Genomic DNA, 144179 nt, shown 5'->3' on the forward strand with positions numbered 1-144179 from the left:
CCAGAAGTGTATTTTCTTGGGCTACAGTGAAGAGGCAAAGGGTTACCGTCTCTATAACCCTGTTACTAAGAAGGTAATTGTAAGTCGCGATGTGGTCTTCTCAGAACAACCGCATCAATTGGAGGAGGATGCTTCCTTCCCAAACAACCAGGACCAGGATATCCATCCAATACAACCACCAACAGTAGACCGAACTCCTCCAACAGTGCTTGGGAGGATTCAAGATAAAGAAGATGAAGAAGAGCCTGTAGAACCACAATGGCAATGGCCATTCCCGAAAAGGAGCTTTTGGACGATAGAGAACCTCCAGCCATTGAGGAGGAACCATCCGAACGGTCCAAGAGATTAGAGGAGCAAAGAAGGGTGCAAGAACACTTGGTCAACCATGCTTTGATGACAGAGGTGATCCGTGCTGAAGAACCCAAGTGTCTTGAAGAGGCACATGGTGATGATAGGTGGATGGAGGCTATGCAATCGGAGTATGGCTCCATAATGAAGAACAACACTTGGGACCTTGTGGATCAACCACCAAAACGCAAGGTAATCAAAACCAAGTGGGTGTACAAGACTAAGTACAAGTCCGATGACACATTGGATAAGTACAAGGCTCGGCTCGTGGCCAAAGGATTCACACAGGTACGTGGTTTTGATTATCAGGATACTTTTACTCCCACAACTAGACTAACCACAATTCGCAGTGTTTTGACTTTAGCTACCCAGGGAAGTTGGCCCATGTTTCAGATGGATGTAAAATCTGCCTTTCTGAATGGAGATCTCAAGGAGGAGGTATACGTGGAACAACCACCAGGTTTTGAGATCCCCAGTTTAGAAAGTAAAGTCTATAAACTGAAGAAGGCACTTTACGGGCTGAAACAGGCCCCACGAGCATGGTACCAGCGAATTGATGCCTACTTTCTACAAAACGGGTTCAGGAGGAGCCCATCTGATGCAAATATGTATATCTTCAGAGAAGGAGGCATGTGTATGATTGTGGTCCTTTATGTGGACGTCCTTGTCATATCAGGGAACTATGAAGAGAAGATCTCGCAGACAAAGCATTTGCTAGGAAGAGAGTTTGAAATGACAGACCTCGGATTGATGCATTTCTGTTTGGGGATTGAAGTTTGGCAAGAGCCGAAACAGATCTTCATTTCACAGCTGAAGTATGCTAGAGAGATACTGAAAGCATTTGGCATGGCTGAGTGCAAGACAATTGGTACCCCTATGGAGGTTGATGTGAAGCTCTCAAATGAGGATTCATCACCACTGGTGGATGAAGCGAAGTACAGAAGGCTTGTGGGCAGCTTGATTTACTTGTGCAACACATGGCCGGACATCAGTTTTGCAACTGGTGTACTAAGCAGGTTTTCCAATAAGCCCCGGGAGAACCATTGGAGGGCAGGGATGTGGGTGTTGAAATACATCAAAGGCACACTTGATTATGGCATCACCTATACCAAGGGCAACATCTTGACCAGATTCTGTGACTCGGATTGGGCAAGAGACATGGACAGCAAGAGATCAGTGACAGGTTACTGTTTCTCACTTGGACCTAGAGCTGTGTCATGGGTCAGCTAGTAGCAACCCACAATTGCTCTTTCTTCTACTGAGGCTGAGTACAAATCAGCATGCTTTGCTTCTTGTGAGGCAGTATGGTTGAGAAGGATTTTGGGGGACATGGGTGCAGTGCAGAACAAGCCTACACAGTTATCATGTGACAATCAGAGTTGCATGGCGATTGCAAAGAACCCTATGTTCCACGCTCGCACAAAACACATTGAGATTCAATATCACTTTGTGCGTGAGCTCATCATGGATGGACAGGTCGACTTGGTGTACTGTCCGACTACAGAGAATGCTGCGGACATCTTCACGAAGGCTCTAGAAAGAGACTTGCTGGAGAGGCATCTTCATCGGCCGAAAAAGTAAGTTCACTTGCAGGTGGACATTGAGGGGGGGTGTTAGATATCAATGCTCCACTCTTGTGTAACTACGTGGGAACCAGCTAACTCTACTTGTAAGCCCCCCATATGAGGAGAAGGCATTTGAGTAGCTTGGTTACCGGTAGGTCCTGGTTTGGACACCAGATGGGGGCCATGTGTGGCCTAATGGCAGGACGGCTTTAGATAGAGTTGGCACACTACCAACTAGGCTACATGCAAGTGCGGGAAGGCATCCTATGACTGACCGCACTGAGGGTAGACGGAGCATTTCCCAGGGCAGCCCACTCTCAGGTTGCGGGGCCCGTTTGGAGCCTCAGAGAATCCCGGATGGCTCTGGGCCGAACGAAAACCGTAGGCCAATTGCTCTATTTTGCACACCAGTTCTATCGTGTGGTCGGTGGCCCGACCGGTTTGGGTGGATTGGGTTGATCACCCAATTAGGTCTAATTGACTATGACTAGTGGCTATATAAGAGCAAGCCCGTGAAGCCCATTTCATCATCTGGCTATAGCAACCCTGATTCCTTAGCATCCAGCCTCCGTCCTCTACTATTTCCAGCACGCCATCGAAGCTTCTTTCACAGGAGCGCACGGTTGGGAGGCAGCGCCATCTATTGTATCATTTCTACAGTAATTAAATTTTTTGATTCTCCATACTATCTGCTTTTCTCTCTTGCATACGAGATCCTGTTATCTGTTGAGCACAGACGTTGTATTGTTTTCTTACAATACGTACAAGAATTATTATCTACTTGTACTAGTAAGTGACAAAATATGAAGAGGGGAGAGGAGAAGAGTGGAGATGAGGAGAGAGGGCACAGCTGAGAGCACACCACAAATGACTAACTATACACTAGATTTAGTTGAAAATGTAGAATATATACAAACCCATTTAGGGTTAGGTTTAGGGCATCTAACGCTTTCCTTTATAGCACTCTATTGGGTTAGTACTATGCACATATGATCACATGATGGTGCTATGCACACATGATCACATGATGTTGAGCGTGAACTCTCAACACCTTTCCTCAAGATCAACATCATGAAGTAGGCCTTCCCTCAAGATGATGATTCTAGGGAATCGAAGAAGGACTGCGCATTACATTCCATCACACCTCTTTAATGGGAATGTCCTTCCTCTACGTCAACCAGGAGCTAGTCAGTGTTTCTCGAAAAGCTCTTTACCGAGTGGTTTGGTAAAGATGTCTGCAACTCTTTACTACTATCACAATGCTGTAGTGTGATGTCACTAAGTAACACTCTTTCTATGATGAAGTGCTCTCTGACATCAATGTGCTTTGTCCTAGAGTGGTATACTGGATTCTTGGACAATGCTTCAGCCAATTGATTATCATAGTATATTGTTGTTGGTTTTGACTCATCAAAGTAATCTGTTTTTGACAATAGTCTTCTGAGCCATATAGCCTCACATGCACCTGCAGTGAATGCTCTATATTCTGCTTTGGTCGAAGACAAAGAAATAGTTGGCTATTTGTTTGACAACCATGATATAGCATCTTGACCAAGGAAAAATGCATATCCCTGTGTCGATCTTCTGGTCTCATGATCTCCGACATAGTCATTGGCATAGTATCCATGCAACCCTGGATGACTTCCTCTAGATTCTATCCCAAATTGTCTTGTACCTCTGATGTATCTCAAGATTCTTTTGGCTGCATTCCAATGAGATTGTTTTGGATTTGCCATAAACTATGCTAGTGAGCTTACTACATAACAAATATCTAGCAATGTGATAGTCAGATATATAAAAGATCCGATGAGCTGCCTGTAGTATCTGTCATTGACTGTAGGCTTTTTTGAATCTTTTGTAAGTTTCAAAATCTGTTCCATGGGAGTGGCTGCAATCTTGCAATCTGGCATATGAAACTTCTTCAGGAGACTACCAACATATTTGAGCTGACTCATAAAGGTGCTGTTTGAATCTCTCCAGAACTCAATTCCAAGACAATAGTGCATATGTCCAAGATCTTTCATGTCGAACTTTGCAGATAAGTCTTGTTTTAGTTTTCAGATGAAGCTATCCTTGCTTCTTGTCACAATCAGATCATCTACGTACAAAAGTGCAATAGTAATGTCTTCCCCTTGAACTTTGTAGTAGAGAGTAGGATTTGCATTGGACTTGATGTATCCCAGATCAGCAAAATACTTGTTGATTCTGATGTACCAACTTTTGGGTGCTTGCTTTAAGCCGTAGAGACTTTTCTTAAGGTGTAAAACCTTATTCTCTTTTCCTGGTTCAACATAACTACTGGTTGTTGCATGTTGCCTTCCTCATCTAGGTAACCATTGAGAAATGCATTCTTGACATCTAGCTGGTAGACATTCCATCTGTTGAGTATCACTAGTGATATCAAGAACTGTATGGAATCCATCTTTTCTACTAGAGCATAAGTCTCATCATAATCTTGACCATATTGTTGTGCAAATACTTTTGCAACTAGCTGGCTTTGTATCTTTGAATTTATTCCCAAGTATTATTCTTATAAAAATCATCCATTTCTTCATTCATAGCAGTTTGTCATTTTGGCTTGTCTATTGCATCTTCAAAGTACACTGGCTCTTCTATAGCCATGATAGAAGTCACAAGAGCATAGTTGGTGGTTTCAACCTGAATTGCTCTTCCTGTCTGAGCATATGTCAATCTTGCTAGAGGTTTGCTTTTGCTAGTAGACCGTCTGAGCTGCTATGGCTCGGCTTCGGGTGTTTTTGGCAATTCTTGCTCTTCTTCATCAACTTTTTCTATAGGTGACTGTGAAATCGGTGTGTCTATCTCCTATGTAGCTAAGGTTTTCCATTCTTATTCCTCATTAAAGATTACATCTCTGGAGATAATGACCTTGTGGTTGATGGGATCATACAACTTGTATGCTTTGCTTTCTTCACTATAGCCAACCATGATGCATTTATGTGACTTCGCATCCAATTTCCTGTGATGATCATCATGTATGTGGGAATATGCTATGCAACCAAATATGCGGAGATGCTCAATGTGTGGCTTATGTCCAGTGAATGCTTCATAAGGTGTCATACCTTGTATCGGTTCAATAGGAAGTCAATTAAGCAAGTAGTTTGCAATGGCTATTGCTTCGACCCAATACAGATGCTTCTCACTAAGCATTGCTCTAGCACTGTCTGCTAAAGTATCATTCTTCCTTTCAGCTCTTGCATTCTGCTGAGGAGTATCTGCACAAGTGAATTATCTTCAAATGCTATGACTTCTGCAAAATGGTGAAGTCGTTGTTGCTAGGCGGTGGTCTTCTGTGAGCAAGGCTATAAAGCCTTGGCTGTGCACGGAGGAGTCGCTATCATAGGAGCGGTGCTTCACGTTGGTTGATGCGACATATAGCAGTAGTTCGGGGCTATTGGAGTGTGACTATGGAGCTTTTCCCATCGGTGTTGCAGCCATCCAAACTAGGAAAGGCGGTCCATCTTAATGGCTATCGGGATGTGCAGGACGGTTTGGAGAGCTTGGCTTGGAGCTCTCTGCTGCAAGCTGGCGTCTCTACTTGTAATCGGCTGTTGTAGGAGCCATCTAGCAAGAAGCTTTCAGAGGAGCCCTCCAATGTCTGGCAGAAGCTTGGGCGCTGGATGGAGTTGGCTGAGCGCTGGGCGCTACGTGAATTTGGAGCCTGTGAAAGGCGTTGCAGCCTCCTTGACATCTAAAGTCGTTGAAGGCAAGGAGCATGAGGCTGTCATTTTCATAAGTTGCTAGGTTGAGGTGCACAGTCGATGGCTTGAAGTTTGTAGGCAATGGCTAGGAGATCACTGTAGCAAGTGCAGGGTCGGCGGTTGGTATAAGTAGCCCGTGTTGGAGCTGATGGGCGTAGAAGAGCCACGTCGGTTGTTGAGGAGGTTCTGAAGGCGCTGTTGAAGCAACCTTGTTGCAGGAGTGCATGTTCGTAAATGCTGATGGCTGTGTTGCAGATGGTTATAGGGCATGTTGAGAAGCCGCCTAGCGAACTAAGGTTATGTTGAAGGAGTTTGGGTAGACAAAATGCAATGCAAAGCTTCCAAAGTTATGTTTCCCACTATTGAATGTGAGCTCCTCACTATGTTTGCTGAGGCAATGAGGAAAAACATGAAAGTGAAGACTGTCGCTAAGAATTCCTACAGCATGAGCAAGGTCGCTTGCCTCTCAACGGAAATATTTGAAGCAAGAAATCTCTCAAGGAACTCTTAATGGAAATCCTCTCTCACTCAGAAAGAAGAAATATCTCTCTCTCACAATAAGAATGTCTCACAGAATGAAATGAGATCCTCACAAGGAAATCTCAAGAAATGAATGGAAATCTTTTTCAATCAAATGGACGGATGAAGATCTCTCATCGGAAGTGGACTCTCACAGAGAACTCTCAATCTCACAATCTCTCTCACACTCTCAAGGATCACAATGCCTCAGTGGAAGGCAAGGGAGCCCATGACAAAATATGAAGAGGAGAGAGGAGAAGAGTGGACATGAGGAGAGAGTGTAGAATCCCGTAGGATAGAATAGATGCATCTTGCAAAAGGTGTGAGAGCACAAGAAATATGTTGTTCTCTATTATGGAATGTGAGAGAGAGGACTCTCTCTTATAGAAAGGGGGAGAAGGTAATACCTTCCCTACATAAGTGGCAATCAGCCCCTACATCAGTGGGATTGCCTTTGCCTTACATCATCACTTAGGTCACACACTAGACACATCATAGCACTTGATGTGCCTTTACAACACACACAAACACACATGTGACTCCCCTAGATGCACACATGCACCATAGAGCAAGCCCTTGATCATACTTATCCCAACATACCCCCCCTCAAGGGGTTGCCTCTTGCAGTGTCAAGGATACATCTAGTCTCATAGTTTCTCATGCCATCTCATGGTGGTCAAGGATAAATCTATGGCTAGAATCTCATGCTAGCAAGGGTTCCCAAGGGTGTGAGGTTCACAGAAATGGGATAGACAAAACACATATCACATGGTCTACATCATATGGTGACCAGAGGTGATTTACATAACATATTCTTTTTGGAGTACTACTCCAGGCAGAGAACCTCAAAATTTGACCAAGTGATGATAAACAAAAGTGCCTAAAAAGCATAGTCTTCATAGGAGGCCTCATCTTGTGGAGGCACATCAACTGAAAGTAGATTGGCAGTTTCTGACTTTGTAGTTGCTTCCTTTTTGGCTTTACAATACTTTTCATGGTGATTGTTTTTGCCACAATGTTTGCATGGATTGATCTTGAAGCAATCTTTTGAGAGGTGATTAGTCTTCCCACAATGTTTACAAGGTGAAAACTTGCCCTAATTTTTATGGCATAGGCTGTGTCATTGCCTCTCCGGAGTTCCATGTGCCTTTCTTCTTCTTGAAGAGCAGTAATAAGACCTTCAAGAGTAGGATTAGGAAGATTTTTCAAAGTGGTAACAACATGATCATAATCTTCAGGCATACTTTTGAGCAACATTGCCATTGCATCATCTGTAGTGATTGGAGAGTTGATAGAAGCAAGTTGAGTCATGAGACTCCACATATGATTGACATGGGCAGCCAAAGGAGTGCCACTAGCCATCTTCAATTCAAAGAAAGCAATCTTAAGTGACAATTTTGAGATGTGAGAGCTAGCACCAAAAATAATGTCAAGCTTCTGCCAAGCTTCAGAAGGAGACTCTAAATCAAAAATGTGATGAATATAGTCATCTCCTAAGCCAAGAGCAATGATGCCATAGGCTTTCTCCTCTCTAGCGGGATCTCTTGCCAGGCGTGTCGGAGCTGAGGATTATCCAGCATTAGAGGTTGTTGAAGAAGAAGTTGAAGTAGGTTTGACAAGCCCCCAGAGGTTTTCCCTCATCAATGCAAACTTAACGTTCATCTGCCATGTGTGAAAGCCTTTACCATTGAACTTATCCATATTCAAGAAGGTAGCCATGAGAGGGTCTAACCCAAAATGGGCAGTGTCTACTCTCTTACAAGGCTAGAAAGAGTTGAAGAGCTTCAAAATACAAGCATTTAGAGTAGCAAAGACTTGTAACCAAATTCCATACTGAAAATCATAATGGAAATGATGCTTTCACTTGCATGCTTCATAGAGGTGGCTAAATGAAAGTATTCCAAGCAAATCCAGGTAAAGCAACTCAAAGGAAAGTTGTAGCCACAGTTGTACTGATGCTATTCAACACTTTTAAACATCAGAAATGCTAAAGTAGCATCTAATGTAGCATCAAACTCACAACATTATCAAAACTATCCAAAACAGAGGCCTGAACTTGGAGGGTGCAATTCTCACAGCTCATAGCTCTATTCAAGGGGATTTTTATGCAGGAAAAAAGGCCTTATACCAAAGAAGGGCTACCAGCAAGGAGGGGCGCAATGTTGTGCCAGGTCGCCATAGCCAAGCTTGAGAAGACCGACTAGTTTTTCGGCATTTTCTCCTCCATCTCTTGTCCAAACAAGCTCAGATTTCAACAGCAGCTTGCCCTCAGTGTCATCCAGCTCAGGCTCACAGGAATTTGCAGATAGGTAAGTACAGAGGCGGCATTGTGTGAAAGTTTGTCGAGGAGTGTTCGTGTTGGCGTTGCATGTACAGACAAAATTTCCCTAAATGCTTATAGTTGGAAGTTTGCCCGTACGTGAGCAGTTTGTGGCTCAAAGGGTTTGAGCAATGGTCGCTTGTAGGCAGAGAATAGAGCTCTCAAAGATTTGGGGAAGAAGGAGGAAAATGGAGAAGATGAAGATGAGAAACTAGTAGTTTATGCTAGAGAAAGCATCTAATGCTAGGCTAGGCTAGATCTAGAACCTAAGGCTCTGATACCAAGTGTAGAATCCTATAGGATAGAATAGATGCATCTTGCAAAAGGTGTGAGCGCACAATTCACAGATGTTGCAAAAGTGTCTTCCGTTGTCGATTTGATACCATGCCAATGCTTTCCTCGACCCACACTCTGTTTCTTATGCCTTGACCTAGCTTTTCAGCTTTCATGTCTCGCAGCCTCTGCTTGCTTCTGTTGCAAGCCAGCATGTTGCCATTGACGCCATGGCCACGATCAATCCAGAATAGACCTAGAGAACCTAGCTATTGAGGTAAGCAAAGAATAGAAGACAACTTACCCGAAAGAAGACAATGGCAAACCAAAGTCTGCGCAAGGTCACGTCGAGGTGCATACGGGTTGCAGGGCATTTGCAGGGCGAGGCAGGTTGCAGGTACTTAATCTTCCAAGATTTGATGGACGGGAGGTGTGAAAATTTGACATTCGCGGGAGTAGCGAAATTCTAGCTACTGGTTTTTCCCCCTTCGACAATACATGTCAACAGAATTGGATATCCCAAACAAGTGCAATGTGGCCTAAAATGCTTCAAAACACAAATAGGCCAAAGGGCATGCTATCGAGTTTGATGCTGTGTATTATTAAATGCAATGACCTTTGGCATGCTTATAAGCCATATAGCAAGCAAGTGCATGGACAATTCAAAATTATAGATAGTGTTGGATTTATTAAAATATCTTTTCACATGCACGTTGCACTTTTTCAACTTCTTCCATTTTAGGGTGAATCTAGATACCAATACCAACAACTATCAATGTTTCAAGACCACCATTCAGTAGTCCCACTAGTTTGGATTCCAAATTTTCAATCCGTGTTGGTTTTCAACAAATCAAAAAAAAGTTATGGAGCATGCCCTCAAATGGGAATGCATCACTTTAGCACAACATTGGATGCCCGATAACCCATGCCTCATGTTCTTATTTAGATGTGTCCTTGGGTTGAGGAGAAGCTCAGTAGTGTACTTTTGAATGATTACTTGGTTGCATGTATGTATAGAACAAAATTTTGATGTTTTTGAATAAATTGCTATATCCTATAGTCTTGAGGATGCATGCTTTACATGTAACATAGCACTTGTAATGCTTTAATAGTCTCATTCCAAATCCTTATTCCATAAGTTTTTGCTCTCATGTTCAAGTTTGGAATGTGTACTACAACTTCAAGACAAAGCTTGCCGAATTTCATTGAGCAATGAATAAGTTATGGGTCATGCAAGATACCTATATACAGAAAAGTCCCTGAACCTCACCAAAAATGGCTACACCCACGCAAACAATGACCCTGTAGCAAATTCCACTTTATGTTTGATGTGCCACAATTTCTCTTACTTGAGCACTTATCACAAGGATTTGAGACAAGTCAGGCACTTAAAAGTCTCTATAGATTGGACGCTACATTTGAGTGAATGGTAAGAAAGTAATGATGAATAATCTGATAGATAAAGAAGAACTAAATTCCATTTTAATAAGCTTTATAATATCCAAAGCCTCTAGTTAATAGTGGTTCACAAAATATATTGGTATGATTCATGGAGTATAGAAAATTTAAGTGACTTAATCATGAATGTCCTTATGAGTAGTTTGCCATCGTGGCCATGTCCTTTTGATATGGTATGCCAAAGCACCCCTCTAGTCCATAGGCAGTTCAACCTTGTAACTAGAGAGTCTCTAGCCTTAATTACTAAAAGATGAGGCTATGCTGACAATAAAGTTTTACACATGAGAGCCTTGCTATGCCTGAGTTAAATCATCCAACATAGCTATTTATTATTATGGTGGGGTACATGTCCTTAGCATATAGACATGGTTGGGTCAGGAAAAGGCAACCCATTGTGCCTACAAGGCAGGCATTATGTCATAAAAGGCCCATTGGGACCCATCATGCCGATGATGTAAGCATCATCATCGTGAAGGTGTAAGATGGCATGATGGAATCAAGGATGCAATAATAAGGTGGCATTCCAATTAGGTGGGGGAATGCTGCTTACAAATCTCACACGAACATATGGAGAGGTGTGTGCACCACATGTGCATAATGACAATGTGTTTTAGGGTGTTTACAGACTAGGATCATGGATGGGAAAGATTGCCTGCCCATGTCCAACCTGGTCTAGATTCATTCAATGCACCATGGGTGGACTGGGGTGCTCGTAGTCTCTAGGTCTTTTTGACACGTCCTTCTACTCCAAGTGCCTAAGGCTATTTACCCACCAAGCCCCTGCTCGTCCAAGCCTCATATTTCTTCCTTGTAGCAGCCGGAGGTCAATAGACATCACCAATATCCAGGCGGTGAGGTTTGTGCCTACTTGCCAGGCAGCGAAGGGTTCAAGTGCCACGAGTCAGATGTGCAATAAACGATCTCTCTTAGGAAATTGTCCGCACGTCTCCTTGGGCAGGGTTCTAATGTGTGGTGAAGAAGTCTAATGTGTGGTGAAGAAGATAAAGTATTTGGTCAAGTTAGAATAGGAATGCCTTGATTGACTTTTGACAAGTTTGCTGCAAACCACATTTTTAGTAGAGCTTCCATAGCCCAAGAATTCCAGCAAGCATTTATCTCCTGTCTATGGCCTCTCAACCCTCTCTTTATCTGGGCGTGGATGTTGGAACTGGCAGTGCTCGGGCAGGTAACGTCCCTCTTCCCCTTCTTTGCTTCACTTCCCCATGCTGGGATTTCAACCCATTATCACTTACGCATTTTGATACCCGCGCATGTTTTAGCTCTTCTTGGTATCTCAGAAACAATCCGCATTTCAAAGGTCTTGCTCCATGTCTCTCTGGCTTCCCACAAGCTACTCGAGCCACTTACATGCCTGATAATAAGATATTGTACCGGCCACCCCCTTTAACTTGGAATTGCAGCACTATCGTGCCCAACGAGTACATCTATAACTTTATTACAAATATCAACTAAAATCACTTTGCGTTAGATCCGCGAAATGTCGCATAATTTTGATGCCATTGTTGCTACTCGGTCAAGCGTCACCTGGAGGATCTATTTGTATAGTGAAAAGACACTGATTGGCACACCAAACCGTGAAGGACATATGCCAACCTATGGGCTCATATTCTGATCAGAAAATGCCTGAGGGAACGAGGTGAAGTTGCAACATGACTCATTACATCAATCTAATAAACATTAACCTTATATCACCTATGTCTGCATGCTCGTCGTAAATACCTCTACTATAGAGTTTCTAGGTTGAAAGAGGCGCCAGCTACTACATAATTTCGATCTGAACCAGGGCTGCAATAAGAAAGGATCATTACTGAACTCCACTAAAAGTTCTAATTCATTTTAATAATCTCTTGGAATGCACGTTAATAATAGCGTATTGACGTCTGTAGCATCCCACACAAAGTAAGAGAGCCCATGTGGGTCGGCGAAGAAGAAGATGCAGCAACAGAGCCCTGAACTTTGTCAGCATAAGATACCTTTAGTGCCGGGACAAAAGTATCTTAAAACAAAGAGCCCACATAACTCTCCATTTTTAGTTTTTGGTGCTGGCGAGTGCCAAGTACAAGCTTTTTTTGTGTTGATTAGTGAAGTTTCTACGTTTTCTCCACACGTGCTACTTGCGATTGGCCAGGGTTCTCATAAAATGAACTGGTAAAGGTAGAAAATGCACATCTGAGCCACACCACATATATATTTCTATTATGATCGTGAACTGGTTTGATATCAGTCAATTTAGAAAGGCAATTGATTTTTCACATCACCTCAATTTTCCTATGAAAGGCCTCTTTAGTTAGATGTTGTTTAGTATGGAATTCTCTACATGCAAAGTTAGAATGCCCCTCTAAAGATGATCTTGCCTGCACTGCTTCTGAATCTGCAATCAGGTTGCCACGATCATGTTGGCCAGACCTGTCAGTCTATTATAATTTTGGCTACGTGACTGACAGTTCAAGTCTGGTTTGCATATTGAAACGGTCTGGTTTGCATATGGGCCTATTTCCTTAGTTCTTCCCTGGACGGGGCCTCTCCAGGCTGTTAGTGAGGCTTGTATGACTGCTAATAGGAATTGAGATATGGAGGCATTTGTTCTCGCTTATTCTATAAGCATATTTGAAAGGCAGACTAGGCATTGGACCTGACTCACTACTTGAACGTTGATTGGGTCATGTACAGTTTAACACATAATATTGAGTGATGTAGCTCAAACCTCAAGCTTCAAGTGTCAAGCAGAGTACATGATTGGTAGCTCCCTAAAGGGTGGGCCTGGGGAGAATCCAATGGGTGCCCTTTTAAGGCACATGTTAGGATGCTTGTTCACCTGCCTTCGACATACATCTCCCTGCTCATTACTTCCTCCCCCAACTCATAGGTCAGGCCCAGTGTAACATGCGGAGACTTGCTGTGCAGAAAATAGATGAGATGTAAAAAGGACAACTCAAGCATGAGAGACACGAGATCTTTCTAACTATTGCACTCTGCCTACTCATCATGCTGGCATAAATGCCCTAACTACTATCTATACATGAGTGTCAAATCGGCGAAGTGAGCTGAAATAACTCCCCTAACTGCGTCTGTGGGAGAAACAGCTATGCTGCTGAAACAGAACCCCCAAACCTCTTGCTTGCTGCTGTCTAAACCCTGGTTGCAATGCTGCGCAGACACCCTTCCTTGGATCGCAAACTGTACTGCCAGCCCCTGCTTCGCCATTCACGCTGCCAGCCCTGTTTGCTGCCAGCCCTTGCCTCGCCATTTTCGCTGCCAGCCCTGCATTGCTATTTCGCTGACAGCCCCCTCGCTATTTGCAGCCCTAGCCTTGCCCATTGCGGCCCTGGTTACCTGCCATTTCCTGACAGCCTGCAGCCCTCTCCTTGCTTCGCCATTTTCGCCCTGCCAAATCAGCACCAGTTGCAGCTATTCGCGTGGTGAAGACAGCCTGTTGACAGCCCGGACCAGACAAGCCTCGTTCTCTCCTCGCAAAACACTGCAACATGGACCTCCGGACAACGATTTGCAGCCTTCTTCTATGCAATAACTTGGCAGATTAAAGTATTGCCAAGTGGAGTCTTTCCAATCTGCTTTTTAAGGATTCTCTTTAACAAATTACAGCAAATGAAAGAATCCACATTAAAGCATGGAAACCCCTGGTAATTCACCCGGCCTTTCAAGGACACCACAGGCATCTGCTACTACACAATATCGTGTTCAAATTGCACAGCCAGCCCATTTTGGAGCCTTTGCATCTTGGGTCTTCTGTGTCACGTGCCCTCTGAGTGACTTGGATCACATCCTTTACCTTCTGCGTGAGGCACCTCAGTTATATTATTTCCTCAGCACAGTACAGGTTGTGTTCCACGAGACACGAAGATATCCGGAACACGATATTCCTCAAGAGTTTGCTGTTCATTTTTGGAGAGAATTTTACCCTTCACCTTCGGCATCTCCAGGGTACTCTCCACCTCCTTCAGCTCCCAGATATCCTCCTCTACAGGTTGTACCTTCTCCAAGTGAGTATTTACATTCTGAAGGCACTCCCTCTCCTGGATATCCTCCTCTTCCGACAGCAGCTCCTTACCCTTTTTCAGATCCATGGACTCTGCTACCTACCCCTGTCCTATCACGAGCAGTAACACCATTTTCAGAATCTCCAGTGTTACCTCAGACAGGATCTCCCTTACCAGATTTCCACGGGTGGTTCCATCCTGCCTCGCCTGCCCCCTCCAATATGAGCAACCTCAGGGAGCAGCCCGAATCCTCTTTCAGGAATGGTACAAACTAGAGCGCAAGTTCGCGCTTTTCTCACAGGGATTTCCGACATGTCGCACCGCTCGCGTGAAGCCTCTTCAGAGATTAAAGAATCAAGTGCCAAAAAGACCCCTGAAGGCAACGTCCAAAGTGAATCCCTATTGCAACTTCAAATATCTCAGCTTCAGGACAACATCTCCGACTTGGTTCAAAAAGTTCAACAACTCCAAGATTCTTGAAGTCCAGCACATACAGAGGATGACGTGACGCAAGCCGACGACGATGCGGACTCTTTCCCACCAGAGGTAGAAAACACTGAACTACGTGCCCTCTACCGATTACTTCAAGCTTCCAAAACTAAAAGACTTGACGTCAAACTTCCGGAAGCCTACACTGGTCAACGTAATCGCCGAACAGTAGACCAATGGCTCGCTAAAATGCGCATGTATTTTGACACTGTTGACCTCACGGAAGGCAAAAAGATCGCCTTGGCAGCCTCCCTCCTGAAGGAAACAGCATTTCTATGGTGGCAAAGACGCTTAAAGGACGGAAAAAGTGTGTTAACATGGGAACGTTTTGAACACGTGCTCCGTAAGCAGTTTGTACCTGCCAATGCGGACTTCCAAGCACGTTCAAAACTCCGACAGTTGGAGCAAACGGGTTCCCTGTCTTCCTATATCTCTTAGTTCACCACATTGGTGCTGGAGATTGATGGTTTAAGTGAGGATGATCGCCTTCATGCTTTCATCTCAGGCCTAAATCCCTCGTTACGCATTGATGTTCTTAAAGCAAACATCACCACCACAGATGGCGCTATTGCTTACGCAGAGCGCATTACAGATTTCCTAAACACAGGGAAGCAGAGTGCTAATCGCACACAGAACTCTCCTATGGCCAAAGGTGCTCGCCCTCAAGATAACACCAGGTTTCGAAAAAACTTCGGTAATCCAGGTCAGTGACAGTCTCAAGATCCCCAGAAGCCTCAGAAATCATTTGCTGGATTCCAACAGAAGCACTCCCCCAAGGATCGTGTTTCTTCTTCTTCACAAAGTCATTACCGACATCCCCAACATAAAGGTGCGGCCATTGACAAGAAGAACAACTCTAGCACAAAAGGACTTTGTACGATCTGTACAGGCGACCATAGATGGTTCGATTGTCCCAAGCGACCAAAGCAAAATTCTAATATGGAACCTAGCACTTCCCAAAAAGAAGATGCTACCTCAGCACAAGACAAGAAAGGCAAAGCTGTTCGAATGGCGAATACCATCCACCTGAGCCTTGCCAGCAACCCCGAACCTTCCCTGGCCACTGAAGTACTTTGCGTTCAAGGATCGATTCGTGGAACAACGGTCACCATCCTCATCGACAGTGGCTGTTCTCATAATTTCCTAGCCAGTTCTGTGGTCGATAAACTTCGATTGACCACCAGTCCTAGTCTCATGGACTATCAGATTGAACTCGCAAATGGAACAACTTTCTTGTGCAACACCAGGATCAAAAACTTGTCTTTTCGCATCCAACATTATACGGACAAGTTGAACTTCGACATTATGCCTCTTTCTCGATACGATGTCATACTCGGACAACAATGGCTCTACGACTATGATCCATCAATCAGTTTTCGCAGCCATACTATCCAGTTTGTCCACCAGGGAAAACTTATTGAGCTAACTGGGGATTCTCCTTCAACCCCAGTTGCCTCTGCCCTACAAGTAAAGAAGTGGGTTCGTAAACGCCAAGCAAAGACTTCACTTCTGTTGGTTACGGCAGTAGAGGAGACACCAACAAAGGATCCTCCTGAATACCTCAACCAACCTTTTTTCCAGCCTTACCTGGATCTTTTTCCACAGGAATTGCCAAAGCAGTTACCACCTCGACGACCAGTGGATCACCCAATCGAACTTATTCCCGGCAGTAATCCATCGTCGAAACCTCCTTATCGGGTTTCTCACACTCAAAATGAAGAAATTCAAAGACAGGTCACCGAACTACTCGACAAAGGTCACATTCGGCCTAGTCGCAGCCCTTTCGGATCTCCTGTACTACTTGTGGAAAAAAAGAACAAGTCAATGCGCCTCTGCATCGACTATCGAGCCCTCAACAAGCTCACTATCAAAAACAAGTATCCATTGCCTCGCATCGATGACCTCTTCGATCAACTTCTACATGCAACACAATTCTCCAAGATTGATCTTCGTTCAGGTTATCATCAAATTCGTATACGAGAAGGCGATGAGTACAAGACAGCTTTTCGAACAAAGTATGGACACTATGAATGTTTGGTCATGCCTTTTGGGTTAAACAATGCCCCGGCCACATTCATGACATTAATGAACGACATCTTCAAGCCTTTCCTCGATAAGTTCGTCATCGTTTACCTCGATGACATCCTCGTTTTCAGCAGATCCCTACATGAGCACAAACAACATCTTCACCAAGTTTTTGAAGTTCTCCGCGCAAATTCTCTCTACATCAACATTGAGAAGAGTGAGTTCTTCAAGACCCAACTTGAATATTTGGGACATGTTATTTCCGCTCAAGGTATCTCTGTGGATCCCAAGAAGGTCGAGGTAATCCGAAACTGGCCTACTCCAAAGAATGTTCATGATGTCCGCTCTTTTCTTGGATTGGCAAACTTTTATCATACAAAGGTCTATCAGTTTTCCGAAATCGCAGCTCCTATGTCCGAATTATTGAAAAGCACATCAATTTTTCAGTGGCTTCCCGAGTCAGAGTATAGTTTCCAACAACTCAAGCAAGCACTCACTACCACACCAGTTATGGCTATTGCTGACCCAAATCTCCCATTTGAGGTCATGACCGACGCTTCCGACATCGCTACTGGAGCAGTCTTGATGCAAGAAGGCAGAGTTATTGCTTTTGACAGCCATAAACATTCTGATATCCAAACCCGATATCCGGTTTATGATAAGGAGTTTCTTGCTGTTGTACATGCTTATCGCTCTTGGAAACATTATCTCATGGGAGCCGACTCTGTGGTCAAAACAGACCATCACTCTTTAAAGTACATCTTTACTCAGCCAGTCATGAACGCTCGACAAGCAGGCTGGGTTGAGTTTCTGGCCAACTTTCACATGACCATTGAGTACATACCAGGACTACGCAATGTAGTTGCAGATGCTCTCAGCAGGTTACCTCTAGCATCAGCCATGGTAATCTCTACATTATCTGTGGATGTTCCGAATTCATTCAAAGGCAAGTATTTCAATGATAAAGACTTCGGCACCGCAGTACAGGTTCTTTCCAAAGATCAACCTTCGACTTCCGAACAAAAGATTTTCTCATCCTATTCTTATACGGACGACCTTCTGTATTATCAAGATCGCGTCTGTGTACCAGATGACAAGGATGTTCGACGTCTTTTGTTAAAAGAGCATCATGTAGTTCCTTATGCTGCCCATCCAGGCATCAATAAGACTTATCGGTTACTCAGTGCAACATACTACTGGCCTCAGATGAAAAGAGATGTCATCAAAATGGTTACATCTTGCTAATCTTGTCAACAAATGAAAGCAAGTCGACGACTTCCAACAGGACTTCTTCAGCCTCTTCCAGTTCCAACTGAAAGGTGGGAAAGTATTTCCATGGATTTCATTACAACACTACCACGATCTTCCCGAGGTAATACTCAGATTATGGTAATTGTTGATCGCTTGTCCAAAATGGCACACTTTGTTGCTTGCAAAAGCAGTGCACAGGGCCCGGACATAGCCAAACTCTTTATACAACACATCTTCCGACACCATGGATTACCCAAGAATATCATATCCGACAGAGATCCTAAGTTTACCAGTCACTTTTGGATTTCACTGTTCGAATCTTTGGGTACAACTCTACTGTTCAGTTCAGCTTACCACCCAGAATCAGATGGCCAGACTGAAAGAGTCAACCAAGTTCTGGAAGAAATGCTTCGACATTATGTTCAGTCACGCCTCGCAGCCTGGAAAGAGTATCTACCACTCCTTGAGTTTGCTTATAATAACTCTTTCCATAGTGCCATCAGCATGATTCCATTCCAAGCAGCTTATGGACACACTCCGATTGTACCAACAAATTTTGTACTTCAACATCGAGTGGCCCTAGCTGATCAACTGGTTCAAGAAATGCAAGACATTCTACTACAAGTCAGGGATCATATGCGAAAAGCGCAAGAGCGGTATCAACGGTCTGCCAACAAACATAGACGTCACCTGGAATTTAACACTGGTGACATGGTGCTATTATTTGTAGCCCCACATCGCTATAAGACGGTTAAGTCTGTGTTTCCTAAGTTGCGACCCAGATACTATGGACCTTTCCGGATCGTCAAGAAAAATTCACCTTTAAGTTATAAATTGAAATTACCACCATCATGGGGTAAAATCCATCTAACATTTCATATTTCTTGGCTAAAGACGTACATTCTAGGCGATGAAGCAGTTCCTCCTGCAGGTGATTATGTCCTAGAAATCGAAGACGATTATGTTCTCCTTATTCCTGAGCGTATTCTGGACCATCGACAGCGAGAGACTCAACATCGAATTATCACGGAATTCCTTGTTCTTTGGCGAGATCTGGACGACTCCGACGCTACTTGGCAGTCTGATGAAGACTTGCAGCAGTACCCTGATCTTTTACAGCAGTATTTTCAGAATCTACCATGATATTTTCTACATCAGTTCATTATCTCCACCAGGGTCTTCTTTTGAGTGGGAGGGGATGTCACGATCTGTGACGTATTCCTTTCTCTTTCTAGACTTATGGAGTGTTTAATGAATGGACACTTGTGGAAGGGTATGACCTTTCGACGGGACACTTCCTAATGAGGCATAACCCTTCACAAGAGACATTCGAATGAAGAGACATTCCTATTGTAATGTACCCTCTCATCAAGGGTCACACCCTTCACAAGGGGTACACACTTCTTCATGCACATACCCTTTGGAGTACACACCTTTTCATGTGTGACTCTTCACTCTCTATATAAGAGAGGCCCAATTGTATGGATGACATAACACATCCACCCTACAGATATTCAAGCAATACAATTATTCCTTGTTCTCTGCTATCTCAGTCTCTTTTCTGTTCCTTAGCATATTTCTAAATATAGTAAATCTAGGACTGTTCCTTAGCATATTTCTAAATATAGTAAATCTAGGATTTCTTACAGATTTAGCAGCCCTGTGGGCCGACTTGGGAGGGGCCAAGGCTGCTATAAAAGGCGCCTTCCCCAGGCATTCCCTATACTTGGCGCTGTCCTTTGGGGGCCCAAAACCTTTCAAAGATGCTGCGTGGGGTGCCTTTCAAAGATGCTGCGTGGGGTGGTGCGATTTGCTGACAAGGCAGCCAGTTTCACTGCAACCTGGGCTTGACCCTGGTGCATGTGACACCTAGAACAACAATAGGGATTTGCAAAGCCTTTCATAGGCTCAGATCCAGTCTGAAACTCACAGACCACCCTGAGGAAATGGCAGCTACATCACAGTCTGTGAAAATGGCAGTTACAGACCAGTCTTTGGAAATGGTACTTACAGACCAGTCTGTAAATGGCAGTGATAGACCAGTCTGTGAGATGGTATTACTACAGGAGCCTTCAAGGCTATAAAAGGAGCCTTTCCCCTCATTCAGGACAATCTTGAGCAGTCAGTTCAGCAGGATTGAACCCAGGAGCAGCGAGGGGGTAAGCTCCCTCAGCCATAGCCTCCAGAGCAGCACCAATGCCTCGACAATTAGCCTCCGCCACGGACAGCTTCATAGCCTCAGCCTAGCCCTTCAGTGGGGACCAAGGTGTATGTCTTCTCATTGAGGGACTGGCAGTGGTAAAAGGGGGTATTCCGGTGATTGCCAGGCCCCAACCTAAAAAGTAAAGATAGTAGCTAGCAAACCCCGAGTATCCATGATGTGATGTCTTTTTATGCATGACCACGATCTCTTTTACGCCTGCTTTGTAGACTTTCAGAAGGCCTTTGAGACAGTCCCACGAGCCCGCATGATTAGGAAACTCTAGGAGATGCAAATCCCAGGTGTTACGTCAACTATAATACCGTGTGACCACGGTATAAGGTGGGAAGCCAAAGGGCTTGGCAGCACTTGCATTAATAGGGCCTAAAGGGCTTGGGTCTAGGGTCATGCCTAGGCCTAGGCATTTATGATGTGGTGCATGAGTCCTAGAGAGGGCTATAAAGAGAGGAGTATGTGGCACCAAAGCTGGAGGCCAAGTGGCGAGTGCTGAGCAAGGGGGAGGATTCTGGAAGGAGAGCTCCACATGGAAAGTGGATGAGGAAAGGAACTGAAGGGTGTTTACAAGGGGTATGAGAGGAGCTCACGGAATCGGTGGTTGGGAGGTAATCGAAGTAGAAGCCCTCTATGTCTGAGGTCTCGTTACATTGGTATCAGAGCCAAGTTGAGAGGATTCGTAATCGGTGGAGTTCTTTCAAGGGATTTTCGTGCACGGTGACAGGACGAGGAAAATGATTTCAGATTTCAGAATTTCGGAGTCTGAGCCCCAAGAGGCTTGCTCAATGCTCAGACGGGTTTTGCGCACCAGAATCGATGAAGAACTGGCGCTGAAGTACTGACAGCCAAAATTTTTGGCTGCACGCTTTGCGAAGCGTATCTTTGTGGGGCATAGAATATGAGGGTGGAAGCGTGGAGAGCCGTGCGGGTGCGAGTTCTGCAACTTGTTATTACTCAGGCACTCAAGAGAACTTTGGAGTCCAAACGATTTTGCACTTAAGAGCGCTGACACAGTGGAGGACTAATAGCCTATACTACTATAGTAGTAAGTACTACAGTTGCGTAGCGGGGCTGCAGGACTTGGGAGCGCTGCAAGTCTATGAAGTCACCTACAAGTTGTGAAGCCTTGAATGAGAGCGCAGCGGAAATCGAAACCCAGGCCAGGAGTTGCGCGGTGCTGTGAAGGAGGCGATACTCTTCATCTTTAGTAGATTCTTTACTACTTGATGTTGTATCTTGTACTGTTGTACGTGCTGCTGCCGCGCAGCAGCAAACGGAGGTCCAGGCAAAGATTCACAGAGAGCTACAGAGAAACATAGATTCACAGAGGCTGTCACCATGTCATCCAAAGGTTGAGAAATTTTTTTAAGCCACCTCATCAGAGCATCTCTACCCCTCTTAAGTCATAAGCCCCCCCTCTCTTTTCAAAGTCTTTTCACCCCATTCTTCTTTCCAAACTCCTTAGCCTCGCCAAACTCGAAGAAGAAGCTCGAGGAACGGGTCGAAAAGTTTGAAGTAAAGAGTATAAAGAAGAGCGGGATCGGGGAGAGAGATTAAGAAATAAAAGCGTGAGGACACGTCGACTTCGAAGACAAATCCAACGCCTCGAACAAATATCAGGGAAGTGGGCACTACATTTTTTTCTCTTTGACATAAGCGTTCTGCTTTATAATTTTTGGAAAATATACGTCTTTAAAATGACAACCCGAGAAAGGGATGGTATGATTAGGAAGGTCGAGGAAAGGGCTAAAAAGGGAAAAGCAATAGTTGGAGAGGAAACACATGAGGAGGTACAAACCGAAACGCAAGAGGATAATGTGGAAATGGAGGATATTGATTACGGTGATTATGGAATTTTGTATGTGGAATTCACTAACCTTGAAACTCGAACGCAAAATATAGAAACACAGTTAGGGGTTATTAGTGAAACATTAAAAACCCTAGCTGAAGCTATAACTAAGATAGCCGATTCTCAATCAGTATCTATTACTGAAAAATCACCGATTCCTCCTAATCAAGTCGAGAGGTCTACCTCTCGACTTATAGAAACCTCGAACATTCTTAAGGACTTAAAATTGCCAATTTTCAATGGGGAAGAAAAGGAGCGTAATAAAGATGTGATTAATACGTTCTTGCAAAAATGGCAAGACTTCCACCGACTCAGGAATACACCTCCTGAAAATCAAGTCGTGGAAACAAGTCTTTCCCTTGGAAATAAAGCCTATAAAGGGTGGATGAGGCTCAGAGAGAGTGATAGAATTCCAAGATATTGGATTGAGTTTGAACAAGCCTTCCTAAAAGAGTTTTTATCGAAAAATAAATTAGAAAGAGCGTGGGAGGCTTGGGACAAGTGCACTATGGGTAAAAACACTCTAGTCCAGTACATAGCGAATAATAGGGAGGCAGTCCTTAAGTTGAAGGGAATTAATGAATTCCAAAAGATAAGGGGTTTCGTGAGAGGTCTCAAAGACGCTTATAAGGTTGAGGTGAAAAGAAATTCTCCAAAAACCTTTGAGGAAGCCATTAAGTATGCCCAAATATACAATGATACGACGGGGAAATTCAGAGTTGGAACTTCGGAGCAAACAGGTTTTGTTCCAAAGTTCAATAAATTTTCCAATTTGAAAAGAAAGGACACTTTAAGAAGGAGGTTCCTCAGGCACCACCTAAGAAACCTCAAACATAAAATTATCCTCTCTTGAAGAAAGAGGATTATGAAAAGGCTAGGCAAGAAAATCTTTGCTTCAAATGTTTAGGCAAAGATCATGCTACCTGGAACTGTCCTAAAAATAAACTAGTAGGAGCTAAAGCCTCAAATAGACCTCCACAACGACAAGTGCATGCGGTGCAAGTGTTGTCGCTTAATGGTACTAGAAAGTACACTGAGGTAGAGGTCTATCATGAGGATAGCACCCTCATGTGCTGTCTATCATCGGCAATGTGGCAGCCCACCTTTGGTCCTCATGATTTAATGAGGATGCATGGAAAAATTAAGGGGCAAAGAGTAAGAGTGATGGTCGATGATAGTGCAACACATAATTTCTTGAACTACTCGTTAGTTAAGAAATTAAAATTGCTTGAGAGTCCTAGTGCCCATAAATATGTGGTCTCTGTGGCAAAGGGTAGTGATAAAAAAGTTTGGGATACCATGATATACGGTGTAGAGGTGGATATTCAAGGCTATCAGGATGCCTTGGATTTCCAAATCATGCATCTCGACCGAACAGATGTAGTGCTTGGTCGAGAATGGCTTTATAGTCTTGGGCATAGCTTACAGAGGAGTTATCTTAATAACTCCATTATGTTTGAAAAAGAGGGTAGAGTCTTCCAGATTCAAGGAGAACATGATGTGCCTAACTCTCCTCTTATTTGTTCGATGGAATTGGAATGACTACTACACCAAGAAGAATGCGAGGTATATCTTTGTGAACTTACTTTTATTAGTGATTTTATGTCTTCTGCATCGGAAAGAAGTAAGGTTGTTTTTGATAATGTTAAAAAGTATAAATCTTCTTTCAATAATTTAATGTTTGAATTTAAAGATGTTTTTCTGTCTGATTTACGTGATGGTTTACCTCCTGAGAGAGAAGTAGATCATAAAATAGATTTAATTCCTGGATCTACCCCTGTGTAAATAAGTATCCTATGCCTCGCATTGATGAGCTGATCAATTGCAAGGGGCAAAATACTTTACTAAAATTGATTTAAGATCAGGATATCACCAAGTACGAATTAGGGAAGAGGATGTCCCTAAGACATCATTTCGTACTAGGTATGGGCATTATCAATTTAAAGTAATGCCATTTGGATTAACAAATGCTCCAGCAACTTTCATGACACTTACGAATAGTGTCTTAAGGCCATATCTAGGGAAATTTGCTGTAGTATTTTTAGATGATATCCTTATTTATAGTAAAACCAGGAAAAGCCATTTGGAACATTTGCGAAAAGTGTTCCAGCTGCTTAGAGATAATTCACTCTTTGCTAAAGAATCCTGTCACGAAGACGTGAAAAGTGATGTAAAGTATCTTCGTAACTCAACCTACGCTTAACCCAAGGTTAACCATGGTTAAGTGTTGTAATGGTTTGGCCGTGAGGGACTGGCTAGAGGAAGTGCACACTTCCTAGAAGTTTCTAAGGGCAAAATCTAGGTGCACCACTAGGCCCTAGGGGCCATGCAAAGGCTTTAAAAGAGGGGTCTAAAAGTTGGGCCCAAGGACAACCAATGTTGTCCTTGGTATGGGGGTTAGGACTTTAATGAAGGGGCAAATGGCAAGGAGGAGATGCCATTTGTCATGCATGTGTATGCATGCCCTTCCCCCACCTTCCATCTCTCTCCCCTCACTCTCCTAGAGGTGTTGGACGTTTTTAGTTGTTCTTGTGCAGTTTTTGAGCTGTTTGAGCTGTCTGTTTTCAGCCGTTTTAAGCTGTTTTAACTGTGTTTTGATTGTTCCAAGGCTAGTTTGCACTTCTATGAAGTGCCAGAAGTCATTTTTGAACTTTTTGAAAATTTTCGTACGGACTGTATGGACGTTCGTGCAGCTGTACGGAATCCGTACGGACGTGTTCAGCTGCCTCCAGCAGGTGCCCGGGGTTGGCTTTTGTTGTGCTGGACCTTTGTGCACATGTTTCTGGCTGCGTGGTGGCTTCTAGAGCTGTTCTGGAGCTGTTTTGGAGCTGTTTTGGACTAGTGCAGGCTGCAGGAGGAACTTTCCCTGCTACTTTTGGCACCCTCTCTTAGGAGGACTCAGGCACAGATCCCGAGGCAATCATTTCGGGGCAGATCTGTGGACCATCTTTTCTCTATAGCTCTTTCTTGTTCATTCTCCGCTCTCTCCTTCATTTCTCTCTTCTCCTGATTGTTGGAAGACACCTGCACCCTGCGGGGAGCTGTTTACACCAGGAGACAAGATTTGGGGGGTGATGAGCTAGTCAGAGGGAGAGTACACACCCTGAAGGTTTGTGTAGGCTCACGGAAGCAAAAGGTGCACAAGAGTGGAGCAAGAAGTGGAAGCCGTCACATCAACTAGTAGAATGAAATGAAAGTAACTAAGTACTATAAAAGAGAACCCTAGGACCTAGTGTCCTAGTGGTACCACTAGTACTAGGTGTCATAAGACACTAAAAGTACTAGGTGACCTAAGTGCCAATAACGAAAGCTACATGGCACATACCAGGGCCTAGAGGGCATCAATACGACCGGGAGAAGTATGGGCTGAAGTATTCTGGAAACGTCTCAGAATACTTGGTATTTTCTGGTCATGGTGGCACATGTTCATCCAAAAGGATATAGCCACCTATGAATGTACAAGGTATGCCAAATCATGTAACAAAGGGAACCAAGTGTAAAGCTTGTCGAAAGACTTCAAACTTGGGACGAGGAAGTGCCTTTGTAAACATATCTGCAATGTTGTCCTCTGTGGGAAGGTATGACAACTCTCTGTCTCCTGCTGACAACCGCTCTCGAACATAATGATAGTGAACTTCAATGTGCTTGGTACGCGCATGAAACATTGGATTATGCGCAATGGCCAAAGCACTCTGGCTGTCAGTGTAGACAATAGTGGAGGATGTTTGGCGAATACCAAGATCTGTAAGTAATTGTCGAAGCCAGACACACTCTACTATAGCGGTGAAGGCTGCCCTGTACTCAGCCTCACAGCTGGATGTGGCAACTGTTGGTTGCTTCTTGCTGAGCCAAGAGATACATGAACTGCCAAGCAAAAAACAATTGCCGGTATGTGACACTTGGTGCCGGAACAACCTGCCCAGTCACTATCCGTGTAAGCATGCATGGTAAGTGAACCCTGATAACCATAGAAGAGGGCTAAATCTTGAGTGCCTCTAAGATATCTGAAGACTCTCTTCACTGCCTGCCAATGCTGTGAATTGGGCATGCGCATGAACCTGCTGAGCTGGGATATTGCATACTGTAAGTCAGGTCTGGTGTGGCATAAGTAAATGAGACATCTAACAGCCTGCTGGTAAAGAGTGATATCACATGGTGGGCTCCCATCATCAGCTGAAAATTTGAAGCCAGGGTCCACTTGAGTAGAGATTGGCTTGCAATCCTCAAATTGAAAACGATCAAGGAGCTGTCCATACCTGGACTGTGACATCATGATACCCCCCTCAACATGAGCAAACTGAATGACATTGCTGCAAATCAGCCTTGAAAGCTGCAATATGCTGAGTATCAGGGCCCCTGATCAGTATGTCATCCACATATAAAATCAGCACTAAAAAATCAGATCCACTCCCACGGACATAAAGAGTGGGCTCTGTGGGGCTATTCTGAAAACCAAGGGACAGTAAATGTGCATGAATTTTAGCATACCATGCCCGGGGTGCCTGCTTCAAACCATAAAGGGCTTTTCTCAGCCGACATACCTTGTTTTCAGAGCCAACAACCTCAAAGCCAGGAGGTTGTGTCACATAAACTTCTTCCTGCAGATCCCCATGAAGAAAGGCAGTATTGATGTCAAGTTGGTGCACTTGCCAATGGTGATGGGCTGCAATGGCAATGACACATCTAATAGTAGTAATCCTGGAAGTGGGAGCAAAGGTCTCCTCAAAGTCAATGCCTTGTTGTTGGGCATACCCTTTTGCAACAAGACGGGCTTTGTGTCGATCTATGTTGCCATCAGATTTCCTTTTTAATTTGTAGACCCACCGGGTACCAATGGCATGCTTGCCGGGAGGGAGATCTACTAATTCCCATGTGTCATTTTTGGCAATAGATTGTAGCTCAGCTCTCATTGCATCCATCCACTCTTTGCTGTCAAAAGCATCTTTATGGCACAAAGGCTCTTCATTGCAAGCTGTAGCAAGGAGTGCAAACTCAAAAAAGTGACCATGCATCTGTCTATTCCCTGATCTTGTCCGGGCAGTAAGAGGTTGATCTTGTTTGCTGTCCCTCAATGTGTCAAGAAGCCATCTGGGAACTTGCCTTTGCTGTCTATTGACAACTCTTTCTTCAATCATTGCATCATGAATAGTGGGATCATTTTGTGTTGGAAGAGGAACCTGCAAATTAGCATGGGGTGCTGGCTGATCATTGCTTGTTGGAGGACCTACAGGAGGCTCATGTTGCTGGTCAAAGTCCCCCTCTAAGGGAAGCAGAGGTAACCAAGAGTCAAAGGCATTAAACGTGTCAACTTCTGGCTTAGCTTTGCAGTCCACAAGAGGAGAAGCCGAATGTTCAGCAAAGATTACATCTCTACTGACAATAATCTTCCCAGTATTTGGTTGGTATAACCGATACCCTCTGCTCTCCTGGCTATAACCAATAAATATGCATTTGATTGCCTTATCATCAAGCTTATGTCTCAGTTGAGATGGTACATGAACATATGCAAGAGACCCAAAAACTCTCATGTGTGAAAGTGAAGGCTTCTTGCCTTTCCATGCTTCATAAGGTGTAACAGTCCTCAATGCCCTTGTAGGTGATCTATTCAGCACATAGTTGGCACACATCACTGCATCAAGCCAAAATTTATTGGGCAAGGACTTGGTCTTAAGCATGCATCTGGCCATCTCCATAGTGGACCTGTTCTTCCTTTCAGGAACAGGATTATGCTGAGGAGTGTAAGGAGTAGTGCATGAGTGAACAATGCCCTGTGAAGACGAAAATGCATCAAAATCCTTTGACATATACCCTCCCCCCCTATTTGTGTTGAGGGTGACAAGCTTGCATCCTGATTCATTCTCAACCATATTCAGCCACCTCTGAAAGCATGAGAACACTTCAGATTTGGTTTTTAAAGCATATACCCAGCAATATCTTGTGAAGCCATCAATTAGAGTCATGAAATATTTGTACCCCCCAATGGCATTTGTCCTCATTGGGCCACAGATGTCACTGTGCACTAGCTGCAATTTCCTTTGTGAGAATTCTTTTGAAAAGAAAACCAATGCATGTTACCCAAAAGACAACCCTCACACACATGTTTGGAAACTGTGTGAGTTTGAGGTACATCATTTGCCATGCCCTGTGAATGTATCTTGGCAAGAGCTCTATAATTGAGATGACCCATTCTCTCATGCCAAAGATGAGTTTCAGCAAGCTGTGAATCTGAAATAGCAAATGCTTCAATAGAAAGTGCAGTTGAGTGATGATCAAGGTGATAAAGCCCCTTTTGCAAAGTTCCAGTGAGAACTATGGCATTGTCATCACGAAGATCATGTACTAAGCATCTGTATCCATCAAATATCACTTTGAAACCTGAAGTGGCAATTGTTGAAATTGAAATCAAGTTGACTTCAATTCCAGGCACAAAAAGAACATTTGTCAAAGTGACAGGATGGCTTGAAATGGATGTGAGCTGCACATCTCCAATTCCTTTTACAGCATAGGAAGCATTATTAGTACATGTGACAGTCCCCCGTCGAGGTGCATTAGCTAAGGAATGAAACAGTGTTTGCAAGAAGTGACGTGCTTGGAAACACCACTATCAAAATACACGGACTGAGCATCATTAGCAGTAAAGAATGCATCAACTTTGGAGGGATCAAAAGAGCAATGGACAGCCCATGCCCAATCATCTTGGAGAGCATGTGCATGTGAGGCATCTGTTGGCTCATGGGATTCAATTGCATGTGAGGCATTGACTGTCAATCCTGCTTTCTTTTTCACCGAAGCAATGCGCTTCCTGCATTCTGAAATTTCATGCCTTGGCTTGCGACAATAGTTGCATCTTTTCTTCTTTGACTTATCTGCTGTATTTTGAGATGCATTGGAGGAGATGCCATTGTTAGGCACATATTTAGGCTTGCCCATAGGCTTGGAAGCCTTGCCTTTTCCTGTCTGCTGTGAAGCAAATGCATGATCAGGAATAGTAGCTTGCCTATTAGGATGACTTTTCTCTTCCTGCAAAAGCAATGTCACTAACTGATCAAAGGAGTAGTGGTTTGGATTGCCCATGGCCACTAGTTGAAGGGTTGTAGCAAATGTAAGAAATCCTAGATTTACTATATTTAGAAATGTGCTAAGGAACAGAAAGGAGACTGAAATAGCAGAGAACAAGGAATATTGCTTGAGTGTCTGTAGTGTGTCATCCATACAATTGGGCCTCTCTTATATAGAGAGTGAAGAGTCACACATGAAAATGTGTGTACTCCAAAGTGTATGTGCATGAAGAGGTGTGTACCCCTTGTGAAGGGTGTGACCCTTGATGAGAGGGTACATTACAATAGGAGTGTCTCTTCCATAGAATGTCTCTTGTGAAGGGTTGTGCCTCATAGGAAGTGTCCCGTCGAAAGGGCATACCCTTCCACAAGTGTCCATTCATCAAACCATCCATAAGTCTAAGGTATAGAGAAAGGAATACGTCACAGATTGTGACATCCCCTCCCACTCAAAATAAGACCCTGGTGGAGATAATGAACTGATGTAGAAAATATCACGGTAAATTCTGAAAATATTGATGTAAAATGTCAGGGTACTGCTGTAAGTCTTCATCAGATTGCCAAGTAGCGTCGGAGTCGTCCAGATCTTGCCAAAGAACAAGGAATTCCGTGATAAGTCGATGTCGAGTCGCTCGTTGTCGATGGTTCAGAATATGCTCAGGAATAAGGAGAACATAATCGTCTTCGATTTCTGGGACATAATCACCTGCAGGAGGAACTGCTTCATCGCCTGGAATGTACGTCTTTAGCCAAGAAATATGAAATGTCGGATGGATTTTACCCCATGAAGGTGGTAATTCCAATTTGTAACTTAAAGGTGAATTTTTCTTGACGATGCGGAAAGGTCCATAGTATCGTGGTCGCAACTTAGGAAACACAGACTTAACCGTCTTATAGCGACGTGGGGCTACAAATAATAGCACCATGTCACCAGTGTCAAATTCCAGGTGACGTCTATGTTTGTTGGCAGACCGTTGATACCGCTCTTGCGCTTTTCGCATATGATCCCTGACTTGGAGTAGAATGTCTTGCATTTCTTGAACCAATTGATCGGCTAGGGCCACTCGATGTTGAAGTACAAAATTCGTTGGTACAATCGGAGTGTGTCCATAAGCTGCTTGAAATGGAGTCATGTTGATGGCACTATGGAAAGAGTTATTATAAGCAAACTCAAGGAGTGGTAGATACTCTTCCCAAGCCGCTAGGCGTGATTGAATATAATGTCGAAGCATTTCTTCCAGAACTTGGTTGACTCTTTCAGTCTGGCCATCTGATTCTGGGTGGTAGGCTGAAGTGAACAGTAGAGTTGTACCCAAAGATTCGAACAGTGAAATCCAAAAGTGACTGGTAAACTTAGGATCTCTGTCGGATATGATATTCTTGGGTAATCCATGGTGTCGGAAGATGTGTTGTATGAAGAGTTTGGCGATGTCCGGAGCCTGTGCATTGCTTTTGCAAGCAACAAAGTGTGCCATTTTGGACAATCGATCAACAATTACCATAATCTGAGTGTTACCTCTGGAGGATCGTGGTAGTGTTGTAATGAAATCCATGGAAATACTTTCCCACCTTTCAGTTGGAACTGGAAGAGGCTGAAGAAGTCCTGCTGGAAGTCGTCGGCTTGCTTTCATTTGTTGACAAGATAAGCAAGATGTAACCATTTTGATGACGTCGCTTTTCATCTGAGGCCAGTAGTATGTTGCACTGAGTAACCTATAAGTCTTGTTGATGCCTGGATGGGCAGCATAAGGAACTACATGATGCTCTTTTAACAAAAGACGTCGAACATCCTTGTCATGTGGTACACAGACGCGATCTTGATAATATAGAAGGTCGTCCGTAGAAGAATAGGATGAGAAAATCTTTTGTTCGGAAGTGGAAGGTTGATCTTTGGAAAGAACTTGTACTGCGGTGCCGAAGTCTTTATCATTGAAATACTTGCCTTTGAATGAATTCGGAACATCCACAGATAATGTAGAGATTACCATGGCTGATGCTAGAGGTAACCTGCTGAGAGCATCTGCAACTACATTGCGTAGTCCTGGTATGTACTCAATGGTCACGTGAAAGTTGGCCAGAAACTCAACCCAGCGTGCTTGTCGAGCGTTCATGACTGGCTGAGTAAAGATGTACTTTAAAGAGTGATGGTCTGTTTTGACCACAGAGTCGGCTCCCATGAGATAATGTTTCCAAGAGCGATAAGCATGTACAACAGCAAGAAACTCCTTATCATAAACCGGATATCGGGTTTGGATATCAGAATGTTTATGGCTGTCAAAAGCAATAACTCTGCCCTCTTGCATCAAGACTGCTCCAGTAGCGATGTCGGAAGCGTCGGTCATGACCTCAAATGGGAGATTTGGGTCAGCAATAGCCATAACTGGTGTGGTAGTGAGTGCTTGCTTGAGTTGTTGGAAACTATACTCTGACTCGGGAAGCCACTGAAAAATTGCTGTGCTTTTCAATAATTCGGACATAGGAGCTGCGATTTCGGAAAACTGATAGACCTTTGTATGATAAAAGTTTGCCAATCCAAGAAAAGAGCGGACATCATGAACATTCTTTGGAGTAGGCCAGTTTCGGATTACCTCGACCTTCTTGGGATCCACAGAGATACCTTGAGCGGAAATAACATGTCCCAAATATTCAAGTTGGGTCTTGAAGAACTCACTCTTCTCAATGTTGATGTAGAGAGAATTTGCGCGGAGAACTTCAAAAACTTGGTGAAGATGTTGTTTGTGCTCATGTAGGGATCTGCTGAAAACGAGGATGTCATCGAGGTAAACGATGACGAACTTATCGAGGAAAGGCTTGAAGATGTCGTTCATTAATGTCATGAATGTGGCCGGGGCATTGTTTAACCCAAAAGGCATGACCAAACATTCATAGTGTCCATACTTTGTTCGAAAAGCTGTCTTGTACTCATCGCCTTCTCGTATACGAATTTGATGATAACCTGAACGAAGATCAATCTTGGAGAATGGTGTTGCATGTAGAAGTTGATCGAAGAGGTCATCGATGCGAGGCAATGGATACTTGTTTTTGATAGTGAGCTTGTTGAGGGCTCGATCGTCGATGCAGAGGCGCATTGACTTGTTCTTTTTTTCCACAAGTAGTACAGGAGATCCGAAAGGGCTGCGACTAGGCCGAATGTGACCTTTGTCGAGTAGTTCGGTGACCTGTCTTTGAATTTCTTCATTTTGAGTGTGAGAAACCCGATAAGGAGATTTCGACGGTGGATTACTGCCGGGAATAAGTTCGATTGGGTGATCCACTGGTCGTCGAGGTGGTAACTGCTTTGGCAATTCCTGTGGAAAAATATCCAGATAGGGCTGGAAAAAAGGTTGGTTGAGGTATTCAGGAGGATCCTTTGTTGGTGTCTCCTCTACTGCGGTAACCAACAGAAGTGAAGTCTTTACTTGACGTTTACGAACCCATTGCTTTACTTGAAATACTTCCCTTTGAATGAATTCGGAACATCCACAGATAATGTAGAGATTACCATAGCTGATGCTAGAGTTAACCTGCTGAGAGCATTTGCAACTACATTGCGTAGTCCTGGAATGTACTCAATGGTCATGTGAAAGTTAGCTAGAAACTCAACCCAACGTGCTTGTCGAGCGTTCATGATTGGCTGAGTAAAGATATACTTTAGAGAGTGATGGTCTGTCTTGACCACCGAGTCGGCTCCCATGAGATAATGTTTCCAAGAGCGATAAGCATGTACAATAGCAAGAAACTCCTTATCATAAACTGGGTATCGGGTTTGGATATTAGAGTGTTTATGGCTGTCAAAAGCAATAACTTTGCCTTCTTGCGTCAAGACTGCTCCTGTAGTGATGTCGGAAGCGTCGGTCATGACCTCAAATGGAAGGTTTGGGTCAGCAATAGCCATAACTGGTGTGGTAGTGAGTGCTTGCTTGAGTTGTTGGAAACTATACTCTGTCTCGGGAAGCCATTGAAAAACTGTTGTGCTTTTCAATAATTCGGACATAGGAGCTGCGATTTCGGAAAACTGATAGACCTTTGTATGGTAGAAGTTTGCCAATCCGAGAAAAAAGCGGACATCATGAACATTCTTAGGAGTAGGCGAGTTTCGGATTACCTCGACCTTCTTGGGATCCACAGAGATGCCTTGAGCTGAAATAACATGTCCCAAATATTCGAGTTGGGTCTTGAAGAACTCACTCTTCTCAATGTTGATGTAGAGAGAATTTGCGCGGAGAACTTCAAAAACTTGGTGAAGATGTTGTTTGTGCTCATGTAGGGATCTGCTGAAAACGAGGATGTCATCGAGGTAAACGGTGACGAACTTATCGAGGAAAGACCTGAAGATGTCATTCATTAGTGTCATGAATGTGGCCGGGGCATTGTTTAACCCAAAAGGCATGACCAAACATTCATAGTGTCCATACTTTGTTCGAAAAGCTGTCTTGTACTCATCGCCTTCTCGTATGCGAATTTGATGACAAGTTGAACGAAGATCAATCTTTGAGAATTGTGTTGCGTGTAGAAGTTGATCGAAGAGGTCATCGATGCGAGGCAATGGATACTTGTTTTTGATAGTGGGCTTGTTGAGGGCTCGGTAGTCGATGCAGAGGCGCATTAACTTATTCTTTTTTTCCACAAGTAGTACAGGAGATCCGAAAGGGCTGCGACTGGGCCGAATGTGACCTTTGTCGAGTAGTTTGGTCACCTGTCTTTGGATTTCTTCATTTTGAGTGTAAGAAACCCGATAAGGAGGTTTCGACGGTGGATTACTTCCGGGAATAAGTTCGATTCGAGGTGGTAACTGCTTTGGCAATTCCTGTGGAAAAATATCCAGGTAGGGCTGGAAAAAAGGTTGGTTGAGGTATTTAGGAGGATCCTTTGTTGGTGTCTCCTCTACTGCGGTAACCAACAGAAGTGAAGTCTTTACTTGACGTTTACGAACCCACTTCTTTACTTGTAGGGCAGAGGCAACTGGGGTTGAAGGAGAGTCCCTAGAACTAGTTAGCTTAATAAGTTTTCCCTGGTGGATAAACTGGATAGTATGGCTGCGAAAACTGATTGATGGATCATAGTCGTAGAGCCATTGTTGTCCAAGTATGACATCGTACCGAGAAAGAGGCATGATGTCGAAGTTCAACTTGTCCGTATAATGTTGGATGCGAAAAGATAAGTTTTCGATCCTGGTGTCGCACAAGAAGGTAGTTCCATTTGCGAGTTCAATCTGATAGTCCATGAGACTAGGACTGGTGGTCAACTGAAGTTTGTCGACCATAGAACTAGCTAGGAAGTTATGAGAGCAGTCATTGTCGATGAGGATAGTGACCGTTGTTCCACGAATCGATCCTTGAACACAAAGTACTTGAGTGGCCAGGGAAGGGTCGGGGTTGCTGGCAAGGCTCAGGTGGATGGTATTTGCCATTCGAACAGCTTTGCCTTTCTTGTCTTGTGCTGGGGTAGCATCTTCTGTTTGGGAAGTGCTAGGTTCCATATTGGAATTTTGCTTTGGTCGCTTGGGACAATCGAACCATCTATGGTCGCCTGTACAGATGCTGTACAGATGGTACAAAGTCCTTTTGTGTTGGAGTTGTTCTTCTTGTCAGTGGCCGCACCTTTATGTTGGGGATGACGGTTATGACTTTGTGAAGAAGAAGAGGCGCGATCCTTGGAGGAGTGCTTCTGTTGGAATCCAGCATACGATTTCTGAGACTTGTGGGGATCTTGAGACTGTCGCTCACCTTGATTACCCGAGTTTTTTCGAAACCTGGGGTTATCTTGAGGGCGAGCACCTTTGGCCATAGTAGAGTTCTGTGTTCGATAAGCATGATCAAATGGCCTGCAATTTCTTGCCAAATTCACTGCAAATCTGAAAGTATTATGCAATTTGCCTGCAATAGATCCAAAAGCCCCAATTTATAGAGCAAAACTGAGCCAAAAAAGTATGCACAAGAGTGGAGCAAGAAGTGGAAGCCGTCACATCAACTAGTAGAATGAAATGAAAGTACGAAGTACTATAAAAGAGAACCCTAGGACCTAGTGTCCTAGTGGTACCACTAGTACTAGGTGTCATAAGACAGTACTAGGTGACCTAAGTGCCAATAACGAAAGCTACATGGTACATACCAGGGCCCAGAGAGCATCAATACGACTGTGAGAAGATGGCCTACAATTTGTTAGATTGGATTGTGACATGATCAGAGTGAAGCAACTCACCATTACTTTTGGCTCTATATTGATACGATCATGAATTTTATTGATTGCCTGGCGGAGATTCAAGAGGCTACAGGTGACCATGGGGTCGAGGATGATTCCGAGTAAACCCTCGGTCCCTCATCAGCTCATACAGGCACAGAGTTTGCTATGATACCACTCCAGGTCGATGCCATCTTGTAGACTGTGACATACCTTCACACAATTTGGGCCTTGCCTAGCTAGAGACTCTCAAGGTTGGTACTAGAGTCATCTAGACGACTAGCCGAGAGAGGGGTTATCATGGCCTGGTACGCACCTATATCCACATGGTTTGTCAGTTAGGTATTCGGATGGACTGCATACCCCCCCTTCTATTCAGGTTTGGATGTCCCATTCGTCCAGGTTTCACTTGATATTATAGGCCGTGGTTGATCTAAAATGAATAGGCAATTTAACCAATAGATCAGGGTTGCCACAGTGTTGTAAGGTGAATCTTGTGTTTCATGTTTCTCATTTAAAGCAAATTTTACTCTTGGTGACCAACTAATCGAGGGTATTGTGATATTGTGCTCCTTAGTTGTTATGCTAGTTAATTGCCTAGGGGGAAAGGTGACTAAGTGTGGTATAGCGGTTCTCTTGGAGGACCTAACATGTTAGGAAAATTCATGAGAGGACAACACTTGGCAAGTGTGGGCAATACATAGGGTCAAGGGGGATGAGTCTATTTGTGTGTGCTCTCAAGCTGAATGCATGAGATGTTGATGGAGTTAGGGTCTTGACTTCTCTTTTAAGCCTCTGCCTGTCTGTGTGGATTTACAGCTTGGCACAGGTAGTGGTTTGTATAAGAGTACGTAGGTTTAATATTGACAGCAGCCACAGAGAACCCACCAGAAAAGCAAAAAAAAAAGTGGGGGGGGGGTTGATACGACAGTGGTGGAGGGAGCATCAGTATGGGCAGGCAGGGCAGGATAGTGTGGGCAGCCAGCCAATGATGGGCTGGGAGTGGATACCATAGGAAGTCGTTCGAGGAGACAGGAAGGAGGCATGCAAAAGGGGGGCAAGGCAGCCAGGCAGAGATGGAGCAGGAGTTGAGGGAAAAGGAGAGCTAGAGGGGGTGGAAAGCTGCTCTGGGAGCAGTAAGAGCTCATGGGATGGCTGATGAGGAAGGCACAGGAGGAAGAAAGGAAGCAGCAGAAGAGAAGAGATGGAGGGGGCTGAGATGGGCAGGTGGAAAGGGGGGAGCAAGCTGGCAGGTTCAGGGAGCTTCAGCCTGACCCCCAAACCACGAGTCATTCCCAAGGTTCTGCTTCAACGATGACATTCCTCATGTTGTCATCTTCAACCTTCTCTCAAAGAGGGTTGTTTGCCAGAACCATTGGATCAGTGGATGTACCTGAGAAAATAATAATCATGCATTGACTTTACTGAAATGGTAACTACTGAAGAGCAAGAGGCTTACTGCTTCAATTGACTACGGAACTCTTCATGTCTTCTGCTAGAACAATTGGACGTGAGAACAGGCAATGGTAGGGCACACAGCCCTTGCAGACACCTCAAACTTCATTGAAAAATTCCGGTGCTACCTTTTCTTGATCTGCTCTTGTTGAGGTATGACTTTAGTGAAGAAACGAACTCCATCTGATGAATGGATTTGAGATGGCAGATGTGATGGATCGGGGTCCTCTTAAAGGGAGCAGACCTTTTGTTGGGTACAAGTCCTGCTTCTTTGCAACATCCCTGCTCCCTTTGCCTCTCCCTTGATTAGTCTATTCTAGTACCAATGTGACAGGGATAGAGCCTACTGCTAGCTTGCCCTCCTCACGTACAGCCATAAAACTTCTACTGGCATGGAACCCTTCCTCATGTAGGAGCTTAACTGAAAGGAAGAGCATAAATTATAGACCTTCTAAAGAGAGTGTTTACTTAATTGCACAGCTGAAGTAGTTGCCTTGGCCTTGATACCAAGTGCATACAGCTGCATGAATTGCTGTGCCCGATGTCTGATGCGTGTAGGGCTGAAGGGTCTGCTTCTACTGCTGTGGCAGCCCTGCATGACCTGACTGGTCCAGACCTGCCCCAGACACTGACCTGCATATGCTACTGCTGCTCTATGGCCTGTCCTCACAGGCCCGCACCTATTTCTAGCATCTGTTTCTGCCAATTGTTAGCACAGAAGTTGTTCTATTGCCGTGTGTGCTTGCAGCCATGTGTGGCCTATGTAGTCCCCAAGGCTGCCTGATCATGGTCATATCTCTTACACTATGCTAGGCACCATACTTCCCATCCTATGAATATGGCTCACAACCAGGAAGTGTGCCTCCTAAGCTTTATTTTAGGTACCTAAAAGGATGCCACATCATCCTATGTCCTTTGCATGTGACAGATTCTGATAACAACATACCTTTATCGTCAACTAGGGAATTTGTATTCCTGAACTCGATTAACACCATGCAGGATTGCATCTTAGTGGTTTTAAATGGAGTAACGACCCAGATGCAGTACTGATTCTATGCATGGTTTGAGATGGTGAACTGTTAATGGGTATCATAATTTTACTCTTTATGACAAGTAATAAACACAGATTCACTATTTTCTTGTAAAGTTTTTTGAAAGGCTATGGGATAAATAACTAAAAACAAGAGTATCTCTGAGTATCTTGATACACACAGGGGTTTTTGATGGACAAGGGAAGTTGTTAGGCATTGGAACCAGTCCTCTACAAATTTGGAAGGAGAATAGCTGTGTAGAGGTTAGTTTTTCTGGACTTCTTTCATCATAAGAGCAAGTTATTTGGAAAGTTTGGATGGGTATGTACAAAAAACAGTTTCCATTATGAGTCCTTTTTTCTGTTTTACAGATATTCCCCATGAGTTGAAGTATAATATATTATTGTTTTGATTCCGTTTTCTGTCTCTCACCCACAGCTGCAGTTTATAATGGCCTCTAACACATGCCTTTAATGATCGGCACAACAATGTCTGCCGTGTTGTGTTACCCCAATCTTGTGAGACTGTAGGAGTATGAATAATGTGCTCTAGGTGCTATCCATCTGCACTAGAAACCTCAAGACCCTCTCACGACATTCCCTTATTAGGCTAAGCGTGAAATCATGCTTATTTGTTTTCTTTCTTGACGTATCAACAGCTTGCATGATCCCTACTGCATATCCCCCTCACAGTATGGACTGGAAAGTCCGGAATGGGTATTGCGTAGCTCTGTAGACAGCTTCCAATAATCCGTAAAGTTGGCAGCATTCAGATTGAGTACACGAAATCCTAGTTTTCAGAGGAGGTATTTGGAGTCAAGCCTTCAACGGTCTTTTCGAGAGCGTCAATTCCAATGCTTATACATGAGATGATATGAAGGATACATTGGCCCTGTTCTTTGCGACCTTATGTGTCAAGAGATATGTAGTTACTGGTTGCAGTGTCTGTTCTTTTTGAGATATTGAGATACTTTGCTATCTGTACTGTGGTATTGGTCAGGGCGTACTCTATTTATCTATCTGTGTGAGTGTGTGTGTACATTTACATATATTGTATAGATACTTGTGTGCACATTTTTATGTCTAGGTCAATAGATGTGTATGTATGCATACATATATATGTACAAACACAGGTACATACATGCATTGATGCATGTCTAGGTGTATAGATGCATTTCTCAGTGTATGTATGCATACATATGTATGTACAAATACAGGTTCATACATGCATTGATGCATGCATGCATGTCGTGAGATTGAAACTGCACTATCTGCTGTGTTTTCGAAGGAGAGTTTGGGCATGTTCCTGGATTCCGTCAGAGTATGCAGCGGAAGTTTGCATGTGGAAGAGAGATGCAGGAATTCGACTAGGGAGAAAAGAAAGAAAGAAAGAAAGAAATTTTATTAGAGTCTTCAGAAGACCGATGGGTCTATGAGACTGAAAGAAAACCTGATACAAAGTAAGGGTGGAGCTACTGAAACGAGCATCATCACCCGTGCTGAATCCTAAGTTTGATCATACATAATCAAATACATCTGGATGTAACAATGAAAAGAAAAGGACTGGAGCGGAGCGGAATCCTCCGTATGTCATGTCGCCCAGGCTGGTGCATAGCCGGTGATGGGACATTGGCGCCTGTCAAGGGGTGCCGTGCACAATAAACTGCAATTGACTGATCGAAAACTGTGCTGGAAAAGCTCTGATCCTGACTGCTGAGAAAACCACTTATGGAAGATACAATCTGAGGCGGGAATTGTGCCCTAGCATACTCTACACACAGGCTGAACTGCGCCTCTGGATGACTGCAAAATAAGGCAGAAGTGTGCCTCAGTAAGTTAGACTACAAGGGCAAATAAACCTTATTTATAGGAGGGGGGATAGGCTGCAGCCTGGCTGACCTGGTCTGCTGGTCGGCTGACCTGACCCTGGTCAAGTTTGAAAATAGGTGGAAAACAAGAGTCAGAACATAAAGAACTTGGGAGCTATGCTTCCCCCTTTGCAATCCGAAACGATTTCCAACCTGTCCTCACCTCGAACTGGTATAGTATACTTATCACAAATGCACATATCACCTGACCGCTGCTGAAGGTCCTGAAATTGCTCTAATGTGCCTTGAAGAACCACCATCCATGATCCACTCCCAAGAATCACCAACGGTGTGACCTATTGCCTCCCTACTGGAAGAAGGTGGAGCTTGGGTGTCCATGCTCTCCACATGTACAAATTCTGGGGTTGTCATGGCTGCAGCTTAGGAACCTGATACCCTTCTTGTGGCTCCGCTCAGGGCATTTCCTCCGGTAGTGGGCCTTCTCGCCTCAGTAATTTACAGGTTTCATTCACCGTCAAGGTCTCACAATCTGCATCCGACTTCTTTTCTGAAGGATTTTCTTTACGTTGTTGTTGTTGTTGTCGTCTTGCCCTTTTGCCTGCGGGACGGCCAAGGCTTCTGATCCTCTGCCCTGTGGAGGGTTGTTGAACCGCTCCTCTTGGCCCAACACCATGGGCACAACCTCCTCCACGTGAGAGTGTTGAGTCTCTCAGTGGTAATCAAAGAGGAGTAGAATGCTGAGGACTGCAACGAGAAGATGGGACAGCAAGGTGATGGCCATATCCTAGGACAATATTTCCTTCCTAGCTTGAAGGATCTCGTGTTGAAGAGCTTGCAGCTTGTTGATGTGCTTCTGCATGGTCGTTGGCTTTGTGGGGCTCAGCACACGGATCTGCACTTTCAAGGAGACACACTTGATGGGTGATACCCTATTGTTCCTTTGGCCAGCTTTATGTGCTTCACGTGATTGATCACCCAAGGGGCACAAGTGAGGAGGATGAAGGAACGTGGTTGGGCATTGACACGATCCCACAACCGTGCCAAAGTTTCTTGCTCTTTCGGTCCATGATGCCAAAGTCCACATCGTGGGGATTTGGCCTAACAATTGCAACGAGAATGAAATCCACCAAGTTGTAATGAAGGGGAAAAGGGGTTAATTTAGGGATGCTTTAGTGAGGGTTAGAGGGGATAATGGAGGGTACTATATAAGGCCAAGCCCTTCACTCTTGTAGTACCTCTTGATGTGACATCTAATCCGATCTACGCTCCCTCCTCCTCCTTCCTACTTGCTGCCTACACTCTCCCTCTCTCTCTCTCTCTCTCTCTCTTCCACATTGTATGCAACAGAAGTTATGCCAACAACTCAACACAACTGTCTCGACATCGAAGCTATTGGTGATAGCTTCAAAGGACCTGTGACACTAGGAGGCAGCATGACAAGAAGCCCTAGCCTCAACTTCGTGAGCAAGGCTCTACGCCAATGGGGCCACTGCATTTGCAAAGACCTCTATGCTTGCGGGATAGGGGCACAACCCAATCTTCTCAATAAGCTCCGATTGCTGAACCGACCTGTGGAGGGAGCCACTACGAGGTCTGAGCCATTGTGAAAGTGGTTGTCACACGTGTGCTGCTATGCTGAGCCGCCATGCGAAGGCTTGCTGAGGTAATCGGCTAATCAACAGGGATCCGTAGTGTGCTGTTGTGCTGACCCGCCATGTGCCCTCGCTGATTTCCTCTGCCCCAATGCACACCCAACGCTAACGAACTGCTCGATGGCGTGAAGCAGACGCAAACATCTCGTCGTTGCTCGTCATCGCTCATCGTCCTAATTTGCATTATCCACTCCTACCGGCAAGCTTCGCCATGCACCGGATTCACAACCGCATTCGCAACTGTGATGGCTCGCCGCGTGTAGTTCGTTGCTGTTGCATCTCGGTCGCTGCTGCAGACCTTGATTCCTAAGGTTAGACTCACTCTAGGTTAGTCGGCTTGGTTTAGTTAGGTCAGCTAGCTCGCCTGACTAGGTTTTGGTTGGTTGGATTAGGTTTAGGTCTTGTTGGGTCAGTTAATATGGGGTTAGGTTAGGTAAATCTAACTAGGGGTAGACTTAGTCATGGTTTGGTTAGGTTAGACTAACCACCTGTCCTAACTGTCCTAGAGGTCTTAGGTTGGGGCTATGCTAACTGTCCGTGGTGACTTACGACCCGAACCACCCCCCCCCAAAAAGAGAGAGAGAGAGAGAGAGAGAGAGAGCCTTGGCAGCCCAAATTTGCAGGCTTTTACCAACCCTTACTAGGCTGTTTGCAGACCATTTTGCAGCCTCATTTTCAGCTCCATTTCGAAGCATCTTCACCCACCTTCTTTCGAGCCTCCCCATCACATGTCCAACTGTGAGACAGGCAGGAATTGACAGCATTCCAGTGCATGTGTATGCATTTGGCAAAGTGGGACTGCAGCAAAGCCGTATTACACACCATGGGACAATCATATGCCTATGGAAGGCAACATGCTTCTAGTTTTGGGCAGCTTATACAGGGCTTTAAGCAGTATGCAACAAGCGTAGGGCAGCTTCAGTGTGAGGAAGACTCACATGCCATTGGAATCCTTTTGATTGCCATCCGCAATCTGTTATATCGCATTACATTGGATGTGTTGCATCATGTATTTTTTCCTTTTGGGCTTATTGAGAGAATTGTCATGCATTGGATTTCAGGAGCTGAAATGCACTTTGCTTCACCAGCTAGTGTGTTGCATGGTCGGGATATATATGATGGTTGTTGTACCTTACATATCCAGATATTCGATTTGACAGACATGTCCGTCTATGCTAAATGTGGAGATTCAAATGCCATAGACCAGCCACTAGTTGGGGCTATGATGCCGAGGGGAGTTATGTCAAAGGCTATGCAAGCCGATAAAAGTGGACAGCTACCATCTGAGGAGAATGCAGTCATGCCAATGCTGGTAATGCAGCCAACACAGCCCAGCCATGCTATGCCTCTCCCCTAGTGCACAGCCAAATCACACTTCAAAGCCATTGAAGATGCTTCAATATGCAGGACAATAAATTGATTGTCTCCAGGCCATTAAGCTGCAAATACAAAAGGGTTTCATGGGGATAGCTGCTTAAATAAAAACAGCATCCCTCATGATGGAAACAAATATGGACAGCAAGAGAGAGAAGGCTGTCATATCAGTTTGCAAGACCCATACATCGCTCTAGATGATGCCCTGGCCGTTCAGCATACTTATGGAAGAAACACCTATATGCAAGGTTATGGAACAAGCCTACATAACAGTGACAATGAAGCATGCCTGATGGATGAAAAGACAGATGATGAGCCACACAATGATGAGCTAGCATATGATGGAAAATTAAGATGGAGATGTTGACAGCAAGGTAAGGCCTTGGATGCGCTTACACTTGATGCTCTTAGGCATGCAAACTTTGAGGACAAAGTTTTTGAGGCAGAGGTGAGTATCCAGCATTGTATGATCTCCGTAAAGGAAGAAAATATAGAAGACCACACCAATGATAGCAAAGGATGCCAAAGTAAATTTACACACAATGATGAGGAGCAGCTTGTGCAGCAAGAGCAAGATATGCATGACACGTTAAATCTTGAAGCTGCATTACAACACATTCAGAAGCATGACAGTGGGGGATATGGCCACAACTTTAACCTAACTAATGTCCTTCACTACTACTCATTAGGTGAGTTTTTGCCTTCTACACTCAGCAGCCATAATGAGAACAATGGCAGCTCATAGGATAAACGAAAGGGCAGAGCATCGGAAGGGTGTCCCTATGCTGCGTGCAACATGTGATAAATATCGTTGCCATGTATTGGTACTTGCAAAAGCAAATTCATGTGCACACGATGAGGCTGAACAAAGCTGCGAGAGTAATGTCAGGACTAGTAATTATAGTACATCAAGGTTGACCACTAGTAATATGCAGATATCTCTAGTAGAAATTCAGAAATATGTAAAATAGCTATTTGTCCTGCAAGCTGCAGACATAAGGCAGCTAGACAAGCCCCGAGATCCAGTTCTTATGATTGCAGTCGTAATGCAGTGTGATGTTGGGGTTTTTGGGTCACAAGTTTTTGCATATCTATCATCAAGGCATTATGCTTCTTTATACTGCATGCAGTTATTTCAGCTCGTCAACAATGAAGGTTCATGGATGTTGGTATCACATGGAGACCACCCATATGTTTGCGAGTTCCTTCATGGTCACTTGCAATGTAATCAAAGATGGGAATCATGCTGTTGTATCGAAGTGGTGCTTAATAGACAAACTTTCAAGCCTTGACGGAAATGGGTCCATTGTACTTTCAGATTTGAGCATCGTGGCTATGGAACTGAAATTTTTGATGCAATTATTTTCAAGGGATAATGCATTACACAGCCCTATGTGCATGCCACTATTTCAGCCCATTCCTGACACAACCCCAGCACTCCCGAGACCTCTGATTTGCAAACAAACACAAGAACACACCAAGCGTGAGGAATCTGATCAGGCTGCTCACCACCCAACCATGACATCTACGGGATGTGATCCTGAATCAGGAGATGTTCCCTCCGAGCCAAGAGCTGAGCTAATGGCACGAACTCCCAACCATATCCTAACTAGCCTGGTGTCCCATACCACTAGGTGGCGCCGTGAGGCCTGGAATCTGCTGTTGGGCCTTGGGCTACGCTATGATGCAAGCGCGTGTCCGCGACTCTATCTAGGATCAAACCTAGCACCTAGGAACGAGACTTGCTCCCATCGGCTCCTTGAGAACTGAACCTCTGGGCCCCTTATATAGACTCGAGCCCCAAGGGCCAAAAATAGCGAAGACCTCTAATTGGTTCGTACCCTTACCACTCAACCCAAGAATCAAGCTTGCCTAGCCCTAAGCCTCCCCAGGCTACCTGAGCTAGTCTTGTGTACCCAGTACATGTTAGATACCAATCCGTGCACATGACATACTTTCTCTCCTCTAAGAACTCATTCTTGAGTTCGCTAAAAAACCCGAGAATGTCCTCTAGAGGTTCTGTAATGTCTCCCATGTTGCATCCTCCTCAACACGATCCTTCCACTTGATCTTGTATTCCGTGATAGTTCTATTACGAATCTGTCTTTTACAGAATTCGAGAATACTCTCAGGTTCGTGTGGAATAAAAGTCAAATCTGTAATTTCTATTATTTCTTGAGGAGAAACAAGTTGATCATTTGCACCCAGTAACTCTTTCAATCTGCTGACATGAAACATTGGATGTACTTTAACATCAGGAGGCAATTCTAGTTTATATGCAACTGGTCCAATTCTTTTAATAATCTTGAAAGAACCACAGTATCTGGGGGATAATTTCGGAACCAAACCAGTACTTACTATAGGCTCTTGGATTCCTTGGGAATACGCAAATACACCAGTGTTCCTTCAGAGAACTCTCTGGGTGAACAATGCCTATTAGCATAAAATCTGTCCCGATCTTGGGCACTTCTAATAGACTCCTTGGTAAACAGCAACATTTCTTGCATGTCTTGCAAGAATGTCTTTGCAGCATCATTTTAAATTCCCTTTAACCCAACCATAACTGGTGACTTAGGTTGAAACTCGTACATAAGCATAAAAGGATTGTAACTAGTACTTGAATGCTTTGCATTGTTGTAAGCAAATTCGATCATGGGGAGAGAATCTTCCCATGAAGATTGTCTCTTAGAAATATATGCCCAAAGCATATCTTCAACCAATTGGTTGACCTTCTCTGTACTGCCATCAGATTGTGCATGATCTGAGGAACTCATACTTAGAGTAGTTTCCAACTTCTCAAAAACAAGTGTTCAGAAGTTGCTTGTAAACTTCAAGTCCTTGTCGCTGATTATGTTAGACAGCAAACCATACGGCTTAAACAAGTGGTCCACAAACTCGTGAGTCAGTTGAACAGCTGAGATGGTTGCTCTAGTAGGTAAGAATCTAGCCATTTTTGTCAGACGGTCCACTATGACCTGAATGGAGTCATGACCCCTGCAAGTTCTAGGCAAACTTGTAATAAAATCCATGGAAATACTTTCCCATTTATTACTCGGGATTTGCAATGGCTGTAATAAACCCGTGTTTCTAAGGCGTTTTGCCTTAGTAACCTGACAAACCCAGCAACCTACCACAAGTTTTCAATAAAAGCACGCAGGCCAATAAAAGGTATGTTTCACAAGAGATAGAGTCCGATGTATACCTAGATGTCCAGCACTAGGAGCATCATGGCACTCCCAGAGAATCTTGGATCGAAGATCCGAAACATCTGGCACACATATCTTTCCATTTTGGAACAGCAAGCCGTTCCTAATCATCCACTGACCTCCCGCCGCCTGTACCGTAGGTGGCACAATCCCTGAGTCCTGGTCAACCATGGAGCTCCCATCTTGGACTTTCTGCCAATAAGAATTGGAATGACTATCAGTTACGCAAAGCCCTCTCAAGGATTGAAATAGGTCTGAGGATATTTCCGTAAATGACATAGCATTTATAAACTTAACTCGACTTAAGGCATCCGCCACATTATTCATCGAACTCTTTTGATAACGTATTTCAAAATCAAAATCTTGCATTAACTCTGCCCATCTAGCCTTTCTTCCCCTCAATTTAGACCCATCACACACATACTTGATTGACTGATGATCTGTCAATACAAGAAACTTCGAACCATACAAGTAGTGTCTCCAAACCTTCAGAGCATACACAACTGCATAGAGTTCTTTTTCTAGTGTGGGCCAACGATATTGGGTGTTGTCTAGCTTCTTACTCTCAAAAGTTACAGGTCTACCCTCTTGGAATAAAGCTGCCCCAATCGCAAAATCACTCGCATCGGCCTCTAAAACATAAGGCCGGGTAGGATCGGGTAATGCAAGAACGGGTGCTTCCTTGATAGTTAACTTCAAGGTTTCAAAAGCCTTGTTGAATGCATCATTCCAAGAGATCGGCTGGGTAGACCTACGTCCATGACCTTTCAATATGTTGGTCAAAGGTGCCGTGATATTGGAATAATCACGCACAGAGTTCCGTAGAAAAACCGTGAATCCTAGGAAAGAACGAAGTTGTTTCACAGTCTGAGAGATAGGCCATTCCAAAACCTTCTGGATACGATCCAGATCAGTGCTAATACCTTCATAAGAAATCTTGTGTCCTAAGTAAATGATCTCCTTCATGAAGAAGTCACATTTACTCATCTTGGCATAGAGCTTATGCTGTCTTAGTATAACTAAGACAATCCGGAGATGTCCAATGTGATCCTCTAGCGTTCGGCTATACCAAGTTGTCATCTAAGAACACGACAATGAATTTGCCCATAAAATCTCGGAACAAATCGTTCATCATCTACTGAAAGGTAGCAGGAGCATTGGTCAAACCAAAAGGTAATACGAGAAACTCATATTGGCAATACCTAGTTCGGAATATGGTTCTATCTATGTGTTTAGCATAGATACGGATTTGATGATAACCCGTACGCAAATCAATATTAGTGAAATACTTCGCTCTGGCCAAATGGTCTATCAAATCATCGGAACGAGGAAGAGGGTATCGATTCTTAATTGTCACTTTATTCAATCGTTTATAATCTATACACATTATCCATGAATTATCTTTCTTCTTTCTTAAGAGGACAGGTGTTCCCCAAGGTGATTTACTTAGGCGAATATAGCCCATATTCAGATAATCTTGTCGCTGTGAAGCTAACTCATCCTCCTCAAGCTGGATCATTCTCTATAAGGTGGAATACTAATAGGTTGAGTCCCATGTACTAAATCTATGCGATAATCTATTGCCCGTTCTGGAGGTAAACCTTCCGGCGGTTGAGTAGGGAATACATCCATGAAATCATCCAACAATGTTCTCAATTCACGGTGTTCAAACATGCTTAAATCATATTTGTTAATAACAGAGACAACAAATGAAGAAAGCGGAATCAAAACACACTGATACACATCATAATGAGAAGTGTTTATTATATTCCAAAGCTGCATCGCATATACAATAGGTCCCTGAGAAGAGGGAATATTATCACATTGAATACAAAATTGGGTGTCCTTATCCAAAAAAGAGAGTGTATGCTCTTTCCATCCAAGCCAAATATCGTGGGTTTTAAACCACTCTATTCGGATTAACAAGTCCACATGTTCCAAGTGCATGACATAGCACATAAGAGCAGCTGTGTAGTCTTGAATCCGGATAGAAAGTGCTTTAATCTTGCGATCCCAAAATTGCTTCCTAGCTGGAAGCTGCACCTCGTAGGTGTGATCGCTAGGTATCGTGGACAGCCCCATCCTCTACACAAGTTTGTAATTAACAAAATTATGAGAGCTGCCCGGGTCAAAGAGAATGTGAACTCTTTGGTCCCTTACTTCTCCATAAACTCTAAAAAGATCATGGGGGCGAAATAAGGAATTATTAAAAGTGCAATTACGAGAAAGTGGGCAAGTAATGACATTTATATAAATACCTGTCATCTAAACTTGATTAGCTCCGTTAGCTTTGGTACCTTGACCCACATGGAGCTTTGGTCCCGACGCTTGCATCTGGTTCTTGTGCTTAGGACAATCATTTCGAGTGTGTCCCTGCTCCTTGCATATGAAGCAACGTCCTTCTTTCTTTAACTTCGATGTGCGGAGGAAACGAGCACGACCATTCTTCGTCTGAGTCGAGTTCTTCTTGGAGGCGTTGTCGATAGACTTTGACTCCCCGGTACCAGTGGTAGATTGGAAGAACTTCCTCTTGTTCTTCCCACTCGTGTCAGCAATGGTGGTTCCCTTTGCATTGGCCATGGTATCATCATAGATGCGCGCATAGTTCATGGCCTCTTGCAAAGTGGTACACTTCTTGTTGTTAATCTGAAGCTTGTACGAGTCAGGCAAACACAAAGAAACCTAAGAAGGTAACTGGATCCATCTTTGTAGCTCTGGTGTATAAATCCCGAAACCTCTGAAGATAAACCTCAAAAGTTAAATTCAGCTAAGAGCAACTTGCCCAATGCCTTTCATTGTATATGATGCATTATTGGACCATCCCACTGAATCTGCTCCTGTGTAGGAGGCAAAATACCTGTAGTAGAAAATGTAGTTGTTGTAGAAGTAGCATTAGACCTATCACCAGATGAGCCTAAAACAGTACCTGTAGTACCAGAGGTAGGAGCTGTAGCACCAGAAGCTGCATTACATGTAGGCCTGTTGACCTCAGCGCCTGAAACAATGTTCCACAAATTCTTGGCAACCAAGTCATGCCCCATCATGTATGCCCACATGGGGTAATTTGTACCATCAAGCTTGTCCTCAGCCTCCATTTCAGGTAGGAGCTGTAGCACCAGAAGCTGCATTACATGTAGGCCTGTTGACCTCAGCGCCTGAAACAATGTTCCACAAATTCTTGGCAACCAAGTCATGCCCCATCATGTATGCCCACATGGGGTAATTTGTACCATCAAGCTTGTCCTCAGCCTCCATTTCCAGCAAAATAGTCCTTTCTTTTTTTTTCTTGGCATTTGGGAAAGGCCCTATCTTGCCTTGGAAGGCCTCATGTTGCCTTTTGGGAATCTTTTTGTAGCAGGTACACCTTGTGACAGCCACACATTTGCAGTGAAGCTTTGAAGCTTGAGATGTTTTGCCTTTTGATTTTGAGAGGTTGCCTTTCTCTTTATTTGCCTTGCCGGTTGGTGCATTTGCCTTGAATTTCAGCACCATGACTAGCAACAAGGATGATTTGTTTGGGATGCTTGGAGGCGGCTACAGGAGATCCCGTAAATAGCTCCGAATTGATCCCATATAGCTCCCTATGACCCCAAACATCATTAAATGCACTGTACAGCTGTCCGGCTAACACATGTGGAAAAGAATGCAGTGAATGCGCCCGAAAATGCCGACGCCCAAAAACAGCAGGAAATGCACACACTTGACGTGCCTTGGCTAGAGGAGCTCAAAAACACATTTTTCGGTGATGGAATTGCTCAAAACAGCCGCGAACCACTTCAGCTTGCTGGAAATGCCTTGAGAATGAACCAACCAGCAGGAATGAGAGCTCCAGAGGCTGCCAAACAACTTGAATAAGCTGTCAATGGCTAAGGGAATGAATTCCCGACCTACTTTGATACCACTGTAGGCTAGGGCAAGTGATGAAAGCTCAAAAATGAAGGAGAGAAGACAAAAAACGAGCTGCTGTAATGAAGTGCTGCAAAACTGAGGGAGGCTCAAGAGAGAGCCAAAATATTCAAACCCTAGGGCAAAGTGCCCTAATTGAACTAAGTGTCCTAACTGTCCTAAGTGGTACATGTACTAACTCTACCAACCGACTTAACTGACTGTAACTGGGCCTACAAGGCACATACCAAGGAATGAGTGGCACCTATGGATAGCCCATAGAATGGCCTACATTAGTCTAGCTAAGACACCCTTTCCTAGGGTTTCATCATATAGGGTGAAAGAAACAGGCCTGCAAATAAAATGCCTAAGGTCAGATGGAGGGGGAGAGTACCTCTCAAATGAGTTTGCAAGGTTCTTGCAGGAGCATGGTATAAAGTTGCAATATTCATGCAGTCATACCCCACAGCAAAATGGAATTGCAGAAAGAAAAAACAGGCATATTGGAGAGGTATCTCGGGCTATGCTAAATGAAAAAGATCTACCATATTATTATTGGGCTGAAGCAGTTGCTACAGCAGTCTATATAATGAACAGGACTCCCATTGCAGCAATACATGGCATGACGCCAGAGGAGATGTATACTGGTAGGAACCAGATATTTCTCATTTGAAGATTTTTGGTTGCATTGCCTATGTCCATGTGCCAGATGAGTTGAGGTCCAAGTTGGATCCAAAAGCTGAGAAGTGCGTCTTTATTGGTTATTCTCTGCAGTAGAAAGGGTATAGATGCTATAACCCTTCTATACGTAAGTTCACAGTGAGCAGATATGTTGTTTTTGGAGCACAATGTGAAGCTGAGCGCAGATGCAGGTGAGCTTCTAGAGGACCCTACTATGTATAGACGCATAGTAGGAAGTTTGATTTACATGACTATTACCAGGCCGCCAGATTTGAGCTATGCTGTTGGGTTGGAAAGTTAGTTTATGCAGGCTCCAAGGAAACCGCATTCGGATGCAGCTAGACGCATACTCAGGTATGTGAAGTCCACATTGCAGTATGGACTATTTTATGAGGCTGGGGTTCAGATACAGTTGTATGGATACACTGATGCTGATTGGGCTGGTAGCATTTCAGATAGACGATCTACCAGTGGATATGTGTTCTCTTTTGGGAGTGCTGCAGTCACTTGGAGCAGCAAGAAACAGCCTACGGTTGCCTTGTCGAGCACAGAGGCTGAGTACAGGGGTGCAGCAATGGCTGCATGTGAGGTAGCTTGGTTGCATAAGCTACTTTATGATATGCATCAGTCTACAGATGGGCCGGTTGTCATTTATTGTGACAACATGAGCAGTATACATTTGGCAAAGAACCCAGTCTTTCATGCTAGAACAAAGCACATTGAGGTGCATTATCACTATGTGCGGGAGAAGATTTTACTAGGTCTTATTGATCTAGTTTATGTCAGCACAGAGGATCAGGTAGCTGACATATTCACAAAAGCATTGGGCGCAGAGAAGCTGTGCAAGTTCAGAGACCTGCTTTAGTAATTTCTTCGAAAATAGAGAGATCTCCAGCCTGTGATCCAAATTCGTGTAATCGCATACACTAGTATGGAATAATCTTGATTTGGTGTGCAGGATTTGGGATTGAGCTCGAGGGGGAGTATTGAGATATCGAGCTCCACTCGCGATATGCCAGGGTGACTGTTGTGCATTTATGTCACCGACTTGTTAGCTGGAGATGCGGTTGGTACACCGCACACGAATAATAGCTGGATGACAGCTATCCTTATCTACACTAGTTCGTGGCTCAGTTAGTATGCCACCTTAGTTAGTTGAGTTTGGTTTGAGACCCACATATAGGGCTCTTCTATTTCTTTGTACTAGAGTTCTTTTGGCTTACACAACTAAGAAGAGGAAAACTGTTTTCAGCCTCCACCTTTGTGTGTACTCCCCCATTGTGCATGTGAGAAAGCCGCAAGTGAGACTCCTTCCCTCTCTCCCACTATCTTCACAAGATCATCCCACTCCAGCTTCATATTCGGTCACTGTGAATAATGTTTCCATGGGGAGTGCCTTTTACAAGCTCAAGTGGGGGTTGTTTGCAGGTGCTTGCTTTGAATGCAAGCAATTTGGGCACATGGCTTCACAATGCCCTTCCCGAGCTCCACGGATGCCAGTGCAAGTTGAAATGGTTCAGCCTTTGAATAAGAATGCAAATGCCTCTTCTGTGGTAAAAAACAAAGGGGTCAAACAGTTTTTCTCTGTTCAAGACAAAGGCAAAGCCCCGGCTGTCTCACATGGTAATGCTTCTTTTCCTGTGCCTTTGTCCTCTCCACCTCAGGGGAAGGGGGGAAAGAATTTGACTGATGGATGGCAAACTCCTCGCAAAGTGATCTCCCCTAGGCGACCTTTGCCTTCTCGGACTTGGAGTGGTGCATCCTCTCATGGGAAAACACCTGCTGAAAACTCTGGTGTTGGCTTGACTCGGGCTGCTGTGACTGCAAATCGGACTTTGTTTCCTGAAGAAGAAGTTGCTGCACTTTTGTCCTCTCCTCAGGCTGATGCTTCATCCCAGGGCAGAGGCCCGGACATTGAGGTGGAAATGCAGACGTAGACAGCCCATTAGTTGCTGTACATACCTGTCCCATAACTGTAAATATGCTTGATCATATGAAGTGTGTTACTCTCAATGTACAAGGAATGTGTGATGGTCGCAAATGGAAACTGGTCTGGATGTATATCAGGCAATTGCAGCCTGATATAATTGCTTTGCAAGAGCATAATCAGCATATGTATGCTCGTCAAATAGGCCATTTTGCTGGTTATGATATCTTCTATGCTGGAGTACCCCTTGCAGAGGGCAATTTACAGGATGACATGCATGCTCTCTCTCAGGATACTGCCTCTGCTCATACTCAGATTGATCTTCCGAATGAAGCTCCGATGTTGGACCCTCCTTTATCAGATGCAGCTTTTTCATTGGAAGATACAGATGTTGATTTAGCTTCTCTGTCTTTGATGCCTGTGCCAAAGTCTTCTTCTGTCAAGGATGCAGAAGTACCTTTTTTACTGGAATCTTTTCATCCCATGTTAGAACAGGTTTTTAGATTTATGGACAGCAACTCACCCTTCAGTTATGGGATTTACATATCATCATAATGCTTTTACATAATATTGGGACAGGCTTGATAGATGGTATCTTATTCATGCTTAGCATTATGACGATTATACATGTCAAATGTGGAGTGATTATTCTCAACAACTATCTGATCACACTCCACTTTGGCTCAACCTTTGATTTGGTATGCCTCTGGATGACATGCAGCTCTCTTCGGTCAGACACTTACAGGTCAATCAATTATATCTTTCTCACGAAAAATTCCAGCAAATGATCAGACTGGCTTGCAGGCCATTGTTATCCCATGCTCAGGAGGATCTGGACTTTGCTTGGAACTCTTTTGTACATCGTATTTAAAATGTCATTAAGAAATATGGAAGATGGTACATGGCAGAAACCTGACATCATATCCAGTGGGCAAAATCATATAAGCAGTATTTGGTACAGATTAGCCATCAAAGGTCTCTTTCTGCTCTGAGCAGCATTTATTGTCTTGTGCTTCTTCCATAATTGATGCTAATGATAAATGCAAGCTTTCCAAATGGCAGACAAGGGCTAGAGTTAAACCTATTCTAGATAAGGGTTGTTCCTCGAAATCTTTCTTTCGGAATTTACATGCACATAGACAAAGTCAATCTATCATGAGGGTCAGGAAACCCGATGGTCTTTGGACACAGACTTTATCTCAGCTAGAAAAACAATGTCTGGATCATTTTCACTCAGCCATCTTCTTCTACACCTCAGGTTGCATTGGCTCGGAACATATTTATTGAGCTTATTTCTCCTATTGTTTCTTTGCAAAAAGCTTCAATGTTGGAAATGTCTTTTTCAGATATTGAATTGGATGAAGCCCTCAAGCATTTGGGTAAACATAAATCCCCTGGCTGGGATGGTTTGACGGTTGAATTTTTTGTAGCCTTCTGGGCTGAATTGAAGGGTCCAATTTTGAAGTTCATTAATGTAGCCTGGCAGCATCAACATCTTCCCTCAGCTTGGAAGCATGGTCTAGTTAAGCTTGTGCCCAAAAAACCTCTATGTGAGACAATGGATGATTGGAGGCCCATCACTTTGATGTCTGTTATATATAAACTTATTGCTAAAATGTTGGTACATCGGATAAAGGATATCCTTCATGATGGACTTCATCCCAGGCAATATGGTTTTGTTCTAAGAAGGCATATACATAACAATATCTCCAATACTCTCATCACAATGGAATATGCAAAATATTCAGCTAGGGAACCATGAAGAAAAGATCTTGCAGACAAAGCAGTTGCTAGGAAGAGAGTTTGAAATGATAGACCTCGGACTGATGCATTTCTGTTTGGGGATTGAAGTTTGGCAAGAACCAAAAGAGATCTTTATCTCACAGCTGGAGTATTCTAGGGAAATACTGAAGGCATTTGGCATGGTTGAGTGCAAGACAGTTGGCACCCCTATGGAGGTTGACGTGAAGCTCTCAAACGAGGATTCATCACCACTGGTGGACGAAGCGAAGTATAGAAGGCTTGTGGGCAGTTTGATTTACTTGTGCAACACGCGGTCGGACATCAGCTTTGCGACTGGTGTACTAAGCAGGTTTTGGGGAAATTGTTCCCACTTCTCAATTGATTCGACATCTTGGCTATCCTTTAGGTTGGGGAATCACCCGTTCTCAACATACTGATTGAGTGCTCACAAAGTTGAGGGCAAAACTTGAATATTGGAAGCTTGCAACTTGGCCATTACATGTTCGTTTGCGAATAAAACAATCCATTTTGATAGCCTACATACAATTTTATCAGCCTCTCATCATGTTCACTAAGGCAGATCTGGTTTCCTTTATGTCTGCTATCATGGAAATTTTCTGGTGTTCAAAAAATGGCAAGAAAAGTCTCAGATTACTCTCTATGCATCATCTCTGTTCTCCAAAGATGCACGGGGGTCTGAACATTCTCAATATTCAAATGCATCTACTTGCTCACAGAGGGAAAATGATGTTGCAGTTTATGCAAGGAGATCAGCCTTGGGCTTTCATGATCCACTCTCTTTTATTACATATTGATACTTCTGCTTTTGGGCATTGGCAGCCTACCCAGTGGGATTTCCTATTTGGCTCTATCCAAGGCAAGATCAGAGGCTGCTCTTTTGTCTCTCGTCTACTTCTTGATTGGAAACATATTTTATCCCACTTGGAATGGAATGGCCGGGATTCTTTGTTAGGAAATTCTTTGAGGGCTGAGAATATTTATTGGTCTAAAGTATTGCACCCTTCTTTGGCCATACAACTTATTTTCTCTCTTTGAAAGGCATTTCTTCTGTGGCAGATGTACTTCAAGATGATGGCACTCTTTTATCCTTTTCTATGGCTGCTAGCAAATACGGTGTGTGGACAAAAATGTAAATATGTTTTTTACTTGTCGCATGTTGATGGGTAGGTGCATAGCTATGTATATAGGTAGTTGGTGGTGGCATTGAGTTCTGGACACTCCCAAAAGGACTCTACACTGATGTACAGATGGTAGAAACTTCTACAGGGATTTCTGGGAAATGATGAAATGCAATGTGGTTGTACCAAACTTCCAGAGCAAGGGTGTCCAGTGTGTGGTCAAGTGAAATGTTTTTGGGGTTATGTAAGTCAAGTCATGAAGGGTTTTTTTTATATTTTCCTGAGTCAATTTGTACTTGGATGTTACCCATGTCAAGGGGCTTTTTATTTGTGTGTACGGGGGCGCATGCAAGTTTTAATGTGCATGCTAATGTGTGTGGAATTGTGTGACTAAAGGTCCAAAATGTGCATTTAATGTGATTTGGGGGAAATGTCTTGAGTGGTAAAATGTCACTGATGAGGTGGCAAATTAGGCTGAGGTGGCTGGACTGATTGGGAAGGCATCGTGCTCTTGCATGTGGCTACGTGATAGAAGAGGGAAGCTTCTGGTCGATGGGTAAGCATGGTAAGTGGAGCTTGGGCTTGCAGATAAGGGAGAAGTGGCAGGAGAGAACGAGGGAGAAGGGGCTGCGAAGAGCTTGTGGGCTGGTTGGAGGCCATTGCGATGGTGGGAGGCTCGTAGGGTGAAGAGGAGAGAGCAGCTGAAGGAGTGCAACTGTTAGCTGGTTGAAGGGCTACACTGTAGGAGGGGGTTTCTGTAGATGAAAGAGGGTGTGTGTGTGCATAAGCGAAGGGCTGAGCGCCTATGAAGAAAAAGGCCTACGTATGTGATGAAACGGGTGTAAGTTTCCGACTGCAGGAACTTTGAGTATATGAGCTTTGAGAACAAGCGTAGCCTTGCATCGGATGGCGTGCGTTGATTGAAGGTTGGAAAGAACCATACGGGCTGGTATGGAATCTGAAGCGTGGGCTTTGTACGGGCTGCAGTACGAGGTTGTACAGGGTGTAATTGCTGATTGGTATGGGCTGGTAGTACGGTGCCTTGATTGCAGGCTGTACGGGCACGTACGGGTCATTAAATATGTCTTCTACGAGCTGTACGGAGGATGGTCGTCAATAAATGCAGGCTGTACGGACTACTGTGCATGGTTGTACGGGGTGTAAGTACGTGCTATCGTACGTATGATTGTACGGCTGCTTGTACGGTGAACGTACATCTATTAGAAGGCTAGAATTTGGAGCAAATCTTCATGCTGAAATCTTGTATTCAGAAGTGCATAAGCATATCTGGTCTGTGTTGGCTTATATGAGAGAGGAAGAGCAGAAGGATTTGCCGTCACCGCCAGCAAGATTAGAGTGAGATGATGAATTTTGTTTTGAACTAGTAAGAGATAGTGACTTCCAGGGTCTATAGGAAGTCTGGTGCCTCTGTTTGGTGCTTTGGGTGAGCAGAAAGAAGATACTGTAGGGAGTACAAAGGCATAGTTTAGCTCTACCATTTTTTTGCAGTCATCTTTTGGTGCCTCCACGGAGGCAGTTCGCTTCAGTTTACAAGATTGGAGGAGCAGATGTTCTGAGACGTGTTGCAAGCAATGGGGAGAAATCCACACATGAGAGTGATACAGTGTGAGTGGTGTGGAGAATGTGGTCACAGGAAGGACAAATGCATTGAAGTCCAGCTACGTGTGATCCGACTCCGAGCCAGAGTGCAGAGAGCTCTGAAAGTGCTTGCCCGCAAGAAAAAGAATGCTCTTCGGATGCAGAGTGAGCTTCCTCAGTAGTGTGTTTGTTTTTTTGCCTTCCAGTTTTGTTGTGGTTGAGAAAGCCAGGGTGTGTGACAGTTGAAAGATTGTGAGGATGGCACAGGATTTCCCAAAGTATTGGGGGATGCCGTATGAAAATGCAGTAAGATTCCTGGAAAAGATGGAATTTACAGCACTTATGAAAGATAGGGCAACCCCTGAGATTTTGTTTCAGATTTTGAATTATTGTTTGCAGGGAGATGCAAAAGCATGGTTGCAGACTCAAGTTGCTACCTTCAGGACTGCTCATCCTCAGCAACAAAATCCAGAGTATACAGTGGTGAGAGCAGCTTTCCTTGCACGGTTTGCACAAGCCAGGAGCCCTAATGAAGTCTGGAAAGAGCTATGCTCAGTGAGACAGGCGGAAGAACAAGATGTGAGTCAGTACATAATCCAGTTTGGGAGATTATGGAGTTTGTGGGTGAAGCTCTTGTTCCAGAAGTACCACTTAAAATGATCAAGCGTGATCGTTTCATAGCTGGCCTAAAGCCTACACTCAGATTGAAAGCAGAGCTGAAGAATTTGGATAGTTTTGAAGATGCTGTCAGAGTGGCCAGGGAGAAAGAATGGAAAGTCCAGAGACTGAGACAGCTTGGCATGCAAGAAGAGCCTAGGAATCCGATTGGAAGTCCAGAAATAATAAAGGCTTATGCAGAGAGAGAGCCGGTGTCTGTTCCTATGCAGGATGACTCCCTGAAGGAGGACTTGCATGATGCTGTAGAGCTTATGAAGTCACTCAGTCTAAATTGGATGGAGACTGCAGGAAGAGGAAGAGGCCGAGGTGTGCAAAACAACAGGAGAGATGTACAGGCTGGGAGTGAAGGAAATATAGTTGGAACAGGTAGAGGACGGGGATACATGAGTAATGTGAAGTGTTGGAATTGTGGAGAGTGGGGACATATCAGCCCTCACTGTGATAAGCCAGCAAGAGTAGGTGGAGAAGTTTATCCTGTGATGCAGAAGACAAATGATAGGTTAGGAGACTTCAATGTGGAAGTGAAGGATTTGAATCAGCCCTCTACCAGTGGAGTCAAATGGGATGATAAAGGAAAAGGGAAGGCAATCAGCCTGATTAGGATGGAGACTATTCCGGAGATCATGCCAGTAGCAAAGAGAACAAGGAGTGCAATAGGAGAGAATGGACCTTTTGCAAAAAAAGGGAAGCATGTGGAGTTTGATCTCAGCCCTCAGTCTCCTAACAAGAAGAGTCAGAGGCCCAGGAAACATTACAAGACTTCAGATTTGCATATGGGTCAAGGACAAGAGGAATACACACTGATGAATGATTTGAAGGGGAGAACAGCTAATATAACTTTTGCACAGCTACTTGGTTTGTGTCCGAAGCTCAAAAGAGAATGGAAGAAGTTGGCTAATTCCAGGAAAAGTAATGAGCAGGAGCCTACGAGAGGAGAGATGGAGATGATGTCTGTAGAAGATCTTCCAGATTTATGCCCTACAGTGGATGCATGGTGTGGAGGTATGAGTGTTGGAGAGGCATATGTTGATGGCGGTGCACAGATAAGTGTCATGACTCGGGCATGTATGGAGAGGTTGGGGCTAAAATTGAATGCACATTCAGATTTTAGGCTCCGATTGGCAAACCATGCGAAGGTGAAGTGTTTGGGTATATGAACGGGAGTAGTAGTGGATGCTTTTGGAGTATCCTGTTGCATTAATTGCCACATTATGCCTGCTGGTTTGGGAGCATACCCATTGATTTTGGGCAGACCTTGGCTCAGACAGGTAGGAGCAATACAAAATTGGAAGATGGGTACAATTACAGTGCATAATAAGAAGGGAAAGGCCAAGAAATTTGATATGAGCAGCATACGGGAAATAGAAGAAGAACCAGAAGAAACAAGCATGGAGGAGAAGTCAGACAGTGAGACTGAAGAAGAAAGTACTACATCTGAGGAGGAGGGGCAAGTATCATTTCTGTTGAAGGAGTCTGATGCATATGAGTTGCAGGCAACAGAGGTACAAGGAGCTAAGGAGGAGAGTAAGCTTGAAGATATGGATAATTTGATGCAACCCCCACCTTCCCAGACAGAAAGAGAAGAGATATTGCTGTCCATGCTGGATTTCAGTCTGGAAGAGGTGGAAAAGGAGGAGTATATGAGAGTCATTCATCAGTATCCAAAGCTGTTTATAACCTCACATGAAGAGATCAGGGGTTTCAGATGTGAGCCAATGCACATTGAGTTAAAAGACGGCAGCAGGCCTGTTTTTCAGAAGTTGAGGAGGACACACAGAGAGCTTTTGCCCGTGCTGAGAGAGGAGTTGAATAAGTTGCTCAAGGCTGGGCTGATATATCCAGTGGAGCATTCAGATTGGGGCAGTCCAGTGGTAATCATTCCTAAGCACACAGGAGGATGGAGAGTATGTATTGACTACAAGCCTCTCAATGCGGTAACTAAAAGCAATCATTATCCTCTTCCTTTTATTGATGATATATTGGATAGAGTGGCAGGGTATGAGAAATACAGTGTGTGATGGATACTCTGGATACTTCTAGATTTCAATTGCCGAAGAGGATCAAATCAAAACTACATTCATCACACCCTGGGGTTGCTTTTGTTATAGAGTAGTGCCATTTGGATTGAAGAATGCACCGGCATGGTATCAGGAGAACACTGATGAAGTGTTAGCTCCTTTCATTGATAAATTTGTGAGAGCATTTCTGGATGATATATGTGTGTACAGTTCCAAGAGAGAGCATGCATGGAGGCTGGATCAAGTGTTCCACAGAATGGATGAAGCAGGAGGACAATTCAACCCAGGGAAATGTCATTTGGGATGCTCCAAAGTGAAATTATTGGGACATATAGTATCCCAAAATGGCATTGAACTTGATCCAGAGAAGGTGAAAGCCCGTATCTTACTTCCAGCTCCCTCTACATCAAAACAGTTGCAGACTTTTGTTCAGAAAGTGAAGTATATGACAAGATTCATACATCTAGTCTCTCAGCTGTTGTATCCCTTGCAACAAGCTATGAAAGAAGAACCTCTGCAATGGAGTGAGGATTATGAAGCAGTGTTCAATAGAGTGAAGGAAGTGTTGGGAGAGATTGCTTGTGTGAAAGCTCCAGATTTCTTGCAGATCTTTTATGTGAACCCTTCATTTGGACCTGATGCTGTGGGAGCCATTTTATTACAGAAAGGGGAGGAGTCCCGTTATATGAGGCCTGTGTATTATGCAAGCAGAGTCAAAACAGAAGCAGAGAGGAGATATATGGAGGCAGAGCTGATTCTGTTGAGCTTGGTGTATGCTTGCAAGAAGTTCAGGGCATATCTGATCTCAAAGCCATTTGTGATTTTGACTTGCTACCCTTTATTGCCTCAGCTTGTTAATAATTCAACACTTTCTCGAAGCATGATGAAATGGTTAGTTGAGCTACAAGAATATACTTTCTCATTTTTGGTGGAGAGCACCTCCAGAGCCACACTGGCAGATCTGATAACATACAAAGAGGGTCCCATTTTGGTAAAGGAAGTAGAGAAGAAGATAGATAAAGAGGAGCATGCTATCATTCCAAGAGCATCTATCTTGCATTTTGATGGCTCATACAGGAAGAGTTTACATCAAGCTAATGGAGGATATGTGATTACTGATTCAGAGAGCAAGCTGATTCAGAAGGAGGGAGTCCATCTAGAAGCCGGAAGTAATAATGAGGCGGAGTATGCAGCATTATATGAGGGGTTGCTGGCTGCACTTAAGCTGAAGATTCAGAAGATAATGATCAAGGGAGATTCTCTACTTGTTGTAAAGCAGGTTCTAGGAAGTTGGCAAGCAAGAAACCCGAGGTTGAGAGGGTATCTAGCCAAAGTAAAAAGGCTGCTTCAACAATTTACAGCATGGAATATCCAGCATGTGCGAAGGGAGGATAATCAAATGGCACATGAATTGGCTCAGGAGATGAGTGACCAAGATCCAGTGATAGCAAAGCTTGAAGATCCACTGTACAGAGGGAGAGAATTCTTGGCTCAGATAGTGGATTTCTTACTTACTGGACATCTACCTCAAGAGCTTAAGAAGAATCAGAAATATCACTTCATACGGAAGAGCAGACAGTATATGATGATTGATGATGAGCTTTACATGAGAGGAGCTGATCAAATCTTGAGAAGAGTGCCCTGGAGAGAAGAAATATATTATATACAGTCATCCAGTCATGAAGGAGCTTGTGGAGGACACTATGCTTTTAAGATTACACTGCAGAAAATACTTCTGGAGGGTTATGTGTGGCCTTCAATACAGAAGGATGTGGAGCATTGGTGGAGATCCTGCCATGAATGTCAGAGGATGGGAAAAAGAATTCTTAAAATGGAGCCGAGAAATATTATGTTGGTTTATGATATCTTTGAAAGATGGGGGATAGATGCAGTTGGTCCTCTACCTAGAACTGCCAGAGGGAAATGTTATATGCTGACTGCAGTGGAGTATTTATCAAAATGGGCAGAGGTGAAGGGAGTGAAGAGAGTGGAGAGCAAAGGGGTTGCTGATTTTATATATGAACACATATTTTGCAGATTTGGGATTCCCCTGGAGTTACTTTCAGATAATGGTCCTGGATTCAGAGGAGAAGTGACAGATTACTTATGTAGCAAGCTGAATATAAATCATAAGTACATCACCCCATACTACCCTCAGTGCAAGGGGTTGAATGAGAATTTTAATGGAGATTTCAAATTGATGATGACTAAGATGACTGGGAGCCACACCAAAAACTGGGATTTGGAGATGAATAGAGTTTTGTGGGCATACAGGGCAGCGGTGAAGCATAGCACTCAATTCTCTCCATTTCATTCGGTGTATGGGAAAGAAGCAATTCTGCCATTGGATGTAGAGATACCAGCTTTGAAATTTTTAGTTGAAGAAGGATATGAGCCTGTAGACAGCTACAGGGAGAGATTACTAGCACTACAGGTAATGCAGTTAGACAGGGATTTGGCTTTTGAGCATTATGCCAGAGTGCAAATGCGGAGGCAAGAATTGGAAAATGTAAAAATCAAGAAAAAAGAAATCGAAGATGGAGACTTGGTTCTTAGATACAATAGCAAACTGGATAGTACATTTCATACTGCATTTCAAACCAAGTGGGAAGGTCCATACAGAGTGGAGAAGAAATTTGAAAATGAAACTTATCAATTGACTGATTTAGATGGTAAAAAACATAAGAAGAGAGTCAATGGTGTCCGGTTGAAGAGATACTTTGCACGGTTGATGGCAGCATTGAAAGAAGAAGATCAGGAAGATAATGAGCAGTGGCAAAATCAATGGAAGTCAGTGCAAAGTGAAGAAGAAGAAAATTTGGATTTGTCATCTCTTTTTGGCTCACTGCTGGACATGAATGTCACAGCAGAAGAAAGGGGTTGCTAGAGATGTGTGGACAAAAATGTAAATATGTTTTTTACTTGTTGCATGTTGATGGGTAGGTGCATAGCTATGTATATAGCTAGTTGGTGGTGGCATTGAGTTATGGACACCCCCAAAAGGACTCTACACTGATGTACAGATGGTAGAAACTTCTACAGGGATTTCTGGGAAATGATGAAATGCAATGTGGTTGTACCAGACTTCCAGAGCAAGGGTGTCCAGTGTGTGGTCAAGTGAAATGTTTTTGGGGTTATGTAAGTCAAGTCATGAAGGGTTTTTTTTATATTTTCCTGAGTCAATGTGTACTTAGATGTTACCCATGTCAAGGGGCTTTTTATTTGTGTGTACGGGGGCGCATGCAAGTTTTAATGTGCATGCTAATGTGTGTGGAATTGTGTGACTAAAGGTCCAAAATGTGCATTTAATGTGATTTGGGGGAAATGTCTTGAGAGTGGTAAAATGTCACTCTTGAGGTGGCAAATTAGGCTGAGGTGGCTGGACTGAGGCATCGTGCTCTTGCATGTGGCTACGTGATAGAAGAGGGAAGCTTCTGGTCGATGAGTAAGCATGGTACGTGGAGCTTGGGCTTGCAGATAAGGGAGAAGTGGCAGGAGAGAATGAGGGAGAAGGGGGCTGCGAAGAGCTTGTGGGCTGGTTGGAGGCCATTGCGATGGTGGGAGGCTCGTAGGGTGAAGAGGAGAGAGCAGCAAAAGGAGCGCAACTGTTAGCTGGTTGAAGGGCTACACTGTAGGAGGGGGTTTCCGTAGATGAAAGAGGGTGTGTGTGTGCATAAGCGAAGGGCTGAGCGCATATGAAGAAAAAGGCCTACGTACGTGATGAGACGGGTGTAAGTTTTCGACTGCAGGAACTTTGAGTATATGAGCTTTGAGAACAAGCGTAGCCTTGCATCGGATGGCGTGCGTTGATTGAAGGCTGGAAAGAACCGTACGGGCTGGTATGGAATCTGAAGCGTGGGCTTTGTACGGGCTGCAGTACGAGGTTGTACGGGGTGTAATTGCTGATTGGTACGGGCTGGTAGTACGGTGCCTTGATTGCAGGCTGTACAGGCACGTACAGGTCATTAAATATGTCTTCTACGAGCTGTACGGAGGATGGTCGTCAATAAATGCAGGCTGTACGGACTACTGTGCATGGTTGTACGGGGTGTAAGTACGTGCTGTCGTACGTATGATTGTACGCCTGCAGGTTTACAGATGATTGTACCAGCTAGTTCTTCATTTGGACAGTTTGTGGGCATGAGGGGCATAGGCTGGCTGTTGCCTCAAGTTGTGTACTCATGGTTGGGTAGTGTTAAATGCTAATTACCTGGGAGTGAGCAAAGCAATGATTACAGAAGAATGCACACAGAGGTTTTCTGAGTTTTTTTGGGGAAGTTCAGTTCTGAGTTCAGTCTGTTTCAGGCTGTGTAGTCTTTCCCCTCTTTCAAAGAGTCTGTGTGTGTGTTAGTCAGATTGTGTGGGAGATAGACTTGTTATTTGTGTGCTCTGGAACTTGGTCCATCTATTAGAAGGCTAGAATTTGGAGCAAATCTTCATGTTGAAATCTTGTATTCAGAAGTGCATAATCATATCTGGTTTGTGTTGGCTTATATGAGAGAGGAAGAGCGGAAGGATTTGCCGTCACCGCCAGCAAGATTAGAGTGAGATGATGAATTTTGTTTTGAACTAGTAAGAGATAGTGACTTCCAGGGTCTATAGGAAGTCTGGTGCCTCTGTTTGGCATATGGATCGCCCACTAAAGTGGTGGAGAAAGCGGCTGCGTCTCCTTTGGCATTATAAAGTCCCTCTTCGGCAACAACTTTTCCTTTGGTGAGTCCTACTTGGCATTTTTCCATCTGGCCAGTTTGCCACAGATGCCTACACTATGCTGAATTTGTGCTTCACATCTTCTAGCACTATCCATACACTTGAGATTTCATCGTTCTCATCCGACAGAGGCTTCGAGCGAGATTTCCTACTGTTACTTTTGGCAGGTTTTTCTGGTGGTTTGGTTTTCATCCAGCTAGACAGGGTTTTGACTTATTTTTTGTATGGGTACGCTACTGGGCACTGTGGACTTTATGGATGGACAGAAATCATAGAGTCTTTGGTGATCCCCTATTTTCATCTTTTATGTTTTTCAAACGATCTCTACAACAATCATTCTATGATTGCGTTGAGACTCGTTTGATTGACCAGGATGTATATACAGCTTATACTGAGATTTTCAGTTAAGTAGTAGTTACTCCACTTTCGAAGTAACTACGAATGTAATTATTTTACAGCAATAAAAGATTTCTTCCCATTAAAAAAAAAAAAAAGTGTGTGTGGAGCGATGGAGACCTCCTCCTCTGCCGTGCCAGCCTCGTCTTTCTCCCCGTTTTTGTCCATACAGTCACCCTCGACGCCCCTGCTGCCTACCTTGCCTTTTGTACAGCTGCCGTCAGCTGTACGGCCTTTCGTACAGTTTCCGTGCAACCTGCAGTCCCTGCACCTCCCCATACGGCCTTTCGTGTTTGATGTACGGCCCGACCGTACAGGCTGTACGGTCAATTGCGCAGCCTCCTTCCTCCTCTTTTGTTTTCTCTGCCTTAGCGCCTGCTTCTGCCTCTGCTCCTACTCATGTTTTTCTTCGGCGGAAGCATGGTGGTTGTCTGCCTCACCATTGATCAAATCGGCAAAGCTGGATGTTTCCGATGGCCCTGCTTCTTTCCTCGAGCTGGATCTTCTTCGCCAATTGTGCTCTACCTCTGTCACAGAAGTTCCTTCATCGAGTTTCTCGCTTGTTTGTTCCTTGGATTCTGCCCTTTTGGTCTCTGGTCTTCGACATGCTCAGCAATTTAGAGTCTGCCTCTATTTCATGGGTAGGGTTTTATCTTCAGCTCAGCTTCGTCATTGGGCTGATGTTGCAGTGGGTCTGGATTGTATTTCTTCCTTTGTCTTTCTGGGCAAAGGATTTTACTATGCCCACTGCTCTTCGACTGAGGTGGTAGAGCGCCTTGTCAGTCATGCTGGTGTTCCTGGGCTGGTTTCTTCGCTTATGTCATGCCTTGGGATCCACTTTTCGATCCTTCTGCAACCCTTCTGACTCACTGTCCGGTTTGAATTACTCTCAAAGCGCTGCTTGTGCCTCTTCTTCAGCATCTTCAACCTCTTGCAGCTTTTTTGGGAAGGCCTCTTCATGTTCCGAGATAGGAGTTCTTGCAAGCCTCCCATGATGTTCGTCTTTGCATTTTGTGGGATATGACGCAGCCCGTGCCATCTACTCTGGATCTTGATTTGGGATTTTCCCATCCGATGCGCATCAGGCTCCATTTTGCATCTTTTCCCACTGCATGTTATCGGTGCCGACATGTTGGTCATTTTACACGTGCTTGCCCTTCTACATCCAGGCCCATTCCTCGTGCTCCTTCAGCTGTCAAGGTTACTCTCCCTTCTCCTCCGGTTTCTGCTATGGCTTCTTTGGCGAAGCCCTCTACTACTCAGAAGCACTACTGGAGGAAGGTTGATAAATCATAGGCAAATCTTCCTCTTGCTGAAGAAGCTCAGGATTGCACCCTTGTTGAGCACCATCAGTTTCCTTCTACTCAGGATATGGATGTACTCCTTGGAGAGGGCATTTTACAGGATGATATGCATGCTCTCTCTCAGGATGCTGCCCCTGCTCTTACTCAGATTGATCCTCAGAATGAAGCTCAAATGCGAAACCCTGCTTTATCAGATATAGCTTTTTCATCGGAAGATACGGATGTTGATTTAGCTTCTCTGTCTTTGATGCCTGTGCCAGAGTTTTCTTCTGTCTGGGATGCAGAAGTATCTTTTTTACTGGAATCTTTTAATCCCATGTTACAACAGGTTTTTGACCCTCTGATTCAAAAATTTCGGGTACCAGCCTATACCAAGAAGAATCACAAGGGCAAAAAACCATCACTGCATCAGTTTTTTCAGAGCAACAATTTGAAGCTGGAGGATGCCATGTTTGATCCTCCTCCAGCTTGATATGTGACTTTTTACTTGGCTACCTCATGACTTTTGCTATGAGGTTTTACTTGTAAAAACTTTTTCCTTGTACTTATTGGTGGGTTTTTATCTCTTTTGAGGTTTCCCACACAGAAATATAAAGATTTCACTAAAAAAAAAAAGTGTGTGTATGTGTGTGTGTGTGTACATGCACGCACGTGCGCGTGCACACACTTTTTTTTTAGTAATATCGAGTACTGTATTTATGTGCTCATAAATTTACAAGATGGGAAGTCTCCAAAAATGGAGAGTATCCCAAAGATCAGAAACATAAAAAGAAAAGCTCTATGCAAGAAGCATCTATATCACCCTCATGGCAGGCATCATATAAGGATTGCCACAATGAGGCTCGAAAAGATTCATATGACTTGTGAATTTGCCGACCCAAGTATGCCAAATTATGCTCACTCCAGATTGTCCAAAGAGCCCAATATCTCACCCAAGAGAGAAATAGTGAGTATTGAGACAAAGACCTCATAAATCTGCCAAATAGCCAAAAATGTTTCTGTGACACTCGGGAAACGGAGCCGAAACTTGACATCTGAAATATGTGGATGGTGCAATGCGACGTTTGGCAAGTGTGACTCCCACTGACAATGTACCTGTCATGCATCTCCAAAGAAAAAGTCTTTGTTTCAAAGGCATTTTACACTTCCATAATATCCTGAGATTCTTCCGCCACCATGAGAGGGGCTTCCTGATATGCCACAGAGTATTAACATATTGCTGAATCCATGGAGCAGGCTGAAGAAGCCTGTAGGCTTTGATGGAGGTCAAGGCAGGCAGAGGAACAGGATGAGAGCATGTAGCAGAGGGTTGCAATTGCCAATCCAATAGCCTGTCTGTGTCAGCCACAGGGCAATTTTCTTCCATATCGACCTATGGTGCATTCCCAATGCGTAGGAAGCACTGGCCTGAGGAAAAGATAAAACATAGCCCTGATTATCTACCACATCATGTATCTAATTCCCAATTTCATGAGATTGTATGCCCGAACAGGTTCCTGTAAAGCGAGTGGAATGTCAAAGATGGCACTCCAATGAATACTTCCTTTCCTCATTGAGTTTGTTCCCGAGCAATTATCAGGAGCCCATTTGACCTTAGAAAGTACTTGTTTCCAGTCAAATATTAGAGCAGTAGAGAAAGGACAGCCAGGTATCTTCCCTACAAATCTCCCAATGACAACCTCCCAATGATCAGTAGTCCAATGTCCATATGCAGAAGTCCTCATGTTGACACACATGGATGCTATCATACAAGTCCATGGCTGTTGTTGGTGGAAAAAAGTATGGAGCATAGTCGCCTTCCTTGCAAGTACATGATATCTTATATTGAGGATATTAAGTCGACCATGCATCCTAGGAGAGCACACCATTTCCATCTTCATCAGTCTCAATGCTTTCACAACAGTTTTTGTCCTCCATAACATCTCCATAGCTTGAGACATAAAGGCTGAAATATCTCTGGAGGACCAATGCAGCAAAGGCAAAAAAAATTGGACATAGGACATTACAATGGACTGTACTATTTTGAGCCTGACATGAAGTGGCCATGTAGAAATTTTCCAGTATTCCAGTTTATGTTGAAGTCTTTGGAAGATCCATTTTAACTGCTGCTTCCTGGTGATATGCCATCCTATAGGATATCCCAAATGCCTGACTACATCTTTGGAATGCACCACCTGACCTGGCCAGAGAATAGAATGCCAGTCACATTGTTTCAGGGGTTGTCAAAATTAACATGCAATCCCGCTGCCAATCCATACAATGGTAGAGTGGTCATAAGCATGTGAACTTCCCGGGGAGAGTTCTGTGGCATAAAGAAGGCAGCATATGCTTGTGCCAAAAAAGATGCAGCCCCAGGGATTTTAAGACCAGTCCTCTGTCCTGTGGTTGTAAGATGATCAAGATACATTAAGAGGGGATGGGTCGCAGTGGCATAGAAGAGAGCACTAAGAGGGCAGCCCAGTCTAACTGATCTACCCAATGTCCATGACCGAGATAGATGACCCCCAAGAATGCATCGAGAAGTAGAGCCAGAATAAAGCCAGTAAACTGCATTTGCTATCTTTGGACCAAAGCCCAACTTTGTCATGATTTGAAAGATACAATCCCATTGAACAGTGTCAAATGCCTTAGCAAATGCGCACACACACACACACATACATACATACATATGCATGCACACACGCACGCGCACACGCACGCATGCATGTATGTATATGTATATGTATATGTATTAATATAGATGCAAGCACTCACACGGTTTTTTTTGTAAAAGGAACTTTTCATTAAAAAGAATGCACATTCATAGCTGTCCCAGTGTTTTTGCACTGAGACACACTTTTGTTTTTGGGGTCAAAGAACTTTTCATTAAGAAGAATGTACATTCATGGCTGTCTCAAAGTGAGACAGGTACTACTCATATGCTAAAAAACCTGAAAAAGAAAACATACTGTAGCTACTCCAGGAAAGAACAGCTTGTACAAGAAGCTAAAAACAATGAAAGCAAACTTCTAGGTGGGCTGCAAGAAGACCCCCCCCCCCCCCAAACACACACACACACATGTTGCCGGTCATCTTTTCTTGACTTACCCCTTTCATGCTTTGCTCTTTGTGCTTGATTGGATGAACCCATATTCCTCGAAGCAAGAAAATTTGTTGCCAACATGACTTTCCTGGTGGTAGTTTTAAAAGTTGTAAACCCCTAAGATTCAGCATGTCTTTTGGGCTTGCATTTAAGCAAGCAATCACAAGGCTTTGCCATATTTGTGCATGAAGAAAAAAACATGAAATGACTTCAATTTTGGCATAAATAACACATTTTCAGCTACAAGAATGAAACAAGAACATTTATTCGATGAGCAGTGGGGTGCAATTTGAGGGTTTCTACCAAGACTTGTACCCTGAAATCCATTCACATATGCTGGCTTCTCATCCTCTGTTGTTTGGTCTTGTCTGAAACAGCAATCATCAACAGACATTTGGCATGCTGTGTGCGCGGCAGTAAAGTTAGCTTGCAAGAATGCAGATATTACTGGTTCAGAAATATGCGGCATTGGATTTGCAGCAACTTGTTCTCTTGGTCCGTCCTTACATTTCTTGAGATTTTTAATTGGAGTCTCAGAATCTTGGTGTAAGAATGTCTAAACCCTTGCCATTACCTTTTGTTATGAACGCAGTGGCAATAGGTACAGATGACTCACCAGTTACAATATCCTTAAGTGGTGATGCAAGACGCAATGTGATTGTTTGGATGGATCATAGAGCCGTTGAGCAAGCTGAGCGCATCAATGGCCTCCATTCACCTGTTTTGCAATTTGCTGGTGGTGCCCTTTCTCCAGAGATGCAACCTCCTAAGGTACTTTTGTTGTTTTCTAATCTAACTATTGGGTGCCATGCCCATATTTGTTGAATTGTTGGTAATGTGAAAGGGAATTATACTTTTCTCACTATTTTCTAGATGTTCATTGATGGGACAAACAGATGCAAAATGAAAGAGAATATCCCGATACCATTTTCAAGTCTTGTAAATTTTTGATATTAAACAAGGCCATACATATTTTTTGTAGAATGCTAACTTTGATCATTGATGTTTCTTAAGCTTCTATGGGTTAAGGAGAACCTTCAAGAGTCTTGGGCAGTTTCATTTCGTTGGATGGATTTGAGTGATTGGCTCACTTACAGGTGTACAGTTGCAAATAAAATAATATATGATTTTGTCATTTGACATGTAATCCTTGAAAGTGAGAGTGTTCTATAACTGTGCGAGTTACTAATCACAAAAAGACTTGTGATTTTGTCCATGCTTCTTGAAACTTCAAATTCAATTAGGGCCACTGGTGATGACACTCGAAGCCTTTGCACTACCGTTTGTAAATGGACATATTTGGGACACGCGCACATGCAGCAGATGACCAGCAAAGACTCCTTAGCTACAGAAGCATGTGGATGGGATGACATCTTCTGGCAGGAGATTGGACTCGGTGATCTTGTTGAAGGAAATTATACCAAAATAGGTACTGTTGTTTTGATGGATAGGGTGAATTTGTTTTATTGCTTGAGGTGTGATGTACCTAGTATCATGTGAGCCTTGCTTTGTCCCCTTGCATGATTTTAGCTCTTCTGGAACTTCTCTCCGTCCCTCCTTTATCTTTTCTTATTTTTTCTGTTGGTCTTCCTTTCTTCCAATGTCTGCACTTTCTTTTTGCTGTAAGTGACCATATTGTTTTCTCTCCTTTGTTTTCCTTGTTGGATGTGGGGAGCAATGGAAGGAAGCTGGAATGCAAGGAGGAGACAACAAGCTGAAGGAATTGAAGTGTACTTGCAAATGGATAATGAGAGAGTACAAATGATGGCCTATATAGGGTCCAAACTCAACTTAGGACTACGTGTCCTAAGTGAAGTAGGACTAGATGTCCCAATAGGACTAATCTCAAGTAATTCTGGAAAGTAAATCATGGTTGCACACGTTCATCCATGATGGATATGTCAACCTATTATAGTACAGGAAGATCAAAATTACGTGACGAAAGATACCAAAGATACCAAGTGTATAGCTTCCCGAAAAGCTTCAAACTTGGGTCACGGTAGAGGCTGAACCAAGAAATGCATGAAGAGACAAGCATTCAATAGTTGCCACTTGAGACAAGCGGGTGTCGAGACAACCATGTCTCCGTGAAAGAATGCATCAGCAGTGAAGACTTATCATCATATAAGAGTCTCAAGTGCTGCGTGCCTTTCAATTATTCGGAAGACACGTTTCACTGCTTGCCAATGGTGTGTACTGGGCTTGTGCATGACCTGCTTAACTGAGACACTGTATATTGCAAATCAGGCCTGGTGTGACATAAATAGATAAGGCAGCCCATAGCCTGCTGGTAAAGGGTAGCATCAAATGGGTCACTCCCATCCTTATAGGAGAAGAAGAAGCCAAGCTCCAATGGTGGAGAAACTGGCTTACAATCCTCGAATTGGAAGGGCTGTAAGAGTTGTCCAATGCACTTGGATTGGCTCATCATTATACCCTCCTCAAAACTAGTAGATGCCAAGCTAGTAATGCAACCTGCCCATATCTATCATGGCAAATGATCTCTGCAAATCAGCTTTGAAAGCTGCAATGTGTTGTGCATTTGGCCTAGTAATAAGCATGTCATCCACATAATCCGATTCACTCTTTTGACTTAAAGAGTGGCCTTTGTGGGGCTGTTTTGAAATCCAAGGCATAAGTGAATGCATTTTGGCACACCATGCCCCGGGTGCTTGCTTCAAACAATAGTTGGCCTTTTTCAGCCAGCAAACCTGATTTTTAGAACCTTCAACCTCAAAGCTTAGAGGTTGACTGAGATAGACTTCTTCAAGTAGATCACCGAGAAGGAAAGTTGACTTGATGTCAAGTTGGTGAATCTCCCAATGTCTATGTTCTAACCACTCTTGTGTGGGCACAAGCAGAGGGCTAGTAAGGCTCTCAACATCAGAGTTCGCAGCATCCAGTGTACCGTAGCTACACCGATGGAGGATGCGACCACGTTTATCGGTACCACCTTAGGCATTGAAGAGCACACGATTGAGAGGGATTGGGGGGAGAGACCCCAATTGAGAGTAGTAACTCATCATACAATTCAGGATGTCCAGGCTCGTCTAGCAATACTATGGCGGAGGAGGAGCTGGTTGAACTGCATTCTATTGGCAGCGGACATAAGCACTGCGTCCTTGCGGATAGTGGGACTTGCTTGAATATGAGAAATCAAAGGTATACCTGGAATACTCCTATCCTTTCGGCTCAGGTAGTCCTTTGACGGTCGTGAAGGAATTTTGTCGCCAATTGGGCACAGGCGAGTACTCTCAGAACCATCGGATTTCCAATATCATGCCGCACTCCAACAAAGGCGTGAGGATAAAATCCCGCTCGAAAGAGGCCTTCTGAACTAAGAAAGAGATTTGAATAAGTGAGTGTGCGTAGCCTGGGTGTGTACCCGTTGGGTGTGTACCTGTCCACAACAAGTTGATGAGGCAGTAGCGTGCAGCTTATCTTCTTGGCTAATGGAGCTCCCCATGTCAAATTGGACAATGAAGCGCTGCCCTTTAGCATCGCGACAGTGTGGGCTAGCTTGGGTGAGTCCACCAACCAACCAAACACTACCACACCCTATGTAAGCTCCTTATCAAGGGTGACCCCTTCCTTGTGAGGGGAACTCCTGAGAAGATCCAGCGATAAGACTATTGCCACTATCCTCCCGTGCGGGAGGTGTTCTTGAGAAACCCTTGTTGAAGCAAGAGCTTCCAGGGCTCCGAAGTTGGGGTGACCCATGATGCATTGCTATGCAACCCTAGCTCTATTGTTCCGAGTGCCATCTAATCTTGACCACAAGAAGTTGGGCATCAAGCGCTTGTGCTGTCCCTTGTGAAAGCACCATAGTTGCCAGACGTTTGGAAACGCCACATTTGGAAAATTTCCAAACATGTTTCGACCCTAAATTTTCCCCAGGGGCATATTTTACCAAAAAATATATGCCTACTATATAAGTACACATTCCTAGGACCTAAAATGCATGATTTCATGCACTAATGGCACCCAAAACACTGAGGAACATAGAGGAAAACATTTCAGCAATCTAATATGTTGCACTCAGATGTGAGCCCAGGAATTTGAAAAGCAACAATTATGAATTGGAAAGGAAGTTTGGCAACTGCCAACAATGTGTAACATCATACATGTAACAAGATACTACCCTGATTCCTACTTACATATACACATGACAATATAGAACTTAGAAGTTGAAAGCCTAAAAGCAATTTAGAAACATAATTCAAGTTTGAGTCAAAACAACTTACATAAAAGTTTGAAAACAAGCCAAACTCCAATGCCTGTAGCTCAAGGTTAAAGCCATGAGTCATGGGTCATGACTTATTAAAGTTTTAAGTTTGAAATACCAAGTTCAAGCATTGATAAAATGACCACAATAGTTATAGAACTTCAGAGTTTCAACTTGCTACTCACTAGACTCTAGAGGCTACACTTAAGCTACTTCTACATTGAACATTCTATGATCTAAATCTATGCCCATTGTCTATCTTCTAGCACTAAATGTAGATTCTAGGTCTGCACTCCATGATGCCTCAGGTGTCAGTAGCAATGTCTTCAACAGGCTCCTCGTCATCCTCCTCGTCCTCCGATGAAGCCTTGTTTTCGCTGGAACCATCCTCATCACTGCCATTAGGAGCTGCAGCCCCACTCCGTAAAACCCCACCTTCTGAAGTTGCAGCCCCAGGCTGTACCCTGCTGCGTGCTCTTGTGTGTGGGCCATGCTGCAATATCTCCTAGTACAACTGGGCATAGATGTCCAGCTCCTCCTGTGGAATGTCAAGTATAGCGGGGGCCTTGTCTATGTCCACCATATCAGGATCAACCTACAAATGCAAGCTTCTGGAGGTGATTTTTGATGAAAAGTTAACTCAAGACTGATTACTTATTGTTGAAAATACAAAAGTCAGAATATTACAAATTGCATGCAGCATACTACATACCTGCATTGGCTCTTTGAAGCCTTTAAACTTGCTCAAGAGATGCAAGTTGCTATTAGCAAAAACAAGCCTTTCCAATTGAGCTGAGGAAAGGCGGTTTCTCTTTTTGGTGTGAAACAATGCCCACGTTCTCCAATTTCTCTCACAAGCTGCAGCAGTGCAATCTTGTGAAAGAACCCTCATAACAATATGCCTCAAAGTAAGAGTCGGTCCTCCATACTTCTCCCACCAAGACACAGGATGAAACTGCGTGTCTCGAACCCTCGCAGTGGCTCTCCCAAAAGTCAAGCTAGAGTTGCGAAACACCAACAACTCATCCTCTAGTTTCCTGACAAGTTCAGTGTTCCCCTTAGAAATAAGATCTATGTAGGCATTAAAACCTGATTTCAGCTCCTCATTAATGTATTGTTCCTCAGACCTCCACAATGGATGCGATACATTGGCAACTGCATGTATTGGTTTGTGAAACCAATTCCACCTGCTCCCCCAAATGTCTCTAATCTGCTCAATACTGAACTATTCAGATTTGACAAACCCAAATGGTCATGAATCATTCTATGATTCTAGAATCTGAATTCTGAGTTCTAAGTCCTGACAAGTTATATCATAGGGAAGAAAATAAAGTTTGCAGCTGAAGGTTGGAGCCTAAGATAGAAGACATTCCACACTTACCTTTCAGGGGATAATGTCCTGTTGTTGTTGATGCTTCTCCCAATCCTGTCCATGAATTCATACAAGAAGCCCAAAGTTGAGCCCTCTCGATCTGTCAATCGAAGGACACAAAGAATCGGCTTCAAAGCAACCACAAGTGTAGCAGCATTATCCCAAAAGCTCTGTCCCATCACTATGCGTGTAAATGCAAGAGCCTTGGGTTTATCATGATCCTCCCGAAGCCATAATGCACTCTAATCAGCCTCTCTAATAAAATGCACATATAGGCAAAGCGTGTTTGTGGAGGCTTCAATAACTCAAGGTCATTGTTAGCTCTATACATAGCCAACACCTTAGGCTTCTTTGTGACAAATCGGACCAAGGCACGAGCTGTGTCCATAAGCCCTGACACCCAATCCAACTTACCCACATCCTCAATCAGCAAATCCAAGCAATGGGCTGCACATGGGCTCCATACGATATGTGGGAACTCCTCCTCAATCATTCTGCCCATTGACACACAATTACTTGCATTATCTGTTATTACTTGTATCACATTATTCTTGCCAACATCCAAGATTGCCTGCTTTATGTGACGGAAGATAAACTCCCCCGTGATACTGACACCTGGCCCTGAAGCATCAACAACACGCAAGAAAGTAGCACCCTTGCAGCATGACACCAAAATGTTAATAACATATCTCTTCCTCACATCACTCCACCCATCAGATAGGATGCTGAAACCATACTTTGCCCAAGCCTCCTTTATGGGCTGCAATTCTGCATGCACAAGATCTACCTCCTCCTTCAATTCCTTAGTGCGCAAGGCCTCGCACATAGGGCCCTCCCACTCCTCACCAATGCGAGAGATGGCTCTCACCATGCGCCTCCATTGTGGAGTTTTGGCAATATGAAAAGGCAAATTGCATTGATAAAATGTCATCCGTATCTCCCGACAAACTTGCTTCTTGTAGACACCTCTCATTGACTTCTTAATGTTCAGCTGTCCTATTTTTCCTCCTACAAGATGTGTTGGCTGTGCATCAGTACCCTGAACAGCACCGTGAAAAGAGGAGCTTCCATGCTCCTGCCTTGCCCTCTTCTGAGTACCACCTGCTGCTTCAAAGCTATGTGCCACTTCTGGTGGCACTTGCTTGCAAACTTCAACTCCCTTTGCTTTTGTACCTCCCAAATGTGCCTTGATACGCTGCACACCTCCACCAAATTCCAGCCTGCAATAGTTGTAAACCATGCGCTTTATCCCTGAAGTGCCATACGAGCCCACAACAGTCACGTGGCTCCAAGTTACATCACGTTGTCTGCCCATTGCACAAGGGGAAGAGACTCAGAGAGAGAGAGAGAGAGAGAGAGAGAGAGAGAGAGAGAGAGAGAGCGTTCAACTAGCACAGCCAAATCTCCGAAAAATGGTCGTACAGTTGCCCGTACGGCCTGTACGGGGGCTGTTTTTGGCTGCAATCAATGAGCCCCAAAATAGAATAGCTGCTACGATAAGCAAACTGCAAAGCATGAATAACAACACTTGACAAGTCATGACTCAAGAGAATGAGAGGTCACCGGTACAGGGTAAGCCAGACCACCTCCATCATGGAGTTATTCTCATCACACAGTTGATGATACACTAGTCATGACTCCAGATGAGATCTGTGAGTGGAAAGAGAACCTTCTTCAACCATTTATTTCCATGGGGTATGTACCAGTTTATGACACTGACTTGAGCCTCATTGGTCTTGAGAGATTAGCTGCCGCGCAGGTGTTCCATATGTTAGCATGGATCAGCCCATAGATTTTGATCATGCACATTTGACGGTAAGCCCTCAGTATGAGGCATATTTGATAGTAAGTCCTATGCACGAGACAGTCCCATATTCTACATTAGCATACCTTGATTCCAATTTATATCCATCACATTCATGCATGGATCTGACTCCATTTATTATCACACCAGATGTAGACACATAGCATGAGTTCAGTTATGATCATGCAAACTTTTAATAGGTATGTCCTCAATACGACGCACCCATATCTCCAACCTCATGTGGAGATACATGTCACATCTCTTCAGGTGATTTCATTTCAGCATCGATCCCTGATGCTTTCACCTCTTACACAAAGCATATCTTGGATACAATTTCCACCAACAATACATATTAGCACATCAGTCTATAGGACATTCCAGCATTGACTCAATCATGCTGCATTGCACCACCCTTGGATCCAGCGATCACCAGCTCTTTTGATCAGCAAATAATTCCTCAGCATGAGGATATTTATGCATCAATGCGGTCCTGCCCCAGCGCAATAGACATCATCAGATTCAGCCATAGTACAACTTGAGGAGACTCAGTATTTCAGCATGCACTTATGGCTGTAGTATACACTCCTTACTTGATGCAAATCAGTGGTTGTATCTAGGACTATAGATCTATCCCAATATCAACATTCGGCACCGCATATGCTTTAGGGATATCTTATGCATTTTCAGTGATATTTCAGGATTCTAGGCCTTTATACTCTCAACTCCTTCTTAACAAGCCTATGACAGATGCTACATCCCATGCTGATGGATGTTTAGCCCTGCACACAGCAGATAGCCTTCCGCTCATGACAATTGAGCATATAGGTTTGACAGGTCACCGTACCTTGTTAGTTTTATGGGCCTCTTCTTTAGTAGAGCAGTGTATCATACCTACACCTTTGGTGCCAAATTTTTAGCCCTTGGATCACTCTGTCCACACCAAATATGCGGTCTTCTTTGACCCTGCATCATTTGACAAAGATTATAGTTTTATTGCAGCATACATCCACCATTGCTGCTAGTCCTTTTGGGTTGGTGATACCCTTGTTTGTCGTACGGCTGTACGGACGTACGGACGATGGGATTGTCGTGGTCCCTTACGTGGATTGTCGCTACTCTGATACCAAATGTGAAGAACCAGCCTTCTCAAGAATGCAAATGTGTGCAATGTTTGAATGCCGATTGGCTCTCCAATGGGGAAGAGCACCCTCTTGAGTGTACTTGTTTCTATTGTCGACCTACATGCAAGGTGTGTGAGAGATGATGGATGAATGCAGAGTGAATGAAGAATGCTACGTGAGATTCACAATGAAAGGGTGATACCCTTTCATCAATGTCCCTTGAGATCACTTAAGTTCCATCTTCCCATTTACACCTACCCTTAGCCTATGAGCCATGCATCTACCATTCAATGCACCTTAATACACCCTTCCCTTTCTATTGCCCCTAGGACCTAGACACGTGTGTGCACATTTTTATTAAAAGAATAAGTATCACATGTCCAAATTTGATGTCGTCTGAAGTAGTGGCTCCAGCTCGACTAGTCCTATCTACTGAAATGATCCACCGCCATAACAAATTGGTTGGTGTCCATCATAAATACAAATACATGTTACACCATTGGCGTATAATATATAATAATGTTTTAATGTCTACTAATCACGGATTAGTGATTTCTCTTGTCATGACAGCGCAGATAGAAGGAGGGGGGGGTCTGGAGCGGGGTGGGAGGAATGATGGAAATAGGGGGAACAAGGGAGGGTACCTCTCTTGCATGTCTCTTTGGAGGAGTTTCCTCGGTCGTTGGGAACCTTGTACTAAGGGGAGAGGATCTATTAGAAGATCAAAGAAGACCTCTCCTTAGGTTCTTTGCGGCTCTCTTGCTAGGATTCTCGCGGTCGATGCGAGTCCAATCCCCCTTAGGTGGCTCAACCCAAGGGGTATGAGATCTTGTAACTGTCTGTTTGTGCAGGGAAGTTTATCCTCTCACTGCTCTCGATGCTCTTAGTGAGGTTGCAGGTGGGGGAAACACGACTTGCTATCAGTTTGCACCTGAGGCATTGTCCTAGGAGACATGAGATCTTGACCCTTTGTCTTTGCTTAGGGTCTCTAGAAGAAACTGTTGGGATATCTCAAGGTGTATGCCTCAGGCACACCTTATGTTTCTATGTGTGAGTGCTAGAGGCACAGTTAGGTGCCCACAAGCACAGTTAGGTGGTGGAGAGCCACATAGGATGATTGAGAGAATCTAGGAGCAGATTGAGGAGATGATTGTGGAGCTCGGAGGTCATCAGTGATGTCAGTGAGCTTGTATGAGGTGCCTACTTAAGGACCTCACTTAAGGACCTCACTTTTCTTCATTCCATAAGCAAGTATTCTGATTTTGTGTCCACTCTACTCTTTCCTTTCAGTGTTCCAACATGGTATCAGAGCCCTTTGATCCCCCTTGAGCCCATTTCTGCCACATCATCATCTTCTTCTTCATCTTCTTCTTCACCATCTCTCCCTCTTCTTCCAATAATTTGCTTAAGCCTGTTCTCCTCCGATTCTCAGCCATTTCCCACGCCCTTCCAGTTGAAGATCCACCTAGTTGGGGCGAACTTCTGGCTGCAAGGAATCGACGAATCCTCGCTTCTGCTCGTCGCCATTACACGAAGGTTGTCGACTGTCTTTTCTGCGTTTTCTCCCAGCACACTTGATCTTTCTCTAATTCCTTTCAGGGGGGGCTGGTCCATACCTAGAGCTACCTTGTGCTGAAATCTGAGCAGCAATGGCTGCATATTGAAGGAGAAAACAGAGAAAAACCAGTCGATTTTGTTGAAGAAGGAGAAGGCGACCTGACGCATTTTTTCGCCTCTTCTTCCCAGAGGATCTACAGTGGTATACCAGCTTTCTTTTGCCTCAGAAAGCCCCCTTTCTTTTGCTTTGAAGAGTGTGCTATAAGCCCTCCAAGTTCAGCTCTCTAGTTTTGACAAGCTTTTGAAGATGATGCTACATAAAATGCTACTCTGGCCTTTCTGGTTTTTTGAAGCTTTCAATAACTTCAGTACAAGTGTGGCTTCAGTTTTGTTTTGAATTACTAGACTTGGTTTTGATTGGAAAGTATTTATTTCACCCACTTCTATGAAGCATGTAAGAAGAAGCATCATTGTTTGAAATTTGGTCACAAGACTTTGCTACATTAAATGCTTATATTTTGAAGCATTTCAGTTGTTATTCTAAGCCCTGTAAGAGAGAAGACACTACCCAATACCTGGGTTAGAGCCTCTCATGGCTTGCTTATGCAAAATATGTGAAAAGCCAAAACATAAAGCAATGTCTTGTTATGCTACAAAGGATGAAAATGCCAACCTGACTTCCTTGTTGAAGATTGCCAAAACAATGGTTGCCAAAAAGGAAGCAACTACAGAGATCTACCCTCTCATGGCACTTTTATTTGACTCCAAGTACAAGAAAAAGATGGTCAGATACCTAAGATATGCTTCTCTACACAACTATGGAGATGACAAGATAATTGTTCTCTTGAAGGATATGACTTTCAGATCCACTTGTTCTATCATAGTACCATCTTATAAGGCACTAGACACTACCCATGTGGTAAGACCTTGCCTTGACATGGATATTTTGCCTTCACAAGATGAGGCATCCCATGAAGATTATGCATTTTAATCATCTCTATGTATGCTCCAGATCTCTCTTTTTTATGTCAAGGTACTCAGCCTGGATAGTCCTCCAAAATGAATGAAAATAAACTATTGTGTTTTGTGTGTTTTGTAAACACCTCTGGTCACCTTATGATGTAGGCCATGTGTATGTTTTGTTCCATGGTACCTCCTGCAGACATTGTGTGCATGTACATGCAGGGGAGATAACCATTGGAAGGTCTTTTTGTATCCCTTTTGTTTACCTTACACCCAAGGGAACCCTTGCTAGCATGAGAACCTAGCCATAGATTTATCCTTGACCACCATGAGATGGCATGAGAAACTATGAGACTAGATGTATCCTTGACATAGCCTGAGGCATTTCCTTGAGGGGGGGTTTGTTGGGATATCTCAAGGTGTATGCCTCAGGCACACCTTATGTTTCTATGTGTGAGTGCTAGAGGCACAGTTAGGTGCCCACAAGCACAGTTAGGTGGTGGAGAGCCACATAGGATGATTGAGAGAATCTAGGAGCAGATTGAGGAGATGATTGTGGAGCTCAGAGGTCATCAGTGATGTCAGTGAGCTTGTATGAGGTGCCTACTTAAGGACCTCACTTTTCTTCATTCCATAAGCAAGTATTCTGATTTTGTGTCCACTCTACTCTTTCCTTTCAGTGTTCCAACAGAAACTCCTCGGGAAGGGACTTTGGGAACTTCAGAATCACCCTGAGCTGTGAAACACCATCATCAACAAGGACCGAGGTTGTTGGGGATAAGAAATCGAACACAAGTTAAGAAAGCCCTGATGGAAGATAGAATGGGTCTATATTCCTTCTAAAACCTCGGGAAGTGTAATGTCTTCAGAATCACCCTGAGCTGTGAAACACCATCATCAACAAGGACTGAGGTTGTTGTGGGTAAGAAATCGAACACAGTTTTCAAGAAAGCCCTGATGGAAGATAGAATGGGTCTATATTCCTTCTAAAACCTCGGGAAGTGTAATGTCATTGGAAACCTCAGCACATGATGTGTTGTCTCTATGTCATCCACTAAAAAACGGTAGTACCAAATTATGGAGAAGACCATGTGCGGACCAAGGAAGATGGGGATTTGTTCCACAAGGGCCTGAGTAGTGATGGAGGAACTCAGCTAATGGAGGAAGATTCCTCTCCCATAGATAATGACCTCGTAGATGTCACCCGTTAATTCCAAGCTAACCTGCATCTAGTCTCGAACCTAACTTCGGGTGGGCTGAGGCCCACAATGCGGCTCACCATTGCTCTGTCTTGAAGAGGATGTATGGCTATCTGCACGTGCTGCTTATGGTTGTGGAGGGTCGAGGGAGCTGCCATGAGAGCCCTTAAACTAGACCAAAAAGTCACCAACAAGATCCCGCAATGTCAAACAGAAAGGTGCTTCTTTCATGGACCCTTCTCAGGGGTGTTAGACAGCTTTGGATTAGAGCTTCTGCTTTACGTATCATCAGATCTGACTTCGCTGTTAGCAAGAGAAGAACCCTTACCCTGAAGACAAGGGGTCGTTGGCTGCCCACCTAGGTTACTTGTTTGTTTGATGGTGTCATGGACTGCACATCAGATAGGGCATCTCTAATTTAGAGGATGGTGGAGAAAGAGTATCTGTGTGCAAAGAATACAAGGCTGGGTGGAGGTGTGGTAATGATTCTTATACAGTGACAATGAGGCACATTGCGTACCTCCAGCTTCAAGACTTTTTAAAGGCCAAAAGCATGTAGCAGTTTGCAGCTCTCTTGAAGATTAGAAGCAAATTTATAGGAGACTTTAGGTAGGGCCAGCAAGTGCATATTTTCTATTGACAAATGGGAAAATTGGACTCTCACTAAGGTTAGGAACACTGGATGGATGCAGATGTTTCTTGAAAGGAAAATCAGAGGGTACTTGGCAGCTGTGCCATCTTACAGCCATTTCCAATATTGTTTAAAAAAGATTTGGATGTTTCAGTGTTGAAACTTGTGTAAATTTATATTTTAATCAACTATAAGGCATGCAGCTGCTTGAAAGTATGATGTGAAACCAAATCTACTATTCGTCAATCGCAAAAGATGATGGTGCCACAAGTTTCATCAGCCATTGCTGATTCGACGAGTCTTCTCAATAACACTCACACTATTTGGTTTAGGTCAAAATTTATAATTCTAACGGGTTACCTTTACTGTCATTTCCGTGTTACTTTGTCTGTCATTTCTGTGTTATATTTTCTTTTCTATGTCATGTATCAGTTCATATTATCTAAGCTTTTGAAAATGAATTGGGCAACAGAGAAAACAAAGAGGCTTTTCAGCTTTCCATTACTGTCGATTTTTATCATAGTCTTTCATGATTTGAACCCATTTGTACAAAGGAATAATGTGGCTGATACCTGATGAGAAGCACACATTTGATATGGATGGTTTGCAAGTCTATTCCTTGCTGACATCAAACTTTAAAATGCTTTCTTGTGGTATTATGGCAGGAGGGAGTGTTGCCTTTCCAGGTCACCCACTGGGCACTGGCCTCACAGCAACTGCGGCAAAGGCAAGCACTTTTTCATATGAACGAATGGGCTTGATATCTTCTGGCGGTTGCTGAGGTGTAGCTTCCATAAGAGCTTGAACTTCCAAATTTTGTGGTCGCTGGTTACAGACACTAATGGGGAACTCTTATTTGTAGAAATATTAAGTACAGGACAAGAATTGGTTCTTTTAAATATTGGCCAGCTCCATATTTACTTTACTGTAACTGGCCTCAGATTACCATTAATGCATTGTGGTAGAAATGTGTGCAAGAACATGGGGTGTACGATTTGTAGCATTTCTAGTGGTATAGTTGAATATCTCTCTCTAGTGCTGTGCATTGAATGCAAACTTGATCAATCAATGAAGCAGGAGCTTGGGCTACTAGAGGGAACTCCTGTTGGGACTGCGCTGATTGATGCTCATGCTGGTGGTGTTGGAGTCATGGAAGGTGTACCTGCAAGTCATTCCGTAGAGCATGACAGGCCCAGCTCCAATCCTAGCATGGAAGGCTCTGAAGATGCAAACTGGCTACATCTTATGGAACATGAAGCTCTTTGCAAGAGAATGGTGCTTGTGTGTGGGACTTCCACGTGCCATATGGCTGTTTCAAAGAAGAAAGTTTTTATTCCAGGTGTCTGGGGTCCTTTTTGGTCAGGTAAATCTTGGATTTCAATCTTGATCTGCTGTTGCGCATCTAGAGCAGCAGTTTTCATCAGGTGATACAAGCTTGAGAATCGAACAATTGAATAAAGCGCTACAGACGTACGTTTTGCCTCTGAAGGATGAGGTGGATGAAGTAGATATGCTAATTGCCAAGCTGTGGTTTGCAGCCATGATACCTGAATTTTGGCTAACTGAGGGTGGTCAAACTGCTACTGGTGCTTTGCTGGACCACATTATAGAGAATCATGCTGCAGCTCCAGTTTTGGCTAATCGTGCAGCTTCACAAAGTAAACATAAAAACCAATCATTTGGATGATGAAATGTTATTCCTTAATGCAGATTCATCTGTGTAAACTTGTGATCTTCCTCCTGTTGTTGATACTGCAATATTCTTCATAAAAGTATTTAGAAATCCCTTTGTCTAATAAAGTGTTCTATCAACATCGATTTGCAGAGGTTTCCATCTTTGAGCTTCTCAACAGTATACTGGAAACACTTGCTGATAGATTGTCTGTGCCATTCAGAAGTGCTTTAACAAAGGATTTGCATGTTCTTGCTGACTTTCATGGGAACAGGTATATTATCAATGTATTTATTCAAATATTCTTCTTGAAGAACTTGACTCTGGTGTTGTATTACTGTAGCTTTTTTCAATGGATATTTAAATGGTGCATTTGGTTGTGTCTTATTCTAGGTCTCCTATAGCTGATCCAAAATCCAGAGGAATGATATGTGGACTGACACTAAACAGTACTGAGGAAGACTTGGCCTTGCTTTATCTTGCCGTTGTTCAAAGCATTGCTTATGGAACACGCCATATTATAGAACATTGTAATGCCCATGGACATAAGGTATGGATGTGTTTTTTGACTGTACACAATGAGAGAAGACAAGCTCAAGACTTGGTGGAATGCACATAGCATTGGAGTTTGGAAGTACAGGTTCATGGTCCTATTCTTGATTGGGATCATGACTAGTCATAGAAACCAAAGTTTTCACTAGGGTATTAAAAGGCGAATTTAGAAAAAATAATTAATATTGGACTTCCCCAAGGAATCTTAGGCAATGCGGAACTTGAAAAGTAATGCCCAAAAAATGCAAAAGGATGTATTTTGGCAGCTTCATACTTACCGAAGGTGGAAAGGAGGGGGGGAGGCTGTTTTGGCCAAAGTGAGTTTTGGGTTCTTGAAGAAAAAAACAAATGAATTTTAAAACTGGTTTTGTTGCCTGAAGTTCAAATTGTTTGAATCCTATCTTAAACCTTATGCAACCATGGCTTTGGCTTGTACAATGTGTTTACTTGTCACTGAATTGTTCTTGGGATGACCTTTCATAGACTATTCTTACGTCATCCTTCAGTCACGTCACACTCTCTCCAATGTGCTGCTATGCACTTCTGTTGTTGCTGGTATCTGGCGCCATGGGGTCATGCTGCCTTGATTCTCCCTTGTATTTTTCTACATGTTATGAGTTGAAAGTCCTCCTTGCTGGCATGCAAGACTGGCGAGGAACGGGTCGAAGGGTGCATCCCAGGGCCTCAATGGAACAATGTGCTTGACATTAGCATGTGTTCTCTCCTTGAGAAGCAAATTCTGTGGGCCAAGACCATCGATTGCAGGCTGTGATTGTAGGGAAACCGTAAAATTGGGTTTGTTGGCGGCTTGAGGTGATTGGTTTCTTAACTTGATGACATAGCATTTCTGCTAATGCCACTCGTCATGACACTCAAGGTCATTTATATTGCACTTTGCTTCTCAAACATGAGGGTCAGTAACCTAGAGGCTATCTCTATAGTGATCCCTTGGCTATGGCTAGCAATTATGGATTTGGCTAGATAGGATAGGAACATTACAAACTTCCTTTCCTTAAAGATTCGTCCAAATCAATGACGGGTAGAAAGTATTCCTTTAGTGGTCAGTGAGTGCAGGAATATGATTATTGCTTGGAATAGTGTAATGAATGTATAGACACTGTGCTTCCAATTCATGCTCACTTGTAGCTACCTTAAGATGAAGCATATCATGAAATAAAGAACATGGAGGGGAAAGGGAAAGAGAGATAGCACACTGACACTTTAGTGGGTTGCCATAGAACCCTCTGAATGCTGCTGAAGTACAATGCTGATAGTACAAATCTGAAAGAATATAACCTGGATGGAGCCACCAAGAAGATCACGTATGGCATAAGAGCTATGGAACCAAAGCTCCTCCCTATTGACTAACTTGTCTGTCTGGAGGCAAAACAAGGGGGAGGCTAATGGCTTAGGAAAGCTAGTAACGGGAAAGAAGCAGAAGCAAAGCTTTTTAAAAGAAAGGGCAAGTGAAAAGAGCAGAGAAGGCCTTGTGATTAGAACAAGCAAGCATGGAAAACAAGGGATGGGATGGCGTTGGGCTTGGAGCTGTGGCAGTGATGCTGTGTGGGGACGATTCAGCTTGGGAATTGGGACCCTTAAGTCTTTATGCTTTGTCCTTTTTCGATGCGATGCCGCAATGTTGTATCCTCTGTTAGAATTATTATTATATTCTAGGCAGTGGGCAATGTATTGTAATAAGTAGGTTAGGGGCACTTTTCCCTCTTTGAGGTTTTTCCCCCTAACCATTGTCCAATCCCTAACTACGGTTAGTGGATAGGATAGGGTTTTGTCACTTAGACAAAACCCTCACTCTTTTGTTGTACTCACACTCATTCTATTCAGTACACTTATGTTTGCTCACACTCTTGCTCTCTACTCTCCATTGTTCACATTTGGTATGAGAGCAGGTTCTTCTTGCGCGACCTCCTGCCTCCATCCCGCTCCGGTCCATCCTGCTCTAGCTCGCGACCTGCGCCTCCATTCCGTACAGTCCGTACGACTGCATGGATTTCGTGCCAGCTGCCTTGTACGTTTTTGCGCAATTCGTCCGTACAACAGTAGGGTCAACCATACTGTTTGCTGCCTGCATTCCATACACCTTCAGCTGGAGCACTGTACAACCGCCGTACGATTTTGTACCAGACTACACCATATTGCACGTCGCATTCCGTACCTGCACGCCGTCTGTACATCCTGTACTTGCATTCTGTACTGTCAGCGTCGCCGTCCGAACAAACGTATGGATTCCGTACTGGAGGTGACAGGTTCCGTATAGCAGCGGATAGGTCGTCCGTTGACAGGTTTTGTATAGCAGCTGATAAGTCGTCCGTACAGCGGCTGACAGGTTTCGTACAGGCTGTACAGGCTGTTTTGTATGGACTGTTGCAGGTCTCCAAAGCTAGGTACTTTTGCAGGGTACTGTAGAAGGGTGGTCATTTGCAGAGTTTTCTTTGCAGGTGGATCTAGGAAGGAGTTTTTGTCGGGCATTTGTGCAGAGAGCCATTGTTTGGCTTGCAGTTTGGGAGCACATTTGGGGCTTTTGCATTTGTTGCAGAGAATTGCAAAAATTTGGGGCTTTTAGTTGATTTTTCCCTTTTGGGTGCAATTTCTTGCAGAGATTTGGGGCTTTTGCATTTCGGATGCAATTTGGCAGTTGAAAGAGCATTGGGGAGATTTGCAAGCAGTTTTGGACTCAGTGTGAGTCAAATTGCAGACTTTTGCCATTTTCTTTGCAGATTTTTGGGCATTTGCAGAGCATTGTGGTGCATTTCAAGCCTTTGATAGAGTGTGACAGTAATTGTCATTGTGGGCAGATTTTCTTTGGCAGACTCTGGTTGTGCATTTTACATCCCAGGAAGGGATTTTACTTGTCTAGTTTGCTGTGTTTTTTGAGTTTATCTGGCAAAAATGACACAGAACAACCCCAATGAGGTGTTTGGAGCCTCGCACAGGAGGATAAGTTGGATGGCACCAACTACTCCTTGTGGAGTTTTGTGGCTCACAACATCTTGGTTGGCAGACATCTTTGGTATTATGTCAATGGAGATGAGGCAAGGCCAGATTCTGTGGCTACACCTGTCACTCCTATAGCTAGAGGCAGGGGTAGAGGTCAAAATGCAGCACAAGTAATTGGAGCAGCTGCTGCTCCAGTGGCTCCCATAGCAGAGCAGAAAAGATGGGGTTCTAGGGATGCACAAGCTCTTTCTGTGATATCTCTTTCTATCAAGAGGTTCATTATTCCTTACATTCGGTCATGCAAGACCTCAAAGGCAGCTTGGGAGATTTTAGAGAGTGTTTGCAGCAAGAAATGATGCCAGAGGTTCCTTCCTGAACAGAGAGCTATCTCATACGCATATAGATGAGGGAGATTTCATGAATGCTCACCTCACAAAGCTTCAAGATTTGAGGGAGCAGTTGCTGAATATAGATGAAGGTATTCCGGATTCAGAGATGATTACCACCACTCTGAATTCTCTTCTTGAGTCCTATCTTTGTTTCCACACCTCAATGAATTTGTCATTGAGGAGGGGCAGCAATCCTCTCTCTTTTCACGAGTTGATAGGACTTCTGTTGCAGAAAGAGCAGACAAGAAGAAATGCCAATCAGCCCGCACATCAACATAAAGTTGATTCAGGACAGCCCTCTTATAAGGCTAAGGGTGATGCAGATAAGCCTAAAAAGAAGGGCATTTGTCACTACTGCAAGAAGCCAGGTCATTATATTGGTGAATGCAAGAAGCGCATAGCTAAAGAAAAGAAAAGGGATTCAAGTATGCCTGTGTCAGATGAATCAGCTTCTAATGCACATGATGGAGGAGATGTTACAGCCAACTTTGTGGAAGAGCACTATGCCTTTTTGTCTTGCATTTTAGATTTTTCAGTGGATAGTTCGATACTACAGTCACTATTGAGGATGATCCATATGCTTTCTTGACTTGCAGTTATGACCCTTCAAATGATGCATGCTCTCTTAGTGTCAATGAGACACTGAATACTTGGTATTTTGATAGTGGTGCTTCTAAGCACATGACTTTCAAGAAGAGCCTTTTTGCATCTCTGCATCTACCACCTACTAAAAAGAAGGTGACATGTGCAAATAATTCTTCTGATTCAGTGTGTGGAGTGGGGGACATCATCCTCACATCCACTAATGGCACATATTTCACACAGATGTTCTTTATGTGCTAGGTATAAAGAACAATTAGCTTTCAGTGTCATCTCTCAATAGAGGAGGATTTCAGGTTATATTCGATGATGCTAAGTTTGCAGTCTCAGACAAAGAGAATGACTATGCTTTGATGTTGTCTGGCACTTTGTATCGGGGTCTTTTCGGCTTGACATATATGGGAAAAGATCCGATCTTGCACTTTCGGTGAGCACTCCCACTGCTGCGATGCAGAATGCGGAGTTATGGCATGCTAGGTATGGGCACATGAGCTATGGCAGCTTAATGACACTTCAGAAGCATGCTATGGTTGATGCATTGCCTCCTTTGGAGTCACCATCTCCTCATGCATGTGAGGGTTGCATCCTTGGTAAGATGCATAGATTTCCTTTTAAGAAAGATGGTGCAGTAAGAGCTACTCGTAAATTACAGCTCATACACAGTGATGTCTGTGGTCCCATGAGGATACCTGCTTTTGGTGGTTATCTCTATTATGTTATATTTATAGATGACTTCTCCAATTATACTTGGGTCTATGGTCTTAAGGCAAAATCAAAAGTGTTTATGCATTTCAAACACTTTGTGGCTATGGTTGAGAATGAGACAGGACTCAAGGTGCGGACACTTCGCACAGATAGAGAGGGGGAGTATATGCCTCATGAGTTTGAGGCATTTTGAAGGAGAAAGGCATCACACATCAGCTTACAGTGAGGCTTACACTTGGCAAAGCTGAGCGCAAGAATTGCACTCTTATGGAGATGGATAGATGCATGCTCACGAGTAGATGTCACACTTTACAGTCAGGCTGTTGGATGCCTAATCTATTTGTGCAATACTAGGCCTGATATTCAGTATGCACTATCTCAGGTGAGCAGATATATGCACAGCCCAAAGACAACACAATGGCAGGCTGTAAAATGCATCTTCCATTATTTGCAAGGCACAAAGTCTTATGGCATGATGTTTCCGAGGGGGGGTGACTTGCAGATGCATGCTTACAGTGATTTAGATTGGGCTGGAGACTATGATACTAGGCAGTCCACTAGCAGTAATTGTTTCTTTTTGGGCAAAGCTTGCATTTCTTGGGTGAGCAAGAAGCAATCTACAGTGGCTACTTCCTTATGTGAAGCTGAGTACAGGGCAGCTTTCACAGTGATAGTTGAATGTGTGTGGCTGCGTCGTTTGTTCGCTCATCTTTGTCTCTTATTGGAGGGTCCTTCTCCAATCCTCACTGATAGTCAGAGTGCTATAGCAGTGGCAAAGAATCCTATGTTTCATGCTGGCACGAAGCACATTGAGGTTCATTATCATTATGTCAGAGAGAAGTTGCATGCAGGGGAGATCAGTATGATCTATGTGTCAATACATGACAATGTTGCAGACATCTTCACCAAAGCACTTCCACGTGAGAAGTTTGAGGCATTTCACAGCGCCCTAAACTTATCTTCTTTTGGTGATTGATCACTACCTTGTACACCACATTGGCACTGCAGGGTGGTGTTAGAATTATATTCTAGGCAGTGGCCAATGTATTGTAATAAGTAGGTTAGGAGCACTTTTCCCTCTTTGAGGTTTTTCCCCTAACCACTCTCCAATCCCTAACTATGGTTAGTGGATAGGATAGGGTTTTGTCACTTAGACAAAACCTTCACTCTTTTGTTGGTACACTTACGTTTGCTCACACTCTTGCTCTCTATTCTCCTTTGTTCGCATCCTCGTGGATTGGTCTCATAGAAATTCCTTTGTATCCATGTGCAATGCGAAGGAGCATAGGTGGAGGGAATGGGGCTTGCAAGGCGCTGCGAATTGGTTGGCAAGATGACCATTGGGATGGATCTTACCCAAGACTCAGACTTGAAGTCCATCTTTTCCCTAATAATGTCTCATCTGCACTGCAGGAACTGCTGCTTATCTGTGCTGCATCAGCCTCGTGCTGCTTGCTGTATCCAGTTTTATCCAAAGAATGGTCATCTATCAAGCCAATCTACCTGATTCAAATACCTATATGGATGTGATATATTCTTCCTATCTCTAAAGCTGTCCGAATTGAAAACTGGATGAAAACTTCTCGGTCTGCTCATAAACAACCAAGCCAACATGCCTGCTCATAAACAACAGAGCCAACATGCTAGGGCATTTATACTGTTTTTATTAGATTGAAGCCTGAAACTCAACAGAAATGATAAAAGAGCTAACATGAAATATACATTCTCACTCTATTATTAACAAGATGGCAAAAATGTTTCAGTCTTAAGGATCACCACCATCTTTTAAGTTTTGATTTTTGGTTGTCATTTTGGTGCATGGCAGATTGATACACTTATTGCTTGTGGTGGTCTGTCAAAAAACAAAGTCTTCATAGAAGAGCATGCAGACATTGTTGGTGAGCCAACTAGTACTCTGCAAATAAAAGCTTGAATGGCTTGCTAAACTAGTGGTACTTTTGGCCTTTCACATGGTTCTTTTGAATCTCGAATAAGTCCCCACTTGACTGCAGTAATATTGTATTTTGCTTGCTGAGACAACATTTGTGGGATGACTATGCCAGTTTGCTGCAAAATTTCTGCAGGCTGTCCTGTGATTTTGCCAAGGGAGAAAGAGGCCGTACTTCTGGGAGCTGCTGTTCTAGGATCCGTGGCTGCTAAGAAATTTGAGAGTGTGCACCATTCAATGAAGAAACTTAATGCTCCTGGCTTGGTAAGGTGGCATCTATTTTGGCAGTCTGATCATGTGAGTTTTATCCAGCAGTAAAAGTTCTAGATATCACGTTTCTTTTGCTGAGTATCTCTTTAAAGTTCCAACTTTCCCCATCTAATATGTGAATAGTCACATGACCTCTTCTTTGATTTCCTGCATAATTGTTTTATAAAATTTCTTCAACAATGTTGAGAATGATTGATTTTCATAAACAGCTAATCTGTCTTGTGATAGCAATGAGCATACATACATCATAGATATACCTATACATATAAATATACATATACATATACAGGCATTGTCCTTCCTCTCGTGCTATTTTGGACTTCCTTGGGCAGTTTTTGAAAGCTCGGTTTCCTTAGACTGCTTTTGGCAAGTTCTTCTGGCTTTTTGGTGTACATCCACTCAGATAGGAGTTTGATTTCTTTTTTGTTTGGGTTCCATACTGGGCACTCCGGACTCTATGGAAGAATCGCAATCATAGGGTCTTCGGTGATCCTACTTTTTCTACTTTCTCTTTCTTCTGACACTCTTTGCAGCAATCGCTTTCTGATTGCTTGCAATCTCGTGTCATTGATCATGATGTATATTTATCCTACAGTGAGATTTTCTCTTGATGTATTATAGCTCTCCCTTTCTGGGATAGCTTCTTTGTAATATAATGATTGAAAGATTCCACAAAAAAAAAAAAAAGGTGTGCTGATCTACCTGCAAATCAGTAGTGAGAATGTCACAATGCTTTGGGTTGATCCTGTACCAACGATCCCATCGAGCCTGATACGAAGACTGTGCATTACTTTTTCACTTTTTTCTTTCTTCAGGCACTCTTTGCAGCAATCTTTCTAAAATTTCTTGCAAACTAAGTATATAGATCTTGATGTGTATTTGTCATATATTGAGATCTTCACTTGATGTGTTTTTGAACATCCCGTTTTGGGATAGTGATTCTATAATATAAAGCATCCAAATTTCCAAAAAAAAAAAGAAGTGTGTGTGTGTGTCCTGGAAGTTGCCCTATGGTGGCTCAGGCTTATGCAGATGATTCTTTTTTCGTGCCATGGAATACCGAGAGTGACCTTTCCTCTCTTATGCAAGCCCTCTCTTTGTATGGGTTGGCTATTGGCCTTCATGTAAATTTTCAGAAATCTAGCTTGTTGCCTTCGTATTCTAAAGACTGGCATAGTCTTTTATGGCTGGGGGAAATTGTCCCGCCCACTCAGCTGGTATGCCATCTTTGTTATCCTCTGGGTTGGATGATTACTCGTCGTCAAGAGACTGATTTGGTCCTTGCCAAATTAAAGAAAAAGCTTGAATACTAGAAGTTAGCATGTCTGGCTTCAAATTGCATAATCCATTTTGGTGGCCTACATTGAATTCTATTTGCCTTTGATCTTTTTTAGCCAAGGAGATCTTTCCTCGTTTATGTCCATCATCATGGAAATTTTCTGGTGTTTCAAACATGGTAGGAAAAGCTTGCACCTGCTTGGAGTATAGCAGCTATGCTCGCCATGAATGCATGGGGGCTTGAATATTCTTAATATTCATGTGCATATTCTTGCTCATCAAGGGAAAATTATGCTACAATTCTTACATGGGGATCACCCTTGGGCTGCTATGATGCGTTTTTTGCTTCTACAAATAACCACCCCTGCTTTTGGTTATTGGCGGCCTACTCAGTGGGACTTTCTTTTAGGTCACATTGAAGGCAAGGTCAGAGGTTGCCCTCTTGTTTCTCGTATGTTTTCAGATTGGAAGCATATTCTTTCACATTTGGTTGGCATGGCCGTGGCGCATTGCAGGGAAACTCGTTTTGAGCTGAGACATCCACTGGTCACGAGTTTTCCCACCACCGTTGTTAGCAATTAGGCCCTAGTATGTCCCTGTAGGGTAGTTAGGACACAGTTAACACCTTGGTTGGCTTCTCTAGTCAACACTTTGGATGACTTGGAGGCCTACATAGGCCATTCTTGTACATTGCTTCATTATCCATTTGGAAGTACTCACGTTTGCTTCAGCTTGTTGTTTCCTCCCTTGTATTCCACTCCCTTCTCACACCCAACAATTTAGAGACTACCGTACATATATCGAAGTAGTGGCATGTATTGTTTGGGCACTGGATGGACTAAATATTTACAAATGCTTGGACAATTTGGAGAGATCTTCATGATAAAAAGGAGGTGATCCATTTCAATTTTATGTTGAGGCTACATGAGTAGATAGTAGATAATGCATTTGCAAGCTTATATAGAACCCAAGGTATAGGCGACAAGAAGCGGCATTTGATTGTGCAGGGATTATGCTAGGTTGTCTGTTAGACTCTTTGTCTCCAACAAAGGTTAAACTTTGAGAATGACTCTTCGGCCCCAACGAAGGCTATGCTAGACTTCTGTTAAATATTGAGAATAAACCCTTTCTTGGTCACTGTCTCAAGAAGACCTGATCTGCAAACGTCTTGTTAAATACTGAGAATAAACCCTTTCTTGGTCGCTGTCTCAAGAAGACCCGAGCTGCAAACGTCTACACGAAAGCTAAAAGACTAACCTCAAAGCAACACAATGCACAATGTCAGGATGCTAGAGCATGATGCACTAGTGAGACTGCTAGAGATGATGATATTGCATGTCGAGTAGGTAGAGACTAGTCATTTGTTGGCCCATATTCGTTGTAACATTGATTTTCTCAATCATTGGATTGAGAATTGCCCACAAATTTGTAGCTCATAGAGTCTAGTATGGAGGAAAATAGGCAGTGTGAAAAGTCCACACTTTCTTATACTTAATATTTATACTATTAGAGGCATTTTTTCTTTAACTATTGTTCTTATGTCCATACTCAAGACACTTTGCAATGGCTTAGTTACATAGATAGACTTAAGAAATCTACTAGAAAATATACTACGATGTGTATCTATTATGAGTACCGAATTGTACTTAGGAGATCGTCAAGAGGATATTACGATGGTTTCTTTGATGAGCGATTCCATTCACTGGGTTTGTTTGTATATAACAAATATAAATCTAATAGTCAAAGGTCGAATTGAAATTCGCAATTGAAGTCTAGGTTCGTTTTACCAATTTATGTAGAAGCATCGTGTGCTTGACACAAACAATCCCACAAAGTGTACTGTCATCTTTTACTCTTAAAAGTTAGATGGCTTGATTATACATGTAGGCCATGTATGTAACTAGTAGAACAATAATGTAAGCTTAATTTGTGAGGTATTTTATGAAGGTCGTCGTCTCTATCAAGTTTAAAAGAAACTGCAATGATCTTGAGAACATGCTTTAACTCCGAATCATTTCATATTTATTCAATACAAAGATCTTATTTGACGATTGGATTGTAATTCTATAATCTGCATATATAACACAAAACTTACTTGCCTCATCATGCATCCACACAAGCATGTGTCCTCCTAAAAAGGCATCAATTCCACTAATATCCCAGGTTCTATACAAGCTTGCAAATAAATTACCTACTAGAAAGAAAGAAATAAAGTTAGTTTATTGAAGTCTTCGAAAGACCGATGAGTCTATGAGACTCACCTAATACAAGCTAGCTGAAAGGGTAGAGCTACTAATCGGGCATCCACACCCATACAAAAAGAAAAAAACTATATCCTACATACTCATATAAAAAAAATAGTCATCTACAACACCAAGGTCACTGTGGTCCCCCCTTGTCAAGACCGAGGGAGCAATAGCATGACATCAGATTTAGAGTGCTGCTGGCTCTCTGTGGATGCGATCCTACGCTGTCTCTTGGTCACAGCTCTACGTCTAACAAGGGCGATAGTCACCCTTGTGGGTCGTGCTCCCACTTTGAACATAGGGGGAATGTCCCCAAGCGTCATTTGTTCATCAACCCTGTGCTTGAGCTACTGTGTCAATGGCTCTAGGTCTTGATCATACCTAGGGCCTGTAGGGAGTGTTGGTAAACTGAAAGGAAAGAGTAGAGTGGACACAAATTCAGAATACTTGCATATAGAATGAAGAAGAGTGAGGTCCTTATGTAGGCACCTCTTACATGCTCACTGACATCACTGATGACTTCAGAGCTCCACAATCACTTCAGAGCTCCACAATCATCTCCTCAATCTGCTCCTAGATTCTCTCAATATCCTATGTGGCTTTCCACCACCTAACTGTGCTTATGGGCACCTAACTTTGCCTCTAGCACTCACACATAGAAACCAAGGTGTGCCTGAGGCATACACCTTGAGATATCCCAACAAACCCCCCCTCATGGGAATGCCTCAGTGTCAAGGATATAGCTAGCACAAGGTGTCTCATGCCATCTCATGGTGGTCATGGATCTATCAATGGCTAGGATCTTAAGCTAGCAAGGGTTCCCATGGGTGTAAGGTAAACAAAAGGGATACAAAAGACCTTCCAGTGGTTATCTCCCCTGCATGTACATGCACACAATGTCTGCAGGAGGTACCATGGAGCAAAACACATACACATGGCCTACATCATAAGGTGACCAGAGGTGTTCACAAAACACACAAAACACAATAGTTTATTTCATTCATTTTAGAGGACTATCCAGGCTGAGTACCTTGACTCAACATTAAAGGAGAGATCTGGAGCATACATAGAGATGATTTAAAATGCATAATCTTCAAAGGATGCCTCATCTTGTGGAGGCACATCAACTGAAAGTAGATTGGCATTTTCTGTCTTTGCTTTGGCTCTGCAAAACTTCTCATGATGATTGTTTTTGCCACAGTGTTTGCATGGATTGATTTTGAAGGAGTCCTTTGAAAGGTGATTTGTCTTCCCACAATGATTGCAAGGTGAAAACTTGCCCTTCTGGATTTTTATAGCATAAGCTGTGTCATTGCCTTTCCTGAGCTCCATGTGCCTTTCTTCTTCTTGGAGAGCAGAGATAATACCTTCAAGATTAGGATTAGGAAGATTTTTCAAAGTGGTAACAATATGATCATAATCTTCAGGCATACTCTTAAGCAACACTGCCATAACATCATCTGTAGTGATAGGAGAGTTGATAGAAGCAAGTTGAGTCATAAGACTCCGCATGTAATTAACATGGGCTGCCAAAGGAGTGCCACTAACCATCTTTAATTCAAAGAAAGAGATTTTAAGTGATAATTTTGAGATGTGAGAGCTAGCACCAAAAATCATTTCAAGCTTCTGCCAAGCTTCTGAAGGAGACTCTAAGTCTGAAGGAGACTCTAAGTCAGAGATGTGATGAATATAATCATCTCCTAAAGCAAGAGCAATGATACCATATGCTTTCTCCTCTCTAGTGGGATCCCTTGCAGGGAGTGTCGGAGCTGAGGATTCTCCAGCATTGGAGGCTGTAGAAGAAGAAGTTGAAGTCGGTTTGACAAGTCCCCAGAGGTTTTCCCTCATCAATGCAAATTTCACCTTCATCTACCATGTGTGGAAGTCCTTTCCATTGAACTTATCTATATTCAATATGGTAGCCATGAGAGGGTCTAACCCAGGTATTGGGCAGTATCTTCTCTCTTACAAGGCTAAAATAACAACTGAAAGGCTTCCAAATATAAGCATTTAATGTAGCAAAGACTAGTGACCAAAATTCAATCAATGATGCTTTTTCTTACATGCTTCATAGAGGTGGCTAAAATGAAAGCTTTCCAATCAAAACCAGGTATAGCAACTCAAAGCAAAGCTGAAGCCACAGTTGTACTGATGTTATTGAAAACTTCAAAAACTCAGAAATGCTAGAGTAGCATCTTATGTAGCATCACTTTCAAAAACTTGTCAAAACTGTCAAAATCAAAAGACTGAACTTGGAGGGCTTGTATCTCACTCCTCAGAGCAAAGGAAAAGGGGGTTTCTGAGGCAAAAGAGAGCTTATATACCACACAAGGTCCACTGAGGAGAAGGGGCGCAAAATCCCGTCAGGGCGCCATAGCTTGCTTCTCCATTTTCGACTGGTTTTTCTCTGTTTTCAGCTTGAATATGCAGCCATTATTCAGCAATTGAGCAATCCCCAATTTACGGGGCAATTAAATAGCTCACAGGCCAGACAAAGGGCCAGCTCTCTCAGCCAAACAAATGGCCAGAAAGTCCAGCTGGTCTGGCCGACCAGATGGCAGGCCCAACCGACCAGCTGGCCGACCAGCTGGCAGGCCCACCGACCAGCTGGCCAACCAGCTAGGTCTGGCCTATAAAAGGCCTCTGCCCTCACACTTCCAGTGACAGGACAGGACCTGCAGCTGCTCCTCATCTCCTCCATCTTTTGCTGCAGGCCCGCCTGCTCCATCTACCTCTCCTCTTCAGATCTGCCTTCACTGCTGCCTCCACTTCTGCCTCCTCTGCTGCCTCCTCTTCTGCCTCTCCTTCCTGCCTCCTGGCTGCTCCATCCTCTCCTCCAGATCGGGACAACTGCTGCTCCTCTGCTCCAGATCAGCTCCTTCTACTCCAGATCTGTCTCCTTCTGCTCCTCTACTTCAGCTCATCTCCTTCTGCTCCAGATCTGTCCCATCCTACTCCAGATCTGTCTCCTTCTGCTCCTCTTCTCCAGATCAGCTCCTTCTGCTCCAGATCTGTCCCATCCTACTCCAGATCTGTCCCCTTCTGCTCCTCTGCTACAGATCAGCTCCTTCTGCCCCAGATCAGCTCCTTTTCTTCATCATATTGCTATTCCAGATAGCCTGAAGGTTCCTTCCTCAGAGCATGCTGGTTTCAGCCATTTCCTAGGGCAGCTCCAGCTTCCATCATCCTCGTCATCATTGAGCTACATAGAGGGCTGCGTTACGCTCCCTCTGCTGCTATCTTTTCTACTGTCTCTCTACATGGAATCATCTTTCTGATTCACCTCAGCCACGGTCCTTCAGACATGACGGCTTGAGGTTCTTGTATTCAGTTTTTCATATTACCGACAGGCACTATGTTTTCTGAGTTCCGTTCTTCAGTTGTATCTGAGTACTGTCTATTTTCTGATCGCTCCACTGCAAACCCTATGGTTTCTCTATCATTTCTCTATATGGTATCAGAGCCATGGTGATCTAAAGACCCCAGATCTCAGGTGATCTAAAGATCCTGCTTCTTCATGGAGGCCATAGGTACAGGGAGCATCACTCCTATGAACATATCAGTTTCCTCTTCATTCCGCTGCGCACTAAGGGAGAGAACTCCATCTTCTACTCCCATCCCTCCCTCCCTTTCAGAACTCCATCTTCTACTGCCATCCCTCCCTCCCTTTCTTACCTCCATCTTCTACTACCATCCCTCCCTCCTTTTCTAGGTTTCTGGCTTGACACTCCACATTCCTTCGAAAGAGGGGGTCATGACACTTCACCTCTACCTCCATCAGCATCGACTTCCAGGATCTACAAGTTCTCCCTAGGTGGGACCCTTTCTGTTCACATATGTCTAGATGTCTGTTGTTTCGAATCTTCTACCTGCATGAAGGCGGGGATAGACTCCTCTCTCCCGAGGTCCAAGATCGGACACACACTGGCTCACTGTTCAGCTCCGACCTCTTTGGATTATCAGTACTGCTACGACAAATTTGTTCATTCCCTTTGCACTTTCCTCCACCTTTTCGGCGGTGAGAGGGGGTGGCTTATTCTCTCAAGCTTCACAGTGTTCTTATTTCTATCTGGTATCATACGTGTAACTACGACACTTGAGGAAGTGAACAATTCCCTTGCAAGGGCACTCCTCTTGTGATCTTCTATTGGGCATTTCACAGGGATAGCCAGCACCACCATCGACATCCCTACACGAAGCTCCAAGCACACAATGTTTGCCCCTCAAAATTGGCAATTGAGAGGGGGTATTCAGCAATTGAGCAATCCCCAATTTACGGGGCGATTAAATAGCTCACAGGCCAGCCAAAAGGCCAGCTCTCTCAGCCAAACAAATGGCCAGAAAGTCCAGCTGGTCTGGCCGACCAGCTGGCAGGCCCACCGACCACCTGCTCCATCTACCTCTCCTCTTCAGATCTGCCTTCACTGTTGCCTCCACTTCTGCCTCCTCTGCTGCCTCCTCTTCTGCCTCTCCTTCCTGCCTCCTGGCTGCTCCATCCTCTCCTCCAGATCGGGACAACTGCTGCTCCTCTGCTCCAGATCAGCTCCTTCTACTCCAGATTTGTCTCCTTCTGCTCCTCTACTTCAGCTCAGCTCCTTCTGCTCCAGATCTGTCCCATCCTACTCCAGATCTGTCTCCTTCTGCTCCTCTTCTCCAGATTAGCTCCTTCTGCTCCAGATCTGTCCCATCCTACTCCAGATCTGTCCCCTTCTGCTCCTCTGCTACAGATCAGCTCCTTCTGCCCCAGATCAGCTCCTTTTCTTCATCATATTGCTATTCCAGATAGCCTGAAGGTTCCTTCCTCAGAGCATGCTGGTTTCAGCCATTTCCTAGGGCAGCTCCAGCTTCCATCATCCTCGTCATCATTGAGCTACATGGAGGGCTGCGTTACGCTCCCTCTGCTGCTATCTTTTCTACTGTCTCTCTACATGGAATCATCTTTCTGATTCACCTCAGCCACGGTCCTTCAGACATGACGGCTTGAGGTTCTTGTATTCAGTTTTTCATATTACCGACAGGCACTATGTTTTCTGAGTTCCGTTCTTCAGTTGTATCTGAGTACTGTCTATTTTCTGATCGCTCCACTGCAAACCCTATGGTTTCTCTATCGTTTCTCTATAGCCATTGCTGCTCATATTTCAGCACAGGATAGCTCTAGGTATGGACAAGCTCCCTCTGAAAGGAATTAGAGAAGCATGGAGCATTCTGAGAGAAAACGCAGGAAGAAGGGTCGACGATCTGCGTGAAATGGCGACGAACAGAGGCAGTGATTCTTCAATTCCTTGCAGCCAGGGGTTCGCCCCTTTGAGGTGTATCTCCAGCAGGAAGGGCGTGGAGAATGGCAGAGAAACGGAGGAGAACAGGCTTAAGCACGTTTTGGGAAGAAGAGGAAGAGATGGTGAAGAAGGTGGAGAAGAAGATGATGATGTGGCAGAAATGGGATCAAGGGGGATCAAATGGCTCTGATACCATGTTGGTAAACTGAAAGGAAAGAGTAGAGTGGACACAAATTCAGAATACTTGCATATAGAATGAAGAAGAGTGAGGTCCTTATGTAGGCACCTCTTACATGCTCACTGACATCACTGATGACTTCAGAGCTCCACAATCATCTCCTCAATCTGCTCCTAGATTCTCTCAATCATCCTACGTGGCTTTCCACCACCTAACTGTGCTTATGGGCACCTAACTGTGCCTCTAGCACTCACACATAGAAACCAAGGTGTGCCTGAGGGGTGTGCCTGAGGCATACACCTTGAGATATCCCAACAGGGAGGGAGTCTATGTGGTCCGGCTGGAAGAACTACGTGATCATGCTCTAAGAAGAGTCTACCAGGGTATGCTCCTTCTGTCTCTAAGATCAGAGCAAGCGCTTGCGATGCCTAATTGCCTCATGAATGAACGCAGCCAAGCATCTGTGGAAAAGAGAGAAATCAGGATAACATCCCTCAAGTTCCATTGCTTACCGACATGTAAATGCAGGTGGATATCATCAAAAGAGATCACGAAGCTATCTGTCAAAAATAATCACTCTACTGAAGAAAACTTATCCTGCATCTGACTGGCATTCTTCTTCCTAAGAGCCAAAGCCTTTTGAACCTTAGCACGGAGGCGTATCACCCGAAGTTCAACATCAAGGCATCTATCTCTCATGTGTCCACACTCCCCACATAACTCACAATGAATCACTCTCATGCGAGGCTTTGTCTTCATAGTTTCAATCCCTAAGTACACAGAAATTCAAGCAACATTCCCCAGCCAATCTTCTGGGCCGTTTTGTCTTGAGTACCCAATCTCAATTCAAAACTCCTCCTGTCCCCAGCAGGATCGCCAAATAGATGATAAGGAAAAAAAAGGAAAGACAACCAGGAATTATGTACTTCACCACGTCAGATAGTTGAGACTTCATAGGGATCAGCTGCAATGTGGGCTGGTAGATGATGAGCTTATGAACCAGGTTCCAGAGTAGATATCCAGAGCACACAAATAACAAGTCAATCTCCCACACAATCTGACTAGAACACACACATAGGAACACACAGACTCTTTGAAAGAGGGGAAAGAAGGCTTTGACTTGTTGTAGCTCCATGTCAATCAAGAGTTGTTCATACACACAGTCGTTCTTTGTACGACAGATCAACCACACATGATGTATCTACAACACCTCCTTCTAGCAGCTTGTATAAGTAAAACAGCTCGTACTTATGCTTCTCGTACGGAATCCTCATGCACAGAGAACCCCCAAGAATGCTAATCCATCGAGGTATCCCCTCCACCCCCAAGAATGCTAATCCATCGAGGTATCCCCTCCACTATAGATTCATGAGACCTCAACGATCAAAGTCCCTATCATGATTTCCGTTAAGTCACTATTGCATCTGCACACAAGCTGTACGTCATACTCAGAATTGTAAGCAGCCACATCATGAGTGCTTCCAGCAGTGACAACTCCCAATCTGTCTTCTGTTCTAGCTAAGCTCCCCCACGCAGCCTGCACACTTGTGCGTGATTAAAGGTAACAAACCCACAGCCCAAGAAAATAAGCAACTCGTACTTCATGTTGATCAACCCGTTAGCTCTCCACTCAGCTAATTGTTCATCAGCCCTGTGCTTTTTTTTTTCCCAGATCATCACACCCCGCCGTACACAGCCCAATCGCCCTCTCAGATCGTCACAACCCTCTATACCTTGACGCACTGCTTTTGTATAACAGTTTGAAGCCCATGAAACATCATATTCTTTGTATGCGCATCAAGCTTGCTCAGAGTAAGAAACTCCTTTGGCTTTCACAGAAGGAGTATGTTACAAAAGTATTGCAGCGTTTCAATATGGGGGGGCGAAAGGCAGTGAGTACTCCATTGCCTCCATATGTGAAACTGAGTCATATAGATAGTCCCCAATCAGATGAGGAGAGAGCCATGATGGCCAAGGTTCCTTATGCATCAGCGGTTGGGAGTCTTATGTATGCTATGATAGCTACTAGACCAGACATTGCATTTGCAGTGGGAGTTGTTAGTCGGTATATGGCTAATCTAGGAAAGAGGCATTGGGACGCAGTTAAGTGCATCATGAGGTACATGAAGGGTACCAAGGAGATGTGCATCTGCTTTGGTAAAGGAGACATGCGTGTACTTGGGTACACAGATTCAGACTATGCGGGGCATGTGGATAGTAGGAGATCCACTTCTGGTTATGTGTTCACCTTTGCAGGTGGTGCAGTGTCGTGGATGTCTCACGCACAGAAGTGCGTTGCTTTGTCTATCATAGAGGCTGAGTATGTTGCAGCCACAGAGGGTTGCAAGGAGACTATATGGCTTGACTCATGATCTCTGGCATAGTCACTATCATAGTATCCATGCAAACTTGGATAACTTCTTTTGTATTCTATTCCAAATTGTCTTGTACCTCTGATGTATCTTAAGACTCTTTTGGTTGCATTCCAGTGAGACTGTTTTGGATTTGCTCCAAACTATGCAAGTGAACTTACTGCATAACAAATAGATGGTCGTGTAATATTCAGATGTATAAGAGATCCAATGAGCTGCCTATTATAGTACCTGTCATTCATTGTAGGCTTTTTTGAATCTTTAGTAAGTTTCAAACTCTATTCCATGGGAGTGGATGCAATCTTGCAATCTATGAAACTTCAAGAGACTTTCAACTTATTTTCATCGACCAGCAGATCCTTTCCTCTCTCTTCCTTTTCTGCTCTCCCCCCCCACGCAATCTCTCTCGCTCAGCAACGTTTTCCAGCACTCTCCAGTAGCTGCCATCCCACGTATCAGCCCACTCGTCAGCCAAAGCATCCCCACGCCTTGATCACGTAGCCACCTTGCATGCATACATTCCCTTCCAGATTTTCCAGCCACGTCATTACGTAGAATTTACCACTCTTCCATTTAAAAAATGCAAATATCCCCCAAGGCATATTAAATGCACATTTTGGACCTTTGGTCACACAATTCCCACACACATTAGCATGCACATTAAGACTCGTACACACACATGAAAAGCCCCTTGACATGGACACCAGAACATATCAAATTCTTGTAACATGCAAGTGCACATTGATTCAGGAAAATAAAATCAAAAAACCCTTCATGACTTGATTTCATGACCCCAAAAACATTTCACTTGACCACACACTGGACATCCTTGCTCTGGAAGTCTGGTACAACCACATTGGATTTCATGATTTCCCATGAAGTCCCTGTAAAACATACTTTATTGTCTCAAAAACATTGGTCCATCATGCTTGTGAAAGAAAAGTCCACAAATGCCAAAAGCCCACACCTACCCTAGATGTGTACAACTATGTGCCTACCCACAGCTATATACAGTGCTCAAAAACTTGATACAGGTTTTGTTCTATCAATGGGTTCTTGTGATATGGGACACGAGAGCTATAGGTATGGGCTTGTGGGAATCTGATCTCCAGCCCACATGCTCGCTGGTGGGTGGGAGATGAGTTGCCTGTTGTTTATTATTGTGTTTGTGATTGTAGTCTTGGGTGTCTAGGGTTAGATCCTAGAAAAGACTCAACACTAAAAGATCTACATACATACATACATACATATACATATACATATACATACATATATACACACACACTTTTTTTGGGATGGCATCAGCTGAAAATTTTAGTATATGACAAGTATACATTGTAATCTATGTAACGAGTTTGGGGACAATCAAAGAGAGATTTCTACAAAGATTGTCTGAAAAAAAGAAAAGTAGAATAGAAAAGGTAGGATCACCAAAGACTCAGTGGTTTCTATCTTTCCAGAGAGTTTAAAGTGCCCAGTAGTGACCCATGAAAAGAACAACTCAAACTCCAGTCGGGGCGAGGATGAATCCCAAAAAGCCAGAAAGACTTGCCGAAGGTAGCATGAGGAAATCACAATTGCAATTGTTGCCGAAGAAGACCCAAGAAGTCACGGTTGTCGGGGCAGTGCCAAAAAAAAGACAGAGATTGCCTTTAAGCCAAACAACGACGACAAATAGTGGGAGCAATATGTCGGCATGCTAGAAGCTCTCCAGATGGGAGAATTCCCAATAGAATGCACCATGAAAAGACCTTTTATCGAAGAGGGACCTTGGAATGCCAAATGTTCTTCAATCTTTTCCACCACCAATTTGGTAGACAATCCAAATGCCAAATTTGATTTGCCCTAGTTACAGCCCATGGTGGGGGCAAGAGAACTTTCTATAGAGAGGACATTGTAATATTGGAGAGCTTCAAAGGATGAATGGAGGAATGGGATGAAAGAAGAGTCCAATCCTGAAGCCTCTCCTGAAGCTCTAGAGGCCGTATGGGCTGAAAAGGCAGAAGCATACGAGTAATAGCTTGCCATACAGGGCGATAGTGCATTTGTAAACCATACTTGCCAGCAGCCAAAGGAAAGGAAAGCAGAGTGCCATCATCATGAATGCCATCAGCCACAAAATAGATCCCTTTGGAATTAAGGAAATATGAACGTCGGGGCTCTTGCAAGGCCAACAACCCCCCCTGCATGTGATAACCATGGAATGGCTAAAGTATATACAAGTAAAGAAACCATGGATCATGGTTGCACATGTTCATCCAATAAGGGCTATAGCAACCTATGATTATGTAGAGAATCAAGGACTAAAAAGAAGGCAGGATGCCTCATGCTCAATTGGAGGAGAATCACAAGTCGCCGCAAGTGCCCAATCATCATGAGCAATGTGGGATGCCTTCGGAGAATGCTCTGGAGCAACTAAGGGATGTGGAGCTGTATGATTCTTCTGTTGGTTTCTCTTTTCCGAAACGATGCGCTTCTGACATTCAATTATGTCATGGTCAGGTTTCTTGTAGTAATTACATGCTGCTTCTTCCCATTGGAATGAGAAGAAGAGGATGGGGTACCAGATGAGGTCTCGGGCTTGCTGTACTTGTTCCCCCCATTCCCTTAGACCCTATGGTTGGTAGCAAAGGCTTGATCTACATGAGTAGAAGCAGCCCAGTTTGACGACTTTGCTCCTCTTGTAGGAGTAGGGCAACAAGCTGATTAAAGCTATAGTGGTTGGGGTTATCCGTTGGAATGAGAAGAAGAAAGAAAAGAAAGAAAGAGAGTTTATTAAAGTCTTTGGGAGACTGATGGGTCTATTCCAAAAACATTGGAGGCAAAAAACATTGGCTTTTTATCAATCCAAGTGCATGCGACAAGACCCTTTTGATGTGAAAATGCAAACTTGCAAGTACGTCTAAGTTCCTCTTGTCAAAGAAGATGTGATGTTTCTTTGTCTCTAAGTCCTTTCCAAGATTTCATATTTGCATGAAAAGATAACTCTGCATATGTGACCTTATCATAAACATGAAAATAGTAGTTATACTAAGCGTTTGAGTCACATGTTACACAGTTGAATACCAAAATTATGTGGCTACTAAGATTGTAAACATGGCATGGATTCATTCTACATTTAGAGGATATAACCCTCTCATCCAATAATGTTCCAGGGTTGTAAAATTGTTGAAAAGTGGCATTCAAACTCTGTTCATGGGTATGATTTGTAAAAGGTTATAATTTCTTGTCCTCGTAGTAGTTGGCCTTTGTGAGTTGTCTCTAACATGTAAGAAGTGCTTAATTTGTTGATAAGTAGCTTGACTAATTTTCTTTTCATAGGGTGTGAAAGTGAGGGATCAAGGAGGATCAAAGCACCACGAGAGAGAGACATAGGGTAGCAAACACTCAATCTATTGCAATCTATATGATCAACAATACATGATAGGCTTCTTATATAGAGAGAGTCTTTAGAATAGTCAAATCATGTGGGATCCTCTGATCCACATTCCTCCTTGTGGATATCCTCAATTCACATCTCCACACCATGTAGTCCATATCCTAGGCTGGCTACTTTGATTCTTTCCTATACCATACCTTAGCCTCTAATTATGTACTCATGGCACCACAACTCTCAACACCTCTCCTTGGTGCCATGATCCTTTGGCTACTGCAAGGTGGTCAGATGTGAGTTACAAGATCAAATCCTCCCCTGGGTGCTTACATGGCTACTCTCAGGTGGTCAGGTTTGATTTACAAACATATGAGCTGAAGGTGGCAAGGATGCTGCTTCTCAATACATGTTGTTCCTATCATTCTGCTCATGGCTTGATGATGACTCCATGTAGTTTACTTGCTGGTTCTTCAATCTGCAGTCTTCTTCCTTGTGTCCCAGCTTCTTGCAATGGTGACACTTTGGTTTGTTCTTTAGTCTGCAGTCACTTTGATAGTGACCCATCCTTCTGCAATGCTAGCACTTCGTTGATGTTTTACTGAATAGTGCTTGTTCTTCATTATAGCTGTTGGTGTGTTGATGTAGATGTCGACGTCGATGCCTTTAACTCTCTTTCTTTTTCAAGAACAGAGGATACACATTCCTCAAACTTTGGATCGGGCAAATTCTTCAAAGTGGTTGTCAGTGCATTGTACTCTGCAGACATGCTTTTAAGGAGAATTGCAAGTGCATCTTTTCTCCCTACTTTCGTATTTATGTCTTCTAGTTGGGCCATAATGCTTTTGATTTTGTTGACAAATTGTGCCATGGATTCATTGAAGCCCATGTGCATACCATAGAATTCAATCTTAAGATGGATTTCTTGGTTTTTGGCTTTTGCACCAAACACTGTGTTCAACTCATCCCATGCATCCTTGGCATGATCCTTGGAGTCTATATGATGAATTATGTTTGGGCCCAGGTGCAAACCAATGAGTGATAGTGCTGCTTCATCTTTTTCCTTCCAAGCATCATTTTGTGCAGTGGGTATGTCTTCTTTTACAACCAAAGCTTTTGATGCATCAGGAGATACCTCATTTGTGTAGACTAGGTGTGGAATCCTTCTCCAGTGAACTTCTCAATAGTTGGGGTGCGTATTGCCATTGCAAAGGTCTTACCAGTTGAAGATACTTTCAAATCTGACAGTGTCTAATTGCATACAGAAAATATGAGTTGACAGGCACGTAGAGCTCGAAAAATCGGTTATTTTTCATTTTTGGAGCGTGTGCGAATTCTTTCTGGATTATAAGTTATGCCTTGTCGAAGTTCCTGTGAAGAAGAGAAGGCCTTTGTTAATGTGGCACAGGGATTCACATGCAAAATTCCATACTGTGCTTAGCAAGGGTTACTGTGTGCTTAGGTGGCATGATGATGTGGTATTAACCTAACCTTAAGCCTTTAACCATGGTTTAACTTAACCACAGTTAGTTTGACCCTAACCATGGTGAACCTTTACCATAGTTATTTTGACCACAGTTACTTGGCCAGTGAGTTAACTCAACTCAACTAAGGTTACTTGTGATCTGCCACGTGTCAAAATTGTAGGAACCTTATGCAAGAAGAGAGCTTCTCTGCTACATCGCACCGCGGTGAAGAAACGAGGAGATCGTAGGAGATGGCGTCGCCGTCATGCAGAGGCTGGTGGAGTGTAGGCTTGAGAAGGGCGTGCTTCTTGTGAGCCGGGAGCAGGGATAGGCATTGCGATGAACTGGAGCAACCGTTCATTGGAGAATCCATCGGTGGGGTTGTTGCAAGGCGTATGGATATGTAGAGTTTGCCGTGAGCGTCGCTCGTTTTGAGGCTTGTAGATGGAGGCTTTCAAAAGAGCTGGAGTGCTGTTGTGGACGGTAGGATGCGCTGCTTGGAAGCCCGCGTGATTCGATTCCAACCGAGTTGTGGTTGTGTTGTGGCTGAGTTGCAAGGTCTAGTTTGCAGTTGAGGGAGATGCAGCTTTGGTCGTTGATGGTCATCTGGCAAGCCGCTCCGTTGGGGTCGCCTTGAAGCTACATGCAGCCAAGGTTGTTGATGCAAGACTCGCCTGCAATCTATGAGCCGCTGAGAGCCGCTTGTGAGCCGTTTGGAGCTCTCCTAAGGCAAAAGGAGTATATGGAGCTTCTGGGCATCGTTGGGGATCGAATGAGTTTCATTAAAGGCGTTGATGGTGGCTGTAGCTAGAGCTCCTACAGACAGTCGTTGCTGGTGGCTTTGAGTGAGGTGCTATAGAGAGGTCATATAGAATAGAAAACCTCTCTCTTTCCGAATAGAAAACCTCTCTACATCTCTCGAAAACAGGAAGGAGAATAGGATGGATTTCTCTCTCTCTCACACAAAGAGCTCTCCCAAACACTCAAAAGAGAAGAACTAAAATGAATGGAAATTCCTCTCGATGGAAGTGAAGATCACTCGAGAATAAACTCTCAATCTCTCACACTCTCGATCTTTCTTACAAAGGATGGCGCCTTAACTAAAGGTGGGGAGCTCCCCTTAGTCCGACTCACTATGCCCCATCACAGTTTTCTTCTTATCTCTCACCCGTACCTTTCACCCAGCCACCACCGTCCCCGTCCTCATCCGGTCTTGCAACGGCCATGCTCCATATTTTCCCTCATCACTCTCCCCTCCCACCCCCCGTCATACAGTCTCCATTCACTCCACACCCATACACGCTCTATGGTCACATGATCCCATCGGACTCTTGGGACCATGTTCTTTTAGAGAGACACTTCCTTCACACACGAGAGGCAGAGCAAGACCGTCTCATCCATAGCTTGAGCTAGAGATATTATAACTCCAATAAGGAGGTGATGGCCGCGGTGACAGTCCCACGTAGTGGACCAAGAGTTGAGGCAATGGAGGCACAGATAGCCACCATGCAGTCAGCCATCACAGAGACTTCAAGTGGGTGGACGTTGATAAGGACAAAAAGGAAAGACAACCAGGAATTATGTACTTCACCACGTCAGATAGCTGAGACTTCATAGGGATCAGCTACAATGTGGGCTCGTAGATGATGAGCTTATGAACCAGATTCTAGAGTATGTGTCTTTGTACTAGGCACCGAGACAAACCCCCACAAAAAAAACTGACTGAACATGGATCACACAGACTCAAAGAGAGCCAAAAGACTACACAGCCCGAAGCAGATAAACTTAGAACTGAACTTCCCCCCAAAAATCAGAGAACAGTCAGCCTCAGAATACTATGAACCCACAGCCAAAACTCCTAAGCTTCCATCAAGGACAACAGCTCATAACTCTTCACATAGTCATAACTGCACCACAACATCTCCTCCATGTGGAGAAAACCAGCAACACGGCCTCTCTTATCATCACGGAGCATTCAGAATCTGTCTACTCCAAATTTGCAGTCGAGATTCACAGCCAAGCACCCCAAGACTCCAGCAAAAGCAAACAGCCCGTCTCTTAGGCTCCCAACAAGAGTAGGCAGCTCGTAGCTTGGCATATGATCAAGATAGCACCACAACATCACCTTCCTTGTCGCCCAAGGTCCTCCATGCAAAGGTAACTGCCTCACAGCTCCTGTACTTGCTCACAAAGCACCTGCATCTCTCTTCTCCTTCACACCTGCATAGTAGCGACGCCACAGTATCACCTTCTCTGTGATCAAGCCTCAGCATCCATAGCTCTCTTCAAATACGGCAGCCTAACCTCTAATCACATGCCCTCCTTAGCATGATGATCCTGGCCCGTATCAAGAACTCCAGCCAAAGCAACAGTCAGTGACTCGTTCGTCACTTACAAGCTTGCACTCTCCGAACAAGCTTCTAGCTCACATGCAACTAACGATCAACTATCTCCCCTGGACCTGGTGCACACGATCTCCACAGACAGTGTATTCCAGCCTCTCAAAAAGGCTTTTAATAAATTTTCTTTCTTTCTGTCTTCCTGAATTGAAGTGTGTAATTTGCTAAGCTCTATTGGAAATTTGTGAACTCGTTTTACACAAGGTTGTTGATAGCTGTTTTGTAGTTCATTCCTATCAGAGTTGAATGCAAACGGGTACTGGCTTTTTGTCCCTTGTCACTCTTTGAGCATGTTTGAAGATGCTGGCAGCAGCTATGCTTTTCTCAGAAGCTTGAAGGAAAGTTGTGTTTGCTGCTTCTTTCTTTATTTGTGCAAGTCTATGATGATTGGTGCTGTGGGCATTGTGTTGAGAGCCAGGTTTTGGGTTTGGCATGTGCAGCATTTTGCAGTGGTGGCTGGTAGACTTCATCATTTCTATGGTTCCTGCTCCTCTTTGCCGTGTTTGACAGTGGCTCTGTTGAGCTTGTTGGAAATGTTTAAATAGTTCATGGTGTTTGTTCTTGGGGTGCAGTTTTGTTCGAGTCATGGATATGTGTATTCAGAATGTGGGATGTGTAATTCCTTTAGCAAGAAATCAATGAACCTTCTTCTCCTAAAGGAAGGCCATCTTTGGCTCCTTGGTTGTAATGCAGTTTTGTTGGAATCGTTGAGTGATAAACTATGTTTTTAGTACATTAATTCACCCAATATGATTTGGTGGCTAGGATTTTTAATAGTTCCTAGATGGCAGGTTAGACCTTAGGGTCTAGGCTAGACCACCTATGGCTCCATGTCATTGGTAGTGGCTATAGATTTTTAGAGGGCCACATGAGGTGGCATACCATTACACATATCCACCATGGATGAAGCAGATGGGTTTCACATGGCACCATTATATGGTCAATCTAAGGTGGCTTTGCCATGTGTCACTCACCCCTCGACATTCTAGGGCAGCCAAATAGGTGAGAGTATTCACCGCTGCATGTGTTTTAATGCATTCTAAAATTGGACACACTGTCAGTGCCACATAGCAAGGGACTGAAGCCCTAGCTTTTGTGTGAAGACATAGGGTCGCTTCTCTTGTACAACCATTAGTTAGGGTTTACTTTGTATCGTGGATTCATTGTGTGAGCAGCTCAGTTGCTATGTTCTTATGGTTGACATTTATGTGCATCTGATTCTACCTGTACATTGTGGGAGGGCATCACAATCTAGTGACTTTTTGTTAGTTTCACTAAGGGTGGTATTAAGGACGCCGTGATGAAGCTTCATAATGACCGAGCAAAAGATCATGAGGGTTTATGCATTGAATTCATTGTGTATGGGATTAATATCCTAGTCCCGATCCTAGCGAAGCTCTTTAGTGAAGCTGTTTGCCTTGGCTTTCCACGCACCTGGACCCTTAACACCATTTCACCAATTCTCAAGGCAGGGGATCCCATGAACTCGGAGAACTACAGGACCATCATGATTGGGCATGTCATTTCCAAGATCTATGCATTGATACTTGAACAACCACTTCACAGAGATGCAAGGGCTCAAAGCTGAGGGGCAAGACGGGTTGCGACGTGACCATGGGACCATGGATCACATACTCACGCTTAGGTGTATCATTGAGGAGATCATGGCACAGAAGGAGAGTAGTTTATTACTGCTTTGTGGATACGGTACCGAGGCCCCGCCTCCTTAGACAATTGCAGGATCTGGGTTATGACCAGGAGATCGTTTGGGCTGTCATGGCACTTTATGAGAAAGTCTCAGGTAGAGTTCGGATAGGGGCTGGATGGATAGAGGAGATTATTGGGATCAAACAAGGGTGTCCTCTTTCACCCACCTTGTTTGGCCTCTACATAGATGAGTTTGATACCTTTATGCAGACTTTGGGAGGGGGCTGAATGCTCTCTTGTTGGGATTCAGATCTTGTTGTATGCAGATGATGTGGTGCTTTTATCCTCCTTTGCAGTGGGCCTTCAGAGACATTTAGTTGCACACTAGTCCTTTTGTGAGTGACATAATTTGAAGGTTATTATCTTCAATACCGCCCGAGCAGCCATGCATAGAGAACAATTCACCTTTGATGGATTATTAGTTGAGATTGTCTCATCTTACACAGACCTGGAGGTTCTCTTTTTTCCCCCTTATCTACGATGAGACCGGCTATGTAGGCCCATCTCATCAGTAGAGAATATGCTTCTTTAGCCAGGATGGAGAGGCAGTGCGTCCACTTGCACTTTCAGGACTCTCGGACCAAGGCCCTCTTATTCAACTCCTTGGCTTGACCAGTTGGGACGTATGGCAGCCTGGGGGCCTTATCTCTCAGATGTAGAGTGGGCTCGAGTGGAGCGTCTCCAGGTTAACATGTTGTCATGGATGATTCGTAGTAAGCTGTCGGTTCCCCATCAAATTATTCAAGTCGAGTCTAGATCACCCACACTACAGCTTGATGTAGCGTCCAGGTCCATCACGCATCTATATGTGTCAAGGGGTACGGTGATTGCACTTCAGGACGTCACAAATTGACATGGCTAGTATTGTCCTCCTCTATGGCCCTAGTAGGTGAGGGTGACCAGTGATGCTTGTACGCACATATAGGCAGGTTTGAGATATTGAGGCTCCACATGGATAGACTTCCCTCCTTTTTGTAGGTCATTGATGTGCCGTCTCTCCCACTTAGGTATCACGAGGTTAACCAGGTCATACGCGAGGACCTTCTATAGCTACACACATCTCCGGGACCAAGTGAACTCTCAGTGAAGCTTAAGATCATTGCCTACGTATCTGTGATGAAGGTTTTATTGATCCTCTTGGATATACTCGTATTCACCTCCCCCATTCACTGAGGATCTCTATCGGGCAGCTCTGGGTTTCTTCACATCAACTTCGCATTGAGAGTGGACGAGCTGAGGGAGGGAGAGGCGCATATTCACTTTGTGTGAGCTACAGGAGATTCAGAGGAGCATTTCATCTTCAGATGTCTAGTATACTACAAGATTTGAGGCTGCTTTTAGTGTCTCTTTAGAGACAGCTTCCGTCGACTCTCCCGCTTCCTCGACTTCCTAGACCAGAGATGTTTGGCTGCCTTCATTCATGAGGCAGTTAGACATTGAGAGCGCTTATTCAGATCACAGAGACAGGAACGGGATGCACTGGAAGACTCTTCTCATGATCGCAGAGTTTTTCCAGCCGGACCGCATAGGTTATCACCCCGTGGGCCTTTGACACAGACGGAACTTGGAGCTAGTGACACGATATATCCTATAGAGGACCGACACGCCGATTACACTTGGAGACATCCCCTCCATGTTCAGGGCTGGGGCGCAACCGACAGGGGTCACCATAGCCCTGGTCTAATGCAAAGCCTCTGCCAAGAGATCACACTGAGCAGCGCCCATGGATAGTCGGCAGCACCCTATCGCTGATTTTATTCTACCTTTGTCCCACCGGTCGCTAGGTCCTCCATGATATTGGGCCGGAATTTGTGATATATGTGACAGAGGTGATATGAAGGGTCATATTGACATTATGTTATGACTTTGTATTGATGTTCTTATGACTATGTAGCATCTAGCATGTAGTATGGGTGTTGATGCTCACTTAGTTGCTCCACCTTTCAGCTTGTTTGTATCAGGTTTCTCAGTCTCATAGACCCATCGGTCTTCCGAGGACTTTAATAAACGTTCTTTCTTTCTTCCTTTCTTTCCTACACAATTTTGTGGTCACATATGCTCATTGGGATTGTGTGTGGTAGTGTGAGTTTGCCTTGATCTTTGTGTTTTAATACCTTCAGCTGGCGTTTAGGGTGGCCTTTGCCAGAATTTCCATTTTGTATGGATTGCCTAGCACCTGCTATGCTATTATCACATTTCTTCTGGTATTTTTTAAGTTCTTAGTGGCTGCCCATTTTCTCCGTAATAAAGGGCCCCATCTTCACAAACCTGAAAGCAGTTTCCTTTGACTTTGGATTTCCTCCATGGGTACACATGAAAACTAGTGAAGTTGTATGAATTAGCATAACTTTCTTTGGTGGTTTCTCACGTGACATTATCTTGGTGATTTCTGACTTAAATTTTAGTCATTCTGTAGCATGATACCCTTGAGTTCAGTTTTCCTCATTGTGTAGACATTGCTATATGTTATTGTCATTTTCCTCACAATATGTTTACTGTGTATGTGCTTTATGTTTAGCATGTATGAGTCTCATTCATTGCACTGTTTTCTTACATGCATCATGCATGTATTATGCCTTGACATGGTTCATATGACAATAGAACTTACATCTTTATGTCTGGATGTTGACCAAGACTGCATTGTTCATGAGTACCTTTATGACACAAATTATTAAATAACTGTACAATTCTAGTCCATCTATCATTCCCTCAAGTGATGCTTTAAGTCCATATTCACAGGTGGTCATGTTTTGCTGCTGTCTGATTTCTTTATGTAAAACCCATATAGCTCTTTTGTTGTTATGATAATGGACGGAGACAGGAAGGTATACATAATGCTGCTTTTTACTAGCCCCATTTGTAAGCTGGTCTCTTTTATTTGACATTGATAGATGTTAGTTCTCTGTTCTATCAGGTGGTGGAGCCGTCCAAGGATGGACGTGTCAAAAGATATCATGATGCAAAATATAGCATCTTCCGATCTTTATATGAACAACAAGTGTCTTTCCGTGAAACCATGGCATCTGTTTGAAGCTGAAAATTTTCCTTTTCTGCATATGCTTCCAGAATGGAGTGTATCCTTACATGAAACATGCTCATTGAAGTAAAATTAAATGATTTCCGGCTGTTATGTAGCCAGGTCTGATATTCATTGGCTATAAATTTATAGGAGGCTGTGGAAGCTTGACCGAATTCTTTGCTCACAGAATTCCCTTTGGCAACAAGCAAGCTTGACTCCCTCTAGAAAATGGTGATATATATGGTTATCCATATAAATGATTGGAAGCATGAATGCTTCAATGATTTATCGAAGATCAATATCTGTCTTTAATCTCACTTTCCAAAATTGTGTGTATGTTTGTGTCATGCATTGCTTCGAGTGCTTTGTCAAGACCTTTAAACTAGGGGTGTAGCATTCTTTATCTAAGCCACATCAATTCCATTCAATGTGTCTACATGACCAATGACTTTGTTCATTTTTAGTATCTAAGGTACTAGAAATCCCCTGAACCTTCGACTTACTAGTGCACTACCTTTTCCATTGTCAATCTCGCAAACAATTGTTGTTGTCTTAGTATCTAGTCTTTGTTATTTTGCATTCTTGTGTTCTTGATCAAAAGGGGTGGAATAGTTTTATCCAATTGCCTTCTTGTCTAGCCTTTGTGATGCTTATTCTTGTTGCTTGTAGCTTTTATAAAAAATTTCAGTGAATATCTCATTCTTTAAATTAAAAAAAAAGAATTGGATAATCTTTTTACACTTTTTGCTCAAGTTTATGAATTTGCATTTGCAATCTTTCACTATATTCCATTTGTATTGGTCTATCTTCAATTGTTGACCTTTGAGACAAACAATTCATTATTTGGTGAATGTTCATTGATTGTGAATTTGTGCAAGAGTGTTTCTTGGTGAATGTTCATTGATTGTGGATTTGCGCATGAATGTTTCTTCTATCTATGGTTGGGTAGTCGTCTTGTACATCCTGGAAGTTTTTGGGGCCCTTTATGAGCCAATTTGAAGATATTTCCAATTGGAGAGCAAAAAAGGTCCTACCTAAATATGGAGCCCATCTTGGGTCAAGAGCCAATCTATGTATTGAACCTACAGTTGGACGGCTCAATTGTGGTCATAGTTAGCTAGCTAGCTTGTCTCTTACTAATGCGTATTTTTAGGCAACCTACTAGCTTTGGAAATTCTAAAGGGGCAAGGAGACGTAAACTTGTAATTGAACTACTCACCAATTATGGATGCTTGCTATGGCATCTATTCTAAGTTAATCATGGAGACTCTGTTGTTGATAGGTTTAGCCCCTAGTATAGCCTTGTAGACTAGTTAGTGTACTAGTGTGCACTATTAGTCAACTCTTAATTTTTTCCCATGGGTTGATGGGGCTAGGCTTTTAGGGTTAGCCCTCAAAGTGACGTCCATCACTCCAGCTGTACTTCTTACACTTGTGTTGTTGTAATAATCCACAAAGATCATTGTTGGCTTCCTTGCTTCATCTTCTATTCCATAGCTTCCACACAAAGGATTTAGTGGTATAACAACAGAGTTTGAATCTTACGTTGTGCGATTCTAGCAAGTTTGCAAGCTTTCCTTTTGGGTGAAAGTGTGAGCAATTGCTTTAGACAACTTGTCTAGGACTAGCTACCATTTGTAAAAGTTTCTTTGCTTAGCTACGACCTATTCTGGAGATGCTTGGAAGTGTTTTCTTGTAGTGCGACCTATGCTGGATTTGTCTAGAGCTTCTTGGAGGCGTTTTCTTGTAGTGTAAACGGTTTTGAGCAGTCTCTTGGCATTGAGGTTGCTTTCGGAGCTAGTTTTTGCTATTTGTTTAGTGCTTCTAAGCTACATGAGCTATTTTGGAGCCCAAACAACCTACAAAATAGCTTTTTGAAGATGCATTCATGTGATTTTTTTTTTTGGAGTTTAAAAACAAAAAAAAAGTTTTAAAGAAAAAAAAAAGTGAGTGAATTTCGCAGCAGTTCAACTCCCCTTCAAGGTAGTTTCGTGCTTTTTTTTGGTAGTAATACATCTAGAACTGTTTGGTGTTATTTTTCTTAGATTGTGAGCTTCAGTCTTAGTTATGAGGTTCAATTCAGCCCGCTTTTGCTAATTCAAGCTGGTCGAAGGAGTTCAATAGTATTCTATGTAGTCTTGAAGCTCTTTGGAAGAAGCTGTGTAGTCACCTTTGTCTACAGTGGCATCTTGGATTTGTAGCACTTGTGCAATCTTTTCTGTGGGCTTGCCTTGCTCTTTCTCTGGCACATTTGCCTTGACGCCTTAGGTTTTATTTTAGTGGCCGAGATCTTATGAAGCATTATTGCTGGTTTTGAGGTTAGACCTCCATCACATGCACCTGCCACCACTGCACCCAACATGATGGGTGGTGGTTATGTTGCTCCTCGTCCGACTTAGGATCAAGTCAGATGGGATGGTAGAGATGCTCAAGCTCATGCCTTAATGGCATTGTTAGTTATGAGGATGATAGTCCCTCACATTAGATCTTGTAGAACTGCAAAGGATGCTTGGGATAAGTGAGCCTCATTGTATCAGATATGCAATGAAGCATGGTTTGCATATTTGCAGAATGAATTAGATGGTTTGAAGATGGATGATGGGGAAAGTATGGATGCCTATTTGACTAAGGTCAAGGAATTCAAAGAGCAATTGGACAACTTTGATGACATTGTGCCAGATACATTGTGTCCATGATGCTGAGTGGACTTTTTGACTCATATCAAGGGTTTGCGACTATGTTGTGGTTGGTTGGCTATGGGCAATTCCAACCATTATAACTTTGATCAATTGGTCACTTTATTGTTGTAGGAAGAGCAAAGCCTTGCTAATCGGAATGCCTCTATTTTAGGTGATTATGTTTTTGCTACCCATCATAAGAGTAACGCGAAAATAGCAACACCTAGTGGGTAAGTGAGGAAGTCCATTCATTGAGAAAGATTTTGTGCTTGAGAAAAGTTTGCCAATTCTAGTGTCGTTGATATTGCACATGTGATTCCGAATACACATTTGACAAGTTCAAAGAAACCTCTTAACCTATTTGACCAAACACTCATAAAATGATATAAATGGCAATGTAAGGAGTGACTTGTTGCAAACAAGAGTAACTTTGAAGAATTAGCGTACTCAAGATGTCAGGTCAATGATGATAGAATATGCAACATAATGTACACAATCCATACAATGGACCATTGCACATAAAGTTTACATCATGTAGAATGGTGTGTAGATGACACCTTACCATGATGGCTTGACATAGTGTTAACACTCCACGATGATTTTATCTTAGCTTGCATAGACCTAGACAATGTTTATGTGTTTCCCATTTCTTTTTCGCACCTCTCCTCCCTTCGTCTAACCAATACAATCATAAGGAGAGTCTTGAGTTTTGGTTGAAATTAGGGACATCGGTAATGTTGACACCTCTCTCCAAACGTTTGTGAATGAGTGCCCATCTAAAGACAAAATCCATTAGTATGAGGCAAAGATGTAATAGATGGCTTGCAGCCACATTAGGAAACATTCAATTATTATATGCCCAAGTGAGACTGGAATGGTGACATTGGGAGACCCTTCATCACAAATTCCATTTCGTAGACCCCCAATGCTAGTGTTGGGATGGGTGTTTATGACCATTTTTGAGAGGGGATTTTTTATGGAGTCTCCCAATTCCAGTGGGACATGATGATTGTGGGCTATGCCAGGCACAAAGTGGGTTAGTGGGCTTTGGAATTATATGCATGTATGGACTAGGAATCTATAAAAATGAATGATTGGACCTTTGTTGGCATTAAAGCCATGCAGTAACCTAGTAGTGCTGGAAGAGGTCAAGGAAACTGAAGGGAAATTCCTAGAATACGGGTACCTAGAGAAAGGTAGAGCTAGAGTGTCTTTGAACCACATGTATTCGTTGGAGCTAACTTAGCGTATATGCATGCTTAGTGTGGTAGTATGGAGGATGCACAATGTCATTGATGTATTGGCTCATTGTGACATGGTCACGTGGACAACTATGATTGTAGGGTATGCGAAGAAAGAAGAGGGAGTGTGGGATTTGGCACGGATGCACCAAGAAGGTGTCCACCTGAATGATCGAACCTTTTTTGCACATTGGATTTGTGCAATAGCCTTATAGTGCTGGAAGAGGGGAGGCACATAGGAGGAATTTTTCCAACACAGTTTGCATGGAAAAGTTCAATTGGATTACAGTTCATCACAAATCCCATCTCAAAAAATGGTCGTAGAACACCCAACGCCGGTGTTGGGAGACCATGACCATCTTTGAAAGGGGATTTGTGATGAAGAGGTTCCCTTATTTGAGCCATTCATTGAGTCTCCATACATTGTATCACATTTGTGAAGTAGGATTGTCTTAAGCAATGTTTCGATGTTTTACAAAAGGTCTCTCTTTCATCTTGTGCCTTAAATGATCTTTTAGAGAAGGTCTTTCATTCATCTTTTTCCTATTCCTTCATTCACAAATTTTGTTGATAGCATATCTATCGAATCTTCTTTAAGGCGTATATCTTGCCAATTTCAAGTAGTTTAAAGGCACCTCAAAGACAATCATGGATGACATTGTGCAAGAACTAGAAATAACACATCTACTAGTGGTCTTCAAGCTAGCTAATGATAGATTTTAGTTGCATGATGCTTGTAGACAGGAATCAGAGCTCCATGCAAACGATGTTGCAACTACTAGGACAGGGATTAAAGTTGGTAATGGTTGGTCTAGTGGGAACTGCAAGAATCTAGAGTTACCCACAGAACATGGATTTTATTAGTAAGTTTTTGTGTGTTCCAACACTTCATTTTTTAGTGCCATCACCTAAATGCAAAAATTGTGCATCATGATCAACACCATCGCCATAGTATTGCACATGTCTTGCATAAACTTGCACATTCATGCTACATTTAGCTTCCACACATGGTCACAATTCATGCTAATGAATTGAGGAGTACATGCATAAGCACCAGTACTTCGCTCAACTAATGTGGATATCATGGGAGGAGTTAAAATATAACAGACACTTGGGATGAATTACCATTCATTTTACTACCAATTCAAGGGTGGTACATCATAAACCACGGCTATCATGAAGTTAAAATTGCTCTGTCTAAATCATCTTTAATTGCAACTATTGAGAAAGTTGGAGGTTTTGTTTCATATTTATGTTGAGTGATTAATTCATTCTTAACATCTAAGAAGAGGGGTTTTCTAATATGAAGAGGAAGTTGGAGTCTAAGAGAAGAGAGACGATTGTGGCACATTCTACATTTTGTTCAATGTGTTGGGCATTCAATGTGCATCCTCCAAAGTAACATCCTTATTTGGGCTATGTTCATGAACACATTTAGGATATATAGATAAATCATAATGACATAGATGTCATGACTGAGCCATTTAGAAAGTCTCCCCAACACAAGTGGTAGATATACATGGAGATTGACATTATAGGGCTTCACTTTGAGCCACAAATTGGTGGCTATTGAGGACAAGACCCTCTAGAGGCAAGGTATCATAACAACTCTATGAAGCACCCATAGCTCATAAAGTACCCAAGTATTGTTTTATTCTTGGGTCTAGAGGCTAGATTTCAAAGAAATTCCTTAAGGAAAGAGTCTTACCTTGACGAGTATAATGCAAAAAATACTCATAGCATTCATAGAGAAATAAGCTTGAATGGGGAAGTCTGTTTGACAAACTATTTGGATTGGCTTGATATTCAATTGATGATTTTTGCACACAATGTCATACATCACCTTTTGGGGTCACTTTCATTCTTTAATAATATCTTAAAAGAAAATGGTGAGCTTAGTCATATCTTTAAAAAGCCGATGAGCTTTGCTCAAAGAATACTCTTCCTCATAAAGTCTTGCTTGATGACTGGTCCATCTCATGGGTAGTCCATGCATAATTGTGGTAGAACTTTGGATGCAGAATAGATGCAAGTATTTGAGGAAACCACGTCATGATATCTTTGAATGCCGAAATTGCATAAAATCATAGAAGAAGAAGAAGAAGAAGAAGAAGAAGAAGAAGAAGGAGTCTAGCCTTGCACTTACCGATGCTTCATCTTGACATGAGAATGATGAATCAACCAAATTGCTGACCACCATGATGCTTCATCTTCACATGAGAAGGTTGAATCTACCAATACTGCTCACCATGATTGGGATTTTATGGTACATGCCAGGTTAATCCTTCTATTCATGATTCATGCATGGGAATTTTTTATGCATTCAGCACTTGGTATTAGGGAGGCATTGTGACTTGTGCCATTAAGCATCTTATGCTATGAAAAACATTGCCCAAGTTGAGCGCATTGCACCATCTAGTGATCCTGATGTATTGTATGTTACAGGGATCAAGAAGAATCTCATATATTGCTACATCATGATATAGAGTTATCCTTAGTGATTACCATTGTGCTATCTATGATTTCAGAAATGGTAATACCATTGTTGTCACTTGGAAATTGCCATAGGGTCTATATAGACTTGATGCCTATGATAGAGAGACAGAGACACTTGTAGTAGAAGATTTTATGGTTGTAGATACTCATTTGTGGCATGAGAAATATGGGAATTTGAATTATGTCAGCTTCATTATGTTGCGTTCTTGCAGGACATGGTTGTTGATCACCCTACGATGCATGCCTTTTCCAAATTTGTTTGTGAGAAATGCCTACTTGGGCAAATGCGCTAGTTTTCTTTCCCTAAATATGGGATTGTTGGTGAATCCCATAGCTTGCATTAAAATGATGTGTATTGCCCAATGTGGATAACGTTGTTACCTTTATGGATAATTTCACCAGGCATATTTGGGTTTACCCATTAAAATCCAAGTCATATATCTTTGTGCATGACTTCACCAGTCATATTTGGCTTTACCCATTGAAATCCAAGTCATATGTCTTTGCTTGTTGTAAGAAATTTCTTGCCATGGCTGAGAACAAGAGTACAGACAAGCTTCTCACACTCCGCACTGATGGGGAGGTGAGTACATGTCCCGTGAGTTTGCTAAAATTTTAATATCTCATAGCATCATATATTAGTGTCTATGAAACCTTTCTCTAAACTAAAACACCGCTTCAATATTCAATTTGCAACAAATTTGAGCACTTAATACTTCAAAAACAAAAACTTAATGCTTGAATCGCACGCGCTTGAGAGAGAGAGAGAGAGAGAGAGAGAGAGAGAGAGAGAGAGAGAGAGAGAGAGAGAGAGAGAGAGTACGATGTCACACTTCGAAGCTATTCATTGCAATGGAGAATTATTACAAAGCTTGGTCATAGGGGAGCCTGATTCTGATACACCTTGGATTCTAATTTTTACCCATGCAAAGAGAAAGATTTCTCTCTAATTTATATGCTTTGTAGCCAAAAAGCTAGGCTTTCCCTATAAAGATGGGGGCTTGCTTTTAGCGATGATAGGACAAGTTTTCATAGAAAGAAATAGCTTTCTTATCCAAATAGGTAATTTCCTTGCTTTTAGCCCTATGGGCATTCTTTTATGCTGCTTGTCCCCCTTGCGTGTGCTTTCTCCCAAATTCGAGTGCTCCATGACTGCTTTTCTCTTGTGGGATTGCTTTTCGTGTTTTTCCCTTAAAGTAAGGCACACTCCAACATCCTACAACAATATCCAACACCATTTAACCCAGTAAAGTTACCTAATGCATGCATTTTAATTCTAGTCCCTTGTGGGAATCCCACAGTCCTCTAGCTAACCAAAGGCAACTTTCTCCGATCAAAGTCAATAACAAAAATAATTTTCTTTATTTCTTAGGAGAAGTGAGTTTGTGACATCCCCTTGACTTGTATACAATCCATTGCCCTGAACTGAAAAGGTTCTTGTGGGGATACTCCGAGGAAAGACTCCTGATCTACCTTCTTGGCATCTAGTGCCAAGTATTTCTTGAACTTGATAAGGCACCTACTGTGGTAACCTTGTCTCTAAGCTATTTCTTCTTTGTGTAGTACATATTCGATTCTTTCTTGAAAATCCATGCCTCTCTTTTTTGAAAAATCCATGCCTTTCTTTCTTGGCAAATCCATCCCTTTTTTTGCCCTAAGTTTCTTTAACAAATACATGCCCTTCTTTTTCTTGTGGAGTTGATTGCTTCTTCTTTGGCTTTTGCACAAGCCCTACCTCTTGCAATTATGGTGGTGGTGGAAACTCATTAGTGCTTCCAAAAGATGCATACTCTACTTTTGCCTTAACATCTTCCTTATGCAATAATTTTGGAATAAATATGGCTATCTCTTCCAAGCTTTTTGTGTTTCCCTTCGACTTACTTCATTGGAATTTCTTTTATTTTGTCCATATCAACCATATGAACGATCATAAAAGATCCAAGTCCATGTTCGATTATCAAGACCCAAATAAAAGAAAGCATAGAATTGCAACGCTTGGCTAATGATCACTGTATGTATATATAAACCATTACTATATAATCAATATTTGAGATGTCATGCATCATAAGCTTCTCATTCATGAGGAGTGTCTCCCTATAACAAATTCAAGAAAACAATCTACTTTTCTCCTTGTATTTCCATACAAGGGTTAGGCCTTCAAATAGCATTAGAAAAACTTTATCAACATAAAAGAGACACTTAGTTGTTTCTTCCCTTGAGAGACCCCTCAAGTCTTCTTGAATGGAGTGATATCTAAATAAACTCTATACTGATACTCCTCCAAGTAGTGTGAACCTTATCTTGTAGCTTCTTTGGAAACAACTATTCTTTGAAGAATTTCTCAAGTTCCATGAAGGGCTTAAGTGCTAACCTTATCTTGGAGTTGCTTTGGAAATAAATATTCTTTGAAGAATTTCTCAAATTTCATTCACTGCTTAAGTGCTTTTTTGCCCATGAAATGTTCACCCTACCAAGCACTTACATTGCCTATTAGGTGTAAACTTATTGTTCTTAACTTGGATGGATCTTGAAGCTTCTCTATCCATAAGAGTATGTTACTAATAGAGATAAACTGTAAAGCTGTGTATCTCTAACCAAATTAATCCATGAGAAACCATAAGAATTTTTGTTTATTCTATAACAAGTCCCAATAAAGGAAACTATGGAATGATAAAATCTTGAGGACACATCTAATGGTCGTGATGTGTGACGTGGCAGCAAGGTCTCCTCAAAGTCAATGCTGTGTTGCTATGCATAGCGTTTTGCAACAAGATGGGCTTTGCAGCAGTCTACACTACCATCAGCTTTTTGCTTTAGTAGACCCACTTAGTTCTGATGGCACGCACGCCTGCTGGTGAGTCACATGCCATTTGTATGAATGGAATCGAGTTTAGCTTTCATGGCTTCATTCATTCTCTGCTATCAAATGCATCCTTATGGCATAAGGGTTCTTCATTGCAAGCAGTGGTAATCTGTGCAGCACTAAGCAAATTGCCATGCTAAAACATTTTAAATGTTTTTTGATCACCCCTGGAGCGATTTAATCCAGCCCGCCACATTTTTTTATCGGGATCGACGGATAGTTACTGCATGGTAAAACCACTTGCTATGTGATACAAGGGTAGGTATACCACCTGGTGTTTACCTAGACTATGCAGTGATGTATATCTCGCATGGTCTATTTCATGTACCGCACGGGTTTTGGTACATATCGAGCAGTATTGTGAACATACCACATAGTGCAATTTCTTATATATACTTTGCGCCGACCTCGTACTTTTCACATTCTTGAGAATCTAGCTCTGCTTGGAGTCTTAAAAAAACAAATAAGGACAAGGAAAAAGGGATAAAGAAAGCTTCCAAACTAATTTGTGAGTTTTTATATCCTTTCAAAAAGTGTCTAGTGTAGGTGGTGGGCTCGCTTAGGCTAGTTGCTAATATCTACCCACACTAGGATGAAAAATGGATAAATGTGTAGCTCTCAGTTTGTGGTTTATCGTTTGTAATTTGAAAGACTATTTTTTAAGACTTAAAAAAAAAAAATATATATATTTGAAGTTATTTTCACAAAATTAAAAGAAAGGTTTTTCTTTGTAGACATTAGCTTTTAAAATTTAGTGAAATCTCTTGTTTTTAGGTATGTTACTAGCTATATAGCCTATAGGTTACAAAAAACTAATAAGAAATATATATGAGATTGAATGTAAGTATCTATGTGCCAGTGGAGAGTCCGCTAATGCCGACTTGTAACTACTCAGATATGGATACAAAATACCTTTGAACCATGTGCCAGTGGGTGGTCTGCATATGCCGATCAGTAACTACTCGCACATGGATGTGAGATTGGAAATGATATATTATAGTTTATATATACTTACTAGGTAATAGGAAGATGAAAATACTTGGCTTTCTTCGGTTGTGGCTCGCATTCGCCAATTGATAAAAACCCGTTGAAAGTTTAGCCGGTTGTGTAGCTCGCGATTGCCAGCTTGTATCAACCCGCAAATTACATCGCAAATTACATGCTAGAGATCATTACAGATTATACTAGTTTGCTTGTAAGAAGAAATTTGTGGCATTCTATACTATGCATTTTATGTGCAGAGATTAATACTATCTTATCTCAGAATAATTCATATTCTAATATTATATGGTATAAATTTCCCATCCGTTTCTGGGCCTCTTTTAGTTATGGATCCAATGAGGGTATTCGTGGTTTCTTTTGCGGAACTGTGTTTATATTGTACATAGCATATAGTGGGAGTGATCACTCTAGTGAGAGTAATCCACATCAAAAGCATCTGATTGAAGGAATTATAGGAGGTTCTACGAAGAAGTTTTCAATGGGAGATAGATTCTAAAATCTTATTCACAAGTTTGACCACCTGAGCATGTGCAAATAATGTGAGAGATGGATCAAGAACATGAGATGTCTGAGAGCATAGTCTCAATCTCGTGTAATAATAGTAGCATTCCAAGCATCAAGTACTAGGAGCCATCAGTTTTGTCATACTAGCACCTCTCATTCAGAGGGATCATGTGCTATCTAGCATTCACATGATGATGATTACCCACATGATTATCATGTGTATATTCATTATTCCATCGATGGTGATGGTAGCATTATTAAGGATGCAAATGGAAATGTTATAATTCATGAGTGCCATAATTATACTACATCAAATGCAAAGAAGTCATAACGGACTTCAACTTACAACCAAAGGAAAGAAAGAACCACCTCCTCAAAGTCTTTCATAAGGAGTTTTGGGTTCCTAAGAATCTCACCTTTGACTTCGATGGATGCTAAAAAAAATGATTGATTTCTTGATACTTCAAAAGGAGGTGATTCAAAAAGTCACAAAGCGATTTGCATCTAATCAAGATTGCTCTTTATTATTCAAAGGAATGCACGAACATAAGGGACAAAGTAAAGAACACCCACAGTAAGCACAATCAACATAGAAGGGTTGCAAAAGACTATAGAAAATGTGTGGCTCCTTTCCACTTTCAATTAGGCGGCACAACATGATTTATCAAATACTTTGTAACTGTATCTTTCCACACATCTCTCTACTTTTCCCCCCTTACATATGTATCTTGTTTGTCTTACTATCTAATGCTTCATGTATATAAAGGCATATGATAGGCCATGACTGCACCCATGAAAATATTGAAGTATAATGCACTACAGAATTCAATAATGCATATGACCATGGTACTATTGCCCTCAGTGACAAGTTGATCTATAGGGGTGAAGATTTTAATCATGATGTAAGAAATTCTTGAACTTTAAATCAAAATTTAATCTATGCAAACATGCTCAGTAAGCAATAGGGATTCCCAATATGTATCTTTTTGTCTTCGATGTGTAGAATCGTGAGGTCAACCTTCACATCCGTGAACAATGGTTGGTAAACATGGAACACATTGGTGCAATCAAAAATGCTTGTGATAATGAAGATACTCGACCTAAAATCATTATAACATGGAGGAGTAGCCCAATGAATTTGGCAAGGACTCAGAGGAAGGGGGAGGCACCTTTGATTGATGAATTAGAGAAAGGGGGAGAATAGTCCAATAGTGAGTAGCAAGGATGGCATGCTACTTGTTATGGTATGCTACGCTGGCTTATCCTCGAATGCATATCAAATGAAAGTTTTACAAAGTGTCTTTGATTAATCCTTGTACACACACACACACACACACACACACACACACACACACACACACACACACACACACACACACACACACACACATGCATGCACACATGCAGGTACACACATACACACACACACAATTTTAGGAAAGATTGGATATATATTTTAGCCCTAATCTCTCCTAAAATAGAATCGATTAAAACCATTTCTATTTTTTAATGGTTAATAGAGTTGAGATAAACATCAATACATGAATATATATATCAACATTTATATCAATAATTATATGGACAGTTATTGTGATGCTTATATAGATGGTTATTTCTATGCTTTTTGTCTTTTTAAGAGAGAAATCTATGTAGTTTCTATCAAAATAACTATCACTATTAGTGTAAATGGTTGTAGTGAATGTCACGGATGAGGACAAGGCCATTCATGGTAACCTCTATCAGCCATAGTCACCAACTCAATAATGGGAGTTAAGTTATAGATTGTTCAATTTTTATAATTCCTAATGCAAACACATGAATCAATGATACATTTGCTTGTAGACAACAACAAAGGAAAGAGAACAAGGAAATTTAAAGAGCTGTACTCGGTCGTGTATGATCTAGAATAATTAAAAAGTGTATTATGCGCCTCTTATGCATGGACACATTTGAGATGCAAATGATATCAATCTCTAAATGTTGAAAAAGGAATTACATCCTTTATTGACAAGGAGGTTGATGTTAGATAAGCCATTAACATTTTAGAATTGCCAGTAGAGATTCTGTAGAGATATGACAAATCTAAGGAAGGAGTAAGCATCCTTTCTAAACAAGTTGATATGTTGCCTAATTCGACTTTGGGTTTCTTAAATGAGTTTGTAAGTTGATTTCCTACTATACATTTATTGTTGTGGTATACTAACATAAGAAATATCTTCAATCCGATTGCGATAACAAATTTGATTTGCTCATCTTTATGTAATATTGTACTCTCAATCACAAGTCATGATTTATCAATTGTTCTTTGATATATTTGTTTTGGGGATAGCCAATGAATCCATAATAGGCCATTGTAATCTGCGTGACATTCCTTTATATATTCGTGTGGATAGACAACGTAATCCTTCGAACAAGATTGATTAAAGGTTGAGTATTGGACCATATTCAAAGGGGACATACTCAAGTGGATAGATTACACAATCCTTCGAGCTCAGGATTGATAGGAATAAGCTACAAGATCAAAAGTTCTCATTGGTAGTGAGCGAAAGATGACACAACAATGTTTAGTACAGGATATATTTTAGCATGCGCAATTCCGTGTTTTGGTTTGCAGTAGAGAATTAGAATTGAGGCGTGGTTTGTAAGGGTTCCTTATGGACCTCTATTGCATCAAATCAGGGATGAAATATGATTGATTGATGAGAATATGACATCATTCACTTATTTTTTAAGTTTTTGTTTGAACATCAAGGACCCACAACAAGAGCATGGGAAGCTAGGCATGTCTTCAATTGCTCTTTTATATTCTTCTTTGAAATGGGGTCTAGAGGGGAATATGTAACCCTATCAAGTGAGTTCAAGAGAAGGATATTTTTAATTTCTAAAATTTACAAAAGTTAATTTACATGAGGGAGTATTTAAAACAAGGTTGGGAAAAAGTTACCGATTTGTATAGAAAAAGTGTACATTTTAATAATGAAGAATTTATAGATAAGGGATTTTAGAAATAGACCACCATGAAGGCATGTGATATAGACCAGAAAGTTGATTGAGAAAATCACTTGGACAAAAGGTTATCTACCATATGAAAGAAAATTTTGATTTCATGATTAGGTCATCAGTGAAAATAAGAGTTTAGCTCTTTAACAAGTGTGGTTTCATGCTGCAATTGCAAAAGTAAAAGCCAGTGATGCTTCACATATATTAAGCTTCTTTTTATTTAGTGCATCCTTTGCTAACAAGCTTCTTATTTAGTTCATCACTTGCTGAGTCTTTGTGTAAGTGCTTTGCTACTCAACATTCACAGAACATTACTCGGGTGCCTGACAAAACTTGATTGTTTTTTTAGCAACCACTATGACATACATCTATGTGTTGGAGCTTTTCTTTGCCTATTGGTATAGAGATAAACCAACTTTCTTTAATGTTGTACATAATTGGGAACCATGATATCATTGTAGTTCAGTACAATGCTTTGTTCTTGATATTCCACTTGAAAGGTTATGTTATTAGGAAATCCTCCCAAGTCCCACTTTCAAGTAAAGGGTTAAGATTTGACCATGTGGCAAAAACTTGAACCCTTATTTGAAAGTGGGACTTGGGAGGATTTCCTAATATGGTGTTTAGGATGGATTCCACTTTCAAGTACTGGGTTCAGCTTTGACTGTGTGGCCAAATCTTAACCATATTAGGAAGTCCCAAACTATTTGAAAATTCCCAAATTCCCTAATATAATGTTAATACAATACATGTATCATTATGTTTTTCTAACAAGTCTAGCTGCAACTTCAAGTTTCCATGAATCTCGGTTAAAGAGACTTGCGAAATATTCTATATTAAGCTTTACTTTTAGCATGAGCTGATTGATTCAAAGGAGCTTCGAAAATATTTTGTATTGTTTTGAAGGCTAGATTTTCTTCGATTATTTTATCATTTACTTTTGATTTCCTAAATGTTTTATGTCATTTTTAAGGTGAGAGTTACTTTGATTATCTAATGATTCTAAAAGCAGGTTCTCTTTCATCTTTTGTTAATCAAGCATGCCTATAGGCCATCCATTGTATTTGATTTGGAGTAGGGTAAAAATCATGTAGGTGTGCTTGATATGCAAAAGAAAATATCGATCTAATGTTTCTCTCTCTTATAAGTTAACATCTTGCTTGACTTGCTCGTTATGTATTCAACACTAGCTTCACTTTCATAAGCTGGTCCATCCTATGGAAGAAAAGGAGACACACAAGACAAAGCACCTATAGACGCGCATGCAGACGTGTTTACTAAACTAAAAAAAAACTTACGAGCGCATCTATTTGCACGTCTAGAGACCTGTGTCTAACGATGCATCTATATAGCAGACAGATGCGCCTATAGACGTGCATATAGACGCGTAAATAGACGCTCTGCTATAAAATTTTTAAAAACAGATAGACACATCGTTAAAGGCATGTATAGACGCATTTATAAATGGTCTTACAGATGCGCAAATAAACGCTCCTCGAACAGACAGACGTGTTTATAGATGCCCTGATAGATGCGCTACATAATATTTTTTAAATTTATAGAATGCTGTGTATGTTGTGTATGTATGCTATGTAGTTACAGGAATCCCATTTCCACATTGTGTAATTCAGTTCTTACAGCCAACCGCATTTTAATTAGCACTCTTGCAAGCACGTCTATAGCCGACAATTACAGTTCCAAATAAAACATTACAACTCCAAAACGTTTAGTTCAGAAGGCATTAATTGATAGAACGTTGCACAAGAAAATTGAAAGCTCAAAAAGTGCTTGTATGTACATATTATAGCACAAAGCTAAACGTCCTGTGGCTTCAAGTACCAAAAATAAGAGGAGTGTATATACAAGAGGCACGAAGCCAAGCCAGCAGCTTTAAGTACAAAAAAGAGTAGCTAGCACTACTTCTATGACTAATCTAAGTTCTCCACATCCTCGCTCCCTTCTACACTCCCTTCTGCACTCCCTTCTCTGTGTCCTTCCTCATCTTCTTCCTCGTCTTCTTGTGCAGGGGCATGTAAACAAGGGACAACATATATCAATGTATGAAAAATCAAATCTTTACTTATAATATTGATATTATTTAATTACTTTCAAATACCTCGGGGGATGCTCCAGTAAGTACTGTGTACATATATAAAAATACTCGCTTTTAAATATTTGATACCTTCGATGCAAGGAAAATAACATGATTGTATTTGTGTTTGAATTAGGTTGTCTATCAACCAATGGTGGATAATAATAGATGGTGGCATGTCATACCTATTATGCCACGTTCCAAAGTGATGTATAGTACATTTACTAATATGGAGCGTATGGAGGACGATCATGGCCATAGAGGTGATGATGACCGTGATACAAGAAAGGAGGATGATCATGAGATAGGAGATATAGATATTGAGGCCATTACCCGTGAGGACGAGCCTACCATTGGTGATGCGGATTTTGATGAGCACATGAGTAGCACAACTAGTAGTGGGTTGAATGTATTTGTAGATCCAAACACTTGTTTGGATTTTGAAGTAGATAGTTTGGCAAGGGTTGATCTCATTGAGGATGAGATTGAACTGTAGCCCATCATTGATATTGGCAAAACTATTTTACATATTGTCTCATTCTCCTCACCTCACTTAATTCTTGTATATGTGGGCTTGCAAAAAAGCATTGATGTTTTTGTAAAAATTATGTGCATTAGTAATCATGGGCAATGTTTGGAAAGCAGTGATGTACACTAAAATCTCACTTTCTATATTCTCTATTTTGCATCTAAATACGCATCTAATTCTCAGTGTAGACGTGCTAATACACGTGCAAATAGACGCTCTGACAGATGCAGTATTAGACAGGACCATATTTTCTCAGTATAGATGCGCTAATAGACGTGTCAATACATGTGTAAATAATTGACCTGTTAGACATGCTATTAGACATGCCCATAATTTCTCTATTCAAGCAACGCCTATAGACGAGCCTACTATTTTGCGCATCTATCAAGCACGTCTATAGTTGCTTTGTGTTGTTGTGACTTGCCGAATTTTTTATGTTGTTAACATGCTAACATGTTTTCTTTCAATGTTTCTTTTCTATTTAGCTTTGATATCATTACTTCTTGGATGCGTTACTTCACATATGTGAAGGTGCTTCTCACATGTTTTCTTGTCATTTTCAAGGCACTCGTTTGTTTCCAAGGTGAGCTCATATGTTCTCTTTCATCACATTCACTTGTGTTTCCAAGTACATGTAGGTTAGCATAGCTGCCTAGATACAATCCAATGGACTAAATGCACATTCGATACCTACAGGATGAGCACATCTTCTTTGGTTTTCATACTCATCTATATTTACGAGTGCATGCAAGCTCTTGCTAGACCAACGGTTTGTTCCTTCTTTGTCGATTAACTTATTGATGACTTATGGTATGTATTTACTTATTGGTTCATATTATATCTTCAAGCAAGGAATACTTTTATTTCGCTCTTTATATGGTGAGGTATACTTATATGTTTTTCACAATAAACACATATGGTTGACTTATTGAGTACTCGTTTGGCCATGGCACCTATGGATTACTTATTGCATACTCGTTTGAATGTGGCAAGGTTCAATGTCTTTCAGGTGACAATATTTATGAACACATATGGCTAATTGCTTGCGTACTCATTTGGACGTGGCATATGGCTAACTACTTGAGTACTCGTCTGGACGTGGTACATGGATTATTCTTGAGTCTGCGTTTGGATGTGACACATATTTACTCGTCTGGACATGGTACATGGATTATTACTAAGTCCTCATTTGGATGTGACACATATTTATCCGGATTTCATGATGGACACATATGGATTACTGATTGAGTACTCATTTGGACATGCTCATATTGCATACTCATTTGGACGTGGCAAGGTTCAACGTCTTTCAGATGAACACATATGGATTACTTCTTGAGTACTCATTTGGACATAGCACATATGGATTATTTATTAAGTACTCGTTTGGACGTGGTACATATGGATTACTATTGAGTACTTGTTTGGATGTGATCACTGTTCCCAGATGTCCATTTTCTTTTTTACTTCTGGATGTCCTTTGTAATCTCGGATGCTCGTCTACTCGGTTGTTCGGTACTTTTGGATGCGAAGTTGTTGTTATTTCATTCCCGCTATGATTATGTAAGCTATGTCTAATACACACTAGCTTCCTCTTGTCATATGTATGTGGCATTCATTGTATCTCTAGTTGTTCTCGGTACTTCCGGATGAGAAGGTTGTTATTTCATTTTTGCCTATGATTATGTAAGCCGTGTCTAATCTACACTAGCTTTCCTCTTGTCATACATGCGTGGCTTATGCTCGTTGTATTTTTGGTTGTTCGGTACTTCTAGCTGCCCAGTTATTCGGTACTTCTGGGATGCCCAATTGTTCATATTTTTGGTTGTTCAGTACTTCCGGCTGCCCAGTTGTTCGGTACTTCTGGGATGCCCAATTGTTTAGTACTTTTGGGTTATTGGTTCTTTATTTGCAAGATCATTATGGGCCTTCCTATTGTGTTGCTATGGCTTTCTTACACTACACAAGCAACATTTCAGCCTTGGCTTTGCAGACATCTCAAATTCAATACTTTTGGAAGCCCATATGCTCGTTGTGTTTTTGGATTATTGGTTTTCGATTTGGAAGATCTTTATGGGCCTTCCTATTGTGTTTCTACAGCTTTCTTACACTACCCAAGAGACATTTCAGCCCTGGTTTTGTGGACATCTCAAATCACCCCTCCATACTCATCTTTGGAGTGACTGAAGTAATTTTCTCATACATTCATCCTTGGTACACTAGAAAAGGCACTTGAATATTTGTTGTGTTCATATAAATTGCATGAAATCGGTCATTTTAGGTGGATGAACTATGTAAAACATGAAAGCATGATTATAAAGGTTTGAGGAGGTTTGATCAGATTGAACTCGGAGACAACAAGCTCTACTATTTAGATGAAGAGCTCAAACATTGAACTTGAAGATCTCAAGCCTTGATTATTCATCATCACTATGCCATATGAAGAGCTCAAACATCGAACTTGAATATCTCAAGCCTTGATTATGCATCATCAATATGCCAAACAAGTTGAGATTTCCACGTAGATTTTTCTATTTTTCACACATACTTTGCACTATATCATGCACCAAACATAGCGCCTATACTTTGCACTATACTATGGACACTTGCTTGTCTTATGCCTTTGTAGTATCCACATGCAATTTTGCCTTTCACAACAAGACAAAGCACCCATAGACGCGCGCACAGACGTGTTTCATGAACTAAAATAAAAACTTACGGGCGCGTCTATTTGTGTGTCTGGAGACCCGCGTCTAATTGCGCATCTATATATCAGACCTATGCGCGTATAGACACGCACAAAGACACATAAATAGACGCGCTTATAAACGCTTTTATAGACGCGCGTATAGACGCAAGTCGAACAGACAGACGCGAATATAAACGCGTTTTTAAATGAACTGATAGACGCGCCTTTAAAAAAAAAAAAAAAAATTTTACAGAATAGTGTGTATGTTGTGTATGCTATATAGAGTGTGTATGTTGTGTATGCTATATAGTTACAAGAATCCCATATCCACATTCTGTAATTCAATTCTTATAGCAAACCGCATTTTAATTACAATTCCAATTAAAATATTACAACTCCAAAATGCAATAAAATTGAAAGCTCAAAAAGTGCTTGTATATACATATAGCACGAAGCTAAGCCACGTCATGTGGCTTCAAGTACAAAAAATAAGGAAGCTAAGCCATGTCATGTGGCTTCAAGTACAAAAAATAAGAGGAGTCTATATACAAGAGGCACGAAGCCAAGCCAATGGCTTTAAGTACAAAAAAGAGTAGCTAGCATTACTTATACGACTAATCTATGTTCTCTAGGTCCTCGCTCCCTTCCACGCTCCCTTCTGCGCTCCCTTCTGTGCCTCCTTCCTCCTCTTCCTCATCGTCTTGTGCACGGGCCTGTAAACAAGGGACAACATATATCAATGTATGAAAATCCAAATCTTTACTTATAATTTTGGCATTATTTAATTAACCGCAATATCAATCAGATAGTGTTGTTTGACTTGAAATAGCACCGGGATGTCTTAGGACAATCACATTAAGTCCAAGCCATCCCAATCTAGAAATTCAATGGTATATGACCCGAATAGTAGGAAATTAAATTTCACCAACTTAAGTACTAAAACAGAGTAATTTCATGCACTGAGCTCCTCAAAAACGAATGTCTATTCAACCACACTGGTGTTTAAGCTAAACCAGGCACGGTTGCATGACTTTTCAACCACCGGGCTGGTTTAGTAAAATAAAAAATATATTAATATTTTGTTGCAAAATATATTGATGTTACTTTTTGTTCAACTTGGGTTGGTTTAGGATAAAATTTCAATCCTTTTTTATTTTCAACAAATCAAAAAAACATTATGGAGTGTGCCCTCAAATGGGTGTGCATCAATTTAGCACAACATTGGAGGCCCATTAATCCATGCCTAAAGTTCTCATTTAGGTGTGTCCTTGGGTTGAGGAGAAGCTCCTCACAGAGTGTACTTTTGAATGATTACTTGGTTGCATGTATGTAGAGAACAATATTTTGATATTTTTGAATAGATTGCTATATCCTATAGTCTTCAAGATGCATGCTTCACATGCAACATAGCACTTGTAATGCTTTAACGGTCTCGTCCAAGTTCTTATTTCATAACTTTTTGGTCTCATGTTCAAGTTTGGAGCGTGTACTACAACTTGAAGACAAAGTTTGCTGAATTCGATTGAGCAATGTGTAAGTTATGGTGCATAACCTATACCAATTGATGTTTAGATCTTAATTGTTAAATAACTATCATTAGTATCTCTTTCTTAAAGTCCCTTGCATATGCCAATCGTAATAGGTTGCTCTAAAAGATGTTGCCTACCCTAAATACCATGCTTGCATCAAGAGACAAAGCGAGAAAATTATTGGGATGGATAATGACACCATCCATGCTTGTTGCCCTAATGATCATATCATCTTTCGTCATGACCATCTGGATTTGGTTAGTTGTTTGGAGTGTGGGGCACAATGTTATAGAGAGGACTTGTAGGGTGAGAAGATCCTAGTAAAGGTCTTGAGACACTTTCCCATCATCGCCAAAATATAGCACATGTTTTAGATCAAGTCCATAACAGAGTTGATGACATGACATGCTACACACACTGAATCCACTGATGACATGTTGAGGATTTCTCCAATTTGTCCTATTTGGAAGCACATATACAACATGTGGTTGGACTTTGTGAGCAAATTACATCTTGGGCCTGTAATGGATGGCGTGAAGCCTTTTGCATTGGTTACACTCGACATCTTGGTCAACATGGCCTGTAGTTTTGGTGAATTACAATATTCCACCATGGCTAACAATAAAGAAGCGGCACCTCATGCTTGCCCTACTTGTTCTAGGGAAGTATAAGGTCAAGAATATGGATGTGTACATGGCACCTTTGATAGATGATCTTCATATCCTATTGAGAGAAATACATGTCTTTGATATTTATGGACCTCCAAGGCATACCAATGACATTTTCATTAGGGAATTTCGATGTGGAACATGCGTGACTTTCTAGGATATGGGGATTGCTGAGGTACATGCTTGTAGAGCTGTGCATGCCTAATGTAATTTTATTCTTTGTGATGTGATCTATGCATGTCTTATAATGACTTTTTTATGTATGCATGTAGGACTTGCAATACGTGGGTACCATGCTTGCCCTATTTGTGGTGGTGGTTTGAACATGTTTGCACAACACTCAATATATAAGGAAAATGGTTTATGGAGGTTTTGCTCGATACCTTCCACTTGACCATCTTGCACGTGAGGTTCAACTTGATCCACCACCACTCTCTTTGGAGGTAATTGATTGGATTCAGGCTTGGAGGAAGAATGGAGAGGAGCCTCCTCTTGGTATGAACAGGCTTACTATATTACACAAGCTTCCATATTGGGGTCAGTTGCAAATCAATCATGTCTTGGATTCCATGCATATTTTCAAGATGTGGGGGCTTCTATTTGGGTACCCTTGGTTGGTGACAAAGACATAAGAGGAGAGTGAAAAGACTTGCGAGCCATGGATAGGATGCCTAACTTATGCCCCCTAATGTGTGGTCCAAAAGTAGTTCTCTGGAAAGCACCACGGATCCTTTCCAAGGGAGAGGAGGCAACACTTTTCGAACACTGATGGGACACATGCCTTGTTGGAAAGGAGTGTTTACAAAGGAGGGGAAGGGAGGGGTAGGGGAAGGAAAGTGTGTTATGGTAGGGGCCAGAGTCAATATAGGGCACAAAACCCTAAAAGAATTCAAAGTTCCCATTCTCGTGCCTCCCCCCCCCTTCTCTCTCTCTCATTCAAACTTCCCACTCTCCTTCCTCCCCTTCCCTTTCCTATAATTTAAACTTCCTGCTCCCCCTTCCTTCCCTCCCCCCCCCCCCTCTCTCTCTCTCTCTCTCTCTCTCCCCCTTCCCTTCACTAGAATTCAAAATTCCCTCTCCCCTTTCCTCGCCCCTCAATCATCCCCTCCCCTCCTTTAACTTCCCCCTTTCTTCCCCTCCCCTCCCTTACCTTCCTTGTTCCTCCCCCTCTTCTTTCCCCTCCCCTCCCCTATGCTCCCTTACCTCCCCCTTGTCTTTTCCTCCTACGTCCCTCACCTCACTTTCCTTGTTGATGCAGCCATGCTTCTTCCCTTTAGTTCCCCTCCTGTCCATTAAACCATCAATTCTCTTTTTTCCAAGGGCATTATTGCCCAGGGTGCCTGAATCCTCCTCTCGTGTAATTTTTTGATAGATCTAATGCTAAGGTGAAAGGGTCAGATGTTGAAGAGATAATGCCTATTAAGGATCCTTCATCTAGAAATGCCTCTAGAAGAAGAAAAATGACAAGAAGTTTGGTTCTCCCCCCCTATGCAATGGGATGCATCTTTCAATTGAATAGAGTAGATGGAAAATGTCTATGGTTTATCAATGCCACACAAGGGTAAGGTTTTATATACACTTATCCCCTCAGGTGCTCTTTCTCCTCCTTTGGAAAGCATAGATGCAAAAGCATTGAAAGACTTCTTGATGATGAAAGTGCTAATTAGCTAGAAGTCTTGAAAGCTAATGCTAGTGATTGTGATGAGCTTGAGATTGATAGTGATACTTTCCATTCTCCAATTGATGCCTTAAGTCTCATGGCTCAAGAGGAATTTGCCATGTGAAGCTGAAAGGCTTCTACCTAAGGCATTAATAGTATCTATGTAAGATGCCATGCATGCCATTGAAGAAGAATGCAACAATTAACTATGGGTGCCGAATGTAAAGAGCGAAGAGAACTTCCCTTGGTCAAGTATAATTTTTGGAGAGAAAGCATGCCAACCCTCCGAGCATGAAAGATATGACCAGTATGTGTTGAATGCAAAGTGCCATCTGATTATATCTGATAATAATATCTACTATCCTTAGCTTTGTAATATTCAAATTAAAAAATGACATTACATTTATTTTGTAGATACAATGATACGTGAACTTCGAATTGTTGATAGGACTTGGACTATGAGGACATAAATAAATGAAGAGATCAATTGCTGAGAAAAACAATATTATGAATAAAAGCATTCATAAATTTGGAAAATGCTGACTAGTTACTCGAAAAACTGCTTTGTAATTTTTCGAGTTCTTGGGAAAAAATATTTGAGAAATGAATAGAACAAATTTATGGACATTGCTTAAATCCAAAGTCATGTATAAAGTAGGAAAAATAAGCACAAGGGATTCTCCATCAAGTACAACCACATGTCGGCATCTGAAAGTTCCACCTTATTCTATAATGCTACTAGTGGCCCATAGGGGGGTTGAGAGCAGGCTGCTGCATATGAGAGCGAGCTAATTTAGAGGGGAGCTAATTTAGACCGTGAATCTTGAGGGGAAATGGAAGTGGAAGCAAGGGGAGCAGGGCTAGGGCTACGGCTACGGCTACGGCTAGGGCTAGGGTTGGGGTTAGGGGTAAGGGCAAGGACGCGAGTGTAACGATAGGAAGCGATAAAGAAGAGGAGGTCAAGGAAAGCAAGGGAAGATAAAAGGAAGTAGTAACAATCCAAGCGACTTTCTTTGGGATTAGCAGAAAGCCACTTGACTGTATGCTGCACCAGAGCTTGTATGAGATCCGCTGTGTAGCTACCAATGGCCGATGCCAACCAGAACAATGCCCCCGACATGCTCCTCATCCCTCCCGGTAGTTGCTCGTAGAACATCTCGAATTGTCCTATCGCTGCAAATGTCTCCGCCACCCCCACCCCCACACACTGTGGTAGTAGCCACACTAGCCCCAGCTCCCTCCCCCCCCTCGTCGCCACCTTCCTCCTCTGCCTCTCCACCACCCCCGCCACCCCAAACGTCGCCCCTAGCACTATTATCCCCACCATTATCCTCGCCTCAAAGCCTAGCCCCCTCGGATTCTTCGTTAGCTTCCTCGCTGCCGGCACTAGTAGCATGTCGTATATGGGTATCGCTACAAGAAAGCTCGCCATTGTTATCACCACTAGTGCGCCAGGGGGGACATGGAACTTGTGGATTTTCATGTCTATGAAGTACGCTTGACCCACGGTTAAGTTTCCGATCTGGTTCAGCACTGCATTGAAGAGTATGAAACACGCCCAAATGGGAAGCAGATTCAGCACAGATTTGCATTCTTCCACTTGATGGACTGTACATAGCCGCCAGGGACCGCGAGCTTCTGTGCTGCCTTCTTCTTCCACATCACCGGGTAACACTATGGCGGCCTTGTCCAGGCATCTACAGAAGACATGAGACGAGAAAGGATTCAAGTTATGAAACGTTACTGAAAGACGATTTTATCCGATCGAAGTACACATATCATTATTCAGATCAAGACGCCAATATGCCCTCCATCGTTTCACTAGATTTACAGCATCATTATTCGTAACTGAGCCTAATTAGTTAACTTGCCGAAAGAATAGATTGACAAGAAGTACCTGAGTTGAGCGGTGTGCCGTAGCCTTGCTTCCCGGCCTTTCTTGTTAGGAATTTCGTAAAGCTTGGTCGGATCGGAAGGCAACTGCCAATTTTTCTTCCGATACGCGGCGACGAGAACTTGGACTATGCTGGCATAGGAGTTTCTGTCAATCGGAACGTGCCTGTAGAGTTGTGTGCCAGTGACGAATAGAAGAATGGAAACAACCATGGCGATGGCCAGAACCAGGAATCCGAGTCCCCAGCTTATGACAGATTGAATGTACACAATCAAGGTAAGTCCGACCAGGAGAGAGAAGCAACTAAAAAAGTAAAACCAATTGAAGAATTTCTGTCGTGTCTGAGCTCCTTTTGGCGTTGTGGCATCGAACTGGTCTGCACCAAAGGTGTATGTGCAGGATCGTAGCCCACCTGATCCTATGGCAATAAAGCAGAAGGCTATTGTAAGAAACGCAAGCTGGGCGGAGCTTGCTTGTGGACATTTGTCTATCCCTGCAGCTGTAGTTGGAGTGCATTGTGGAGCGTGGAGATTCTTGGAGTAAGCCGCGGTGGAAAGAAGGAAGAGACCCTGCATCAATCGAGTCAATCCAAGTTTAGGTCTTAATGGAGCCGCAGCATCCAAAACCAGTTCTCAGATCACGAACGGCTCCATGCTCCGAGAAATGCAGAAGGTTTTGATTCTAACTCGGCACACGTTACAATATAACTTGGAGGATTCGATCATCTTACAACTAATCGATGTAGAAGAAATTTTAAAGCACCAAGATCGTCACTTCATCCATCCATGTGGCTGAAAAGCGTAGTGGGATTTGAACAGCAGATCAGGAACTTATTATTAACATCTATCTGAGGGATTTCAAAGACTTAAAGACGGGGTAGATTGTCACCACCAAAGTGAAGAATGAAGAACCAAGGATTGTGCGATAGCGTCCGAGGTAGGAGTCCGCTAGGTACGCGCCCACCAGAGGCGTGAAGCTGCAGGTACCTGAGATTGCGTTGACGATGTAACTTGCCCTCACGTAGTTCATGTTGTACTTCGAATACAAAAAAGGGACCATATTCCACAGAACGCTCATCGATCCCATTCTCTCGCAAATTTCGTTACCTGCAATCGTTCACGATCAACAACAAATTTTCAAAGAATTATAAAAAGGGTGCAACCGAGATTACAGCATTAATTCAGGGAGCAACGAGGTTTGACTCGTGCAGATGGAAGGTTTGGACGCGTACCAATTAGGAAGGGCATAGCTTTCCATCCACCTCTTGAATTCGTAGAGCTCAATTCAGCTCCGATAGTCTTCCCGTTTCTCCACGACGACGTCGCGCCAACTGAGGGATACAACGCAACGGAACCATCGCTCTGCGATACTTCTGGACCTGTAGGCTCAGATAACTGCACCATTTCGTAAAAAGGGTGATGGTACACTAGTCGATTCCGTCCGCCTCTGTATACTTAAGCTTCCACCCTTGCTGCACACAGGAAGCAGTATTTTACAACCTACTTCAAGCACGAGCTCCACATAATATGATTAAATACGAGTTTGAGTAAATCCTATCATGTCATGGCCTTTCTAGAGTCTAAGGTGCATGATCTGAGCTCTATGTGGGCCAGACTGGGATCCATTGGGAGTGCTGATGTCTCTAGTACATATCAGAGATCTGTCTCTGGTGCACCTCAATCCTCTCTGTAGGGCATACTCGTGGGTGACGTGATGCTTCCTGATGTCAGGAGATTGCTATGATGGTGCCCCAATTGGGTTGGTGCTCAAATGGGGCCCATATCCAATCTCTTGCTAAACTGGTGGGTTCACGATCCCGGCATTTCTTGAACACCTCTGTTTCTGGTGAAGAAGCAATTTGCGATCTCCTATTGTTTGGGGCCATGTGGTGTAGTATGTTTCATGAGCTTGGACCTGAGTTAAATGAAGTCGTGTGCAAAGAGTGCACCACAGCGCTGGTTTGGGTAGTCGATGACTCTACTCATGTCAGTAAATCTCCTAGTGAAAAGGCAATGGTACCTCCCACGGATGTCATAGTATCGTGTGTATCGCTCCTCGGTCTTCATCTCATGTGTGTCACATAGGGTGCAGAGCCTCAGATTGACATCATGTGGCTGCAATCTTGCATCCTGCCTCGATCTGGAGTCTGTGCGATGTCCTAAGCTGGACCATGATGATTTGTACTGCATGAGAAAGGTGGATCCGTAAATATCCTGGTACTTTGATAAATCCATCATCATCTAGATGAAGGAAATGCTCTTTGTAGAAGGCCATCTTGGGCATGTGGGTGAGGGGGGATGTGTTAGGTGGTCAAAGACGTGCTCATGCCCTATGATCAAAACCATCTGGATACTCCTGTATACCAGCACCTCTTGTTTTGCTCGGCTGTGAGCTGCATAGATGACGAAAGGGATCTCCATGGCAATCTCTGCTGACCTGCACATTTTTCCAACTAAACCATCTGAATCTGTCTAGGTAGTTGATGATCTGAAATGATGCATCTACATAGGGATCTTGCTGCAAACTCTGATGGAATGGTGTGGACATCTTTCCTTGGACGATGTGAGATAACATCATCACCTATAGTCTCTCAAAGTGCGTCCACTCCTCCTTCAGGTTTATGGCCAAAAAGCCCCTGCATACAAGGTAGCTGGTCTAAGTAGAGAATCAAAGAGAAGGGATTCCATGTCCGCATGCTGAAGTGTGCTTGAAGCACTATCTCTCTAGTGCATGAAGCATGATGGGTATGATGCATTATGCTAAAGTCGAGACCCCAACCTTCTAGTTCATTCCACGGTTTCTAATATTAGTGCATGAAGCATGATGGGTATGATGCATTATGCTAAAGTCGACCCCAACCTCCTAGTTCATGCCATAGTTGCACGAAACGCCCGTTTCATGGGCAGAAACGGAAACGACGAAATGGAAACGGCGTTTCGTCAAGAAACGCCGTTTCGTACACCCTGCTTTTTCCCCAAACCCTAAAAACGGGATTTCGGCCGCCTCTCTTCATCTTTCGCCGCCTTCCGCCCGTTCCACTCCTCTTGTGCATCCTTACTCCTCTCTCCACCTTCTTCAAGCTCTCTCCATCCCTCGGACCTCCATCCTTTGCTCTTGGACCTCCGTCCTCTTCATCCTTTGCTCCATCTTCTCCATCCTGCAAGCTGCAGCCTGCTCTCCTGACTCCATCCCTCCATCCTTCTTCTCTCCATCCTCTCTTTAATCTTACCTTCTACCTCTCCATCCTCCTCCTCTCCATCCTCCTTCACTTCTATAGCAACCATCCCATAGTGCGTAGAGGTAGCCTCGACCCTTATGTACAAAGCAGCATCATCATAAATGGTAGTATCGATGAGCAATACGGTCAATAGCGCATTATAGATTTGTGTTCCTTGTATCATCGTCATTATCTTTATCATTATTGTGTGGCAGCCTAGAGCAAAAAGGCCAGCTATGGCACAAGAACCAGAATCACTTGAACAAATTGCCTCTCTGCAAGCCACAAAGACCATGTCACCATCCCATAGTGTCTAGAGGCAGCCTCTATCGTGATCTACAAGCAAACATCACCATGTAAATGGTAATGATGATAGAGCCAGTAGTGCATCAAGGGTTTGTGTTCCTTGCATTATCATCATCATCTTTATCATTATTGTGTGGTGACCTAGAGCAAAAAGGCCAGCTATGGCACAAGACTAGAATTGATTAAAATCACTTCAATAAACTATCTATTTGCAAGAACAAAGACCATGTCGTGCGCTCCTTTGCACATGCTAGAGAGAGTCTACTATGAATACAACCACCTACAATATGTTTGGGGGACTTTTCTTTATGTCAAGGTCCTAGGTCAGGAGAAGCTAATCTCCGGCATCTGATCAAAGTGAATTAATTAATAGCAGAAACCCCGTTAGCACATAGCTCACAACCCGTCGGGAAAAATTTCACTCAAAGCTCATTCATAACATGTTGTTTGAAAGTTACCATTACCTATTTAATCTATTTCGATTTACTGGGACATCGCCAAATCGAATAACTAATGACACATTCAATGATTCCATACAACGACAAAGTTGATAGAGCCGCATCTTCAATCAACATATAAGCAAACAAGAAAGTACATAATTGAAACGCACGTGCACTTGGAATTCGTCATTGTTTAAAAAAAATCAAACCTATAGAGTAGGTAACCCTTACAAAAAAACTTGGGATTTGCATAGTATGTTTTTAAAACAAAACAACGTTCTTTTTGTTTTAAAAATGGCTTGGAATATTCAAAATGCAAACATGATGCTTTTTAAATCATTGAAAGTGTTTCAGTTGATTAGGAATACACCGCGCGATATCAACTCACACTGCGTGGTATAAACATGATACATCTCACGATGTTGAGATAGACTATGCACTGTACATACACCATGTAGTAAAATGGAACAACGTGCAGTGCGATTGGAAATAATCGCAAGGTGTACAAAGATACTAGGTAGTACCCTTCCGATAAATGCATGCATGCCGCATGGTGCAATCATATTGGCTTAAAGACACCACATGGTGTTCTACAACACTGCACAATCACATCCAAGTGCTCTATAAAAAGGGAGGAGCCTGGCTATTTTTTCCACTTTCTACCCTATTCCCCAAGAAGGGTCACTAAGAGATATGTGAGATAGTATGTGCGATCAAGGAAAGGGGTTTTATATTTTTATGGAATTACATAAAATATACGTACATAAGGGGTTTTCTAATTTCAAAAGTAAAAATTTTCATACATACAGGATACTTTAATCATCTCAAAACTTACAGAAGGGGTGTATATATGTTATAAAAATCCATAGGTAAGGGGTTTTTTAAATACCCCCAAATCACACATGCTATATGGGGCTTTTAATTCCTGCCTATCTTGACACCTTCACCACCTCCTTTTTGGTGAGTTTTCTACTTTGTTTTTCAATCAAGGTCGGGTGATAGATTGCTTCAGCCGGCTGAATTCACATCGCTTTAGCTAAGTGAGGGAAAGCAAAAGAGGGAGTGAGAGAGAGAAAGCAAGAGAGGCAGATGTGTGTATGT

The 144179-nt window shown here is 42.8% G+C and overlaps 2 protein-coding genes across 5 annotated transcripts; one reads left to right on the forward strand and one right to left on the reverse strand.

The window, feature by feature from the left end:
• Positions 1-11203: 11203 nt before the first annotated feature.
• LOC147906175 (FGGY family of carbohydrate kinase) lies at positions 11204-114603 on the forward strand. Of its 4 annotated transcripts, none has more exons than XM_087383462.1 (14): positions 11204-11388; positions 37958-38037; positions 69374-69491; positions 69589-69767; positions 70011-70093; positions 70241-70425; positions 82534-82595; positions 82946-83231; positions 83407-83526; positions 83694-83814; positions 83934-84090; positions 90567-90639; positions 90805-90986; positions 114166-114603. In XM_087383462.1, exons 1-14 carry the CDS (start codon positions 11328-11330, stop codon positions 114280-114282), a joined length of 1824 nt encoding a protein of 607 aa, XP_087239588.1. In that variant the 5' UTR covers positions 11204-11327; the 3' UTR covers positions 114283-114603. The 4 variants fall into 4 exon arrangements, with proteins under 4 accessions (XP_087239588.1, XP_087239596.1, XP_087239591.1 ...); XM_087383470.1 differs by having other exon boundaries at positions 11207-11388; positions 90805-90953; positions 114166-114601; XM_087383465.1 differs by having other exon boundaries at positions 11208-11388; positions 90826-90986; positions 114166-114600.
• Positions 114604-137852: 23249 nt separating this feature from the next.
• Positions 137853-140652, reverse strand: LOC147906176 (putative protein NRT1/ PTR FAMILY 2.14). The gene is made up of 4 exons (XM_087376872.1): positions 140347-140652; positions 140004-140221; positions 139119-139684; positions 137853-138918 (listed from the first exon to the last, which is right to left on the reverse strand). The coding sequence occupies exons 1-4, from the start codon at positions 140516-140518 to the stop codon at positions 138015-138017; spliced, it is 1860 nt and encodes a 619-aa protein (XP_087232998.1). The 5' UTR covers positions 140519-140652; the 3' UTR covers positions 137853-138014.
• Between the last annotated feature and the right edge of the window lie 3527 nt (positions 140653-144179).

Source organism: Dipteris shenzhenensis, chromosome 1, assembly GCF_047967505.1.
Source record: "Dipteris shenzhenensis isolate YYH24624 ecotype China chromosome 1, Dip_SZ_1.0, whole genome shotgun sequence".
Classification (NCBI taxonomy): Eukaryota; Viridiplantae; Streptophyta; class Polypodiopsida; order Gleicheniales; family Dipteridaceae; genus Dipteris; species Dipteris shenzhenensis.

Bases quoted from the DNA above. Each gene is read 5' to 3' on its own strand.
- LOC147906176 (XM_087376872.1), bottom strand. From the start codon at position 140,518: ATGGTGCAGTTATCTGAGCCTACAGGTCCAGAAGTATCGCAGAGCGAT. The intron at 140,222-140,346 runs GTACGCGTCCAA...GAACGATTGCAG, and splicing joins AGCTATGCCCTTCCTAATTG to GTAACGAAATTTGCGAGAGA. The intron at 139,685-140,003 runs GTGACAATCTAC...CGATTGATGCAG, and splicing joins CTTCATTCTTCACTTTGGTG to GGTCTCTTCCTTCTTTCCAC.
- LOC147906175 (XM_087383462.1), top strand. From the start codon at position 11,328: ATGGCCTCTCAACCCTCTCTTTATCTGGGCGTGGATGTTGGAACTGGC. The intron at 11,389-37,957 runs GTAACGTCCCTC...TGATACACACAG, and splicing joins AACTGGCAGTGCTCGGGCAG to GGGTTTTTGATGGACAAGGG. The intron at 38,038-69,373 runs GTTAGTTTTTCT...TGTCTGAAACAG, and splicing joins AGGAGAATAGCTGTGTAGAG to CAATCATCAACAGACATTTG.